General features: G+C 36.5%; 1 protein-coding gene across 5 annotated transcripts; it reads right to left on the bottom strand.

Moving 5' to 3' along the window:
- Window positions 1–26686: 26686 nt before the first annotated feature.
- Window positions 26687–134448, bottom strand: Su(var)2-10 (E3 SUMO-protein ligase Su(var)2-10). 5 transcript variants are annotated; one of them, XM_081748650.1, is made up of 13 exons: window positions 134209–134448; window positions 118244–118410; window positions 88841–88870; window positions 76124–76283; window positions 72097–72262; window positions 65719–65843; window positions 58855–58956; window positions 51640–51880; window positions 48225–48459; window positions 42242–42380; window positions 34571–34616; window positions 28887–29066; window positions 26687–27925 (listed from the first exon to the last, which is right to left on the bottom strand). In XM_081748650.1, the coding sequence occupies exons 1-13, from the start codon at window positions 134230–134232 to the stop codon at window positions 27504–27506; spliced, it is 2037 nt and encodes a 678-aa protein (XP_081604776.1). In that variant the 5' UTR covers window positions 134233–134448; the 3' UTR covers window positions 26687–27503. The 5 variants fall into 5 exon arrangements, with proteins under 5 accessions (XP_081604776.1, XP_081604777.1, XP_081604778.1 ...); XM_081748651.1 differs by lacking the exon at window positions 134209–134448 and adding an exon at window positions 134066–134201; XM_081748652.1 differs by lacking the exon at window positions 88841–88870 and having other exon boundaries at window positions 134209–134447.
- Window positions 134449–135856: the final 1408 nt, after the last annotated feature.

The raw sequence follows: 135856 nt of genomic DNA, 5'->3' as shown, positions 1-135856 counted from the left end.
TTTATCCAAAATGAATTTGTGATATTTCGATGGCGAATGTCTAGTTCGTTTCTACGAAGAACCTCTGTAGTCTATCTGTTTCCGGCCCTGGAATTTCAAGACCATTTTCTCTGCATATCTCCAAACATTCTTGATAAATTTGTTCGAATGTTGTTCGTTGAGAGTCATATTCTCCAGACCTCATCTTCGACAGCGTTTGAACTAGTGAGTCTACAAGAACCGAACCTTCCGACATGTCCGCATCTACTTGAGATAAGGCGAAGCTCAAAGTTATAGCATGGTAGCAGTCATCTCAAATATCACCAGCCCAAAACCATTTTGTACAGATTCCACTAATTTGCAGGATGGAATGATGGAAGTAAATAAATATCCCAAGTTCTAGATAATTGTTTGGTAGACAAACTGTATTATTATTATTATTATTATTATTATTATTATTATTATTATTATTATTATTATTATTATTATTATTATTATTATTATTATTATTATTATTATTATTAAAGTGAAAGGTGATGGACAAGGACAAATCTTCTTAAGAGATAAACGTCGCACAGAAACAGGTTGAAGTTTAAAGTAAACAGCCAATAATTATCATGTATTCTTAATATTTCAGAAAAATGTCCCCATTTCACGCTCTAAAAATATGGTAGCCTAATCAGTTACGAAACTAGACATTTGGTGCCCAGGACAAATTTTGCTATTAGTATCTCCTTCATCTATATCTACATCAATAAACACAGATTAGTTTGCTGGCGACCGGGGCAACTGCCCCGGTTGCAGTATTTTGTTTTGATCTGGTCGTGGTTCAATTATTTTTGGTTACTTTTATCCTTGAGCTCCAAAAATGAGTAATGAATGTGCCTTTATTAAAATGGTGAGGTGAACATTCTTTGAAGCAAAAAGAGGAAATGTGTTTTTCTTTCCCTAATATCAAACAGTGTTAGAATAGACATTTCAATCGGGACTCCTTACAGCAAAAGAAATATACGTTAGAATTTGACGTGAATTCAAATACACAAACACTTCACACCCATATTGAATGGCCAAAGCTCAGCAGTAGAAGTAGCTTAACATTCGGAAGATGGTGTAATCGATCTCTCGTGGATAAATATTTCAACTGAGGAGATTACCAAGATTCTTCCTCTGTGTCACTAGGGAAATTTTTATGGACCTATTGACTCATTTCCCTCATTTCTATCCTTCTGAGTCTTGGATGTTTCAAAGCCTTAAAATAAATTCAAATGTAGTTGAAATAACTTAACGCTACTATCCTGTAGTCGATGCTAAATAAATATTGTTAGTTTTGAGCTTAGATTTGAGGGAGGGGCATTAATTAGCATATCTTGTTGAACATTCATATCACCACTGATTTACTGTTCTGCATAATTCCTACAATGTAATCTTCTCAGAAATGCTTAGTGCTTAATTTTCTCATAAATGCATATTTTGACGAAGAACAAATATAAGTCTGTGCTAAAAATGGGTATTCACTGACTAAACTTACTGAATGGAATATCTGTGGACCAGTCCCACAAACTCCTGATATATCTCTGATTACTAACATCAGATAACGGGATGATACAATTTGGTCATGGGGATAACTACCACTTTTACACAAAATGGCATTACTGCCGTGACCAAGTTGTATCATCTCGGTGTCTTACCTGATGGTTAGTAATCTGTCTCTGTGATAAACTTCGGAATTTCTTTGGTAGCAGCAGTTTTGTGATTAAGCTACAGTTAAAATAAATTTAAAAGAAAATACTCCTGAACGATTTCTTTATAAAGAATCACTGATTTTTGTTAGCCTCATTTCTCCAGGCTTTAGTTAGTAGTATAGGTCCACCAAGCGCTGACTTCGTTTTTCTTGGAGATAACATCGCAGCAGAAAGTTTCTACTGAGTTAGCAACGGCCAAGAGCGTTAGGAAACTAGACATACTAGAGACAAGACCAGAAGGAAGTCGAAAAGTAGAACCAGTATGAGTAGCAAATAGTAGGTGTTGGTATTATTCAGTATCTTATTTTTCTCGAACGATTAGGATACGAACAACAGAGAGAATGACAGAAATAATGAAAACTTCTGCTCGCTTCTTTTACTGTATATTAAACAAGACGGCTCGATATTATTTAATAATAATAATAATACCAAATTATTTAATGGATACTACGCATTTGTTCTATGTCGCCATAATAAATGAAAATTAATTACATAGTGCACGAAGACTTCTTTCGTTAACGTAAGTGTAATGTTTTACTGCAGTGCATGCTATTTGTAAGTAAGCTCTCTTATTTTCATATGACTTTCAACATCGAAGCGAGTAAGAATGCAGACTGATTTTTTTTTTTCTGGTTCTTTGTTGAAAACAAATAAAATAACCAGATAAGGGACAGAAGTTAAAAGGAACGGTAAGCTGGTGAGGTCAATCCATGCACCATACAGATTTCGATGAATTAGATCTTGCTGTACTACAATCAAAAACGAAATTGGAGCTTTTCACTCAGAACGCGGACTATTACAACATACGGTATTCTGCCGTTGGTAACTCTGTTGTCGAGAGATGTTTCGGTAGTAGTTTCACTTGAGGCCACTATCAACTCACCGTTTGTCGACCTATAGTAGTATCACTCTGTGTGGGAGGACACTAGGAGGGCCAAGAATTTGAGCAAGGGGGCCTGGCCCCCAGGCCCTCCCTTGGCTCCGCCACTGATTCAACACAACTGCAAACGCTTTGATGAATAAAAAGGTGGCTTATTTCTATGAACCTACAGTGAAACTTCGTGTAGTTAAAGACTTTTTTTTAAAAATCAGTTTTCGATTTCGGAGCCTGGTATGATTTTAAGGAATGAGGAGAAATTTTATTATTTTAAGGAATGATGGAAAATTTAGAGCGACACGAGCAGTAAGTACGCCAGAAATTTTTACTTGGGGGTGTGTTCAAAATAAAAGGGGGGGTGCTCTCAGAATAGTGATATAATTTTAAAACAAACTCAAACAAGAAAACAGTATATTTTGTTACGCAACTATTGCAATACTACTACTACTACTATTACTACTACTACTACTACTACTACTACTACTATTACTACTACTACTACTACTACTAATAATAATAATAATAATAATAATAATAATAATAATAATAATAATAATAATAATAATAATAATAATAATAATAATAATAATAATAATAATATCAGCTCTTCGCAGTGGTAAGTTCAATAAAGTAAGTTCACACATTTGAACATTTATTATTATTATGAAACTAAGTAATACAGTGAATCCCCTAAAAACGGACATCGGTGGAACACGATTATTTGTCCGTAAATGAGAGGTGTCCCTAAAAGGAAGGATTCTCTCTCATAACACCACACCACACATATTTATGGAATGGAAGAATAAGAAAGTTTGTTCTCTTATGAAGATGTCCACTATTAAGAGATGCCCGTTAAGAGAGGTTTCACTGTATTAGGAATTAACCTCCACTATTTTACCCAGTAATTACACGTGAATTAATTACATGCGAATTATTATAATTATTTTGCAAAATTCTGCTATTATTTCAATTTATTCACCCCCAGTAAGTTTTAGTGGATGATTTTTTTCAAAATATTAATTGGGAAAAAATTCACTCGTCCCATGCTGAAATCAAATTCGTTTAGTAATTTATACTGTACATAGTTCCAATTTCATTATTTTAATATTCTAACCCTGTTGTTAACGTTAATTGTTGCAATATTATTTGATCTCTTAATCTACGTTCTTGCCCCTTCCTGGCTACGTTGCAGTGTTTCCACCAACCTTTAAATTTTAACTTCTATCGCTGGTCTTTTTCTAACGTCTCTTCAGGCTCCTCTAGGAGATATTAACAATTAGGAACACTAACATAAATAATAATTTTTAAAAAAATCCAACCCATTCAGGTGAATATCTCTCAATAAAACTTGTAACCAGATTCAGGGTAAAGGACAATCTTTATTCAGTAATTAAACCAGAATAAATTTTTAAAAAATTGAATTCTCCAAATAGCGAAAAAATCTTTTCAGGGTCCTTTAGCTTTGGAGCCCTGTCTCTTAAGTTTGAAGCTCAAGCAAAACAACATCCTATCAGTCTCTATTCAGACTTCACAGATTAGTCATCTCCTCACAGCTCAGTCCTACCCTAATTCTATCAGGAAGGCCTGACTCCAACCTTCCGTCCCAAAAAAAAAAAAAAAAAAAAAAAAAAAAAAAAAAAGTCAAAGGACATCACTCAGTCCAAAGACGGTTATTCATCTCAAAGAGAAAACCATCATTTACGTTCTGGCGTAACAAAAAAACAAAAAAAAAAAAAAAACTAAAAAGTATCTTAATGAAGTTTGCCTCAGAGGTTTTTTTAATTTACCAAAATCCTACTTTCTCCTAGCTAGAAGATTACGGGAATCATTCATCCCGATAAGCTATCGCTCAAGCTTATTTCTATCTGAAACTAAATTTTCATACTAGGTACAGTCATCACTCTGACCCAAGGAATTTCTCTCTTGCTCTAACCATCATTCAGGTTAGTCCCTCTAGAAAGCCTATTTTAAAAAAAATTAAGAAAAATCTACAGCCATCACTCTGGCCCCAGAGAACTTATCGGTTATCACTCATTCGGTCATTCGGTTATCACTCAAACCGATCCCTAACAGATAGGAAAGTTAAAAAAAGTATTTTCAGGCGAGGCAATGACCCAGACAACGACGGGGAGGCTTCTAACAGCCGAGATTCATTCCCAACTCCCGCACAATTCAATGGCCCCCTTCACTTATATATCCTCGAGCGATCATATCCTTTTTTTTTTAATGTTGTTTCTTATTTTCGCTAAAAAGAATCCGAAAAAAATCGTTTGAAAATCTTTTCCAACCGTCTTTACCCACTGGAATTTTCCATTGCATACTAGAAAAACTATATAAAAAAAAACTTGAACAAATAACTTTAAGCAACTAGAAAAAACAAGAAGTGAGCACAAAGCAGCATATATACAATTACAAGAATAAGCATTAAAATATTTTATCCTATCAACACGTATATATATATATATATATAATTATTAATTATACTATAAAATATATACGTCTGGCCAGACTTACCTTTATAACATTTAAACAGCATAATTATACTTCACTATTAATGTAATATTAATATATATATAAGTAAAGGCGAAGACTCGTCCTTACAATGTTATTGGCTCTGAATATCTTTCATAAGAAAATTATTCATTGATTTAGTTGTTTTCCAGAAATACAGTTTTTCAATTTACAAATATTTCGTATCTTTCTGTTTTGTCTTCTTTAATATACCCTAATTTTAATAATCCCAGGGCTCATACTGGTCTTGTCTCATGTAAATAGTTGAAAAGTGACCAAAAATGGCCAAAAGCACAGGTAAAAGTGACAGGCCCGTAGTCAGGGGGGGGGGCTAGGGCGGGCTCAGCCCCCCCTAAATTTTTTGCAGCCCCCCTAACTAAAATCATAGTTCGAATTAACGGGGGATGCCGGGGAAATTCCCCTTCGGTAAAAATTTATGTCCGGCTCGCATCATAGAAGTAACATAACATCCCTGTCTGTGATAAATTTTCGCCTTCTACATTTACAGCAACAATATATATACATCACCCTCTCGTTCGAAAGTTTAATTCGAACACTGACTGAAATGTTGGAAGAAATTGTATTTCCAAATGTACTTTAGAGTGCTAAATTAAAATTTACTTTTATTATCCTCATTTAAAGTATCGGCCTATTTGTGCGCTACGCTTCTTTGAATTATTATAATATTTCTTTGAGCGTGAGGCTGGTTTATTTATCTATTTTTTTTAATGCTTCATGTGCAAACGACCCTCGCTGCAGGAGAAAAATAATTTATGGTTATTCTATCGGCAAACATGCATTTGTGTTCAGAAACAACATACTTTACCTTAATCTGCGGACGAAGAGTTTACTTCTTCCTGTCCTTTTTTGGAATTTGCAACTGAAAACATCCTTTTGTTGTGAGTCATTGGCTTTCGGCCAATACGCGAGAGATTGAAAAGACAGCATCCCTCAACAAGAGGTCACAACTGTTTCGCTCTAAATCACACAGGTGTATGGGTTTGTTTTGTGTATATTGGACATGGAGAGAGAGAGAAGTGGGGGGGGGGGGATTTTGACTACGTTTTATGTCATGTGATAACGGAGTAAGAAAACTCTCCTTTTCTGAATTGTATTTACTCTTGTTGTGTTGTGAGTTGAACATGGTTGTAATTGAAAGTTGATCGATGTTGGTTTTTGAAGATGCACCGAAGTTGAATTGAAGAATGAGAATTGTAGTATAGCAGCAACTTGACTATTTGTTAAATAACTTGCAATAGCTAAGCAATATTTTAAATATATCTTTAAACTAAAGATAAGTTCGATTCACTTAATCTTTATCGGGGATGAATTATTAGATACTTACATTAAAATAATTTAATAATTGTTGCCAATCTTTGGCCAGAATCAAATGTTCATGCAGATCATCAGACGTAAGCCTAATCATCCAAAGTTACTATTTTGTAAAAGAATATCATGCAATCTTCTGGTATGTAAACAAAAAATGCAACGGACTAAACGGAGGTAGTAGTTGCACTTATAGGAAAAACAGAATTTTCAATTCAAAATTGAACCTTATTGGATGATAGTATGTATAATGCTTTATAAATTTGAAATTTGACCTTTGACTTAAAACAGGGTGCGTTGGGGACTTTAGCGTCCCTCTTCAGCAGGGAGACTATATAGACAAGGGACCTATAGCTTAAAGTAACATCCAAATCACTATCGGTTTGAATCCGAGGACTCCCAGTACGGTTTGAACCCTAAACCAGACGCGCCGAAGGCGAGCGCTGTACCCATGAGGCTACGGGGTAGCCCACAAAAGTAACAATTGTAACAATAAAGTAACAATAGAAATAAGTAAATAGCTCTTTAAATCATTAGTTCTTAACTTAAACTTTTTTAGTACCTACGAAAGCAACTGATCTCGAATTCTTATTTGTACAATGTAAAGAAGAATTTCATGTATACTTTGATATGAATTGTACTACACAAAGAAAATTTAATGAACTGTTACTTCTCTTATCAATTTCGTTTCGAGAAAGAAGGTAACTGCGCTAGAACAGGGAACTTTTTTGGAGTTATTTCTTATTGAATACTCGAGTACCAAAACATAATAGATTATTTTTACTTAAACATGACTTTAGTAGAAATCGTCCTAAATGATTGTTGATAGTATGTTCCAAAGAGTCTAGAGCAGTGGTTCTGAAACTGGAGTCCGCGGACCCCGGGGGTGCGCGTGACCCGGCTACGGGGTCCACGACGTCTAAAAATTGAAATGTGTTGTGATAAAATGAAACTCACAGCTGTTATGCAAAAAGTATTTTTTCAGTTACTAAAAAGAAAGCAATTAGAAATTATACGTTTGTAAATTAGAATATTTTCTTTACTAAATTTCTGCTCTCAAACCGGTCAACCGTTATATAGGACTACTTCAGGTGAGAGGAATTCCTTCTTTGTTAGGGCATTTTTTTCAAAAGGAGTTGTACATTAACTGCATCGTGCCGATCTTGTTTTGTTGAGTTACAACAAGGACATCACCAGAAACCTCGATCTGGACACAATTGTTCTAAGATTGGCAGCATCCAAAACAAAAAGACATACTGTGATTGTGTTGTTAGTGATTGTTCAAATGTTCAACTTGTTTCTACTATAGTGTGCCAACATGAGGAGTGTATATATGCGTGTTGTGTTTGTGTTTCTTAATCTTATGAAATTTATAAATTTGTAGATAGCAAAAACCCATAAACATATCATTATTTCTTTCGAACATCACCATAAAAAACTGATCAAAAAATGTTTAGAAGTACAAGTGTAAAATAAAGCGCGTGATATTTGAAGAAATATAAAGTTTCATATCTAAGGAGATGTAAATAATAATACAGGTAAGATGTTAATTTCATTTTTCCAATATACATATATTTGTTTAGGCCACATGTATTTCAAAATATTGATTTAAGATTTTGAGACCCTTCTCTGATCTCTTTGAAGATAGTGCTAAATCTCATTACTCTATAGATGTTTTCAAGTTTCACAAATATTTTTCAGTCGATCAAAAATTTAAAAAAAAAAAAAAAAAACATTACCTGTACTAATTCTTTGGAAATTTTAATGATTGGTTCGTTCGGCCAACTATTCTTTTTAAATGTTTTTATTTCCTTGAAGATGAGAAAACGGAAGAAATATTTTGTTGCCATAACAAATAAATAAAAAGGAAACACATAGTATTCTAGCTTTCAGGTACAGTTGTACTAACGCTATAGGGGAAAATTTTAATAATAATTCCTTCACGCTGTAGTTTTAGTTTTAAGAGCATAAGAAATTACTGATCATCACACACGGAGACAGACATTATAATTATATATATATATATATATATAGTCTGTGTGTGTGTGTGTGTGTGTGTGTCCACCCTAATTTACATTTAGCCCCCCCCTAAATTTGGAGGCTGGCTACGGGCCTGAAAAGTAACCAAAATCTCATCATGCCCTTTTTTTCCTTTGTCGGTTTCTCCATCACCTCTCTCTTTGTTGTTTTGTTTCATCCTTATTTTTTTTTGAGCTTCCTCCTCTTGTAGATTTTCTAAGTGTGCTTTGTAGTTACGGTAAGCAGACTTAGCAGATGTAAGAAGCTTCTGAGTAAGTGGAACCATTCTGACCTATTTTCGAATTTCTTTATCCCAGACATTATATTTAACTTAGCATTGAGAGTTCTCAAAGCCGTAAAATATTCAAATTCATCACCTACTCTTAAGAAGAACAATACAAGAAGCATAACACAAGACGAACATGATGAACCACACAGACACACACACACAACGTTGAACGGAGCGTTAACTATTACGAGAGAAAACTAAAAGATTATTATGATAGAAGAAAGAATAGACACAGAAGGGTTCTCAACCCCACCTTGAGAGCTTAAGCATCCACCAACCGTCTACTGTGCTTTAGAAAGAATAAAAGCTGAAGTGAGAATAAAGCTGACTGTTTCACATGTGGCAGCAAGTATTGAAGCTTTCAGAAGAGTAATGAGTAACAAATTTCTGCTTTTTCCATTTGTTTTTATATTTTCTTAGAAAACTGCCAATGCAAAACATAAATCACACGAAAAAGTCACTTAACCTCTCAAAAAAGTAACTTTTAGTGACCTACTTTGAAAAAAAGTAAATTTTAGTTTTTTTTTAAAAAAGTTACTCGCTATGAGCCCTGTTCCACTCAATGAATTTACGTGAATAAAAATATACTTTACAAAAAATTAAGCTAGCGCCAAATGCGTTCCTGCATAACAATAGACTCAGTATAAAATATATATAATTCTTATTTCGATCGATCTCTTCATTTCTAAAAACTTTTTGACTACGCCGTTCTAACGTCCGTCCGTTGATACACCACTTGCAGAGCAGGCTCGAAACCAGCCACAGAGCTTTGGGGGGCCATGAATATGTTAGGAGGGGCTAAGTCATTAAAAATTCTCTTACAAATATCTAAATTGTGCATTTTGTATTGAGGACTGTAGGGGACATGAAAAATTAAGGGAGGGCCACGCCCTCCCTAGCCCCCTCTGGTTGCGAGCCTGTTGCAGAGTAGCACTTACCAACTGAATTTGGTATAGGCTTATTACTATATTGTCATATTTTTCCTTATTGAGGTGGATGTAGGTGAATGACCGCTCAAGACGTTGCCAATTTCAGTCATCTGCATCTGTCCATCAATCTCTTTTCTCGGAAACGACCGCGGAGCCCAGGAGGGTATGTATGAGCAGGTCTGTTTTGACAATTGTTTTGATCGAAACACCGTCCGAAACAAAGAGGTCATGTGGTGCTCGAAGCCGTACATGAGAACGAGGTCGCTTCGTATTTTGAAGTGAAATAAATAAGTAAGAATATTGCCTTCTTTCCTAAACGCTAAACCGTTTTTAACTTGATGTAATAAATAACCTATATGATACTGATTGATACAATTGGATATGGGGGAGTATTCTTTTTCCATCCAGGGGTGTGTGTAAAGAAATTTGGAGGGGTGTTAGGGGGGTGTTGGGGGTGTAGATTACTCTCTGGACACGAGGGAACTTCTTAAAGGCTAGCATCACTGTCGTAAACCAGTGTTGCCAATTTGGGGGAAAAGTCGCTAAATCTAGGGGTTTCGACTTCCAGAATAGCGACAAAACATAACATTTCCGATTAGCGAATTTTTTGGTGAATTTTAATGATGATTTGGCGACTTATTTACAAATCTAGCGATTTTTGTGATGTGAACTAATCAAGCAGTATTAGTTGAAAACAATATTTATATCTTTGTTTCTTTTTATCTTAATTGAATTAGTCCAAGTGTCAATGAGGTTGGCTAATATACAGCCCGTATAGCGTACGATATCTCTCGAATCCCGTTTTGTTTTCTGATAGGCTACGTCTTATCATTTAACGGAAAACAATTTTAACCTTCCATGTCATTTAGCTAGCAGAGCAGTGTTGCCACACTTGATGCAATTGTACCAAATCCATCCCTTTTTGTCATTCACCGGCCCGTTGGTACCACGCTGGCATTTTCAGCCCCTTTTGTCAAAAATGTCGTACAATTCTGCCCAATTCAGCACCATTTAAGAAATACTTGTCACCTTTTCAAAACATTCATTCTGTGACGTTGCACCGCATAACGCTCAGGCCCATAGCCAGCCTAAAAATGTAGGGGGGCCCGGCTGAAGTTAGGGGGGGCCCGATCCAACCATATGATACTTCATCACCATATTATAGTTCTTTTGCAAGCCTACTGTAAAATTTTTAGGGGGCCAGCAAAAATTTAGGGGGGGCCCGGCCCCCCAGACCCCCCTGGATACGGGCCTGATAACGCTACGAACTTTGTGTGGAAAATTCGTAATTCGAACTATACCGGGACACAAATGACGCGCTGCGCATGAAGGAGACGAGAAAGAAGCAGTGTAGTGGAAATTTTAGCTTTAATCTTTAAAACAAAAAGCACACACACACATACGTTGAATCAAATGTTGAATATTCTGATGAAGACCTCTGTTATATACTTCCTACGTGCGAGAAAAGTTTCATCTACTTCCACAGTTGTTCGGGTTCATCCAATTTGGATGTTATAAAAAGTAATTTTTAAAAAGACCACTTTCTTGATTTGAACTCAAGAGGGGGAGGGAGTGCACCTCTTTTAGTTTTGTGCTATAGAGTAATGTATTACATTGGTATAAAATAATGAATTCAGCCCTTTTTTTCACTTTGGTACTATTTTTCAGTCCACTTCAGAGCTGGTACTGTGGCAACACTGTAGCAGAGCTTCCATTGAAAGGCCGAAATAATACAGTATTACTTCTAAAAGCTCCAGTAAACGGTGAATGGCTGCAAGTTTTTTCTCTGTAAAGGTTTAAATTTCATGCGTTTTTTTCCTAGAGAGCTTTCGTGAACGTGAAATTGAACCTCCGGGTTCTATATGGCATGGAGTTGATTTTGAGTTTAACGTCCCGTTCAGCAGCGAGGCTTAGAGACCTGCACGGGTCTGGCCTGGCCCGACCCGCGGGCCGGGCTTGGGCGGGCCGACTCTATAATTTCTTTGGGCCGGGCCGGGCTTCGGCGGGCCGACACTGATTTCTCTTCAGGTCGGGCCGGGCTGGGGCGACGATAATTAGACGATAATTAGAATAATAAGACGATAATTAGAATAAAGGCAAACGTTGAAGAAGTGTGCCCGTAAAAATGTTACAAAATGAAACTTCTAAAATTTATCGGGCCCGGGCCGGGCTTGGGCCAAGAATTTTAAAAACTTATCGGGCCGGGCCGGGCCGGGCCTACGTACATTCGGGCTGGATTGGGCTCGGGCCGAAAAATTCGGCCTGTGCAGGTCTCTAGCGAGGCTATATGATACGTGGGCCTACTAACATGGAATCTGAACCACGTGAGTTCGTGCCGGGTCTCCCGCGCCAAAGGCGGGTCCGCTAACAGTTTTGCATGGAGTTTTATATATATATATATATATATATATATATATATATATATATATATATATATATATATATATATATATATATATATATATATATATATATATATATATATATATATATATATAAGACAGAAAGACGGAATACCACGACTAATTTTTAACGACTTTTCATCCCAAATTGGAGTGATTTCACTTCCCACTTAGCGACTTTTCGTGTCAACTTTTTGGTAACACTGTCGTAAATTGAAAAAAGAAACATTTCCTACCTTGTCGGTATCTCAACAAGTCCTTCTCATTGTCAGTAAAAACAATGTTTTGCAAAACAATGGTTTGTTGATTGTCTCCTTCTCTAATCTTTTGAGGAGTGTTAAAAAAACATAGCGGTTCGTCATTCAGAAAATCCAGTGCCTGTGATTCAAACCTTGAGAATAAAGAATGAAAAATATTGCAAATAAGTTAACTCAGGACATTTTTAAAAAGGACATTTCTCGATTTTCTAGGCGTCTTCGCAACACGCAGGACAGCTCTTTCACAAACAGTACTGTACTGCGAAAATCTGTACAGTACAGTACAGTTCGACCTTTAAAATCTTACATGATCTGAGTTCAGATCGGCGTGAGCCAGATCGGTTTCTTGAAGTAGTACTTTGTACGAAAGGACCAAGTACTAATAATATTTATTATTAAGGAATAAAAATAATTGATAATTACTTTGGCAGATAAGTGCATTAAATTTAGGATCTAATAATGGATGTAGTGAGTTGAGGTAATAGTGTATTATGATTATATTATAGGTGTTATTTCTTACTTAATTTTGATTATTTGTGTCTTAATTGGAGTTGCATTTTTAATTTTATTAGAGCGAAAGGTTCTGGGGTTATATTCAGATCCGACGAGTCCCTAATAAAGTAGGAATTTGTGGTTTGCTACAACCTTTTGCAGATGTAATTAAGTTGTTTACTAGGGAGCAAGTTTTTCCTACTATATGTAATTATTATCCTTATTATTTAGCTCCCGTTTTTAGTTTATTAGTGTGACTAAGAATCCCCTACTTAAGTATTATGTTGACCTTTTCTTTAGGGCTTTTTTTTTTGTACTAGAATGGGTGTATATAATGTAATGATTGCTAGTTGATCTAACTAGTTCATACTCTTTGTTAGGGGGATTACGGGCGGTTGCGCAGACTATTTCTTATGAAGTTAGTTTAACTTTGATTTTATTATCCTTTGTATGTTTAGCTAAGAGATATAGATTGTTAAATTTCGGTTATTTTCAGGAGGAGTTATGATTTTTGTGAATTACATTTCCTTTAGCATTAGTATGATTTGCTTCTTGTTTAGCGAAGACTAATCGAACTTGTTTTGATTTTGCCGAGGGAGAGTCAGAGCTTGCTTCGGGGTTTAATATTGAATATAGAGCAGGAGGGTTTGCTCTTATTTTTATGATTGAGTATGATAGTATTTTGTTTATGAAAGTTTTGTTTAGTATTTTGTTTTTAGGTCATGATATTTTTCTATTTTATTTTTTGTAAGGTAGTATTTATTTCTTTTGGGTTTATTTGAGTGCGGGTTACTTTACCTCGGTTTCGTTATGACAAATTAATATATCTTGCTTGAAAGTGTTTTTTTTTACCTCTTTCTCTTAATTATCTTTTATTTTTAGGTGGTACGAAACTTCTTTTTATTTCTCTTTTAATTTAAGTGTATTAAACTGAGGATAAGTTCTTAGAGCTTTGCTCTGTTGTATGTTTTCAAAACATATGCTTATTCTCAGCCAAAGAACTAGGTTTTTATTTAATAAGAAATCTCATAAGGTGGAGGGGTAAGGTACAAATAGGAAGTAAGCAAAGTAGACAACTGTAAGGATTTGTCCTGTTAAAATATAAGGATCTTCCACTGGTCGAGCTCCAATTCAAGTTAAAAGGATTACTGTCAGAACATAATTTGGTTAATAAGGTACAGTGCTGGGCAAAATAGGTAAGCAAACCTATTTGAAATACAAAATACAGAATAGTATCACAAAATATATTTAAAATACAAAATACAAAATAGTTTTCAGAAGTTTATTTAAAATACAAAATACGTATTTCAAATACATCTGCAAAATACAAAATAAGTATCACTAATTTTATACATAGTCTGCAAAATATTTGTATTGACTATGGTTCATATAATAGTTTAGGCATCAAACACAATCATTTTCTTTGCACTAATCAACATCAAACACTTCAATTAAGCCTACATCGAACACGATTCTTTCATTTAAGGTAATGCTTATTCCCTTTCAGCAACAATTGTTTTCCGAACATTCTGTCACTCATGCTCATTCTGTGGAGTCTCATAATGAAAACCTCAAATGAGAAAAGTAACTCAACAGCCGCTGAACTCGGCACACATGTATTGAATTTTTTAAAATAATTTAAGAACAAAAGGGTACTTCTCCAGTACACACCATGAAATGTCTGAATCCTGAAGGTACTGGAGACACTGCAACTGAGAAGCATTGGAGGACGCACAGATATTTTCCTCGTAATCGCTGGTGCCCAATTCGAACAAATAATATTGTTCATCATTAAGATCATCTGCTTTCTCATTTGATGGTACAGGCTTATTAGTTGAGTGTTCATGGCGAATCTCTTCCATAAATGCATCTTTCCCATATAATCTGTTTTCCTTTGGAACCCATCTAAGTTTAAAAAACGAATGAGTGACAGAAGCAAGGATATCATTTACTGATGACTCCAAGGTTAAATATTCATGGAATCTTTTGTCCATGTCCTTTAAAAATGCCTTCACTAGCGGATTGCAGTACGTTAATTAACGTAATTCCAGTTTTATCAGAACTTTCTTCATGCGAATAAGTTCTGGGATGAGCTCGCCAAGAAAGAAAGAGACAGAGTCGATCAAGTCCTTGTGAGATGGGCTCCATCAGTGTTGCCACAGTCCTAGCTCTGGAAGGCTGAAAAATAGTATCAAATTGGAACAAAAAGGGCTGAATACATGATTTTATAAGTGTAATACATGGCTCTATAACACGAAACTAAAAGAAGTAAAGTTCTAGAACACTCCCTCCACTCTTCCAAGAGTACAAATCAAGAAACTACTCTTTTTAAAAATTAATTTTCAAAGACATTCAAAAAGAAGGGCCCCGAAAAACCGTGGAACTCAATAAAACTTTTCTCACATGTAGGAAATATAACAGAGGCCGCAAATTTAAAGGGAAAACGCAGTGGTGGATCTACCTAGGTAGAAGGTAAAAACGGGGGCCAGGCAGAACCCAGGCTATGATAAGTAGTTATATCATGAGTTTAATATAAACTTTCAAAAATATATATGTAATAGCTTAAATTATTTTTGTCACCTAAAAAGTGGGAGGTTAGGCCCCCGGCAAGATCCGCCACTGGGAAAACGGTTATCATTTTCGGTATGTATTGTAAGAAAATCAAACGCGCCTTTGTTTCAAAGCGAAATAAACCAAAGCGGCATTCTGGCCATATATGAAAAAAAATATGTATAAAACGAGGGACAAATCAATCATCTCCGAGTTTGTGTGTAAACAGTACATTAATATAAAATAGTAAAGTATAATTGTCCACCTTATTCTCGCTTATTTCAAGATCGAAGGAGGATAATAGACTGTAAGGAGAATATAAGATAAGTAAACTGACATTTGTACAAAATGTAAAACCGGTCCAGGGTCCTAGAACCTTCCCTTAAAGAGATCACAACACATTATTAATAATTTTAAGTCACAATGGTATGAGTAACGTGAGATGTAGGAGAAATCTTACTGACACTTTTGAAAATGAGACAAGTATATGTTAAATGGTGCTGAATTGAGTAGAATTGTGCAAACTTTTTCACAAAAAGGACTGAAAATTCCAGCGTGGTACCAACGGGCCGATGAATGACAAAAAGAGCTGAATTTGGCACAATTGTACCAAGTGTGGCAACACTGGGCTCCATACAATCCATACAATTTAAGTATTCGTCAGAGCCGTAGCTAGATATTTTAGCACCCAGGGCGAAGTGGAATTCGGCGCCTCCTTACACTCGTCTTACCAAGCTTTTCCTTTTCATTTTCCCTTTTTTTTAATAACGTATAAGAGAAACAGCTTTTGAGGTTACACTACGATGAATTTTTATCAAGCTTCTTGGACAGACCATTGTAACAGTCAAAAGCGATCATTATGTATTTCTTTAGAAATAAGACTTTTGTTACCTTATACCTTGGTATAAGATAACATGGTCCGAGAAATTTTGAACATCCTGTACATATTTACACTTTTTTTTTTGTTTAGTAGAGATTTTGAAATATGTAGAAATTTATTGTGGTACCGTAAGAGTAAGTTGCAAAATTTTCATACTTGAATCAAAAGGATAATATTGTCAATCCCCCTTACTAGTGCCTTATATTGCAATAGCGTAGCTCTGAAAGTAGGGAGATTGCCCTCTGAACATTCTCTAAAATGTCCAAGAAATAGCTAGTAAACTTGTCTCAAGGAAAACAAATACAATGCCTAATTTCATTATTAAAAATCTGTATTTTCATTAAATTGATTGTAATTGATGTGTAATTGTATGGTGTGTACGGGATAGGCAAAACATTACCAGATCACAACTCAACAAAACCTGCTTATTTCCTCTATTTGACAACGATGATCAGAAAGCAAACACATACCTTTCAATTTGAAGATGTTGGTCGTCTTCTTGAATAAAGGTGCAGCTTAGTAAAACTCCTAAGACTTGGATAGATGAAACTACTTGGAGTTAGAACTTTAAACGTTCATAAAACTTGATAACTGATAATAGTCCAACATGACTCGTAAATTACTCGCTGTCTAGTACTCTCTCTTCCTGCTCGCTTTCTACTCCTTTTCTGCTCCCAGTTCCATCCTTGGTAGAGTATTTATTTGGATAATGTTGATTTCTAAACTGCTACCTCGATTCACGTCACTACATGTGTTTGCTTATCCCATTGCCGAAATTCACATTTCTGCAATGATAATCAAATAGACAAAATCTCCAGACGTCTATCACCGCAATCTGACAGTTTTGTCATATCCCAAAATTGTGTTGATGTTAACAAACAAATCTTACAATAACTCTTACAATGCAACTTGACTGTTTGTTGCTCTTTGTCATCACAACATTACAAATCCACATGTCCACATGTCTGTGTTTATTAACTTACATAAAAACAAAACAATGACTTTGACAACATTACGATCTCATCACAATCTTGAAATAACTTAATAATGTCTTTCCTTACCTCATTTTAATTTTGTAATTTTCTTGTCTGTCTAAACTTTAATTCTGTAACATCTTCTTGTCTTTATTTTTGATCAATTTTAATAAATTTTTAAATTATAATTTTATTTTAACCTAACTCCTCATCAATATTTAAGTATAGATTCCTTGGAAAATGTATGTAATAACATTATTTTCAGAATTTTCTTCTTCAATCAAAAATATTGAGCTATTTTAAGAAAATGTATTTGGTAGTTTTCAGTGGGTTTTGATTTATTTCCAATGGAATTTTGATGTAGGAAGTCTTCAAGAAAACCTTAAAATTTTATTTCATAATTTCTTCAAAATTAATAACTTTAGAAATTCAGCCATAATGTCTTCTTGATCATCTCTTTGTTTCGGTGAAAATTGTCTCCTATTGGATCATCAGCAATCACAGCTGCGTTTGGGATTTGCGGCGTCCTTGATGTTAAGTAGAGAAAAATCTCGTCTTATAGTTGAATCATCAATAATAGCCAATTAGGGATTTTCTTCCCATTATCTTTTGTCTTTTACCTGATGCGGCGTTATGGGTAGACGTAAAAGTATTCTTGTCTATAAAAAACGTAACAAAAGGTGAAAATTTGAAAAGTGGCAACAAGTTAAAGTGATATTTTGGACTTTCTCATCATACAAACATCGACGTAGTGCAGTGAGAAAGTTGACAGTGAGTAAGCAGGTTTCTTCACGTCAGACGAGAGTGGTTGGGGGTCAGCCATCTTAACTGTTTCAGAAGTGTATGGCTGTGTAATCTAGGACATAGAAAAGTTTGTTTTGTGAACACCGACGGAAGCTCTCAATCCTCGAGAGCTGTGTGAAATTATTTTATCATAATCCGAGCAACCACTGGATAAGAGGTAAAGGTTTCTCTAAAAATCGTTTGGAGAAGATTCACCAAGTAAGTGTGATAGTGTTTACATTCTGTCAGGATAGAAAATTCAGTTTGGTAGCTAACCTTCAACAAAATTCAGTTTGGTCTAAAACCTTCAAAATTTTAGTGTGATGACAGTGAAAATGGTGTTTCCTGCACGAAAAATTAAAGTCACTATGAAGCATTAAGCTTAGAAGTTTCCCTAGAGATTGCACATATACACATTCATATGTGAGTGTAGAACCATTCAATGGGAGGGAACGAGGTTAAGTAAGGTATATGGGTGCAAAATTCTAATTACCGGTAAGGTGAGATTCTCACCTACAGCTCGTACCTTGACTACTATATTCTAATGCTTCATCGTAGTTCATAGTATTAATGGAACAATTTGGAATATTTAAATCAGAAATCTTAAATGGCAATAAGGCAGAGGGTCTGATAGCAAAGCGTTCTTGCAAAAGAAGTGGTAGCTAGGAAAGATATTTTATTTTAAAATGGGAAAATGTCAATATATGTGTTGTGTCTTTAGGTTAAGTTAGTGTAATTTAGTTAGTTAGAGTAGGTTAGGAATAGTTGATATGATTTTACTTGTATGTTATGGCTGTGTCTGAGAAAAAAAAAAGATGTCTGTAGAGTGGTCCTGGTGGAATGAAAGTACCGTGCTACATGTGTGAGGTCGCTAAGAATGCGTAAAACCTCCAGCCGGTCATCACCAGGTCGAACTGACATTAAACACAGCAGAAAAGATAAGAAAGGTAAATGAAAATGAATCTAGCTTACCACATACGAAAGGAAAGGAAAAAGAAAATTAATGTTAAGCGATTATTAGAATGTTTTGTAAAACCTGTCTGTTGAGTTTTGTCATAAAACTAAATAGATATTGAAAATATGTAAAATAGAGAGAGGCAAGTAATTTTTTTTTTTAAATGTTAGAGAGGCAAACAGTAAATATGTTACATAAGATTGGTCGAGCTAGAGAAATTCTTATGACATTGAATCAAAATTTTCATTTTTTTTTTTTAAATTTCTGCAACAAAATATGTCAAGATAAAAGTTATGTAAATAAAGCGTACAAGCCGTGAGTTGAATGTTTTATTTCAAAACAGAAATTGAGAATCACTTTAGTTTTAAGTCATTAAGAATGTAATTTGATGTTTACAGTGTGTAAGATATACTGATGAGGTTTAAAGCAGTACACGAAAATGTTCTCCCTTGCGAAAATGAAAGATTTCAGCTGTGAAGGATGCAAAATCTTTTCTGGGTGTGACCGGGAACGGAAACGACCGAATTTTGAGGTGAAATTCATTCTTTCAGTTCTTTCAAAATTTTCAGTTTGGATTTTTTTCTGTTAGGGCGATTACAGACTTAACATCAGATTTTTCCGTAGTCCTCGTTGCCAGCATAACTGGGAGGTCGACATCCTGTGTCGGTAGTTTGTGGTTCGCGACCTTTTTTCACGAAGGGTTCCAGATGACGGACTGCAGGCCTGGATGCCGAGCTCTGGATGTGATGAAAGAGGCTCTGGAATTATCTTCTTTGGACAAATTTGAGTTCCATTTTCCGGGTACAATTGGTTTGGTGAATGGATCGGTGATTGTTGGGAACATGCCTACACGGGGCCCAGGAGGTTCGCGACCACCAGTCAGTGGTACATTTACACAGTCCATAGTCCTAAGGAAAGTGAACATCTTACACAAATAATCACATACTACATTGTATTTTATTTAATTTTTTTTGTAAAAACTTGTTTTCAAGAGGCATATTTTGGACTTTTTGTTAAACTTGACAAAACTACCTTTGGTTTTATACAAATTCACTTGGAGAACAGTTATGGAAATTTACAACTTTTACAACGTTTCACACTATCGATAAGAAATGAAATTTCAATACATCAGAGACTATGTTCAAAATGAGTGACAGCATTGATTTCCAGTAAGAATTGTAATCTTTTGCAATTTTATTCGGTATGTGACATCACAAGTAACATTTTAATTTCGATTCCTTTAGGGTAAAAAATATTTTGTGAAATGTAAAGGAAATTCAGAGAAAGCCTTCTTTGTGAATTTCTCAATATTGACAGATAGACGTGAAGAATATGTTTAATGTTTATATTTAAAATCCGAAATATAGCTTGGCTACTTGCATAAGTTTGAAATTATAGAAATTACTTAATTTTTTAATGAATGAAAGTTCTGCATTTAAGATTACTTATTATTAATTTAATTAACGCTTTAAAAATTCGCTAACACCCTTATTATATATATATATTCGCTTACACCGAAACCAGCACTGCATCAGAAGAAGGTCCTCCTGTGTGTTTGGTGGACTGCTCGCGGCATCTTGCATCGGGAACTGCTATCACCTGGCCAGAGCATCAATGCAACTGTGTACTGTCAGCAGCTGAGCCGTGTTCAAGAAAAACTCAAAACTCTGGAGCCCGCACGTCTGAATCGCAAAGGGGTCCTTCTGTTACAGGACAACGCTTAGCCCACGTGGCTAGGATGACCCGGGACACCGTTCTACGCCTTGGATGGGAAATACTATTGTATCCGCTATACTCCCCGGACATTGCACCATCTGATCATCACTTGTTCCATTCCTTGGACAATCACCTTAGAGGAAGCCAGTTTAAATCCCTAGTAGAGGCGCTAAATGCACTAGACACCTTCTTCGCTTCACTGCCCACCAAGTTCTATCACGATGGAATCCATGGCCTTCCAGAACGTTGGCAGAAGGTCGTCGATGCTGATGGAGAACATTTTTGATCTTCCAGGCACGTCTTACGTGACGTATTGATGTTTGAAGGTGGTGGGTGAAAAAACGACAGAACTTACTTGGTAACCTTTATACCTTCATTATTTCGAGTTATTTTAGTGTCTATTTTACTGCCTATTTTCTAGGTTTTTAATGCCTAAACATCCGGTCTCTAATAATTAACATTAAAATAAATCAGTTTTATATATATACTCATAATTATTTCAGGACATAAGTTATTATTATATTTAAAATATAATATCTGAGATGTGTAGGTGTTGACATAAGGTCGGTATGTGAATGTTAGAACACTGATTTAAAAAAATGTGTAATAACAATAAGTAAGTTGTGTAGTGTATTTATTTGAAGCTATTTGTTATACAGAGATTACTTCTCAATATTCTCATTATAGCATGTGATTTACTTCATTGAAATATAGTCAGAGGCGTAAAAATAACATGAGGGTATAAACAGAGAATACCCAAATCGGATCGTAGTTCCGAAAAAAAAAAAAAAAAAAAAAAAAAAAAACTCCCTAGCCCAAATACTCACAAGAAATTCATGATCCCCAAAGGTCACTTTAAGAGATTGAAATTGTGCTTTCGTAAGGGAGGCAGAAAGGATCTTTACATAGGTTTTCAGTTCGACACTCTGAAATGCTTTTGTGTATGGATGATGTTTTGACGATTTGCTCGCTCCCCCTCCCCCCTCCCTCTCTCTCTCTCTCTCTCTCTCTCTATATATATATATATATATATATATATATATATATATATACTGTAAGGATCCCCGCATCACAACATAAGCACATGATGTTTATGAACGACACGTGCTAACGTTTACAAACACACAGACGATACACAGTACAGGAAGACACGAAGGAAACCGAAGAGGGCCCATAAAAGAGGAACCACAGAGGAAGGAGACATCAGTTGACCACTGATCGCTAACACAATACAGCTTTGGAGGTCGCTTTGGACTAAGGGGCTCAACTTATCCTAACATCCCTGAAGGCTGCTCTGAAGCGAAGGGTATTCCTCAATACAACCATACCTCACGAGGCAGATATGAGCTGAGGTTTCCTAGGACCATAACCTGGAGTCAATATAAAACATCCCGATGGCTGCTATGAGCGAAGGGGTTCGTGTATGAAACTATGTATTCTTCAACCTTGGTCGTAAAAGAGATTCTGTTATAAAAACTTGGTAAACACAAAGGTTATTTTGTATTTTTATAAATAATAAATAGATGAAAGGCTAGATTCCTGGTCCGTTATTGCCTCTACCTACATAACATTTCAAAACATATATATATACAGTGAAACCTCTCTAAAGCGGACAGCCGTGGGGAATCAAAAATTGTCCGCTATAGAGAGGTGTCCGCCTTACAGAGGTTTCAATATTTTCCTACGTAAATTAATAAACAAGGTAATATGCAATTAGAAAAAAAATATTTTTGCATGAATCACATATTTAATAATATTACCAAAATGTTGCTGTACCTGCATTATCTTGCGTCATCCAATTCCCTATGTTCGAGGCACAACATGGGAATAAGATGTTATAGTTCTCTGCACTTTACATTTATCGCTACTTACTACGTTTTCGGTGTGTTGCTTTAATTTGTGAGTTAATTACAGTCCACTAATGACTTTTTTAAAAAGACAATATGCGTACCCGTGGTAAAAATACCAAACTTGTCTTCTGATTGGTTAGAGTTTCCAGTCAGACAGTAGAATGATGTGTCATTCCAAACAGTGGGCTATTGTCAATCACTTTTGTTTCTGAAGCAGGTTAGGTGGGAGTGGAATACAAGCAAAGAATATAAGGGTGTTGTGAAACAGAGACCCTTCCTCAGGGTTGCTGAACAGTTAGTTGAGGAGGCAAAATGTTGTCACACCCTCATGTTCTTCCTTGGTGACATAGTATGAAAAGTGTATTTATACTCTACTTTTCAACTTGTTTTTAGAGAAAGTGTCCGTAATAGGGGGTAAATAATACCTATAATAGACAAGAAAGACTGTCCGTGTCCGTACTGGAGAGTGTCCGCTTTAGAGAGGTTTGCCAATATGTTTTTTCCTATTACGGTGTTTGGGGATTACAAAATATGTCCGTTATGGGAGGTGTCCGCTTTATAGAGGTGTCCGTTAGTAGAGGTTTCACTGTATATATATATATATATATATATATATATATATATATATATATATATATATATATATATATATATATATATCGTTTTTCTGGAGGTAGCAACGTTATGGCCTACCGGCACCTTTTTAATTAGAATGTAGTCCTCTTGTCTGTCTTAAAAAAGGGGCTGACGAGAAACTTCGAAAATACCAAATAGTAAATATATAGTTTAATGAAAATCAGTTTTTATTTTTCCTTTTTTCCTTTCTAGAGAAAGAGTTGCGAATCCTTGTTCCTTCTTGAAGTCGGTTAATTGTATTCAGGGACTAAATATATTTGGGCCCTTCCGTCTCTCGCTCGCGCCTCCCTTTCCTCATTCTTTCTCGCACAGTAATATACAACATAAAGGCTCTGAACCGACTTTTGTTGTTGTTGTTGGAAAGACTGACCTTTCGCAACGGACTGTCACTGAAGTTCAGTGGCCTTGAGGGAGGGATTTTTGAGATAAAGCTCTAAGGCAAAACTGGGAGAACTATATTGGGCTACCATTTTACAAATACAAGAAGAAATGTGAATATCTTGTATTACAGTTGATATTGGTAATAAGATAAACTATTAGCATAGAAATAGAATAGTAATAAAATGGTAATACTAATCATTCAAATCCATAACAGAGTCGATAAAGACTTCTACAGGCCTCCCAGCAGGACATTGAAAAAATATAGGACAGTTTGGTTAATAAAATAGGATAGTTTGGTTTATACAATAGAATATTATGCTCTGAAGCACAGTAAAAATATAAATGTATTGTAAGAAAAGACCACTCTTTACACCAATGGGCAACTGTTTGTTAGCGAAAATAGTAAAAACACTAAAAAATGCAGTTCCAATATTGTTAGAATTCAGAACATATTCGCACATCAGAAGAAAAAGAAATAGTTAACAACTCTTATTTATAGGATTACCATGGCATTTAACACTTTTTACATGTCGTTATTCATACATAATTTTGAATATGAAAATTCAATTAATGTCGGCATTTAAGGCCATTTAGCCCATCACGTTTTGAGGGATGACGTCCGTCGGCGAGTACACTATCCGGGGAAAGGGAAGAAAGAAAGGATTGGGGAAGAAAGGAAGCGGCCTGGGGCCTATACCACTCCGGCACCTGCCTGGTGTGAATGAGGAAAACCTCATTCAGGGTGGCTGGCCTGAAAAAGCGTTTTACACTTTTTCGACCGAGTCCCCCCACCGGGAATCGAACCCGGGACCATGATAATAAATGAAGTGTATAGGTCAAGATGTACAACTTTGGTAACATTTTCTGTTATTTTCTCAATCTTTCATAACGTATAAATGAGTCAATGGCCTAGTATATAGAAATAGGTTAAAGTTTTAGAAGAAATATGTATGATTTCTGCACGAATGAACTAGATTTTTAGAACCATAACAAGATTCAAATACGATTGGTCCCTGCTAGCTGGAAATCTCCTGTAAAAACAAAAATAACATAAAACTTAAAAAGTCAAACGATTTCGCACACGTAGTCCGCTTGCTTTTTAAAATATTACACCATTTTAAAAAGACAGTATAAAATACTATGAAAGTGTTACGAAAAATGCAGTATAACCCGTGTACTATGCATCACGCTCTATAGGCATGTTACTTCGTCGTGATCAACCCAGCATCCGTTGGTGTTTCACCGTCTAGCTACAAAGATTACCATCAGATCATAAAAAAACGTACAGGACTACTATAAATGATTCATTCCTTTTCAAAAGGCTATATTTTCAGAAGTATTACACGTAGAAACATGAGATATATGAAAATAACTGCAAACTTGCCAAGTTTTTTGCACCCTTTATAAATGTTCACATGCCCCTTTAGTCATACGATACACGTCCAGATGTAGTCAACCTCGTTTTATACATTTTGTGGCGTCGTCCTATCAATGGTCTGCACTGCAGCATCGATGCGTTCCCTGAGCTCGACTAATGATTGTGATAGTGGGGGTATGTAAACAAGGTCCTTAATATACTCCCTAAGGTAGTCGTCACAGGGCGTTAAATCAGGTGATCTGAGGGGGCAAAGGAAACAAAGCTACGTTATCCTTACCAACCCACCAAAATGAGATCTTGTTGGAAGACAAAATCCCTGAAATCAGCAGCCAGCTGCGGAAACAACCACAACTGGAACATATCTAAGTAACTTGTACCGAACACAGTTTCAACAAAACAGAGAACAAAAAAACTCTTTTCTTGCTTTATCCCCATTTTTGGACAGGTACTAAACTCGTGCTGACACCTGGATTACACAATACAAACCTGGTTGTGCTGTGTTCATATATGTTTCATATTTGTAATAGAACTTTTGAAAAGGAATGAATCATTTACAGTAGCCCTGTATATGGGACCACCGGTAAGGTGTACTCTTTTAAACAAACAAACAACACGAAAAAGTCATCAAAATCGGCGCACCTAAGAAACTAAGTCCACCTGATGGATAACAATAAGATAGAGTGGCCAGATTCTGACAACCAAAAAGTAGGACACAAGTATATGATAGTGTACTGCGTCTGCAATACGCACGTCCTTATTTCATGTAATGTTAACCTTAAGATAATCATTCGTTTTTGTTAAAAATATTGAAGGAATTCAACACAACTTAAAATGCTTTGATGAATGACAAAGTAGTTTACTTTTATGAACGTACAGTGAAACTTCAAGTACGGCTAAGAAGTTTCTTAAAATCGATTTTCAGAGCGTGGGATTATTTTAAGGAATGAGGAAAAATTTACACCGGCACGAGGAAACTTCTACTTAAGTTAGTTAGCATCACTGTCGTAAATTAAAAAAGAAACCTTTCCTATTTTACTGATATCGCAACAAGCCCTTCTCAGAAAAAATAATGTATTGCAAAACAATGTTAGTTGATTATTCTTCTTTCCTAATCTTTTGAAGAGTGTTAAAAAACATAGTGGTTCAACATTTAGAAAAAGAGTGCGTGCGATTCAAAATGTTGTGAATAAAGATTGAAACATTAAAATATTGCAAATAAATTAACTCAGGACATTTCTCGATTTTCTAGGCGTCTTCACAACACGCAGGACAGCTCTTTGAAAAAAAGTACTATACTGGGAAAATCAGTACGTCTGGTCACCCTACAATAAGAAACGATATAAAATGCAATGAGCTGATCAGTACGGTACTGTATACTTACTTTTGGGCCCACCCTGTATATATAGAAACTGGTTGAATTGAGATCCACCAGTTTTTAAATAGGTCTGTTATATATACACACTGGCGATTATATACAGCTTTTATTTATTTACTTCTGAAGCGGTCTAGTTATAACACTTAATTCTTGAACAGATATATATATATATATAGAACTGGAGTAGGAGCGACACTGAGAATTAAGACTATAGATATATAGTCTTAATTCTCAATGTCCCTCCTACTCCAGTTCTATATTTTATTTGAACCAAGGAGAAAAAATTATACTCCTTATCCCTGCTCTTCTGAAGTAGCCTTCCTTCCCTAGAAGATACATACGAGCAAGTGAGAAATTTTGCCTACGGGCAGGACATTCAGACGAGTTATTTATTTAAAATTAATGTCTTTTATTGTTGTCTGAATGTTTTCAAAGAAAAGAATATTTATTACATCTGCACATAAAGAAATGAAATATTATTTTGAGCTAACAAGAAGACGTTTGAACATTACATAAATACACAATTAATTTCAATTATTATATAAAAAATACGAGTGTAATACGGATTGCAAATTTCAGATTCTGTAATCTGCACCAATCTAATCTTGAGATCCAATGTGAAGGACGAATATTTTAAGACAATATGCATTTGACAAGAACATAATAAATTTAATAATATATCTACAGAAACTAAAATTATAATCTACTACATTCCCAAAATAGGAAAATTTCAAATTACACACGAAGATACATAGGCACATGAATGAAATGATAGGATGTATATAAGAATATTGACTTGCCACAATTTTAATCCAGTGTCCGAAGCAAAATATAACACTGCATGATTTACTTAAATACGGTACTGTATGTAACGTTTTGACAGTCACCGTATCTACCTAACAATCACAAAACAGTCATTACGATCTGTGATACGTTATTTTGTAATTTGGATGCAACGGGAGTTCTATTCGTTAATATCTTCCTTTGGTAACAAATACAAAATCATCCACCAGTCATACACAAATGCACACACTATTGGAATAAAGTTTTAATTCATGAAAATAACTGATTTTTTTTTTTCAATCTGCTGTTTAAAAAACTGTTTAACAACAGATGTATGCATGAAGGGAGATTATTTTACTCCTCAGTCTCAACAAACCACTCTCACACTTACTCCACATTTTATCATTGCAGATTCCACCTTAGTATCTATTAGTATACGGCGGTGGTGGATTTGTACTACTGGGCCTTGACCCACTGGAATCAGTTTCCAGATCCATAAAAGTTGGTGGCATACTTGGTAAGTACATTGGGGGAGGGTTTATTGTCGGAGGTAGTCCCATGCCTGATGTAGGAAACACATTATTCAATACACTAGAAGCAGGACTGAGTGCCACTGGGGGAATTGCAGGTACAGCTGGCATTCGGATCCCAGATGTTGTCACAGTGCTGGTATTCGCTGGTGGCGGAGGACTAACCACTGGCGACGTCACTGGCAGCGGGGTAGTTGGCACTGATTGCGGAGTTGTTGTTTCCGGAGGTTGTGGAGATGATGGAGGTGAAGGACTATCCAATGTAATTATATTGGGGCTTATGTAGCCTGAACTTGTAACAGGGCTTGATCCTGGAACAAGAGAAATGGTAGTTAAGAATCACAATAAGTTGAGAATATATTACCTGACTGCGAACAAGGCTAAGAGAGAAGTGTTTAATTCATTCCCACAATGATTACAAAAATCAGAAACGCATAATAAATGATACTATTTCTGCTTTATAAGTTTCTTTGAAGGATTTAACTAGGATAAAATGGAATTACGAAACAACACGTGATGACAAACCAATCATTGAAAATGTATTGGAACATTTGAAATTTAAATTTTAGATTCACTTAAATAAGATAAATGACAACGGTGTAATAGTATTATTGTCGAAGTTGAAGACAACGATAAATGCAATTTTTATGGCATTACAGTTTTCTTTCATGTAAAAATATTGCTGCTTTTCTTAAAATACGTTTTATTATTTACTAACACATCTTCAACATGAAGACGAGGAAGCATAGGTAGGAAAGGAAAGAACTAGGGCAGAAGCGAATAGGACCTATAGAATCAAAGGAAAGTGTTACTAGGAAAGACATTCATGAAGAGAAGACAACACAGATATCCAGAAAACTGCTAATGAAGGAGTCAATAAGCAGCTTTAGAGAATATACAATAATTCGAAAGAAACAGCTGTGATTCAAATTTGGAGTAAGACTAAGTAGATGCTGAGACAATTACCAAGAGAGAATTTTAATGATATGTAACTATATTGAAAAGGTTTCATTTTTAGAGAAAGCTCAGAAGAAAGTTGTAAACAATAAAGATGCTGAATATGAGGGAAATACAGAATTTTGGAAGGCTGTATATCGAAGGAAAAATTTTTTTCAGCAAAAAGAAAATATATGGGTCTAATAATATTGCATGTAGATCCCATATAACAAAAATAAATGAAATCTGAGACTATGATAGGGACCAACTGAGGTTTGCCTGGACGATTTGAAATGGAATCGGTCATATAGAATATATATGTCTGCTTCGACTTACGTGAAAACGATTTCTGTCCGCCATTACTTGACTGGCTGGAATCTGGAGCAACCGATTTCTTAGAGCTATCATCTTCGTCCTCTGAGTCGCTTAACGTGAGATCTACGATTACAGGTTTTGTCTTTTTCTCCTTGTCTTTCTCTTTCTCTGGTGACTTCTCCTTCGGTGGAGAAATGGGCTCTGAAAGACAAATTAATACTACATATGAGTCCATCTGCAAAGCAACAGTATTATATGATTAACTGAAAAATAAACTATTATCAACGAAAATACCCGGGATAAGCAACCCACAAGAAAAAAAAAAGTTTTCCTGATAATTTTCTGTACTCTCTCAATTTCTTATTTATCCTCTAACACACTAATCTTTCTTCTTAAGATCGCAGAATCTATAGTTTACCCAATTAAAAAAAAAATGTAAAACAAATTGAAAACCAAAGATCCATCGGCATTCTCCCAACTAAACTGAAATCTTTTGTGCTAAAAGTATATGCACAAACATAAACATAGACATGCACCTCGGGACCAGTTTTTCAATAATAGAGATTGCATTGCGCATAAACTTAATCTACGAAGCGAAGTGGATCTCAAGTAATATTATTGTAATTCGCAAGTACATTTCATTCAACTTCTTCAAACTTATCCTCATGTTATGACTTTGGAAATAAACTAAGAATTCACTTCTGATTTATTTTGTTTATCTTTTTACAATGGTCTGCCAGGTTGCTTTACTTGCAGAATCTAATCGATTATCCATAGTTTTGTTTGGAGACAACAACAAGAGATTAATGTTGCCGATTACAGCAAGATAAGCAAAAAACCGCAAACTTCTCAATATATATCCTCAAGCTAAGCTACACCAGTCACAGTAATCAAATTACAATGAAGTTTTTATTATTATTATTATTATTGTTTTAATGGTTTTATCAACAGATTTGGTTTTAAAAAATCAAATAAAATATGACTTCCTAGAAAATATCGAATGTAAAGAAACATGACTCAATCTTTTTAAATACATATTTCAGCTTTAGTCACCGGTTGTTTATTGAAATTTAGCGCCCCTTTTCGTACCGAGACTACATGAGACGCCTATAGTTTAAAATGGACTTCGAACTATTGTTTGGGAATGGAACTCACGACCACGTGCACCAAAAGTCCACGCACTAGCCATTACACCAGCGAGAAGAGTTTTAAGCTTCAGTCCTAAGCCATGTTCCCCCTTCAGTGAAAAAACTGAATTTTTATAGCCTATATCAGTAGCGAAATGTATATCATAGAAGCTATGTAGTCGTTCGTTTGCTAGTTTGTTGAAATTTAGTGCCCTTTTTCGTGCCAAGGCTATATGGGATATTGACTCCTCGTAATACGTTAAACTTTTATAGTGCTCTCACTGGAAATCGAACTTAGGACAATGCGAACCAACGACGCACACACTAGCAGATAAGACTAAAGAGAAGAGCTTTCAGCTTTAGCCCCAAGCAAGTGATCCCAGTTTGATCAAGATTCTTTATTTCAATGGTGCGAACAGCTTGTTGGCAAAAACACATTGTGTGATATCAGAGCACTATATTACGATGGAATAATAATACTTATGATAATAAAAGTAATAATAATAATAATAATAAATAATAAACATGTAAAAAAAAGGAGCACTAATTTAAAACACAATGTAGATAAATGTCAATTTAGCAGAAATAATTCCTTGACAACGTTGTAAAAATTGCCAAGCTCTCTATCTATTTAAATCAACGGAAAACATAAAAACAGCACTCTTAAAATTACATTTTAGCTTAATGTTTCTAAACATCATTGCTTACAAACTATCAGTCAGATCTCATAAAATTTTCTCTTGCTTAATACAGTAAATCTACATTTATGTGCTTAAAGAATTTGTCAATCTTTTTAAAATTTCACATTTCCAATTCAGAGGAACTAAAATTGTGCTATTTCTTATGCTATGATTTGATACTTGAAAACCTGTTTCGTAAAACTTATGTATGTATATATATATATATATATATATATATATATATATATATATATATATATATATATATATTAAAAATAAACTAAAATTAAAAGGTAGAGATAAAGAAGTAGAAAAAAATCAGTAGCGAAATGAGTACCATAGAAGTTTCTCGTATCTTAAATATGATTGCTGACTTCCCAATGTTGCTAACTGTATTAGTTTTAATTTCTTGAATTTTACTTCATGTTTTTATGCAATGTTGAGGTTATGAATGACTTGACTTACTCTTTATTTCGAATCTAAACCACACTGGGATTTGAATCCGGTGAATTTACTAGATGCACAGACTATTATGAAAAATAAACTCGCAATGAATGTGCTCTTCACTATCTTACTATTCGCATCCAAGAATTGAATTATAGAGCCTTTGGTTTTTAGGCATACATTGAAACCTTTGAATAACGGACACCAGTGGGACATAAAGGCAAGTTATTGGGAGTGCATATGTTTATTGATAGCCCCAATCACAAACAGTATCTTCTTAGAGAAAATGAAAAGGAAGCCGGGAAAACTCCAACCCAGACTTGTTTCAGTATCATAAGTAAAAGAAAAATGTTGCTTTTCCAAAAAGGAACATTGCTCGTTAAAAATGTAAAAATAAACAATGTTTGTTTTGTTATCTATGAAATTGTCGGAAAAGATGCAAGGCGCAGAGGAAAAAAAGGATTAAATTTGTTAAGGAAGGGAAGATCTTTCACATAGAATTCTCGACCATACAACTGACTCTGCAAGAGTGTTATTGCTTATTGAAGGTTTTCTAGGATTTCCACCAGAAAGCAGTTTATTGCGGGCAGAAAAAAGAACTTCCAAACTTCAAGTTTAATTCTGTTTGATGGTTCACCAGGTCTAGACTCATGATAGATACACTTATGAGGAAAATACTTTTATGTCTGCTCTTAATATATCGCAGAACCGACAATAATTCCTGTCCGTTATGAAGAGGTGGTTGAAACGTTTGGGGAAAACAAGGACTGTCCGCATCCGTATCTGACAAGTGTCCGTAAAAGGGAGGGTTTTGTTCTGTAAGAGAACATATATTTTTGCTGGAACAAAAAAATCTGTTCATATTATACAGGTATCCGTTAAGGGAGGTTTCAATGTATTTACTTAATGAATACATTGTTTAGATCTTCCCGGCCAGAGTTTAATTTTGAATTTTGTTTTTAAAAAATAAAAAGAGATTTCATTATTTTCTTTTCAGTGAGTATATTGATCTCTGAGAAAAGTTTTTTCGTATTCAAACTTTCAACACACGAACTGCACCTACTGCTTTACCAACTTCACATAACTCAATACTATGCTGTGGAAGCTATATGCACACTCCTGTCACCTATTCTGGGAAGGGGAAGTTGTATTTATATTAAACGATACAGTCTTTACTAGTAACGTGCGGTGCTAGTGCCGATCGGGGAACAGGCCATGAACAGTAACACACTCTTGGACATTGCGTAACAAATATTAATATGCGTTTAAATGGGAAACATCATATTCATGGGTTTCCTCGATGCTCTCTAGTTTCCTCCCACATTATCTTTCCAATAATTCTCTTATAATCATCCCCTTCTTTAGCCTAAATGACATAGGCGTATAATGTTAAAGACTTTATTTCATTTTTACACATGCTCAGCCAATACTGTGGCTGATCGATTTTTAGTAACATCTGTGAATCATGGAAATAAATTTCTCCACCTGTGACAGTGTTCAAACTTGTTACGTCTGTTATTTTGTGAAGTAAAATTGCAACGAAGGGAGAAATGAAAATTTCATACCTTATTTCATTAAGCACTTCCTCCGCTACAGAGCTGCTTAGGTCTGTTTGAATTCTATTCGAAGTTCTAGCAAACGTAGTTACGTTCAATAAATAGATTGCAACTTTCTAATCATATCTTTCAATCAAATTCAGCATTTCAAAGTAGTTGCTTTTGCTCATAGCAATACCCTCCTATATCTTCTATGTTACAATCTCTGAACCGGTAAAAAACTAGCACTAATTAGACACTCATATAGCGATATTGATAATCTGCTTGATCGTCAATCCTTGTATAATCGAATGTCTTTTACGAAAGATTTTGATGGAGATTGTTTTGGGACTATTCACGGAGCTCAGTATTTACACAAAAACTGAATTCTAGACATCCCAAAAGCCTTTTCAGTAAAAAAAATAAGCATGTCTAATATGACAATTTATTACTTGATGAGCAACTGGTTAAAGAGTTCCGAAAAATTATGGAGTCTACTTACAAAAATGCTTGGTGTAAGATTTTATTTTCGTTTTAAATTCTGTAAGGTAAGGCATATGCCTCCATTGAAAATAACCGTACATTATCACAAAATCAAGTGAACCATAAAGAATTCAATATCACTTGATGTATCATATATTGGCTGGGTCATTTCTGAGCAAAACGTAAATTTCCGAATTCGTGAATCTACAACAGGTACCACTCACCTGTTCCGTTGTTGTCTTATTTTCACAAGTCCAACTAGCAGTATGGAAACCTAAGCCTTCCCGATTTTCGTGTAAGAAAAAGTGATACAATATCACATACAACGCTACACAAAAGGATGAATAAATTCCTTTATCTCTTAGCCATTTAAAATTGAAACAAATTGAACTACATGATACACTAAATTCCACTATACCCAATACACTGCTACGAACAGGTCAAACGCACAGCTTCCTCTGCTTCGTCGCTACGTTCGTGTCTGCTCGATTTCATTCGGAAGGAAACACCCCTTTCACCACCGACAGCACTAGAGCAGACGACATACAACAACTTGTTTGGATTATGACAAGAGATGGGCTTTTTTAATCTAGAAAATGCAGGTTTTATAATAATTTAAATCTTACGTAGAAAGGCACAAAAGGAGAGAATAGGCTGTTCCGTCTGTTCCATGGAGAATTCGCCGCTGATACACACACACACATTATGACACAAAGAGAGAGAGCACGGCTATCCCTGTCACACTATCTTTCTTATTACTACAGCAAGACACCACCTCAGTTTGCCAGTTACGCTCCTAATAGTCCAGGCTAAAAGTCGTTCCTAGCTGCACTGTCTTCTATCTGATGCCAAGAGATGTCCCTGATGTGCAACAACTAGTTTCATTATTTCTAAAGCCGAGTCCCGAGTTATGTAAGAGACTGGGAAAAGTGATGAAAGATACGAAAGGAAGAGGGAGACCGGAAAGAAAATGGTTAGATTGTGTGAATTCAGACTCGAAAGTAAAGAAGTTCACAAAAGATGCTATATGAGGCGGAGCGAGACGAAAACGAAATGTCGACCACGCGTTAGCGGTAAAAGGCAATCTACATGAGAAGACACATTATGTGTTTGTATTAACTTCATTCCTTTCCTTACCAAATATTAAACGACCACTCGGTGTTCAAAGTTGTCAGCTTTTAAAACAAACATGCATGCACTAAACTGCACAACAATTGCCTACAACTTCAGCTCTTATTTACTAATTCAGACCTTATGCATAATAAACAGGTAAGATGCCGATGATGATAAGTACTCGGAACTAGTCTGGCATTTGGGGATAATTTCGAGCACATATCAAATAGTCATCATACTTATATTAAAATGATATAAGTATTAGCATGGATAATCACAATGAATTGTATTAGTTAATAATAGAAATTTGAAAGTTAAACTACCTGGTTCATCCGAAAGTGTTTCAATTTGAGGTTCCGATTTTGTAGGCTGAAAAGAAAAAGAAATTATATTAACTGCATGATCAACAATTAATTAAAGAGCGGGCATTGGAAACTAGTTACTTAGCTCAGTAAATAGTGAAAACATTATTACACGACATTAAAAAAAATACACCGTAACTCCTTTTGTTAAATATTTCATCACTCAGAGGAAAAAAAGTATAAAGTGAGTTTAAAAAAATAAAATAAATAAAAGAAATGAAGAAAAGTACCTATGAAGCGTCCATGGATATTAAACCTGTTCAGGGGTTTTTATGCAATACTGGGTAGTCATTGCTATTCGAACAGTTGATGAAGCAAAAGACGTTCATGTAACGAGCAGCAATACTGCGCCAAGCCATAAGCAAAGGCGTAAACTGACCAAAGAATTGCAATTGGCGCTACTGAATAAATTCCGTAAGACATCCCTAAGCTAATATAAATCAATGAAATGCTTTATTTTTTTAAGAAATTGGCCACTTTTCTTCCCAACGAGCAGCAGTAACAAAATTTTTAAAAATGTTTGAATATACTCTTCCAGTCAATTCCAAAGAAAATGGAAAAGTCTACAAAGCGAAAAAAAAAAAAATTGAAAGATCATGACTCTTTCAAATACAGGGTTGTTCACAAAGTCTCGTTGCGTAAACTTTGAAGTTTCTTAACTTGGGGAGAAATGTGCGAAATGAATGCAGACTGCATATGAAAAACGCATGTGATTCTTTACCATTCCTTTGATTAATTGATTGAGGTTTCATGGGGACGTCAGTATCGAGGTTATTTATTCCAATCACGATCAATACGATTGCCATAAATAAATGTTAAAAACCAACATATAAAAATATAACAAAAATACTACTGCAAAAGGGAAGTAAAAATCTAAAGTAATATATGAGTAATAAATATATATCAATAACAATAAATGGTAATAATAGTAACAACAGACAAAATATATAATCATAAATACTAATAATAGTAACAATAAAGAAAATATATAACTACAACAATAGTAAAATGAAATCAAAGTTTGAGGCGAACCTTTCCACGTGGGCCAAGTACTGTCCACTAGTACCCATCAAGTTGTCTTCCACCATATCAGATTTCAAAGAAACTGAAGGTGGATTACGAACAGGTGGAAATTTTGTTCTTTTCGGGGAAAGGACAGTATCACTAAGTTGGCGTATATACTGACTAAATTTTAGGCCAGCCATATAAGGTAAGAGGTGAAGAGCGTGAGTTCGCCGAAGACCAACATTGATAGAAACATTGAAGGTTCGCTAGTCGATGCGGTCTCAACTTCAGGACTTTTGTCGGGAACAAGATCAATTTGGGTGGAAACGTCGGACGTCTAAGTTGCCACAGATTTACAAGTAGTGGCTTCAACTGTAGATAAGGGTACTGAAAACGAGGAAGGTACGCTTTCTTTTTAAACGACGTTTAGCATGGGTTCAAAGATCTTCTCAACAACCATTAGATTTCAGATACGTTTCTCATATTGAAAGGCTGGACAGTCTCGAGATCAAGCAGAATGTGATAAAAAGGAACTTGGTTGCTGTACCCATGCACCGCATCATGACTACTCTGGCGACAATTCGCACAAAGAGCAGCATTCGCATTAGACATGTTGGTGTGCCCGAAGTATTGACTTTGAAACAGCGCAGGGGAATGGGAACGGACCTTAAGTCGGTAATAACCAGCCTTCGACTTTGTCCAGAAGTGTACGCAAACTGAAAGTAAGAATTTGCGATTGAGTAGCAAGGAGTTCACCTGACTTCTTACTTTTGAGGCGAGCTACCTCTACAACATGTTGGTCAGATAGCTCCGATTTAATCTCTTTTTCGGTCCCAACATCATACCTCAACGCGAGACGTTCAGTAGACGCTGGGGCTCTACCAACAGGTTTGCTGGTCCAATGGACGATAATCCCCTCTCAAAACTCCTCCCCCTTCCCGTACGGATATCTCGCACGGAAACCATGAAATGACTGTGACAAGGCTCCGGTAGAACACCAAGAAAGTGTAAGTATAGAAACATCATTTAATATAAGTGACTCTTCAGTGCATCGTAAACACAAGTGCATAAGTGTCTATTATCAAAACACTCGTGGCCTGCGTACAAAACTCAACAACATATATAAAAACATATTAAGTAATAATTATCATATTATAGCACTAAGAGAGACGTGGCTTACAAATACCCACACTGATTCCGAAATTGTAGATGAAAAATATTTAATATTTAGATCTGACCATAATTTAATTCTGTCTGGCAAAAAATCTGGTGGCGGTGTACTTCTAGCAGTAGAAAAGAACTTCCGTACATAAGACCCCCACCATCTTTCCCTCTTAATAGAATTTAGGTAGGCACAACAGCCCAAATCTTCTACTTCTGAAATAAAACCGCGTTACAATTTTTCCTAAGCAAATTTTTTCGACTTGTATAATGAACTTTCGCGTGCTGACTGGAAACGGGTAAATGTGCGCTAATGTTGACCTAGCGGTAGAAGATTTCTGTAACATTTTATACTCAATCTTTGATAAATGTGTTCCATCAAAAAGATATTCTCGTAACGATCCCATATGGTTCACTCGAAATATAATTAAACTTGTGAAAAGTAAGAAATACCACCATAAAAATGGAAAAGTGGAGGAGTTTTTTCAGAATATCATAACGAAAAATTTTGTAGTATTAGAGCTTGCCTTAACAGAGAAATCAACGAAGCTTATAAAAATATGTACACGATTGTGAACAAAATATACTAGAAAATCCAAAAGCTTTCTGATCGTATGTAAAACACAAAACTAGAAAATCAGATCGTAACACTCTTCGATCTGAAAATAATATTTTAAAAGATAACTTAGAAATTGCAAATGCTTTTAAACAGCACTTTCAAAAAAATCATCAGCAACTCGTCACCTACCTATGACATACAAAATACTTCAAATCTTGAAACTTCTGAAATAATTGACAACCTAAATTTTCACCCCATGCATCTGACCGAAGTAGAAAATGCAATTAAACATCGCAAGCCTAGAAGCTCCCCTGGCCCGGACGATGTACCTCCATATGTAGTAAAAGGATGCACTGAAATCCTAAAATATCCACTACTAGCTATATTTAATAAACCGCTATCGTCATCCCTGTTCCCATCTAAGTGGAAAATTTCGAATATCTTACCAATACCAAAAACCAACTGTGACAACCACGACATTCAAAGTTATCGGCCCATTGCCTTAATATCTGCTCCAGCTAAGATATTTGAATCTATCGTTTATCAAAGAATTTTTAACCATATTCATCCTTTAATATCTTCATATCAGCATGGCTTTCTGCCGAAGAGATCTACAACAACTAATCTTGTTGAATTCATACACTTCATTGCGGAGCAAATTGACAGTGGAAGTTGATGCAATATATACGGATTTCAGTAAAGCTTTTGATACACTGGATCATGATATCTTATTGAACAAATTTATTTCATTCAACTTCACTTTCAAAACGAGACAATTTCTAATGTCATATCTCTTTCATCGCTGACAACATATATAAAAATATAACAACTGCAAGTTTCATTGTAACGTCAGCGGTCCCACAGGGTTCAAACCTTGGTCCATTATTATTCTTAATTTTTATAAATGATCTCCCAAATGTGTTACCAAATTGTACTAAATTATTATTTGCTGATGATGTAAAACTATCTAAGAATTTCCCAGCCCTCCGATGCTCTTCCACCACAAGAAGATCTAAGCGAACTACATACTTAGTGCATATCGAACAAACTTAATCTTTAAAAAAAAAAATTACATTTACAAAGATTGATAACCTAAAATTTAATTACAGTATTAACAACACTCCCATACAAAGAGTTCGCACTGTAATTGATTTAGGGGTCACTACTAGCTCCAACTTTTCCTTCAATAAGCATATCAATCGCATTTTTAGTGAAGCCTACAGAAACCTTGGCTTCGTAATCAGACTTGGCTTTGACTTTTCACATACTAATGTTCTTAAATCCCTGTTCAATAGTTACGTTAGATCCAAACTTGAGTACTCTTCAATCATATGGCATCCCAACAGTCAGAAGAACAAAGCACGTCTTGAAGCGATTCAATCTCGTTTTGTCAGGTACTTAACTTATAAGAAAACCGGACTATATCCGAAATTCGAAAAATATACCGACTCCTTCGTAAGCACGATATCTCATGTCTCGAAGATAGACGTACCACCCAACTCTTGATTTTCTTAATAAAATTATTGCAAAATAATATAGACTCTGAGTATTTACTATCCCAGATAGAATTACATGTTTCAGGTAAACGCACGCGTCCTAGAAATATTACTTTTCATTTACCTACAACTAGAACAAATACGCTATGCATGTCATTTATTAGGAGAATGTGTTATATTTTTAACTCCTATGCTGAAAGTCATCCTGAACTTGTCATATTTACTATAAACGATCGTTCTCTAAGAACTATTGTGCAATCTTATTGAAGACTCATGAATTAAAATGGTCATATCTATAAAAGTGTATTTGTAATTATGTAAATGAATTCATGCATGGTCTAATTATATACAAACTGACTGGGTCACTATCATTAGGTAATTTACCTGTTGTGATCTACATGTAACCATAAATAAATACATAAATAAATTTCAGTAGTTTCGTTTTACTTCTCGTCGACCGCTTCCACTAATAAAATGTCATTCCGTAATTTCTTGATATCTTTAATCTGTGCAGCGTTATAAATAGTAACTTTACTAATGAGAAAAGGGGACAAGTTCTTAATAATACTCGACCGATTAGCTTCAGCACTGCCACTATCAGCATCTTTACCTTTAATTACAAAATATCGGACTTCAGGCGTCGCGATACTTGTCTCTTCCACAGTATCTACAACTTAAAAGATTTTCTCGCTCTCGCTTGATGACTCTTTTTACGAGAGGGTGAGCCCGGACACGATTTTAAAGATTTTTTTTAGTACCCACAAAAACTTATTATTAAACACATTATATATGTGTGAACATCACAACTTTATCCCTGGGCGCTTGCGAGATCTTACGCTACCCCCTGTCTATCCCATAAGCACGCGCTCACCGTAGGGCCGACGTGGTCAAGCGAAATGGAGATGCAAGAAAACCATTCCCGTCGACAGAAAGGTATGGCCGCGGAAAAAGAAAAATTGGAAGTAAAAAAAAAACCTATTGAACGAAAATGGTGCAAATTTTTTTTATCGTTTTGACATTTTTTTTTATTTAATTTTTCGGTTTTGAGTTTTTAAATTTATTTTCAAAGATTCGGACACTGGACAACACAAACACTGGACGCACAGAACAGCAGGTCGGGATGGATGCACGTCCACTCTACATGAAGGAAGACTTAAAACGAACCAGCCACTTCCAAGACTCCCACCAACCACCCGAGTTCTGTAGCGGTATCCGCGGCTGAGAGGGCACACAAGAATATGTGGATGAGGAGTAATGCATGAATGAAAAATGAAGCCGTCCAATCAGCTTCACCCCCTCCCCGACGATGACTGTCCGCTACATGGAGGGGAACATTTCTTTAAGGAAGTGAAGTACGCCACAATTTAATTTTAATATTTGAAGCTATATTAGTTCATAAATTATTTATATTGTTTGTTGGTTGGCAGCGCTGTCTTCACCAAGTCAAGGCTGACATTGAGCCGATTTAAGGTGAGGGCAGTACAAATCAATGCTGGAGTAAAATGGATGAACGATTGTGGTCAGAGCTTCTACCAGGCTTTGCCCCCTTCCTCAGGAGTTAAACATGCCATCCAACCGAAGCTAAGGTAAATTAAACTACGGTTACTTGTCACTTTTGTGATTAGTACATCCTCTAGCAAGTAGTGTTACAGTGCAGCCCCTCATATTTTGATTTCTCCTCCCCCTCCCGAAAATTTTTTTTGAAAGAAAGCCTGATTGTTGGTGATGTCTTCTTTGTGTTTGTGTGCAGTGTTGTTATTTATTTTTGTTTCTGAAACGTACTTGCACAATGCAAGACCGTGTTTATCATTAGTGCCTTCTTAAGAATAAATATTTCTGAATAGATGCAGCAGCAGCAACAATTTGTGCTACGGTTTTCTAGCAAGCCTAATACCACATAGATAAACAATACTAAGACTTTATAAGAAATTCAGGATACTAGAGCTCTGAGTAACAAGGCCTTTGTATCCATTTAGAGAATGGCAAATTGAATGTTTGTTTGGTGGGGTTAATGTCCCATTTTAGTACCAAGGTTTGTATGAGACGTGGAGCTACAATTTAAGTTGAAATCTGAACCACTGTAATCGTTTCAACGTTTTCGCACCGGGAATAGAACCCGGGACTCAGTACATCAAAGGCACGCGAGCTACCCACTAGGTCAGTGCGAAGGACAAAAAGGTATTGTGTCAACATGCTGCAATTGTGTCAACACGAACCATTTATCATATGAATCAATGTGTGTAGTAATAGACTATATTATAGAGACTGGATCATTTGGAGGGTTTATGGCCCTTTCATTCTCTTGACCTTTTCCATCTGACTACTTGTAGTGGGTCTATTTAAAATATGCATATTATAATAAACGCAAACACTACGAGTTCTCAGGCACACATTATGCACGCCAGTAGCGTACAGAGAAATTCCCCCAGGGAGGATTCAAGCACACAAATTCTTTTATCGTTTTAATACACGCGTCATTTTTGTATACATATTTTAATCGTAAATGTTTAGTTATCCATAAGCTCTTGTTGAAGAAGGGAAAGAGGGGTAAAGTCCAGAATCCTCCCTTTGCGCAAGCCATTCTCGTACCTTATTAACAGCATTAACTGCGCTGTTTTGACGACAGTATTTCGTAATTTACGGCGTTGTGTGATATGCAGTATGGAAACGATGGACGACCAATTCCCGGTTCTGAAAAAAGTAAACAAGTGTTGCTGACCATATCAGTGTGTAACTAGGTTTTACTAATTTTCCGAATAAATGTATATTTCACGATTTTCGTTCCATTTTCCAATAATGTACATCCATTACGCATCATCTGGTGCAGTTTCGTGTTCACAGTCTTGCTAGCAGAAAAGAAATTCTCAGAAAACAAAGTTATTAAGCTAACGTCACAAAACGCTATTTAATTGGTCAACTCATAAGCACAACATATCGATATGTTTCGATATTTTAGCACATGCCATGTCTAAAACTACAGAAATCGTTCTCGTGGCATTGGATTTTGGAAACGTTTCCTGGACAACGGAACAGTTTTCATCATTTTTGTTTCTATACATAACGCCAGCCTTACCCTTCTCACGTGTTCTTACCTACGTGGCGTATTTCATTTCCTCAGAAAAATATGCCGAAGAATAACACATTCTTCGTGTGTAATCTGCATTCATGTCACACGTTTCATTCCCGAGTTGTAAAGTTCAAAGTTCAAGAGACAAGACTTTGTGAACACACTGTACTATACAAATCGAAAGCGACCTACAAGTTCCTCAAGTGCTATCTTGTAGCATGTAATTAAACGTCCAACTGTTCTTTCTTGTGGCTTTCTACAAAATTATATATCCATGACTTTTAGGTCAAGGATTTCTACCGAAAATCTGCACAGACAAAATTATGTTGAACTGATGTACTTACCGTAGAAACAGGAGAAGCTACTCGATGAGCTGAAACCTCTTTCTTAACCACAAGAGCCGACCATGATCCATCAGCATGCAGCTGTATTTCATTTCCTTCTGACGACAATTTGGCAGACTGCAAGACTTCTTGAAAATAGCTGAAAGAGAGAACATGTTGCAAAATAGTTGTAGTTCTGGTGTGGTTGAAGATTGAGTGTGAATATGCTCCAAAGCCTTCTAACGGACAAGATCTACTATTGAAACGAGATCAGATTCTCTACTCAGAATTGGACCCTAGGTACTGTACATATATAATAATACTAATAGGACATTTCATGTGAAATCAACACGTCATAAGACTTGACCATCTCAGATTTTTGTAAAAATTGGTGATGAAAACCAGTGGGAGATAAAAACATCCTAAATATTACCCCGCTCTTCCTGAAAGTGTCCTCATACAGGGTTTAAAAAAATTTCAAAACAAGGACATTTTTTTTCTGTTTCAGTGATTATCAAATATTGTTATAGAACGGTTAATATGTGCACTAGAGACGTGGAACAAACACCATTGGAAAGCTTAAAGATTGCTCTACAAGTTGTACTATATTGAAAAAGCATGTACAATAAAAAGTAATACTTCAAAAATTCAAAGTAAATTTTGAATTTCGCACAGATATGTCCCTTCGAATTTGTTCAAAATAGTCCAGAATGTAGTTCCACATGTGTGCTAAAATACCACACAGTTGCATTTTGGGCATTCAGTGGGATCTGATTCAAAATTCAACATAAACCAAACATTGCAAGATATTGACCATGTGAATATCTGGGTTCAGATCGATAACCATTTGCCTGTAGCTATTTACCTCCAGAATCAAAGGAATTTATATTGGCAATTCTGATCAACTTCATTTGTTTCTTGGTGTATTCATTTGAATTTACACGATTATCCACCTTTCGAGTTATTTAGACATGCATTACGTTTTGGATGAATTTGCTTGCCAACAAATTGAATGACATCTTACATACAGATGGTGATCAGAAAAATGGAAACACCTGTAGTTGGCAACACGTCAGATGTATGGGTTGGCAGTGGTGTCGTGAAATCCGCAGCGCCGGACCGCTGGTGGTGGTGTGTTAGGTCGGTCTCCATACTACGTCAGGCGCAGTGGAACAGCAGTGTCCAGTGGCTGCAGCAGACGGAGGTAGTGTAAAATGGGAGACCTCTCAGATTTTCAAAGAGGGCAAATTGTTGGTGCGCGGTTATGTGGAGTGAGTGTGACGGCAGTGGCTACTGTGTTAGGTTTGTCGCGTGGGGCAGTGTCGAAGGTGATGACGGCCTACACAACACACGGGAAAACCACATCGGGGAAGCGGAACAGTGGGCGGAAGAAAACCATGAGTGACAGGTCACGCCGGGTATTAAAGCGCATTGTCACGCAGAACCGTCGTGCCACTGCGGAGCAAGTGACGGGAGGAAGTCAATCAGCACCTCCCCCACCCTGTTTTGACAATCACAGTCCGCCGCGAATTACATGACATGAACTTACGGGGTCGTGTTGCACGGGCCAAACCGCTCATCAGGGACCATAACGCTTTTGCACGCCGCAAATGGTGCCGCGACCATGCAACTTGGACCGTTGAGGACTGGAAACGTGTGATATGGTCGGATGAGTCATCCTTCACCCTATTCCCAACCACGGGCCGTGTTTATGTGTGGAGAACGCCCAAAGAAGCTTATGATCTGCAGTGTCTCCGCCCAACTGTAAAACATGGCGGCGGCTCGGTGATGCTGTGGGCCGCCATATCATGGTTTTCATTGGGTCCTGTGATCACACTTAGCGGACGAATCAATGCCAACGATTATGTCGCAATTTTAGGAGACCACTTGCATCCTGTGGTCTGGATGTTGTTCCCGGACAATGACACCATCTTCCAGGATGATAATGCACCCATTCACACAGGTGGCTTTGTTGCAGCGTGGTTTGAGGAACATCGGGATGAAGTTCAACACCTCCCCTGGCCCGCCCAATCCCCAGATCTCAACATAATTGAACATCTGTGTTCCGTCTTGGAAACACGACTCCGGCGACGATTTCCACCTCCATCCTCTCTCACAGAACTGGCCGATGCCTTGCACGAGGAATGGTGTAAAATTCCACTTGCTACCATTCACGACCTCTATGCCTCCATCCCACGTCGGATCAAGGCTGTTCTGAAGGCGAAAGGTGGCCCGACACCATATTAATCTGGCAAGCTGCAATTTCGTTTAGGTGTTTCCATTTTTCGGATCACCATCTGTATGTTCTTAATGTTTACAATCTTTATCTTAGCTATGTGAAGCTATATATGAATCCTAGGGATTGATCTATATTTACGTCCAGTTGCAGTTGTTATATAGACAGTTGAAAGAACTGCTGTGGATAGTACTGGTAATATATCAGGATGGTCAGGATAGTAAAATCATGGTGAAGGTCCTTGAGGGTGACGAAAAGTAACAGTAGCATCTTCATTTGGTTCGTCTGTAGATAGTACACAGGCTATCCACCACAAACGGTTGTATTCACAAGTCACAAAACCACAAATGTTCTGAAAGTAAATACTTCCACTACCTCGAGAAATATACATGACCATGCTTTCATCAGAAAATAGAAATGTTTTACCCTTATTTCACTTTCAGGTACTGAAAGAATCACATTTAACATTCGAGTGCCTGGAATAATCTTAGCTTGAAGAAACCTTTCATGTAATAGTTTCTCTTCCTTGTCATGATCCTCATTTGTACTAAAATGGAAGTACGTATACAGACTGAATATGTGCCACTAGATCCAGCTAAAACACAATAACGCGGTCCCATTTCTGCAAACTTTGAAAATGCCATTGAGACATTAGGGTAAGTTTTCTTGAAGTGCGAATATATGACTTGTAGTTGAATCCCTTCCATGTAGTTGAACAATACGAAAGTCATTACGCACATACTACATTTTCTCATAAAACAGTCTCTTAATTTCCACAAAAAGAATCTAATTAAATTAGCAATTTTTATTTATCTGGTTATATTTGGACGAGAGGATATGTTTTATAACTGAGTTAACTATTGGCAAGGGGAGCATGAGGGAGTGAAGGAAAGTGTGTACCAACAGAGTCGTACGTGCCGAGATTGTAGTCGCGCATCTCACTTGCTGTGGATCACAGCATATTATTTTGTTATTTTTACTATATTACGTTAATCAGAACTATACAGCCTGCATAATTGTGATCCTACACAAAGGTATATTCAAAGTGACATAATAGATTTTTCCTCAAATTCTGCAAATTTTTATTGCAAATTCTGCAAGAACTGCACCACTTCTTTCCTTATCATCCTTGTAAGTATTACTTTATAGTGTAGATTAAGAATATGGAAATATTATTTCGAAGATTTACGGGTAAAACTTACACATTTAACACAGAAAGAGTAACATCTAAGTAACTTAATTATTAATGCAATGTAATAGAAATAGAACAAATGAGGTAAGTGTCACTGCCACGTAATCCACCGTACAGGAAGCAATTATACATAATATGAACTTTAAGATATAATACATTATGCATTTCCCAGAGTAGTTTTGTGTCACATTCACTGTAAATAGCGCTTCCCACAGTGTTTTTGGTGTGCTAATGCTCTTGTTAACTGCGTGCCTTCGTTCGTAATGAGTTTAATCGGCACTTTAACTCTGAGTGCTACTCTTCTGCCGATGAGTTATGAAATATTCCCTCGTGCAAACATGCTTAATAAAAATAGGCAGTTGCAATAGTTTGGTGGTTTTTGCACATATGAGTTACTAGGTTATTACGAGTTCATTTTGTGCATAACATAATATTTATGCATATAGCCATTGTCTTTCCGCTCCGCTCTTGTTAAAATGAGCGCGAGAAATGCAAAATGTTAAATATTGGTAGGTGCGACGACCAAATACAATGTCTGCAGCCGTTAGCATACATGAACAAGCACAATCTGTACCGTAATTTTGTCTTTAACATAACCGGAAAGTTATTCATTTGAAAATATTTATTACTATTTTTCTTTGAGCATGTGAAATTCTCCTTTTTTTGTTATCAATGTTTCATGTTCTATCACGATAAGGTGCCGGAATGAAATGTGGATCAAAAGTTAATTTGATGAAGTATAGAGTCTACTGTGCACTCCAATTACATACTTTGAAATTGCATGATCGAAGTGTGCACTTAGAATTTTGGACACGGCCAAAATACTGTCAAGTACCCAAAATTCTCACATGTATTTTGTAAATTTATTTGTTTATTGTAATGCAAGGAAGCGATATTCAAACTATTTTTTTCAGGAAAATAAAAACAGATAACGTAGGCATCACACCACAGTTATAGGAAGTTTTCCTATACGGAAATAACGAAGTAAAGCATTTCATAAGGAGACCTGAGCTAAGCTCTACGCTATAACCAGGAAGCATCTGAATCCCGGAAAGGGGTTGTGCTGGTTGAGTACGGAGAGTGTACTGGGAAGTTGGAATTAAGATCGCATAGTGAAAAGACATCGATTGGAGATTGTCAAAGCTGAACTACCTGTGAGTATTAAACCTATTTACGATGTTGGATAGTCATAATGGTTAAGTTTCTGTGCCATTACGATTTAGTAGATCTTTATAATTAAAACCATTTCGAGTCCTGATAGCTTGTGGTGCGATGTCGAAAATATCCAAAAGAATTGATTATTTCATTAGTTAAATTCATCATTGAGTTGTCTAAATACACGGTGTTACAAATTTCAGATGAGCTACGCTCTGCCCCCAAGCATAAAAAGTTTCTAAGATACTAAGTCATTTCAGTTTGAAATTTGTAGCACACGTTAATATGGACAAACCTTATTCCATTACCTACATTCTAAACGGGATATCCAACTAGACCTGTACGACATTTTACTATTCAACATTAAACACTGAGCCTTCACTTCGAAGAACAAGGCCGTCTATTGAGGATTCAAATGTACCAGAAAATATGAGAGATGTTACTGCATTTTTCTAACATGAAATTATTACAGATGATAACTCGATTATTCCACATTTGTGTCTACACTCCGATTTACACATCTAAGAAATTAACAACGAAAATTATCTATCGAAATCATGCAAACTGCAATCTGCGCTCACTGATTATATAAGTAACTCTGTAAGTAAAAATAGGGGTAGACGTTCCGGCAGAAGACGAGAACGTTAGGCGATGAAAACGCCTTGACTAACCTCAGTTCACAGAGCAAAGAACAAAAAAATTGATACAAAGACAATTATCAAGTTTTGACTGCGTAGAGCATCACATTAAATGACGTAATAAGTGATCAAATTGCGTTTGGTAAAAGATAATAAGACATCAAGAAGGGAAAGAGGAATCACGGAATATGAACTAGGATAAGACAAAGATATAAATTAGGCAATTGGGAAAAAGTGTGTCAACCAATAACTTTCCTAAATAGGCTTGCAGGAAAGCTTAGTAGACTACATATTTCTTCTACTCTTCTCCATTAATTACATTAAATTCTTCAACTCTTTTCCGAAATTGTTTGGTGAAGTTTAGCGTCCTTTTTCAGTACCGACACTACACGAGGCGTGTAGCTATAGTTTAAGGTAGAACCACTTTTAATGAGTTCAAATTTTAATGATTTTCCCATTCGGAATAGAAACTGGCGCCACGTGCAGCAAAGATGAGTGTGAGCTAGTCTAGTGAGTGAGCTAGTCGCTACACCAGTAGGTATATATAAATTTGTTTTCCCTTTCAGATTATTCAATAATGCACAGAGACAATAAAACGATTTAGTTCTAACCTTTTTGTTTCTCACATGAGCTAAGGAAATAACTTTTTCCTGAGTAAGCAAGAAATGATTGTAATTATTTTAATGTAATTTAAATCGAAACTGAGCTTCGTCTCGGCGACCTACGTTTTACTAATTCCTGGAATCTCAATATGTGTGGCGCTGAGTACAAAAGATAACTCACCCGTCAATCACTAAACTATCATATATCGCTGGTTTGTCACACACTGGACACATCCACGTTGGTTTTCGTTCATTCATTTGTAGATAAACAGAGGCATCAAAACACTGAAGGTGGTAACATGTAGTAGCTCGACAGGGTGTTGTCATCCGCATTTTTCCAAGAGGACACATAAGAGAAACACGCAACGAAGTAGTGGCAATTTCACTATCAGCGTCTTCATTGAGTTTTTCTTTTACTGAAATAGATTATCTTTAATTAGTTCAACAGTAAAAATATATTTTAAAAAATAATACAATAATATATATATATATATAGCTTTATTAATAACGAAACAGAAACGATCTTCGAGCACTTTGAACCACTTACATGTTTCTGTAAACGTTAAAAATTGATCAACACAGTTTGAATAAATATGTAAAAGATGTATGGCAAACATTATCTACTGTTCTTTCCTTTCATTGAAGGTATCACAGTAAGTCTTCTCTCCTCTTCCTCCTTACTCTATACAACCTATTTAAGGTGATTCCATTTTAATTTACACTTACAAACACAGAACTGAAGGTTTGTGTGAATATTTGTAGAAGGAGTATGCAAGATCAGTGATTCCTTCCAATAAGCACATGAAAGAGAGAGAGACAGAGTGAGAGAGGAAATTGCTTCGATGACACATACTACATTTCAAATGAAGATGATAGTGCAAAATGTACGGGGAAAGTATTAGTGCTAAATATGACGAAATATATCATTAGGAGAAATATGTCGGAATTATTTAAGACGGAACATACTTTTAACAAACAATTGTTTCATTTTTTTAAAAAAACCTCGGAAGGTTTCGTTGAAAACCGAGAAATATATTAGAACATGCTTTTCCTTCATTTTTCTCTTACATAGTTACATCAGGATATTTGCCAAATTTCTCAATAAATTTGTTTTCTTCTTTATGTAACGTTACCATATATGGTTTCTGTATTCTGTTATACTGAGCAAGCAAGTTTTCGTTCAGTATTATATACTTTACCAAAGTGATAATATTTTTGTTGTACTGTTAATATTCTTTCAACAGACTTCGGAGACGGGTTCTGCATCAAGAACCTTTCGATTATGAAGCCACGACGTTAACCACTCACCCATGCAGAGGGCTACATGATAAACCATGTTCTTCTTACATATCTCGAGAATGCCAACACTTTCGAAGCATGAAAATTGGAAATATACTATTATTATGTATATGTTTGCTGTTTTACGTGCTTAGATGTCCGCAGCCTACTAACAGCGAAACTATAGGGAGTCAGGATGGATCATTGATAAAGCGCTTACATCTGGTTCAAAGAGTCGGAAGTATGATCCCGTGCCATGTGAGTTCATGAAGGACGACATTGAGAGTGAGAGAGATCAAATATGGGGACAGAGAGGAATACAGTTACATATGCAAGGTTAAAATTTGAGAAATAAATGATCAGCAGGATTCATATTCTGAGGAAAACTGTGATTTCTTGAAGCATAAGAATCAAAGTTTCTCAGTTGAACCTGCGAGCATCATATCCGCAATTGTCGATTTAAGGTGGTGAACTCTTTTCTTGAAGCATGAAATGATTGCGCAGTGAGATCTTAACATATAGAGAATTTTAAAAAAAGTTTCGGAGACGGGTTTCGAACCAAGAACTTTTCAGTCAAGAAGCCACGACGTTAGCACTCATCTACAAAGAATGCTACTTAAACTACCTATGTTCTCGCATATTTCAAGAATTTCCACAGTTTCCAGGCATGAAAATTGGGGTTATGTATTTATTATATAGGTATTTATATAGTTATTTATGTATTTATTATATAGTTATTTATATAGTTATTTATATAGTTATTTATTATATAGTTATTTATGGAAAATCTTATTTTGCACATTAGTCTTGATCTTCTACAAGCTATCTATGCTGGTCTAACGGGTGCTGCGTGTGTCTATGGTGCGCGTGTTCCCTGGTTCGATTCCCGGTAGCAGATTCAAACTTTTAATTTCACAATCATTCATTTTTATTAAACATCCACCTCCTTTAGCATATAAGGAATAATCGTGAGAAGCAAAACTAAAAACTTTTGTTTCTTCAACTTCTACTGTATGTTTAACATACTACTACTGGAAAAGTTTAAATCTTATGCTTCACAAAATCACAATTTTCCTTAGAATGTGGATGTTTTCCCATAATTTGTTTCTCCAATTCTAATCTTAGGTATGTGAATGTATCCATCTCTGTCCACCCATTTGAAATTCTCTCCCTCTCTCTCAATATAGTCTGCCCCAAATTCACATGGCCTGGGATCAAATCTTCGACTCTTGTCACCAGATTAAAGCGTTTTACCAATGGGCAATTATGACTTCCTATAGGTTTGTTGTTAGTCAGGTGCAGATATTTATGCATTTCAAACAGGAAACATAGACGAAAAATAGTAAACCAAGAACTAAAAATAGGCTTATAAAATAGGCAAAATAGACATAACATACACCAAAAGTACTCCACACTGCATGTAGTTACTGAGAAAGAAAGGAAATTAATCATTGACGAACACTCATTTCTTTCAGCCGGTTGTAAGTAAATATGAATTAATCTCTGAAAGGAAGGAGTATATTATGTTACAGCAGCAATGAGTTGATGGTAAATATTCCAACATTTTTCACATTGACTAGCCTCAACTATCAGCTATTAATGATATTAAGGCAGATTAACTGCGACTGATACACCTTGCGATATGGGACATTAACGCCATTTCATGCGCAAAAGGCTAACTACATTTCAGACTACGTGAGAGAGTGTTGTGGTTTTTAATAATGTAATAAACTATTCTCAAAGAAGACTGTTATCTCTAATATTATATATATATATATATTATAAATTACTATTACGCATTTCTTCACGTATGTTTTGTAGGGAGGCCTATTTTATAGGGAGATTGTCCTACCTTTAGCTTAGGACTAACTAAACTACTAGGTAACGGAATAATAAAAAAATGTATATAAACTTGGAAGAGACTTCAAAAAGGCACTAAAAAGAATAAAATAAAAACTTTAAAAAAATATATAAACCGATATAAAAAAGAAGCACTAAAAGGCAAAATAAATAAAGCCTCGATAAAAATTTTTTGCATCTAAACGCATTAATGACTCATAAAATTACCATCGAAATAATTTTATATTAGGTAATAATTTGTATGGCTTGCCACGACTTTAAAATTTTCTTTATAGATAATAGTAATCAATTATTTTCCCCTTTCAAAAAGTCATGAGATTTTAATCCTCAAAGTGTCTTTGTATTTATCTAGGAATGCTAGGTTACACAAAATTTGAATGATGCCAAAAATAGATAAGGCAATTACATTATTCATGAGATCAGATTTCATTACAATAAAACAACAGGTTAATACTTACTTAGTCCTCTCGTGTAATCGGAATGCCTCACACCTTTCGCCTTCATACGCTGAAGGAGTTCTGTAGAAGTTAATTTTCTTACTAGATACACAGATATCGTGTATCCTCGTCCAAATTCTGCCGCCCATGTTACAGTAATCTGATTGGGGACTGTAGGACTTAATTTGACAAGAGCAGTAATATTTACTGGACGTGGAGGTCTCTTTGGTTCCACGCCTGGCTTATTGGTTGGAATGGGATTCTGAAAAAACAAACAAATAAATAAATAAATAAATACAGGTAAAAGATATGAAAAATACAATAAGGTATACTTACGATGTGATTAACGTTAAGTAAACCCTTTGAAAACATCCATTTAAAAAAAATCAGATCTCTATTTCACTGCTGTACCCATACAACAATTATATCCTTCGTGAAAATATTTTTACAGCAGTGATGCGATCCGTAGTTATAAATTTTTGAATAGCTGGTGATGTAAAGAAAGTTCTAATTTACCTGCAGCGATACTCACACCAAATTTGAGTGAATACGAAAATTAATTATTTCTGGGATTTATTGGCAAAAGAAGAATGGGTAGAGTAGATCACGAACCTACGCCGCCATCTTGAAATCCGCCATTTTGAAATCTGTGACAATTTTTGAGATGGAAAGGTAGTCATGCGGCACATGTCTTAAGACTATGTTTTGAACAGGAATGCAATGCTGCTGTCCGTTTTGTCATATCACTAACCTCTGATGAATCATGGCCTGTTTTATCCCTTTGAATATTATCGCAACACATGCTCGAAATGACCACCCTGGGCGCAAAAAACTTCTTTCAGACCGAAGCAGTTCTTTTCGGCACTATATGAAGCAAATTGGAAGTAATGTCATAAATTATAATGTAATATAATGTAATAATATACCACTTGGATATCAAACTTTACTGTTAGCTATGTTTAACTTAGGTGTACATGTGTTTTTGTGATACTCCAAACTTAACACGAGTATCAGTTTCGTAAATAACTATAAAGATGATCCTACATCTTCCAAATAAGTACAGAGAACGATCACTAATGTTCATAATTGACTTTTTGAAAACATTCTGACCTTAATTGATAGATCACATGACTATCTTTCCATTTCAAAAAATATCGCAATTTCGAAATGGCGGCTGAGATTGGTGATCTATTCTGCCCGTTCTTCTTTTGCCAATATGTGAAACTACCAACGTTTGCATTGTCTATCTTTCACTACTTTTACGATTTAACAGTTTATTTGATGTATTTCTATAACAGCATAGCCCTTCTCCTACCAACTAAGACCCCCTCCTTTTGTTATGGCGCATAGCCGCTATAACTTTGCATGTACACATATTTTCACATCCTCTATCAGGCACACTATGTCTCATCCTGCAACTTGATTCATCCATTTGTACCCTTTACTTCTGAGATCAAACCCGGGTCTTCAACTCACCATGTCAGTGTGCTAACCATTAATGGTAACAATTCGTCCTTATACTAGTCACTTATTTTCACATTTAAGGACGGTATTCAGATATTCAAACCACATGAACTGTGGCAGAATTAGTGTCTAATATTAATAATCACTCATAGCGATGTTTCTACCCCTTACACTGCTAATCAGTTCTTCCACCGACACCTTCGACATACTGTGCACCGTAGGTTAAAATTGTGCTTGATTAAAAAAATCTAATTGTTTACATTTAATACACTTCATTTACTTATTTGTTTATTTGAATTTGCTCACCAACCACCCTAAACTCCATTCTATGTTATGCGATTATTCAAGAACTTCGCTACACAGGTAAGCGATAGTGAATGTAGCGACATCTATTAGCGTGACTATTGATAGGATTATAGCGTGACGCGCAGATTAAGTTGTTTGCCGTTTACTGTTACGATTTAGCCACCATTAGTAGACAACTGAGTTTATCACACACAACAGCAATTGCGGTATAGTTAGTTTAGGAACAAATGGCTAACGCACTGGTTTTACGCCGGATAAAAAGTTTGATCTTCACCGCAATAGCATTTTTTGACTCTGCATTTCACGACTTGCTCTCGAACATGAAATTTAAAAGTATGTTTTATTCCCAACAATATTACTAGCTGAACCTACACTGTTTACATAGCTTATCATTTTGATATGAGCATGACTGTCCTTCCCAATTTCTCACTATATCTGTATGCTCCTTTACAGACATGGGAAGGACGGCAGGACTCACAATGGGAGTAAATTGATATAGATGCATGTTTTCTCGTTAAGATCAACATGAAACAAATAGTACAGATATACAGAGCTGCCAACAAAAATACCACGACCTAGTGAAGCCCTTTGATAACACTTCTTGGAACTACTTGTTTATAAATGATGTTGCTTAATATACCGAGATGGAGAACAGTTTTCATGAAATGACCCACGACAAACGAATGAAATGTGGTTTTACAAAAATAGGTATTATTAAGGACAAGAAGACACGACATAATACGTTTCGATTTTTTTTTTTCGTTTAGCGTCCCTTACAGAAGCGCGGCTATATGGAACGTGGAACTATTGATTAACATAGAATTCAACCAGTCTCCCACGCCAAAGACGAGTTCACTAACCGCTTAGCTACGAATGAGTTTGAAATAATACGTTTCATGATGTGAAATAATGACACTGGCATCATTTACCTTCCTACTTTCGACGCTCATTTGACACAAGGCAAATAGCTCCTAAAACCAAGAAATATACTGGAGAGTTGTTTTCGCTTTACGAAAATTCAATATCTAGCTAAAACTTTCGGGCTGACGTTTCTTTCTGAAACAAGAAGATAAGAATGGTCGAAATTGGCGCTTGTAAACGGGAGAATGATAGTTAAAAAAACACCGTAATTTTTCCGTCTCTGTATTTGTTTCCTTTAGCAACGCCCTAGCGACAATGTAAATCTTCTGGGCTAAAAACAACCCTTAAAACAGTGAAAAGAAAAATTACGGCAAGGTTTTTTTTTCTTTCTTCAAAATTTCAATGAGAAATGACAAATCTACACAAAATTTCGAATAGTGAAAATAGCTCGTATCTAGAGATTGTAATTTTCGAGATCTCATTGTCAAAAGGAATTACTCACAAATATATAACTGTAGCATCTTGATATATAATTTGGTTTTTATTTTTGCAATATCTTTAAAGCAGCTTTTTCTCTTATTGCCTAATGTTTTCTGCGAGGTTGGAAAGCATAGAACTTGTACAGTAAGCTGAAGATAACTATGAAAATAAACCAATAACATCATGCAAGCATATAGCGTAGGTGTAACGAGAATTAGATAAGTCTGTTTATCGCACAATCTTATCATTTTACATGAATAATTCCTTTTACACAGTCTTATTTACAGGAAGTATGAATGTTATTGGTGTTGTCAATATATTTTTCGTAAAATTAACACGTAAATATTATTATAATTACAGAGTTCTGTAATTACTGAATATTAATTGTACTTCCGAGATTTCGACTCTCTCCTGCAGTCTTGGTCATGGCGGATAAAAACACGACGAAGAAAAATATATGCATCAGGGAATAAAATGGAACGCATTTATCAGAAGAAGAGAGGTGCTGGAACTAACTCTGTCAAGTTCAACGATAACACGTCAAATAGTGGTGATGCAAGTTGCAATGTGGCACAGTCGATATGTGCGCTCTTTTGCTTTCTAGTGAAAGATTACTAGCTCGTGCTGGTTTCTTTAAGAAAACCCAAAATTAAATTTAAAGGACGGATGGTTAAGTGATGAATGGGACGCAGTAATTACAAAATTCTGGTGCAACAACAAAAATACAAGCACGAGAAGGCAACCTTTCACTAGAGAACAAGAGAGTGCACAAATCGAATCTGCCATATTGCAACTTCTATCACCACCTTTTGACGCATGATCGTTGAACTTGGCAGTGTTTCAGCACCGCTCTTCCCTTGGTAAGTCCGTTCCATTTTTTACTCTAATTTTATTTTTCTTCTCTTCTTTCTGGTTTTATTTTCCGTGACCAAGACCCTAGGGGAAAGCCCGGAAGAGCAAGTAATATTCAGGAATTACGGAAATCTGCAAGTAGTCGGATAGTTAGAATTCCTGATCGTAGTTTTACATTGTCTGAAGTTAACACGTAATAGTTATGAAATGTATTTACTTGTACAAATTTAGTAACAAATTGCATTTTTGATACTGATGTGGCAATACGGTTATAGAGTGTCACTGACACATTTCATATTTGGAATGTTATATATATATATATATATATATATATATATATATATATACACATATTGCGGCAATTGGAAACCGAAACTGCAAGTGAGATGTGGTGCAAACTTAAGAGGAATGTTTCATGAGTAACTGATACCATGTGCATATTGACTGACAGTTATATGTGTGGCGGTGGTGAGTGCAGACAGATGTTGCTAAGCTGTGTCTTGATTTCACATGGAACAAAGAGCGAACGTCAAGTTTTGTGTACGTCTTGGTGAGACTGCTACAGAAAGTTATCAAATGTTGTAGTAAGTGTATGGGGCCACTTGTTTACCTTGTGTGAACGTGTATCTGAATGTCACAGACGTTTCAGTGAGGGACAGGAGTCAACTAAAAACTACGGGTACAATAAGAACAGTGAGAAATAAGAATTAGTGGAGAAAGTGAAGATACTATTCACGGAAGACCGAAATGAGACATTTTGAATCCCTGCTGATGATTTGCACGTGAATAAAGAAACCGAGCGGCAAATACTCATGATCTCAGCAAGAGGAGTCTGCGCCCGTTTCGTGCCTCATTTCTTAACAAATGATCAACAAAGGGACAATGTTGATCACTACAAAGAACTGATTTTGCTACCATTGTCAATGCCGACCCTAACTTCCTCCTGAATATTGTCACTGTGGTTTTTGAACATGAACCGTCGACAAAAGATCAGTGCAGAATGGAAGACTCCTAACTGTCCCGAAGCCAAAAAACTGCGCCACTCAAAATCCAAATCAAGCTCTTGTTCATTGTTAATGTATCACGTGTGAGGTTCGAGTATTGGGGTGATAACTACTGGCGTCTGCAATACCCCAAGTCACAAGACCGTGATTGTGCAAGACTGTCTGAAAAGGGGATCTGTGTTGTCCCACTCTCCCTATTCATCAAATCTGGCCCCATGCGATTATTTCTATTTCCTTAACTTAAGTCTGCATTCAAATGTTCATACTTTGATAACGTAACGGCCATCAAGAGAGCTACAACAAGGGTTTTCAACAGCATTCCATAAAAGGACTTTCAGCAATCTTTCTATGCACTGACGGCCAGGCGCAACCATGTATGGTGCGGGACGGTCGTGCTTTGTATGATCCAAGGTAAGAAATTCTCTACGTTCATTCTCTTTTTCTCTACTGCTCCAGTCTCTTATTTGAAATTGCTACACTGTATACATTAATTTAAATATACACTACCCCCGAAAAGTTTCCGTACAAAGTAGGTTTATGTACACTTTACGTGTATTCGAGAAGAAACAAAGACATATCAATGGAATTTAATTTTATCTGGAACCTACAATACGTATTTCAGAGGAATATACAGAAATTTAACAGAAATGGACCATTGTTTTGTCAAAAATTTAAATCTTTGATTCATCAAAGTAGCCTCCATGTGCTGTCATGACAGCTTTACAGACTTTGGGCATTCGCCGTATCAGTTTCTGTAGAGTTTCAAGCGTGATTGCTATCCAGGTTTTCCGAAGACACTCAAATAAGTGTTTCTTGCTAGAGGGCGCATCTTTCGAACTGCCCTATTAAGCTCATCCCACAGTAACTCAAGTGGATTACAATCCGGTGATTGTGGAGGCCACACCATATTCTTGAGATCTCCCTGTTGCTCTTTTGCTGACAAATACCTTCTACAAAGTCGGGATGTGTGTTTTGGGTCATTGTCTTGCTGCATGATGAACCCATTACCAATGAGGCTCTTCCCAGATGGCACTGCGTGTCTGATATAAATCTGATGGTACTGTTCTTTCTGCATTGTACCCTGTATTTGCAATAAATCCCCCACTTGATTGTTACCAAAGAAACCCCACACCATCACAGAACCAGCCCCGTGCTTTACCGTTGGCAAAATACACGACGGAAGCAGCCTTTCGCCCTTGGAGCGACGCACGAAAACCCTGCGTCTATGACTGAAGAGCTCAAACTTTGATTCGTCAGTAAATAAGCACTTGTTCCACTGCTCTGCCCCCAGCTTGCAAATTTCCTTGCCCACAGCCATCTCTTCTTTTTATTTTGAGGGCGCAAGAGCGGTTTCCTAGTTGCTACACGACCGTTTAGTCCCGCATTAACTAACCGCGTCCGGACAGTTTCATAGCTGAATGGTTTTCGCGAGTTTCGTTCACTTCAGCTTGTATTTGGCGCACTGTTTTCAACCTGTCGCGTTTGCTTGTCACTATAATGTACTTGTGCTCCCTTGCAATAGTAGCTCTAGGCCTTCCAAATCTTGCTCGAGAGCGACTTTCCCCATTTTCCCCTGTTTCAGCAAATCGTTTTAATATATCATGCACTGTAGTATGGGGTATTTTCACTTTTGCGGCTATTTCCCGTATTGTATAGCCTTCTTCACGTAAAGTAACTATTTTTGCTCTCGTTTCAATGCCCAATTCCCTTTTCGTACGGGGCATTATGCTGACTAATAGGGAACACTTTACACCTCGCTTCAACACACACACACAACAACTAGCGTGCAGTAGACAACTCCCAACAGTGAGATCTGAGAGAGAAATATACAGAGCAGCTTAAGAGACACCTATGAGGCATTTATGTGTGTTCGACCTTCGATTTGCAGTGTAATGGCCATTTTGTATCGCACGCGTACGTAATGCACCACCAGAGCGGCGCGGTATTTAAGTTTATTTTTCTTAATTCATCAACGACAGGCCAAGACCTTTTCTCCCGTCGGATTCTTAACTGTTTCACCTTTTATTTGTGAGCAAATTATAATGCATTCTTATGTTACATTTTGAAAATTTCTTTATTTCGTGTTTGTTCGGAAACTTTTCGGGGGTAGTGTACATTTTCTACTTTAATAGTATTTTAAGTAAATTAGGAAACTAAAAAAAGAAAAAAGAAAAGAGGGGAAGAAAGAAGACAAAAATGCAATTATTTATGTAGAAAATTGTTACAGCTTAATATTACAATTCTCATAAACAACCGTATAAGAACTTACAGGTAATGGACACATTTTTCCATTTACTTTGACAGAAATGCTGGGAGGAAAATTATCTTCTTGTTCACAAGAAGTTTCTAGAAGACAGAACCTCATTTGACACTGAAAATTAAAAAAGAAAAATTATTCATTACATGAAATGCTCTGCGATCGTTATTATTCGTTAAAATTGATACTCTTTACAGCAAAATAGTAAAGTATATGAACTATGTTCAGGAAATTATAGCCATTAATATAGTTTTCAAAAAACTCGCACATTCATGCACAGATAAAATTGCAAATCAATATGTCATCTTTCGTGCACATGTGTATTATTCTGACGATTTTTGGCAGCTTGTAGCTCCAAAATTACGCATTTGTACACCCACTTTGGTCTTCGTTCGTGTGATGTATCATTTCTCGGTATTAATTTTGAATACACCGTACATGTATAGTGTGTCCTGTTACAAGATCGAGTGATGATTGTACTTATGAGAAAGTTCACACACATATTATATAATATGAAGGGAAATAAAATAGACTTCTACCTGAGCTATGGGATTCCCAATATGTGGAAAATGAACTTTCAGACCATACAGTCTCAAATTTTTGGATTTACAGGATGTGGTAGAAACTTTTATACGAAATCATAAGTGAACTAGTCAATAATACCGAATTGAGAGTGTTGTGAGCAAAATCTACATTTCTATTAAAAGTTCCTCACACAGAATTTTTAGTGTTTTGAATTATACTACTGACCAGTTTAAATATGACTTCCTCTACAATTTTCTACATCGTATTCAGTAAAGTCAACAGTTATTATATTATGGCTCTGAAGTGTATTTTTTCCACATACTGAGAAATCCATAACCCAGAAGTAAATTCGACTTCTTTTATATAGAATTTTTGTCTTGTTTCCGTGAGCAGAACCAGCTCCCAAACGTCGTACTCTCTGGAAATAAAAAATGAAACACCAAGAAGAGATAACAGCTCCAAATGTGGCAGACAGATAGTTACATGCAACAATATGACACGGTTACACGTTGCGCTCTGTGCAATGCGTGGCAGCGCCGCGAGTCTAATGACCAGTATCGCGTAGATCCATCATGGGCGTCCAGAACGGTTGCGACAAGACGAAAACAAAGAGGGGTAGGACGTTGGAGATTCTCGTGGAGCATGACAAGTCTTGAGTCTCCGACGTTCTTGATGTTACATCAACTGCAGATTAGGACAAGTCTCTAGTATGTGGAGTTGTAGAAGCATGGACCAGATGTGCAATCAGTGAGAGATCAAGTGAACGCACCGGCAAAGGAAATGTGCTACATGCATTCATGTGTCATCCTGGGCTCCATGAGGTATCTGTAGTAAAGAATTAGAACTGGGTCCAACATTTTATCGATGTACTGTTAACTGATAAAGACTAAGTCAATATGATCAGACACGAGATGGCACGGAATCCAATCCCACCTCATACCGTAACGCCCAGTGTCGGACTGGTCGTGCGAGCGTCGTCTAGCATGTCAGGGTTCCACCACACACCATTTGGCACTTCATGCGCGATGTTCGTGAAACTATTGCACTCACACACAAGCCTATGCTGTACAGTAAAGGCGAGCAACAACAGTGGGCACCGTGCAAATACGCCCACCACTCTCCGTTCCGATTCCATTTTCGCAACACGGGCTCCAATATCGCGAAAGGATAATCCGTGTTATGATAGACTACAATAATTCCAAAAATTGTTGCCATATTTATTCACGAGGAATTGTTCGACCATCCAGACACACTCACGTCACGCCAACATTGGCATACATCTTACTGTTACAAGGGAGCATGGACTGTTTGCGCATGATGGGAAACTCCAAGACATCAATTTGACAAAAATCGAATCCTAGTGTCCCGAAAGTTAGTCTTGATCGCCCAATCGCCTTCAGTAATGAATAGTACAATTCAAAAATAGTAGTGAGAATGTACCAAGATTGTTGAACAAGAGAAGTGACATACAGGGCTCATAGTGGTCTGGTCTCTTGTAAATAGTTGAAAAGTGACTAAAAGCACACAAAAAAGTGACCAAAATCTTATCATGCCCTTTTTCCCTTTGTCAATTTCTCCATCACCCCTCTCTCTTTGTTTGTTATTTTGTTTTATCTTTTCTTTTTTGAGCTTCCTCCTCTTGTAGATTTTCTAAGTGTGCTTTGTAGTTACGGTAAGCAGACTTAGCAGATGTAAGAAGCTTCTGAGTAAGTGGAACCATTCTGACCTATTTTCGAATTTCTTTATCCCAGACATTATATTTAACTTAGCATTGAGAGTTCTCAAAGCCGTAAAATATTCAAATTCATCACCTACTCTTAAGAACAACATACAAGAAGCATAACACAAGACGAACATGATGAACCACACAAATACACACACACAACGTCGAGCGGAGCGTTAACTATTATGAGAGAACACTAAGAGACTATTATAATAGAAGAAAGAATAGACACAGAAGGGTTCTCAACCCCACTTTGAGAGTTTAAGCATGCACCAACCGCCCACTATGCTTTAGAAAGAATAAAAGCTGAAGTGAGAATAAAGCTGACTGTTTCACATGTGGCAGCAAGTACTGAAGCTTTCAGAAGAGTAATGAGTAACAAGTTTCTGCCTTTTTCCAATAATTTTTATAATATTTTTCTTAGAAAACTGCCAATGCAAAACATAAATCACACGAAAAAGTCACTTTACCTCCCAAAAAAGTAACTTTTAGCGACAAACTTGAAAAAAAAGTAACTTTTAGTTTAAAAAAAAAAAAAAAAAGTGACTCGCTATAAGCCCTGGACGTATACTCGGTAAAATGCTGAGACAGCGTCAGCGTCCCATCCAAGTATTGGTACAAGTTTACAGGAGCAGCACAATGGAGCAAACACTATTCAATATCCCCTTGTGACTATAAAACGCACACATGCACTTAAGGGGTTATTGCTAGTCTGATTTATCTCTGCATGCGGCGAAGTTGGGAACTAACTTCCTTGTTTACAAGGGGTAGGAGCAACATGGCAGGGTCGCCAGAGGTGCTAGTTTCTTGAGATTTCTTTTATGGTCAGGTTTTCGAGAAAATCAAAAGGATATGAACAGAATCAAATCTGCGTGAGAGTAGTGTGTACATATTTCAAGTCGTTTTGCGAGGAATATGTAAAACTATTTGATCTAGCTGTGGCATAAGGCCTGTTACTTTGTAGGAAGACGTCCTGGCAACCCTGTCAAGCAATACAGAAAACTATTCCTGCCTTCCCTCCCACCACCCCCTTTGCCAAGGCCAAAACATAAACACAACAGCAGTGCCACTACAAAACAAATGCACAGACTCGTGCAACGGGTAATACTTGTGGATCTTATATGCTGCAACAAAATGGAGAATGGATGATCGCAGACTGGGAAGTCTGTTAATCTTATGAGTCACAACTCATTCCGTAGATAGTAGTGTGCATACATTCGGTGAAAACAACGTGAAGCACTGGAGCTCTCAATGCAGAATATGAGGAATATGAGGAGAGGCCATATAGTTGGGTGAGATATAAATGTTGTCTATCCACTATTAATTGGTAACGTAATTCCCAGACATTGATGGTTCGTTTGACTGTCACGAGCCGTTTGACGCAACGCTTGCCCCGCGACGTGAGCTTTCGTATGCTCTGCAGTTCTGTTTCTTGGAGGCCGTTAGCCCATGTTCTTGTCACTCCTTGTACATCTTCACTACACTGAAACGAGCGCATCTAATAAGTACTGCTGTGAGTTATTGACGCATCTGCTGCTCAGGACCCACAATCATGCACTTTTGGAATGAGAATAAATCCTGCTCACCTCCCGTTGTAACAGTGTTCTGTCTGCCTACATCTAGCCTCGAGTTTGTTCTTTCTCTGCAATACTCCCTGTCAGGATGGTCGTGTTATCAGCTTGGCTATCAGTCGTGCCTTCTTATATGTATATATATGAAGACTTTTCCGAACCCAAAGAAAACAGCTATTACATACAATTCTCTTAACGAGGATGCATATACTGTGTTGACGTAAACGGTAAGTTGCTACGATGTTCGTCATACTATATTATATATATATATATATATATATATATATATATATATATATATATAGGTTCAGATTAGAATTTAGAGGTTAATTTTGACTGTTGTTCTATTACGTGCTGGTGCGGATATTTAGTTTTATATGAGCAACTTTGGGCTCAGTATTTAGCAGTCCATAATGTTAGCCTCCCTTGTCATCATAAGCATCAATCTAAATGTTTTACGATTAAATATTATCTGAACTCTGCTGATTAATTCCAATTTTGCATTAAATAACGGTTTTCACCTCCTGGTAACCAAATTTACCGATTCTCCTTATATTTTTTATGAATTGAGTTGCCCTTTAGTTTTTATATACTTTTACATTTTCGCACAAAATTTTAAATAATAATTATTTATATTCTTCAGATGGTATTCCTCTTCAAGCAAATTTTGCCAACAGCAATTTGAGTGATGATGCAAAACTAAATTGTCAAAAGTATAAAAATTAGATTAAACAAGAACATTTAACAAAAACAAACGGATTGATTACGTAATACTGCAAATTGTAGCAAACGGGTGCAGATCAGGTTTATGCACATAAGAATAAAACTAACATTTAAACATAAAATTAACAAATAACTATAGACTTATAATGTTCTGCCAAGAAACCCCCAACGCTTTCGAACAGTAAAATAGTTAACGGGCTACGTAACTCAATGCTCCAAGTGATTTAAGCTATCCTCCACAATAATTTTGAATATGAGCTCTGGTTAACGCAGAAATCTACAAGCTGCCTCGATTAATATCGAAGACAAACTTCACTCTATACTTTTGGACCTAGCCGTCAAACGTACGTAGAACTGATTAATTTATTAATTACTGATTAATTAAGGAAAATTAATTTAACGAAATGGAAGAAAATAAAATTTATAAACAGGCAGAAGAGTTAATTGTAGGCAACCCTTTTTCTACCAAATATAGTTAGGAACATTGTAAGAACTATTTTACAGTAGGATCTCTTTAAACTTACAAAATATTGCAGGTTTACGGATAATACCATTTTTATTTATTAAAAAGAAAAAGGATATGCATGAATTTCTTGTAAAATTGAATAATATCTATCCTTAAATTAACTTGTCTTTACAGTAAGATCCAAATAATGAGATAGATGTAACGATTAGTTGGCACAACAAATTTATTACCACAGTACGTAAGGAACCAAATGCATGCAACTTACTGCATACAGTTAAAACGAACATTTAGATGATGATTCTTAAGAGTATACATATATCTACACATTTTCATATATATGGTAAGGAACAATAGCAATAAATAACGGTTTGAACTTGCAAAATATATCTATGACAGAAAAAAAATCCGTAATATATATATATATATATATATACAAAAAAGTCATCAATATTGATATATCGTTCTCATTACAACCTAGTTTATTTCCTTAAATTTCTGGTTTTAATATAATTTCACTGTTATCTCCTAAAAGCTTCACGTCACTGACAGGTTATAAAAATTACTATATAGATGAACTGGTTAATTTTGATGATTTCGAAATTGTGTGTGTTTCTGATAACATATATATTTCGGTATGAGCACGAGAAACATGAAAACCAAAATCAAGAAACATATTCAATACCCTAAGAACAATCCTTTAACGGTATGAGAACTTTCTAAACGTTAGTGTTATTTTGAGCATTCAAACAATACCCTAAGAACAATCCTTTAACGGTATGAGAACTTTCTAAACGTTAGTGTTATTTTGAGCATTCAAACACGGAGGTAGAAAAAAAAGTAAAGCGAAACTTTTAACGCAGAGAGAGATTTATCTGAATCCTATTATATTAGAACAAACGATCTGAATTTGAACTTAGAGAAAATTTGGACAAACAACGAGATTACATTATTAACAATTCAATCCATAAATACTGGAAGTAATTAAGATTTTTTTGAATCTACTTTCCACCGAAAATTATCAGGAAGTTACTAAAAATGGGAACAATTTATTTCCCTCTAAATTACACGAAAATATAATTTAGCAACAACGACAGTCTTGAAACAGATTTTACAGATGATGGTATTATATATACTAGTGAAATATAGATTCAAGGTCACATTTAAATCTTCTAAAAGCTTCGAGGAATCAATGACAGGTTATAAAAATTAATATATAGATGAACTTGTTAACTCTGGTACTTACGAAGTGAGATGTGATTTTATCAAGAAATATGGTGCACATGTTTGAATTCAAACCAATATCTCAGAAGAAAAGCCGAAGATTGAGTCAGGTAAATCGAAATTATCATCTGGAGCAAACAACATACGCGCAGAAAGGTAATTTTTAGTATTTCATTCATCAAAGAATGTGCACTATGTGAACTTTACTTTTTATGGTTAATGAGTTAAAATCGTTCCACGTCGGTATAGGCAGCTATCAGTAATTACTAAATGACGACTGACACGTCATTTCGTTGAAGAAAAATATAGCAAACAGTAATATATGTCTAGAGTAGTCAAATTGAAAGGTATTAATAAGAATAATATGTTCACTTACAATATCAAAATTCTACCTGGGCTCATAAGTACTATTCGATTGGCGAAGGGAAATATTTCAGCGTGTTCCGCTTCTACATGCTTTCTTTTCTATAACTTTGGTTTCGAAATGACATCGTAGCTCTCAGATTTCTTATGAAAATAGTAAAGAGCCCTTTTCCGTAAATATTACAATCGTACATTAAATATAACAGTTAAAAGAGAAATAAAATACATAAAATGATCAAGTTCAACTTCAAAATATCGAGTCATGAAAATGTCAAAATACTTACTTGTATCACAAAGTCAACTTTTGATCCCGGTAGTATATCACGTGAACTTGCAATATCTGATGCTTGCTGTGGAGTTAAATGGAACACAAAGTTTGCCTCTTGAAACCTAGATGAACCTTGGGGTACTGTAGAAGAGAAAATGAAGTATTACGTATTACTTACCACTCCTTAATTCATATAGTACAGTAACAAAATTGATTTAATTTGATTTTGAGTTTAGTGTCCCGTTCAGCAGCAAGACTATATGAGATGTGGCCATACAGCTTAACGAGGAACCCGAACATAATCCCCCGCCAGGAATCGAACTCGAGTCTCCCACGCCAAAGGATCGTAAATGAAATCTTTGAGGTTTACGTCCCACGGTTATGCCGGTTAGGCTAAAGGAGACGGTGATGATGAATAATGGATGAAATGGTGGAATGATGAAAGTGGGAGGAAATGGAAGAACCCAGAGAAAACCCACGCACACGGTGTTTGTCCACCACAAAGTTCACTTGGTGGGGGCTAGGATCGAACCCGGGACCCCAAGCACCAGAGGTGAACGCTCTACCACTGAGCCAAAGGAGTGTACTCTAACCGCTTAGGTACAAGGGCACTAAGTACGTAATCAAACACTATAGCACGAAGACATACTTGTAATGCTTTTAAATGACGGGAATGAATATTATATATGCGGTATATAAATTATCATATATTATTGTATAAATTATCAACTATTATGTTCGCCGTGGAACTCACTTTCAGTTCTGTGTGTCAGTGTCAGTGTTACTCTTGAAATACGAATGTGTTTTCTAAAGACTATCAGACTGCGAAACTATATTACATATACATTTGTGCTACGACGTAAGAGCTCTACTAATTCACTGTGAGCATCAATATTCAGGATGGTCTGAAGAAAATAGTAGCACAAACAATTCTCCTTATTCATAAACCTAAGTGATTGTCTTTTATACAGGATGAACTATTTATTTGGAACGCCCATGTAACTTTTAAACAGACAAGAAATACTGAATGCAAATACGAAATAAGTTATAAGAAGGACCAAATAAGTTATCTACCTAGACAGGAAGGAACGCAGATAGGCTCACCTGGTCATCACTGTTTTTCGATGTAGTTCCCATGAAGGTCTATGTACCCGCCACTTTGTGGGCAGCAAAGAAATCCCAGAGAAAAATTAGTCTTTCTCATGGCCTGCAAACCACTGGGAAACAGCATGTTGGACCTCGTTGTCCGACAAAAAACATTGTCCCCGCAAATGTTTCTTCAGGTTTCGTGGTGTTTTCACTGCTTGGTCTCAGGATCCCAATGGTGGATCTAGGTTTCGTCCCCTGTCACCAGTTGAGCCTGGAATTTGTCATCCTCAAAGAAGTCCAACAAGTCTTGAGACAGCTGCATCCGGCACGACTTCCGTGCAGGCGTGAGGATTCTGGGGACCCAACGAGCACAGATATTTGACATACCCAAGTGGCCATACAGAACCTTCACAACGGATCCTTTGGATATGCCACATGTTGCTGCAATCTCGGCGACCCTGCAGGACCATGTCCACAACTTTGTGGCACATTATCGTGGTTCTGCATCCGCCGGTCTCCCGGAGTGGAGGTCATCCTCAATAGAGTAACGTCCTTACTTGAATTGCTTTGACCAGGAATTCTTACGGTACTGCATCCCGGTACACTTTCACCAGTCGCTCGTGGATCTCCTTTGGTCCCTTCCTTTCTTTAGTGAGAAACGACCCTGATGACCGACTGGTGATCTAACTTCTGCAAATCTATTGCTCGCGGCGTCACACAAACATTCGCTACGCAGCTCACGGTCACTACGTTGCTCCGACTGACCTCAAATTACGCAGCGGGATTCCCCATAGTGGCCTTAGCGTGAGTGCAGACATCATTATGTTCCGCCCCTCCCCTCCTGTCTAAGTAGTTAACGTATTGGACACTCCTCGTATCAGCAGGGGAAAACGGTTTGACGTAATCCTCAATAGCACCAGATTAATAGTGTCGCCTGCCCAACGTAAAGTTGTATTTTTTTCAAATAGCACTATGTCAGGTTATTACACATTTCAAAAGTACACATGAAACTAGAACATACAATACCACACTTATTGCTCAGTACTGCAAACTAAGGAAGTTACAATATATAACTATTAAAACCTTGGAGGTCGTTGCAGCAATAGTAAATCAAGTGAGATGGACGGGCAATGCACATTCGAAGTACCTTAGTGTCTAGTACTACGATCATGATTTGTTACCTCAATTGCAGCCCACGCAAATTAAGTAACCCACCAAGGATTCCTATACTAAGTATTAAAGGACCATTTGGCAACGTCTTGATATCTGACTTGAAGATATGGGGAAATGAAAGGTTTATATTTGGGCCATCCATTGATATCGGAATAATCTTTTATAAGTTCAAGGGTGAAAGCGTCTCTTTGAAAGAGATTTAAAGATAAAAGCTGTAACGCGTATGTCAAATAATTCGTGCATACCTGCCCGTTTACGGTACTCCAGAATCGCACATTCATGTCTTCTTCAACAACTGAATTAATTCACTGAAGTGAAATGAAATCTTTAACGTCCCACGACTATAGCTTTTTGGCTGAGACACGGATAATTAAGGCAAGTGAATCGTAATGGAAGAATCTGTGGGATGAGAATGTGGGAAGAAACGGGAGTACCCTGAGAAATCCCACAAATATGATGTTGTCCACTACAAACTTACTTAGCCGGGGATCGAACCAGCCACAAATTAGTTCACTTCTGAAGTATGGTGATAACCCATAAACTGAAGTGTACGCTATTTTGTCAAGTTGAAGCTTCATTTTCCCAGCCATTTCACTGTAGAGGAACATGGGTGAGTTTCACATCTTCAGCATCAGCGCGCATTGATGTATGTCATTACACTTTGATTGCATCATAGTAATTTTGCTTTTAAGTTTTAATATATAAACTTAAATATATATGTAAAGAATCCATGAAACTATTTTGTTTCGTTCCAGAACTCATTCTCACCCACACTATAGAATCATCCAATATTATACAGAATCATTGTCCTTCTTACGCGAAATGAATGTATTGACATCCTGCACTTGCCTGCTACTACTCTTAGAACCATTCATACCAAGTAACTGTTACACTGTCGCATGTCCGACTCGCAGTTCCTAACTTCAAATTTCTCCTTTCATGATTGCCCATCATTCCTATCAATGTTTCTCACGGTCACAGTTCCCATCCAATACGTAGTTTATGCTTTCCCAGACCCATGTTTCCTCCTTAATTCAAATACTAGACATATTTCTACCCGAAACAACATTACTGCATACAATTGGGGTCGTCCCACTGTTTAGACTTCCAAACTATGCTATGCTTAAGTGTCGAAAGTCTTACAGAAATGGCTTTGGCTATCCGTCCGTCTGTCAACAGGTTTCAGGGCAAAACCGGTAAAAGATATCGAAATATGTTCTTTTTGCAATCGATTTAACGTTCCAAGTATAGGTTTCATCTCTTACATTAACTGTTTACTCAAATCGGAAGTGATTCAAAATGACTACTTCCGGTTTCAACATTTATCGTCATAGAACGAAAACGGTAACAGATAGCGAGGAGCGAATTTTTGAAAATGATTCAACGTTTCAAGGCAGCATACTACGACTATCCCGAACACCCTACCAAAACTAGAAGTGGTTCAAATACTGATTTTCGCAGAGCAAAAACGGTAATAGATATCGAGATGCAGTTTTCTGCAATTCATTCATTGTCTCAATAATAGGTTCCATCTTTCTCATTAACCTTCTATTCAAGCTGGAAGTTGTTCAAGTTAGCCATTTCCAGTTTCAGCATTTATCACGACAGAACAAAATGGTATTTGATAGCGATAAGCGGTTTTATGCAAACGATTCATGCTGTGAAGAAAACATACCATCACAATCCGCAACACACTATCAAAACCAAAAGTGGTTGGAATGTACTATTTCCGGTTTCAATACTGATTTTCCATAGAGCAAAAATGGTAAGAGATTATCAGGATTCGTTTTTTTTTTTTCTCTCAATTGATTTAGCTTTCCAAGAACAGCATGAATATGGATTCAGAATCTAAGGAACATGTTCTACCTTTGGTCTTACTAATCAGGGTTTGAAAAAACCCGGGTATTTTTGAAAAGAAAAAAAAAAAACACCTGGGTCCATATGGGTTTTCTCGGGTATTTTTTGTTTTTTTTTTTCGAAATATTTCAATGTCTTTGGGGTAAAAATGTTAAAATATGATTTACATTTCAAGATTGTCATTGTCAAAACTTGCAACAATTTTCTATTCACTGCTGTTTTGAAAAAAATGACCGCCATTTTGAAATTTTATATTGAATAGCCGAAAAAATCTATACAGCAAATTTAGAATGTCTTGTGCCTCTACCCTCAAAATTTCAACTTAAAAAGTCCGAAAATTGCACCCTGTAGCATGGATACCCGCCATTTTGGATAATGACCGCCATTTTAAAATTTTATACCGCCAAAATATATACAACTAATTTAATCTCTCGTGCTTCTACTTTGAAAATTTTAACTTGAAAGACCGAAAACAGCCCTTTGTAGCGTGGATATCCGCTATTTTGAAAAAAGAAAAAAAGGTGCCACTTTGTAATTTTATGTTGGTATGCCGAAAAAATCTATACAGAAAATTTAGAGTGTCTCCAGCTTGTATCCTGAAATTTAAAAGACCGGAAGTTGAACACTGTGTGGTACAGGCACTCAAACGAACAAATGTAGATCGAGTCATCCCAGGGGCCTGTGACATTCGCCAAATGTGAATACCAAATAGCTATATTAATTTAAGACATAATTTACCAAAATGTCTTATATGAAATAAATGTTTTTCAACGTAAAATAAATGGTTTTATTATTGGAAGTTCACTTTCAAGGCTTTGTGCGTTCAATTACGGGAATTTCCCGAGCACTTGTTGCAAGACGGTTCTTTCCTGAAAATTAATTTAAAACAATTAACAAAGATAAGCCTATAATTCATATTTTATTAAAGTAAATGTTTCAAAATGTCATAAATGAAATTAAATATCTTCCAGCGTAAAATAAATAGGTTTATTGTTGAAGTATTCCTTCCGATGCCTTGTGGGTTCAATTGCGGGAATTTCCCGAACACTTCTTTCACGACGGGTTTTTCTTGAAAATGCAGCTTGCTTTATGTACATCGAAACTTCCATTAATACTGAAGTTTGAATTCAGCACTTAAAATAGTAAGCGTTACGTAGTCTTGGGAGCTACGAGCATTAAGCTTCTTAATTTTGACAAGAATTTTTACGCTATTGCTGGTGTTGATTCTACAGAATGCTTATTTGAAGGGTAGCAACAAATGACTGAACTGAACTGTTGTTGGAAAACCAAATTTTACTGAATACTTTTGTTAGTGTGAAAGGTAAGAAATAATACTAATAGTTTTACTAATGTATTTACATATTTACTATTAGTACCGGCACCTATGATCTTAAATCCGTCAACGTATGAGGGATAACTTCCTCGGCGGCGCAGAGTCAGGAAGCGCACTATTCACGGAAAGTATTTTCTAAAATACAAAATTGCTTATTTTACTTCAAATAGGCTATAAGCATAATCCACACATTAATTTGTTCAATAATTATCTCGAGCTAAGTTTTTAAAATTCATTCATTCAGTGCATTCAGAACTTCATAAAGGTCTTATGTTGAATGTTGTTGACTACCTTAACATGAAAGCATATAATTCGCCCAAAGAAAGTTCAAAATCTGACAAAAATAACTTTCAATGTGATCACCTTAGTTACCAATAATATACTAACAGAAAGGTCAAAAACCCAGGTGGGTTTTTTTCGGGCTGGGCCCACTTGGGCAAACCCTGTTACTAATCTATTGCAGCAAGTAATTACAGATGTATTACTTCAAGTTTGAGTATTGACTTCTCATAGTTTTGCAGTCTATCGTAGTTTGACACTGTGAAACATAACTCTATTGTTTCAGATTTACGAAATTTCTTACTTTTCTTTTGAAGCTACCCTTGCACCATCCCTGCTTCCAATTCATCCCTACAATAATGAAATCTCAGGCATGAATAATGCATATTGTCTTTGACCGGATCTTAATTCGACGTTTCGTTCACGAGTTATGGTCGTTTTTGTCCCGTTGCAACAAATTTTCGGTGGCCTCTGTCTCCGAAACAATACACTTCTGGACACTTTCTTCCTATTCTCAAATGGCTTGTTTTGTCATCTATCATCATTCTGAGTTTGTCCTGAGGTCACGAAAACACCCTGTATATGTATATATGGCGGCAAAGAGTTTCAGATGGTATATATACTATTCTAAATTGCCTCTCAGATTGATAATGCATGACTTACCTAAACTTGATGGCTTGAGAAGTTCTCCTAAGATATCATAGAATGGAAGCTTCTTCAGCCGAACATCAGGATGAATTGGGTAATTAACAGACGGAGCCGGTGGCGATGGCTTCGGAGTATAAGTGGGATGATATACAGGTGGTGTTCCATATAAACTTCTTGCTTGCTAAAATAAAAAAGAAATTAACAGAAAATAATTTTAGTCCATAGTACATCTTTTGATTAAGTAAGTTATCACTCACTGTTACAAGTGCACTTACACTCGAAGCCGTGGAAAATGCACGGCTGTCTTCAACTTTGACATGCCATTGCAATAGGAGGACTAGAGTTCAAACATGAGAATACATCATCGATATAAAGCTTGATTATAACTGCCAACAAAAAATTCACATGAAAATGACAATATTGGGTTGAAGGAATTAATATTTTCGATTTTGTGTCTGGAGGGAAACTATTTTTTTGCAACACAACCAATGGATGGATTGCGTACGATGTCACCATTCCGTACATGTTCAGACTCCCAGTAAGACATGAGGAAGTGTGCTGTTGAAAATCTCGTGGAACTGCGCCAACGAGAACAAACAATTAAAAAGTGATTTTTCTTCACGAGTTCAAACTCGAACAGTTCGCGTAGTCATGAAAATCCAGTTCTGTTGGATCAGAAGTAGAACGTACTCTATTAGTTGTGAAATTCCTCATCGATGTTCACTGAAAAATTCAGTCCTGCGGCCACTGGTAAACGCCAAGTTCTGATAAGCTCCTTAGGAACAAAAAGAAAGCAAACCCTGGGAAAAGTGTTTGTATTACTCATATATTAATACTGACGTTCGGCGGCTCAGCGCATTTGGCAAGTGGAAAAGCTGGAATCATGGGTGTCACGTGTGTTTATAACGGCCAACAAGGATTGTCTTCTGAAGATACGTAGTTCTCTAAATTCATGGAATACCCAAGAAGATTGACCAAGATTCTCCTTGAGTTGCAGTATAAAACCCTTCACACCCTTCCATTACCAATCGGATTCTCCTTATGTCACTTCCACCTACTACACCTTTTCCGGCATCTTGATTACTTCTTGGTAGGAAAAAATATCCCTGATGACTGGACAGTGCAAGCCATGATTGAAGACTTCTTCGCATCGTAGACTCCAGACTTCTTTCGTCATGGAATCCAATCGCTGATTGAGCTGGGAACCACTGTGACTAACAAAATACTCTAATTTTCGATCTTTCGGACTTTTGAAAGTGAGGCACATCTAGCGAATATTTCAAAATGCACCAACCAAATGGCTATAATGCTTCAATTTACCTCCGAGTTCCTTAGAATTTCACATTAGTAATGCGTTCGTTGTATGTTACATAAGTTTCAAATTGCTTATAGGTTAATGTTCACGATCCGGGAATTATTTTTTAGAAACGTTATATTGGAAATGAATTTGGAATAATTTTGGCAATCCTACCTTACTGTGAATACAAGAATTGAACTTAACAGGGCCTTATTTACAGAACTGTACAGAAATTCACCTAGTACAGTATTTCATATTTCAGACTATGAAATACCCAGAAATACTATAGTCGGAATCTTTTATGAGGTATTCGAATTCACTTGACTTTCCAACTACTTACAAATGGCGACACTGGTGGATCTAAAAGGGAAGATAACCGGTGGCGGTTTTCAAATAATTTCTATTAAAGCTCCATCAAATTAATGTGGAGTGTCTTTCCCGGAATCTTTCGTATCTATTTGGTGAATCCAGAAGCATCTTTTCAGGAATTTTTTCTGGAGCTCTGGCACATAAATTAGGGTACATTTACAAGAAAGATAGTTTTCTTCAGCAGAAGAATCAAAGGTCCTATCCAGAGTTTGTTGTGGAATATTCTACATATGAATAGGACACTTTTTCCGAGATCCCTTGAATATGCAGTAGATGAACCAAAGGGTCCTTTTTCAATAACTGTTTTTGATAAATCAATTGAATAAATTAAACAACTACGAGTATATTATGGAAAGATCAACAGCGAAATGAAAGTGTTTCGAGAATACGTTTTGAACATCCAATATACGTAACAGACACACCTCTTTCAGAAACCTGAACTTGCAATAAATGAATCACACACATAATTTTACTACTGTTTTCGAATTTCAAGCTCATGTGATTATTTTCTGTTACGTAGGCTATATTCCATATTCTTTTTAAATAGTTTCTTGTTTTTTCTGTAATAATATTTCAAATCTATTCAAACTTTCAGAAGTCTTATTTCAATATGAAAACTTTCTCGCCCAACAGTGTCTTTCCATTTCATACCAAAACGAACCTTAATGGAAATTTTATCAGAGCACATCAGAATTCAAATTTCAACAAATGTATAAATCATATCATGATTTAACATTCCATAGAAAGAAAAAAAATGAAGCAGCAGCTTACGAGAGGGGCTATGCCATGATTTTTCGAACGATTAGCCTAATAAAGGACAATTTACTCAAACAAACAAATAATATAATGGGAAGAAAATTATCCGAATAACAAATATTTGGATATATTTTTGAATAATTTTAACAGCAGATTCCTACAGAAATCTTTTTATCTGTAGGAATCGGAAACTGCTTCTACAGATTATACTTTTACGTTCGAAAGCGCCCTTCTTTTCTGCTATAAACTAGGATATTCTACTTACATGCATCTTCCTTAAATGTGTTGGTTTGAGGACTGGAAGAAAGTAATAAGTACATTGAGACTTTGGGAGTACTTCGACAATGATGATGTTAGTATTGAACCAGAGTAATGATCAATTAAGGGAAAAAAAAAAGATCCACTCAATTTTTTTTTTTTAATTTGATTTCTGAAAATACTTGCTATCATCGGTAAGGTACTCACCAACTACTTCTATAAAAAATGTTGGGGAAGTACCGCAGGATTCTGAAATATGTATTTTTGGATAGGGCACATGTTAGCTCCTAAGTAAAGTCTTGACCCGACTACGGTACATCCTATAGTTTTGGAGCGATGGACCTTTAAGGTTCATTATTTCATGTTTTCGGCAGCCTATAACTCCGAAAGGAAGCATTTGTGCACCCAGGTTGGTCTATACTTTTTGTCTTATCTTGGTGTCAGGAATCACCTTCCAAACGTTATCGGTGTTGTTTTGAAACACCCTATATATATATATATATAGTGACTGATTATATATGGTATTTGAAGGCACAGTTATAAAATTCTTTAACCTACTATGGCGACCATTACAGTGAAGGTACAGATTTAAAATATGCAAGTAAGGAAACACAAATGTTCTATATATACATAGTTGCAAAGTTGTCACTTCTTAGACCATTACGTTTGTTAACTGAGTGGAAAAAGAATGGCAAGTGAAACACATGGGACTCAGAAGCAATGCTTCTTTAATTATTATTACTCACCTACTCAGTACTTATGAAGATGAAGGAAAGTAATTATATTCAGGAGAACTAGTTTCACAGGTAAAGTTAGCTTTCAGAAAGAATTTGTGCTGAGGAAGGCAATAAAGTTTTTGCTGAAACGTGACCACCTAGATAATTCTGGTTACGTGTACGTAATTTCATTTTATTTGTTTTTTCTTTTTTCTTTTTTTTTAATCAATACTGAATATGCATACTATTAAACCAAGTAGAAAATTCAAATCTATTCATTGTATTTATTTTAGGTACAAGCATATTTCAAGCACTGGTCAGATTAGATACTAAATGATGCTTTCTAGAGCTGTAAAATTATAGCCCCCCCCCCCCCCCCAAAAAGTTATATAGCAATATTATACAGTATTAACACATACTTTTTCAGCTGTTACGTGTTACCGAAATCTTAAGACAAAACTGATGCCTTCTTGGCGTTAATATAAACATAAGGAATAGTCTTATTGCATGAAATAATACATTTTTAGAGCTAGAACTACCGATGATATGAAAGTAGTTTTTCAAAAATGGTAGAATAGATATTTGAAAAGAAATCTCTTTTCAAGTAGGTGCAACGTGTATGATTACCTTGTTTCAGCAACATTACCTGCAAAGCCCTTTCTTGTTGCGTCACGTATCCGGTTTGTGGGGGATACGATCCTCGCTGCATGTTACTTGCTGGAACCGAACTAACTGGCACTTCTTTCGCTGGTGCTGGTGGTTGTGTCGCAGGAGGTAAATTTGGAAGTCCACCACCACCTCCTTGCCTGTAAAGAAACAGAGCACCATTTAGTTTTTCACCATGCAATTGTTCAATTTATAACATGTAGACAATAAAAGTTATACACATACACATGATTGGATTTACGTAAGTGTATGATATTATACATACCATTGGCACATTTCTATAATCACATGTATGACGTTAGGATACTCCTGAGATTCCATTTCTGCTTGCTGCTCTTCCGACAAGTTGATTATGCCACTTTGTAATGGTGGTTAATGCATTCGCGAAGCAACGAAAGCTGTTTACGATACGTGATATGAGATAAAATTAATTTTTCTTGGCAAATGATTCAACACAACACCGTTTCTGCGAGTATTTCCCATTTATTAAGATTCTGTCTTTGGCATTTTTACATACAAAAATAACATAAATTTCTGAAACGAGTGTTACTGGCTATAGACAAACTATGTTCGACCGTTGATTCTTCTTTATCATACCAAGAAACTCGATGAGTAATAACCGGGAAGACTAAACTTATCAGAGTTGCCAACTCCTCTATCCTAACAACAACAACAACAACAAAAGTGTTACTTTATTTGTTGCGTATTTCTAGTAGAGAATTATTTTCGGACAGTAGAGACTTGTAAAGAAGTTTCATACAACAGACTTGATCTTGAGAGGCGTACCAGAGGATGAAGAAGACAAAAAATAAATACTGACGATGCGGAAAGGCTAACTTTATTCAAGGCAACATTGGATATGTTAACTTTACTGTATATAACAGTCGAACTGACATTTAACCTTGAGTGGTACTCTCATGTTGACCAACCCGTATTCAGCGGCGTTGCCAGTACTGTGATGTGGAAGTTCACTTCCGGTGAAAATAACATACACATGAAAAACTTCCGGTCTTATACAATGGCCCAGGGTTGTAGGAAATATTTTCTTCAGAAAATATTGGAGAAATAATACAACATTCCAGGTTTATTCTTTCGTATTTTACAGCTGTTTTGTCATGATCATCTTATTGTAGCAACTGCATCATAATGAAAGTTAAAACACGTTAGAAAGATGTAATGGCTTCAAATTATAGAAATCTACATTGTTAGCAATGTTCGATCAGTCCGAAATCTAGATAAAATATTCATTTAATAATAATAATAATATTAATAATAATCTATTTTTACATTACAATATATCCTGTAATTCAAAACACATATACACTATTCTAGGCTCCCTTTTTAATAACACCTTTCGATTATGCTCCGAGGCTAGACTGATGATGATAAACGAAATGACAGAATGAAGAAAGTGTGAGAAAATGGTAGAATCCCGAAAATATGACGCACCACAGGTAAGCGCTCCACCGAGCCACCGCGGCGCCGAAACGAAAATAAAAGTATACTATGATATTTATATACTATTATTTTTACATAAACTAGTAAAACTGAAATAGTGATTAAAGGGCCCGGAAAATATTCACTCAATAATATGACAGTATCAAATGCAATCAAACTTTAGATTGTTTTAGAACAATTTGCTTGTCATGCTAACATTCGAATTTAACTATCATACAATGTTATATATCGGGTATTCTAAAAATAGCGCCCAAGGACCACAGAGCACTATTCTACAAGTCAAAATAAACCATATACATTTTTCAGGTCCTTCTTTGGAGACGCGAATTGCACTATGTGGCAACGTCGCAGATAACAATAGATTGGATCTACCAATCCATCAAATAAATACATGTACTCTTGCCAGATGAAAGACAGTCAAAAGACATATAACACTAGCACCACTTATTGTCTTAACAATCGATGTAACTGTTTGGTGGATTGGTAGGGCAATGCTAATGGTTCGAAGTTAATATGCGATGTTGACACACAATGAAATTTTGATTCCCCATAGCGGCTGAAGGAGGCTAAGGAGGGCATTCCATCATATAATATTTTCGCTTTATTTTGACCTGTAGAATAATGCTATGCGATCCGTGGGAGCCATTTTTAGAACATTCGATATTATATATATAGTATATGAATAGTATCACGTACTACGTAGAGTAGTAAGTTCCTTGATTTTTCATCTGAACAAGATACTATGTGAAAGACGTAAAGACTTATTCTGCAAACTGTAATCTACTACGCTGGATTGTCCTCTGCCATTCGGCGGATTTGGAAACCAACATATCGTGTACTCTGTTTTCCAAATCATCAACTACACTGACCAACCATAACATTATGATCACCTACCTACTATCTGGTATGTCCAGCCTTGGCTCACAGGCCAGCAGCAATGTGATCTGGCATGGAAACATGAAACCTTTGGTAAGTGGCTGGAGGCATGGCGCACCACACCTGCACACACAAGTAACTTAATTCCTACAAATTTCGTGGAGAAGTTCGATGATCTCAGATCTGACGCTTAGTAATATACCAAAGGTTTTCAACTGGGTTATAAAAAGCTGAGTTTGGAGGCCATTGCAATAATTGACACTCACCACTACGCTTCTCGAACCACTGCAACACAATGTTGGCCTTGTGAGGATGTGTTTCCATTGGTTCCTAACAATAGCCCGACAGCGTAATTTCCACTGTAATAGGCTTCTCTGAAGAACTGGGAGGGGAATCTTGTCCCATTCCCTTTGCACAGCTTTCCAAAGTCCTTCCACAGTTGTCTCACGCCGTTTTCCCAAAGCCCGCTTCAGCAATTCAAATCCACAATAGTCCATAGGACTTGCATCTGGAGATTTAACAGGTACCTCATTGAAAGGTATCACCTGTATACCACTTGCCTCTTCCGTCTCCCTGTAAAATGCGAGGGACGATCCTGAGATATGTGATGAGGCCTTGTCTATGTGAATGCGCACCAGATTGGCGTCATTTCCGTACATTGTTGGAATTTCATGCTCGTAGATCGACCGCATGATCTGCTCCTGAAACTACTGCGAATTTATTTTGCAGTTCTTCGCCACCCTACGAATCTTCAGTTTACCTCAGTAACAGTAGGCAATAACGACCATGAACCTTTTGGGAAGGATTCTTTACAGACATGGACTCACCTTCTGAAGTTCTTGGCGTCTTTCTCTCAATACATGATGGCTCTCGGTTTGCCGCAGTCGGAAAGGTAAATCCATGCTTCATCGAGCGTTACGACGTACATCCACCTTTGTTTTGCCAGATGCCGTTCGTACAGCTTCTGGGCGTTACACTTTCGTTCCTTTTGGTGAGCATCCCTGAGAAGATAGCCGCGAGCTTTCATGACTTTTTCCAGCTTGGGTTGATGGTGTAACGTCCGGCTCACAGTCCCCATACACCATCAAGACGATTAGCCATACTCCTTTGTGTTAGCGGATTTTCTTGCATTGCCATTTTGCGAAGTTTCCTCTGTATGGTGATGGCGGCCTTGATGCATTCTCGCTTCCTAGGCAACTTCGTTGGTGATCCAAATGGTGGAGCTTCGTTGCCTTTGTACTTTTTAATAACATTTTTTATTCCACTTAAACTGATGGATGTTGCAACCATTCTTCTTGCACTGTTTTCTAATGATAGAAACACTAAAGTGAGCGTCATAAAGAGCCGCACCATAGCCTTCCCAAAACCAACTTAGTTTGGGCGGCATTTTGGTCACAGAGCGGAAATCCACACACTTGGAAACAAATTTAACACAACACTCACAACAATGGTCCGGTTTTGTGCGTTATTGTCGTCCGCGCGGAAAAACAACTTCGTTCCCAGGAAGCCATTGCACAACACTGCAGGACGCCACGAGCCAGGCCGGGTGAGTCCATTCTACCCGGGAGGGGGAGGAACGAAATCGACCAAACGTAGGCTGAACAACCTCTATACTAGATTTATAGTGATTGCATTACACATGCCGAAACTATAACATTTCGGGAACTTTTTGACTGCTCTCGTGTATATGTATACACAAATGAAATAAAATCTGATTGTTGTTAAATTATGTCAACATTTACAATATTGATTTTTAGCGTTTCCCTTTACATCGCAAAATTTACAGTATGTAGAAATCAAAAGTCCCACAATTTTCTCCGACTGTCTTCATTAAAGTTAAAAAACAGAACTCTGCTACATTACAACGAGAAACTTTCCACTTTGGACAGCATAGCACAAATCAATATCGCACCATATAACTAACCTTTGTTTCAAACCTTCCATTTTATACAACTAAAAGCACAAATTGGCTGACTATTCACCAAATGCATAACATAACCTTTGTTTCAGATCTTCCACTTCAGACAGCTGACAGCATTCCATCATATGCATAATATAGCCTTTCTTTCAAATGTTACATTTTGGACAACTGACAGCATAAATTGGCCTGGTCGTACCCAACGATAGCAACTGGAAGAATGTTGAAGATACATTTATTTTTCAACACTTGTGATGATTCGTCGCCAAAATTTTCTGTCACGAGGATTCTGTAGCATTTATTGAAATAAGAGTAAGTAGTCTTTTGGCATATTATGGTGTCGGCTCGTGAGAGACAACTCGAGGTCATCTACAGCAAACTCCTGTTGACGAAGATGATGACACTGCTTTGGCATGGTTCCATCTGATTTGTCAACTGACATGTAACTGTGTGTGGATACGTCGTTTAGTCTGCTCCAGAAAGTCCCTGTTTATTGTAACTAGTCTTCCGACCCGAGGTTTGCCTTCGGAAACACGTGAACATCTATGTGATGACTGACATACGCTCAACGTTATAATTAATGGTTACACTCTGTGCTTTCAAGTAACAAGTACACCATGATGCATTCACATATTGTTCAAAAACGACAAGCTTATGACTCACCTTGATATCTAGGTAACGTTGTAACATGTTTTGACCGAAGGTTTGGCATTAGCACCACGCAGCACACCTGAGGGGGGTCGTTCTTTTACCTGAGCAGGTATGTAAAATAATACCGCATCTGGAAATCCTAAAAATCTGTATGTGTTTGACATTTTTTTATTCCCAGCAAAAATAGAGTGGTGCAATGTTACATGGCATTAAATACTGAGACTCTCGTTTCTCAAATGCACTGTGACCACGACATTACATGGCAACTGGTTGTTGGAGCAGACGAGCTCAACTGCTTTTCAACTAGTTGATGCACCGAATCACTGCTCTCTCCAGCATGTACTCTCACAATGATTTTTGCTGGTAGCATCTATCTATTAAAATGCTACAATAGCAATTAAAAGCGCCTGAGCTCCAACCTATAACTTTAGCTTTCAAATCTTTCATTTACGGTTATGTGTGATTTCAGTTTAACAGAGACAAACATTTTAAGTATTTGTACTTTAAATAGTCTAAATTAGTTAACTATATCTTTTTCATAAAGTTTATGATATAAAATTATTGTTCAAAGCCTTTGTATTTTAATAAGCCTTTTCTACAATCAATGCATGTGAGTTGTGCCTCCATCTTCCGAATTCTTTTAAACTATGCTTATATGTTTGTGGTCAATCCTTTCGACAATGAGATCTCGGAAACTACAGGCTCCAGAACAGTGTTTCCCAACTGGTGTGCCGCGAGGAAATCGAAACAAAATTATTAATTCTATAGCAACCAAATTGCAAAACATAGGAAAAAATGTATATTTTTGTATTTCACATTACTATGAATTTCTACCATGGAAAAAATACTGTAATTTAATATATTATTCTACACCCATAGCTGTGTAGCAGCAGTATTTCGGCTCGTACACATTTCCACGGTTAGCTGCTATGTTACGCTTCAATTGAGAGTCATACTAACACGAGAAATGGAAGCACTTGTACGGTACGCGTCAAGTGAACGTTCGTAGAACACTCATACGCACGTTCAACAGTTGTGTTTTGACTTCGACGCATCGCAAGCTGTGTGATTGCAATAATATGCACCGGTTTTGGTTAAAACAGCAAAGTTAAAAGTACAAGACATTTGTTTGTTCGTTCGTTATTTAGTGATCTTTGTTCTTAGTGAAAGGTTGGATACAGTTTTCGAAAAAAAAAAAAAAAAAGCGTATTTTTAAAAACCTGAGTCCTACATTTCATTGCAATTGTTTTCTATTTTAAATTTGAATAAAAAAAATAGGCATAATGAATTAGCATGGAGGAAAACCTGTGATCGAGCTTTCATTTATGTGAGAAGATCAGTAATCACAGAAAAAAAATACCATGGTATTTTATATTTGCAAGTAATATCTATGAGTGCGCCGCGAGAATTCAAGCTACACCCGTAGTGTGCCGCAAGTTGAAAAAGGTTGGGAAACACTGCTCTAGAAAGATGACATTTTCACTGATCGATTGGAAATTTTGCGTAGATTGTCCAGTTCTAATTGAATATTAAAAAAAAAATGGCAATTATTTCTTAATTACATTTTTAAGGGTACACTGGAAGCGTTGAAATTAAAAAAAAAACTAAAGCATCATATCCTATGCGTCATACACTCCAACATCACATTGTTGTATATTGGGGTTGTATATGTCTCAGGCGTTTGTTTCATGGCCAAATAATAATGAAAAAGGAAGGATAACCATTTCTCGAGTCGAAGATAAATCTTTACTTTTTGAGTGTTTTGCCCAATGAACACCATATATAACTGACATTATAATTAATTGTATATGTAATGTATTTGCTTATTACATACTGCATGCAAGAAGAAAGAAACACTGGTTATACATGAATTAGAAACTCCAACCGGAAGTAGGCTCAAATCTTGCAAACGGTGCGAGATATTGAGAAAAAATAATCGAAAAAATTTCCCCTTTATGATACCCCTTGCCGATTTTTTTTTTTTTAAATCAAGACGTCTTTCACTTGTGTCAGTAAAGGGACATGTACATATGTTGTGAGGAATGAGAGAGAGATTCATGCTCATATGCATATGATACGCTGTGTAGAGAGCGCAGGTTCAGCTAGTAATATATAAAAGTTCTATAGCCACTAAGATCCTCAGAACCTTTCAAATTTTGAGTAATTCTAGAATTTATGTAAAGAAACAATTTATGTAAATTACAGGAACTGAATAAAATTACTCAGAATATTTAGGAAATACATGCAAGTGTATTCAGAAATGTTGCGGACATGATGAAATGCAATAGCATGAGCTTCAAGGTTGCTTTTTGGAACACCCTATAATGAAAGTAATTAATATTACCAATAAATCGAGTGGGTACAGCACAACATAGTCTAAAATTGAACACATTTTATGATCAATAAAAGAACAATCATTAAAAACAACAAGAAAAGTGCTACTTTCTGGAAATAACACATTCTTAAGTAAAAGAAATATTTACTTAAACGTACACCCCGCTATATATTTACCTTCACTAATATCATTCGAATGGAACAGACTTTAGCATAGTTTTATTGCACTTAAGACAGAAATATTACGCAAATTGAAGATGCACAGTGACTCAGTAGTAAAGCGTTCACCTCTGGTGGTAGGATTTTTGATTTTATCCCAATCCAAGTAAGTTTGTGGTGGACAACATCGTGTCCATGAGATTCTCCCGTTTTCTTCCACCAATTCTTTCATATTATTTACTTTCATTTCTCATAGTCTCCTTTACTGTCGGATGTAAAACTAAAAATTTATTTCACTACGTTAATCGATAAACTCATAAAGAAGTTATTTATCACATTCTATTTTTGAATGTGACTACAGAAAAGCCAAGAAATAAAAATAACTGGACAAAAGCATACTGAAGAAAATACTTACCTATATTTGCTTAAAAATGAAAGAAAAAATTATGAATAATATTTTTTTTTAAAGAGAACTTCAATAAATTTGAGAGAAATATATTTATTTTTAATTCAAATAATGATAGCATAAATCTGTTTTGTAATCAGTTTGTTGACTAAGTGTAACATATATATATCGCATATAAATGAAATGTTAAAACTTTCTTTGATATGTAGCCGTATTATCTTCTGTTTATGATATGTAGCCATGTGGCAACATTTAGCATCTAACCATCATTTTGTTAATCTAACAATTCATTTTTAAGGAAATTGGACGACATATCCAAACAGAAGATAATATACTACAACAAAAACTATGGCTTAGAACGAAGTGGCTTTGGTTTGCTCCCACCAATTCTTTGAAGATCATTCATTTCTGTTTATTAGGGCCTGCTTTAGCCTAAACGGCACAACTATGAAACGTTAAACTGAAGAGTTTACTATCTATATATATAAAAGAGAACGTACAAATCCTTTGTCCGCTCATCACGCTAATACGGCTGAACCAATTTCTTTTATTTTTGGGGGGTTATTAGGATTTGGACCCTAGATGGTTTTTATCATATCACTTTAATTTTCAATTACCAGTGTCTTGAGATAATTGACCATTCAGGTGTCCATTACGTACAAATCCTTTGTTAGTTCATCATAGGTATAAAAATAAACGTATTTATATGCAACCCGCATGACCGTGTCACTCGGCGGGTTAACATACATGACAGGCGTTATAATGGTTTTTATCATATCACTTGAAAGCGAAAAAGTAAAAATTATCTAAGTAACAAAGTTTATTGCGTTCGGGGGTGACCGCAGCGAAGCGGGGCGGGTTAACATAAATGACAGGCGATATAATGTTAACATTTACTGCAATCTTCTATGGTTTTTATCATATCACTTGAAAGCGAAAAAGTAAAAATTATCTAAGTAACAAAGTTTATTGCGTTCCGGGGTGACCGCAGCGAAGCGGGGTGAACGCTGCTAGTTCTTTTTAAATACAAACTACTGAATATTACAACTTCACATCGCACGACACATTCGAATGAATTCGAATATCCTCACTGGAAGCCGGACACACACACACACACACACACAATTGAATTGCTGGCAAATTATCCCGGACATTATATAAGAGAGAAAGCTCTTTTAATATTCTGCCAAAAAATTCAATGGAAGCACTTGAGTATGAATAATATTTATACGAGGGTTGTTACACAAGTTCTAACGCTATCTATGAACGGAGCAGCAGAGAATTTATGGATGGTGTTACTTTCCAACCTAATCCCCTGACAAGTTAACACATTTTACCAATCGATGTTCAGGTGTTTTAAAGCCGCTGGTAAAAAATTACTGTCGAAGGCGTACAATTTCATCTACACGCATGACGCGGAATCAATACGAATATCTTTTAAGGTTAACATATATTGATCTACAATTTAACGGCCACCGGATGGTGGAAGAACGAACGTTCGCTCTTTCTTTGGAGGCTACCTCTAGGCATCGTCTATAAAACAATCATTTGAGAACACCAGCAGAGCAAACCAGATATACACTTTATACTACAGATTATGCAAATTTCAGTGCCCTGATTCATGAGAGTAGAGCAAATTTCTTTGCCCCCCCAGAAAGCAACGAGTCAGAGCACGAAAATACTGAAAGATCGCTTCAGCCTCTCAATGTTATCGCAGAAGATAGAAAACCGTACAACAAATGCATACAACAACGAATTTTAAAAGGACGCATAATTCTGTTTTACACGCTTACACTCAATTTAGAAGGAAACTGTTTGTGAAAAATGCAAAAGCAAAAAGTCAAAATGTTTAATTCAAACTTTTTCTCGTGAAAGAAATCTCAACCAGATTTAAATTTCTGTACTATATATACATATATTTCATTATTCATACCACAGCAAAGGTATTGTAATTCAACAAGCCAACTCTCTACGTGACTCCTCAAAACAATTTTTTTAAAGATATTTTTAACCTTTAACAATTGGTAAAGGAGCTTTAATATAATTTTCACTGTATATTATATAGTGCATAAGTACGGTCCAAAGTAGCAAATACTGCGGGTTCATGCATGTTAAGATAAGTCAAGATTTATAAATGCTTGACAAAGATCAAATTTTGACCAAAGGGTTGGTTCCTCTCATAAATGGTTGCAATAGTAGGATATTTGAGAGTTGCCGTGATGAAAGTGTTCCAAAACTGGTGAACATGCAGAATTAGTGAGTTGTGGACAAATCTTCAGAAGACAACGCAAAGTTGACTGTCGGAGTGGGCATTGCTTTTACTACATGGTATGGTCTCTCAGGCGCAAGCACAGCACGATGGAGCAGTGGACTACGCAATACAACTGTGGTCAACTCGAGAACATTTCCACGGAAGGTATTGCTGCTGTTATGGTGATGTGATCCATCATCTTTCTCCGTCGAAGACAAACTATCACTGTAGATCGTTATAATCCTGAACTCTTGAAATCGATCGCAAACTTCAACACAAGCAGAACTGGTCAACACATATGGTGTCCACATTGCACAACAATTCATACCAATATGTCACTCAAAGGATTCTCCATGAATTACAGTATGAAACCCTTCTTAAGCCATCTTATTCTGTTGACGTCTCTCCCTTGACTACCACCTCTTCCGGCGAATCAAAGATCTTACACGGTGTTTGGTCGGTGCAACATGCGGTTGAGGTCTTCTTTATATTGCAGAGTTCAGACTTTCTTCGCCACAGAATCCAATCGCTAGCTGTGCAATGCAAAAGTGTGTGGCTGCAGACGGCGTCTTTTTTGATTAATCGGATCTTGTGATTTTAACTTTTTTTCCCCGCTTGAAAATGACGCACTGAGGCAGACCTTTAATTCGCACCAATCAATATTTTTTATTAAGAATCTTTGTGTACTGAATATTAATAAAATGAATTTATTTTCACCTGCATATGCTAATACGGTATACTTTTAGCTGCTTACCATTTCAATAGAAAATCAGCTACATAGTTGAGTACGGAATATCTATATAGTTGAAGTGCTTATTCTATGAAAAACAACATAATTGGAAGATTGATTTCATCGTCATTCAAGAGGGCATAATTACAAAATAATTGAATACAAATTACCTAGACTTCACATTTCATTCAATTAGATACGAATACAAAAATGTTAGTATTTATTTACATCCAATAATGCAATCTAAAAGTCTAGACTGAGTATGCTCCATGCACTAAGTTCGTAGGTTGAATCCAGTTTTACGTATAGATCAAGCAAATATGCAAAAATAAGCGGCTTTGCATGCTTATTAGCAGGATACATCATTAGGATATTTAATGTCGACTTTAAACAGCCTGAGCAAAAACTGGAACACGCCTATTTATATTAAAGCCGATGCAAATCTTAGTTCACCAAAAACAAAGTAAGTATCCAGAAGATGAACATGAAAGTGAAATAAAATATAATAGTAGTCTTGAATATAAAGGAAAGGCAGTGAATGCTTGTACAACACTGAGAATAACAGAAGAAGTATATCAAGTGGCGAGAGCTAGGACTCGAAGATAAGGACAGCACATTCGAACAACTCAATATCTTCAAAAGCAAACAGAACTGAAGGAGAAAAATTTGATAATTTTATACTAAAATTTTAATAGTAACATTTACTTAGATAATTGTAAAATAAAATGCTTGATCGAAGTTTCAATACCTCTCAATCGCTACTCGAGTTTATACTCAAAGAAAATACCTTAAATGGGAATCGAACCAAGGAGCATGCGCGTTTACCACTTCACAACGAATGTGCGGAACTACAGAACTGAATTCTTTCATTTGCTAGATCAATTAATATCGATCGGGAATTACAGGGCAAGTAAAGCAACAACAAATGAAGGTAGTTACGCTTCTCATTTCAACCTGGAATTCTCGACGACTGCAGTGGTGAAGAGAAGTTTAAAATGATTATTTATCCTTCACTATAACACTCGAGCAAAAGTCTATTAGGTATTCACCAAGATGACTTCTATTATTCATTTACACAGAAGGAAAAAGAAAGTACAAAATCTTCCAGACTGACACCATCAGATCTCTAATGTTTTTCAACGAAGAATGCTATATTGATTAAAGAATGCAGGACTGAATTAAACCCTGTCCAACTGGTTAGTTTGCTCTTCCAACATTCCTCATTTAGAACAACGTTTGAGATTCCATGTTTTGACCGCATGCTCCATACAATTTTCTGACAATTTATACACACTAAACTTCATGCACATTTTTTCTCCTAACAAATTCAATTCAAATGAAATAATCCTCTTCTTTTCTCTTTTCCTAGACCAAGAGAAAAGTGTGGGCAACAAATGAAGAAAATGAAAAAAAAAAAAGATACTACTTGAAATCAATTTTCAGATAGATATACAGGGTAATGAAAAAATGAAAACGATCGAATGATTACTCAAGCGTGACTTCTATTGATGATGATTTTAAAGTATAGGGATAAATACTTTTCTCGTGCTTACTACCTTCATTAGAACAAATCGATTTTTCAACTATCTTATACTCACACGTGCAGGGACAATAATTTCATACACTTACGTGCGGAAAGGTTTTATATAATGGTCATGATCTAGGGAATTACTATCCTACCCAAATGTGTGTACGGTAATTTGAAAAAATATTTATTAAGTTGGACTATATCATCAAGTGAGCTTCTACAACACTGGAATTGAACGTATTTCGAAAGAGTTATGATTTTGTGCGTATAAGAATATGCAGACTACAAATCTACCAAAAAATAATGCATTTAATTAGGTTACAAAACTCTGAAAATTATAAGCGAAAATTATTACATTTAAATCTGAAAATAACAATATCACTTACACATCGTCTGCAGTTTGACTTTTTGCCAGCCTGAAAGAAAATCAAGAATATTTGAATGTGTCCATGGATAGCAGCACGTTACCAATGTAAAAAAGACAACAAAGAAACGCCACAACAATCAACATGAAAACATGGATTTTCAGGACAATAACAAACAACGTAACATTTGAACAACGAAACATATCTTACAAGGAAAGGGATGAAAGATAAGTAACACAAGTCAGTAAGTAGGTTTGTACAACAGAAGAAATTTATCCCAAAATTAGCAACGACATTCAAATAGAACTTTGTACACCGTTTCTTACACCTAGCATTTTCTAACCAGTAGACAAATTACGTACAAGCAACCATATCAAATCCACTTGCAACTATTCTTTTCTACTTCACATTATAAGTATACAACTTCGAAACTGAACTTCCATCTTCATCACTTTAAAAGTAGAGATATTCACTGCTCCTTCTACGATCTGACGTCTGCAGTACTTCTTACAATAAAGTATCGTTTGCTTTGCTACTTTTTCTAGATTAAGAAATGCAATAAATTAAAAAATGGAAAACTCATCTGTCTAGAATTTATTTAAAAAAAAAAAAAAAAAAAAAAAAGATATGAAACAAAGGACTTGCGTTTTCAAGGCAATGATTTATTATGAAGGTATTTAAAATTTCGGACTAGGACAAATTAACAATAAACGATATCTCTAAGATATTAATCACTTTGTCATACGTTTTTTATAGCAAGTTTTTGGATCTCAAGTATAAAGAACTCACATAGTCTCGCTGCTGAAAGGGACGTAAACTGAAATCAAATCAAACATAAATATTTCTTTGTACACGGTCAGATTCGGTTCTCATGAACCTTTGCATTGTACTATCTATATCCATTATAACTGTCCCTTATGTATGGGCTTGAACGTGGATTCCAGAAAAAAAAAAAAAAAAAAGATAGGATTTTGTTTCTATATATTATTCCTACTTCCTTGGTATCGAAAATAAAACAGACTCAGCGAAATAAATGTTCATATGACGTTCCAGTTAAATCCAATCAAGCAGCACAAATACTATGAAAAAAAGTTTTCAAGAGAGTAGAAGTTGAGATAGGTTAAATGTATAAAACGTTAATTCAAATACATGTAAGCATTGTTTAAATCTCGTAACACATGAAAACTGCGTTTGCATCCAATATGTTAAGGCTTAGATTAAGCTAGGTTACTTTTCGTTAGGTTTTATATTTCTGGACCCAGTCTCCAATACTTAACTTATGAAAATTATCTTCGGCAGATACTTAAGCATCTCAAGTTCTATAAACATTTTTTCCACCTAAAAATATTAAACTTCTTAATATTATATACTATTATAGTTCACATAATTTGAATACTAAATCATGGCTTGTACTCACCAGGGAACTGTACGAATGGGGCACTCGAGTTGCCGGACGAGGTGCATCATATGTGAAAGAGGATGTAAAAAGATTTCCATATGCAAAATTGTAGCGGCTGAGGGCAACATGGACGAGCGTGAGAGGCGGAAGAATGGGGCCTACAGTGGGACTTAATAACACAGAAATATTCAGAATAAGACGTTTCGCTCGCGAATGGTGAAACAAAGGCATGTCAAATGTATAGGAAATGGAACATGAGAAGAGGTAGTGTCCATTGTGGGGGATATGGACATCATGGGCGTCATCTTGAAAGTAGCCATCTTGAATTTGAATTCAAAATGTTAAATGAAAAGTGGGGCATGTGGTATATCAATTAAGACTGAAATTTTACCAAAAATTCATTGGTGTGAAAACTGCTATTATAACTGTCTTGTGAATTAGAAAAAAAACGAGCAGATAAGAAAGAGCACAGAGAAGGGTAAACAAATGTCACATACCCATGAAATTAAACTTAAGAATAAAAATCCAAAGGTAATTAGGTTGAGGCTGATGACAGTTTCTGATTCTTATGTATTGTTTGTTGCATTACAAGCTTACAATGATGGAATTTTGGCACGTAGGGGTTTGAACACTGGAAAACACAAAGAATGTCGGAATAAGTGACTGATATAATGCTGTGACTTATAGACCTAATTGGTTAATATTATAATGTATTGTAATATAAAATGTTGTAAATGTTGCTTTTTGTTGCATTACATTTCAATTGCAACTTCAATGTAGATCATTATAAACTCTGTGGCTAGATGCGAACTAGTTGTGCGTAAGAAAGAGAAGTTACAAGGTCGGACCAGGTAGTACAGAACCATCGACAACATTCTGTGCCAACAGAGAGAGACTGCGCGAGCGATATGAATAACTGACATGCGTTAGCAGCAAGTAGACGAAAATATAGAGACAAGAGAATGACTAGTGCGAAGTTTAATGTGACCTAGGTCATTTACTTCCTGGTAAATAAGTGTTATAAATTGACATTTTGTGTTTTAGTGCTTGAAGTGTAGAAGGTATTTGGATCCTGTTCGTGAACATGAATCCCCAAGTAGTGGTAGCGTTATTAGTTCGTGAGTTTGGGACGTTCGATGATAATCCCCGTCGAGAAGATCGTAATGCTTTTGAACGCATCAGACGCTTATTAGTAAATAACGATACAGTGCTCGAAGAATATCAAACGTTAGTTATAGATGAGTGTCTAGCAGATGAGAATGAGATTGACAGTGAGAGTAGTGACAGTGACCGTCGCGAAGAATCTTGTGTAGCGAATGCGTCACCTCATTCTCCAAAAGATAGCAGTTGTGAGCAGAGTAATAGTGCGTCATACGCCCCTTCTCCACCAAAACAACCTACCAAATGTACGAAGGAACAGTTAGAGAAAGCCTATAATTACAGGATTGAGACAGAAACAAACATCCGGTAAAAGAAGAAAAGCATCGTCTGTATTTGCACGGTACGAATTTCTACAGAGGAGTCTGAAGCCCCTTCATACTTTTGAACGCTACCTCAACAAAGCGTCCATGAGCAAAATAAACGACGAGGTGTTATTACGTTTTAAACGAACGCGGGCCATGAATGGAATAATTCACGATCGGACAATTCGAATGTGGGCGATGAATGTAAAGAAAGGCATTGATCCAACTGACACTCTTAATTTCAAGGCATCGTCTTCCTGGGTAGCAAAATTTAAAAAGCGTAACAACATTGTGTCACGCAAAATTACGCAATCCGTGTCCAAATCTGCCAAAAGTGAGCACGAATTACAGAGAATTGCGGACGTGTTTGTTCAGGAAACAAAGGTTACAATTGTGGAAGAAAACCTCAATTTAGGCCAAGTGGTTAACACAAATCAAAGTCTATTTGATAAGGAACTGCATTTCAGGCAGAACACTGGCAACTAAAGGCGTCAAACGGGTGTATTCTAGCATTGGATCACCGACAGCAGTTACGCACTCTTATATGATAATGCCGATTATAGCGATGGATGATAAACTGTTATCACCATTATTTCTAATATCTGCTGAACCTACAGGTAAATTCCCCGCGAATATGCGAGACACTCCTTCGAATATCAAGGCATTTGCTCGAAAAACTGCAAATATGAGCAAGAATGATCTGAAGTTATTTCTCCAAGACGTATTTTGGCCAACTGTGACGGAAAATCGCCTTTTGCTGCTTGTTGATTCGTGGTCTTGTAACAAAGATGCGCAATTGATACATTCTACTGTTCCAGATAATGTCTTTCACAAACAACTCATACCCCCAAATGCACTGGACTTATTCAACCTCTAGACGTTGGATTCTTTTCAAGCAGTATGTGCGATTTATCACTGACGCCGCATTGAACATTGATGGGTTTCATATCTGGCAACGAGACAACTTCATCCGTCTCCAAGCTTTCACTCATTTTCAATTTCGTGCTTCCCGGTTCATTAATTTCATTAAGCATGCCTTCTACGTAGCTGGATATCTTGAAGAACATCCGGGAAAATTCCAAAGTCCAATGACATTTTGTATTGATTCTGACATAGCATCAGATTGTCAGGAAGATCAGTGTACTAATCCGAACTTCGTCAGGTGTGACAATGCCAAAATGTCTTTTGCTTCCAGCACATTCTTATCTATACCCTCCACATCAACTATGTTTCATAGACTCGTACGGTATCTTTTTGCGCCTATATTTACTTGTAATTGCCTATGTTATGATTCATGTTATTGTATTTCAAACGACTCACGGTGTAATGAAACGTGTTTAAGGCAAATACGTATATTGTTCACCCACAGACAGCAATCTTTATCCCCTGCAACATTCCCAGTGAATTGCATGTGAACACACTTTTTGTACTCTTCTTATAGTACACTTCTGTACTATTCTTTGTACTCTGTACTACATTCTGCGAATGGTTTAGATAATATGGTTTTCCACACGATCACTGTCATATGCGTTCAGTATATCTTTTTATCGTGTATTCTTTGCTGGACAATTGACTTGTACCTTAACAGGACTCAAATGAAACATTGGTTATGTTGCCTATGTCCATATATCCCCTCCAGACGTTGTTGCATGTTCGTATTTCTCAACTCACAATAAAGAAACTAGAAAATTATTCACACCAATGCATTTCTGGTAAAATTTCAGTCTTAATTGATATACCACATGCCCCACTTTTCATTTAACAGTTTGAATTCAAATTCAAGATGGCTACTTTCAAGATGGCGCCCATGATGTCCATATCCCCCACAATGGACACTACCTCTTCTCATGTTACACATCCTATACATTTGACATGTCTTTCTTTCACCATTCGGGAGCGAAACGTCTGATTCTGAATATTTCTGTTATTAAGTTCCACTGTAGACCCCACTTCTTCCGCCTCTCACGCTCGTCCATGTTGCCCTCAGCCGCTACAATTTTGCATATAGACATCTTTTTACATCCTCTTTCACATGTGATGCACATCGTCCGGCAACTCGAGTGCCCCATTCGTACAGTTCCCTGGTCAGTATGTTTGAGACTATCAAAAGCATTTAAATGAATTTCTTGAATGCAACCTGAAGTTATTGTTAAAACAAAATTAATAATAATCTCTCTTAACGAAACTAAATTGGGAACAACTATTTTGCGCTTCATTTGCAACCACAAAAATAATTTACGAAAAATCTGGAAATATTTAAGTATTTAAATGCAGAGCCTAGGTATACTTCTTTCCGATATGTCCTACGGTTTTCCTTTATCATCAGAGATAGATAGAAGTGATGGTGTAGAACTTGAATAATGTTTTGAAAAGGAACGTTACAACTATTTGCAACTTACCACAATTATTGCAATCATCATAGAAGCAAAAAGCGTAAATAAAACAGAAATATGAATAATCCGCTCCAATACTCTGTTTCATTTAAAGAAGAAATTAAGAGCTGCAGGCACAGAACAAGCATAGAAACCTCGAAAACTTGAAAAGAAAATATTTGGATCAACTTCGCAATGTGCGCCCTCCTTCTAAACATCTGGATACTCGAATGTATTTTGAAAAGATTCAGGATTATTTTCCGGATTGTTCTCACGTATGTTTTAAATGTAACGTAATATATTACTCTCACATATTCGCAGGACAGAACTATATGGGAATATTTATATTTGGTAGAAATTCGGTGCTGTTATATATTGGGTTCTATTACTGACATGCTTAGCATTGTGGGATCGGTTTGGATTTTATGTTCGATTTCAGAAGAAACTGTATAAGAGGGATCTACTGTTTAAAGTGGAATCCCGATCCACTACGTAAATGTGTATTCAAGACAAGTATCTCACCAGAATCTCATACAGTGTTGCTAAATTAATTTTTTTTAAAAATATGCTGTTTTCTACCAAACCAAATCTATATAGAACTTTTCCAGTGGAATTTCCATAATTACAACAGCCTCTTGCCTTCAGCTCAACTAACGACTACATGGTCCTCAACCTGTAACATCTGATTAGTGTCAAGGACCAATATTTTGTCACGCGACTTCTTCAACCACAGACTCCACATGCATATTCGTCAACTACAACCAACTCCGATAACAACGAGATGTCACCTATCAATTGCATCCGAGAATCAACACCCACCTTCTTCACTTACAATGTGAGAAGAAAGATGATGGGCGCTCACTCAGCAAAGTAACAGACGTTTACTATCAAACGGTCCAAGATCTTCAGTTCAGCTCAAGACTCAAGGCACGCTAAAAAAGCATTAAGGGTAAAACATTTATTTTTCTTCCCACCAGGTGTAAGCCGAAAGACCTTCGAAAGACAAAATCATCAATCAAGGCCACTCCTTTGGCATCCAAGGTATATGGTTCGATCTCAGAGAAAGCACAGAAACATCTTCAGGATTAAGGACACAACCAACATACGGAACGACGGGCAAAGAAGGTCATCTTCATATTCATCTTTGGATACAATGAAGACAATTAACCCTTTCACGTACACACGTGAACCACACAGTATACTTTTGAAACGTTTAGTGTTTATTGTAGATTTTGGACTAAATATAAATATTAATTAGTAATTTTTACAATATTTTACTGTTAAATATGGAAAATCGACAGGGACATATTTGTCCTAATGTACTTCAAAGGTACCAAATTGTACAGATTTCTGAGAACTTGTATATATAATGTCAACTATAACTTTTGTATTTACTGCAAGTCTGCCAACGCAGAAACGAAAGAAAATAACTCAAATGTTTACTTACGGCACTGATATGCCTGAAAATAATTACGACCCACTAGAATACTTATAGGAACATTGCACACTTAAATTGTTTGTGCGGTTTTCATTAAAAAAAAAAAAAAAAAAAAAATTACACAATGCTTTCGTTTCAGAGGTTTAATCAAGCAGTGTTCTACTTCTTTTAGTGGAACTACACTTCACGTCTCCTTTAGTTTACAGTTTTAGATAATCCCCATTTCCTACTGCAAGGGACTGGTCCATCAGTCCAAACGGAGTAAATATCACATCTTTTCATGTCCTTGTCAGCTGAAATTGGGCATATTTTTCTTGCTCTTACGTAGTATCCACATCCTTTTCTAGTATTCACATCCTTTTTCTTCTTTTCTGCTAACATATATTGTGGAGCAGGTGAATTAAAGAAATTATCAACAAACACTTCGCAACCCAAGCCCCAGGTTGATTTTGAAAGTTGCAGAACAACTGGTTCACCAAGACCTACCTCTGGATTCCTATCATGTTTCTTCCCTGTGTACAAATCATATTCAAAGAGGTAACCAATTTTCTAATGACACCTACACTATATTTTGAAGCCCCATTTTATAGGTTTGTTTTTATATATTGCTTCATAATGTTATGACCCTTAAATTTAACCATGTGTTCATCTATGGCCTGAGTCTTAGTTGGATTCATAGCATTTTGTAAACTTTTCTTTAGATGAGTTATTATAGGCCTGATTTTATTAGCACGATCATACGATGCTGTTTACTGTTTTCTAGCCGAGTTTCGTTGTTAGAAAAATGTTAATGTTTTCGAATTTCTTCAAATCGATAGAGTGACATTACCTAAGCAACATACGGAATAAGCAAATCAAGCTCACTCGACCAATAGTTTTAATTGTTGGCAGAACATGATAACTCATTAGAACGTTGATTCCAAGAAAGGCTTTCAACTCAGAACTGTTTATGCTAAATGCCACACCGTGTTGTTGAGCATATCTCACATTTTCTTCAACTGTAAGTTCATCCAAAATATTAAAATTCATGACCGATAAGAAAGTATCAATAAGTCTGGGGACACAGAGACTCTTCTACATCGAAAATTAGATTTTCTCCAAAATCGAAATTGTTTTCGGAGAAATGTCTAGGCTTATACTGACGTTTCCACCTGAATCAACAAGAACTTTCAGCATCTGAGGTTTTTGACCATTTCTGTTTCCTGCTCCGCTGCGGTAAGTAGACTTGTTGCTGTCGTATTCGAGCTTCGATTTGAGTAAGGGATATCAGGATCTTCTATAATATGATGTATCACTCCTTCAATATCTTTTGTCAGGGATAATCTATCCTCTTCGCACAGGCGAAAACTATTTCATCGTCACTATTCTCAGCATGTAAAATTTGAATGATTTCCTCATCCTTCACAAGAAACTCACGTAATCTTGATATCCTTGAAAGGAGATAAGAAAATTGTGAACTTGGGGCATATGCAAGTTCAAACTGGAGATCCCGGAGAAATCCCTATTTAAAGTAGTGTTTAGAACAAGATAAACGTTTTGGGAAGAGTGATGATTCATTTTTCAATAAATAAATTGTTTCAAAAGTAAAGGACCTAACAAGCCTAAAATATTATAGCGATGTACCCTTGAAGTACATAGGGACACGGATGTCCCAACATAATTTTTGCTCTACAGTTTATACATTCTTTCATGAATTTGATGAAATGCCACATAAATATATTAAATAATTATTATTAATCATAAATCCACTTACCGTAGCTAGAAAATTCTACTAGAAACCAGAAATAAATTCGAGATACGAGGCCAGAAGAACACCATTGAAAATTACGACTTTCAATTGTATGGAAAACTATGTAAACTTCAATGTTGCAGACACAATTCTTGCTATTTATCAATTTCGTCTTTGATAATTACAAAAATGTTACTCGGAATGATCGTTTAAGTATTATAAGAGATCTATAATAAAAATTATAACTGAAACAAATATGTCTCATGTACGTGAAGGGGTTAAGGAGACTCAGCTAAACATTCAAATGTTGTTAAGTTCCACTCCACCGTCAAAGTACATTGAAGCCTTAATGTTTTTCAGTGTGGTGAATACAGTAGAATACTACAAACAACGAAAACACACAAAAATGCACCAATAATAAAAATTACATATACTAAAGACACTGTCTAGAAAAAAATACGATATACTAAAATGTTCTGAAAACAGATTGATAAAATCATTATTCTGTAAAACCTATTAAAAATTTATTTATCAGATAAGAATCCAAAAGCTAAAGTAGTTCAGTAATTTAGAAGACAAGGTCTTCACTCGTAATAGTTCAAGTTTCAACAAGATACAGTAACATGGTGGACGAGACATGAAGCTCAAACAAGGGTTTCTAGTTGTGGGACAAAAGGTCAAAACTGTAAAGTCCAAAAGATTTCTCGTTAACTATGAAAGAACAGAATAACCACTCTTGTGATATTTGACAACAGCTGGCATTGCAGTATTTTGCGACACTTTTCAGGGTGCTAACTGTGACCAATAGTTCAAATGTTTTATGGAGAAATAAGCACAATAGTAGGGATTCTAAGCCAGCTATGAAAGGACTCATTCTAACAAACCAATGTTATAATTTTTCTTACCACAGGATGTTCCCATCTTACTTTATAACAGACTATCACATAAAATCATACCTAAGTATACATTCAATTGCGTATTCTTTAATCTGTATCTAATTTTGATGTTAGAATATTTAATTAGTATCGATATAGGGAAATACTTGTAATATTTGTTCAAATTTATTCACGATTATTAGCTGTTTGAATCAGATGTGTTTAAACTCTGACCCAGTTTCTCCTCGATTATCAGCCTCGAGCTTAATAACGGAGCTTAAGCATGTGTGCGTACGAGCACTATATGGTAGAGCATTCATGTTTGATGTGTGGGGTTTCTGGTTCAACCCCAAACCGCTCCGAGTGAGCTTTGTGGCAGACAAACTCCGAGTGCGAGGGTTCTTCTGTTTCCTTCGACTTGCTTCATTTCACCATTATCATTCATCTCATCATCACCATCTCCCCTCGTCTTGGTGCATAATCGTGCAACGTTATAAAAAGATAGCACTATAACGAGGTTAATTAGCCCAAGCTCACGCAGGATAGTAAGCCGAAGCTCTAAGATAGCACTAGCCCAAAGGAGTAAACTAAAGCGAGATCGAGCTACTGCGAGCCTCACTGAGATTAATAAGCACAAATCTCATTGCAACCTGAACCCGCGCAAACCCTGACTGCTGAATGTCTATCTTTCACCATTCCTATCCTTATTTTTATTTCACGTTCGGACTTCATATCCTCACTAGTAATAATATCCAGATATCGAAAACTAGTCATCTGTCCTATTGTCTCTCCTCCTACTTCTATATTTGACACAGACCGCTCCGTTCCAATCACCATGGCTTTTGTCTTTCTAACATTTATTTTCATCCCATATTCTTCACACCTCTTCCTCAAGTTTTTCTGCATCTTATTGACTTTCTTTTCATATTCCGCAACAAGCGCTGTATAATCTGCAAACCGTATACACCTAATCATTCACCTTCTACCGAAATGCCGTCTTCATTATGTAGACTTTTTTCACTATCTCCTCTAGAAAGATATTAAATACTGTTGGCAAGAGACAGCATCCCTGTCAACTCCCCTTCCAATTGCTCTCTTTTCTCATTCCCTCCTCTAATATAACACTAACTTGTTGGTTCATATAAAAGATTCTTATGAGTCTTCGATCTTTCCATTCCAATCCATTTTTCACAACTTTCAATAATTCCCAATTCACACGGTCAAAAGCGTTTTCCAGATCAATAAATATAACCTACACCTCTTTCCCTTTTCTATAATCCAACCAATTGCATTTCTTGTGCCCTTACACCTCCTGAACCCGAACTGTTCCTCCTCAACTTTTTCGTTTATTCTTCCACACAATCTTCTCTTCAGAATTCGAAGCAAAATTTTTGCTGCATGGTATATGAGACTAATAGTTTTATAATCCTCACACTTTTTGGGTTCGATTTCTTAGCCATCGGTATCATGATTGTTTTCAGGAAGTCTTTTGGTCACTCTCCTATTTCATATATTTCATTGCAAATTTGGGACAATTCTTTCTTACCCCTGTCTTCCATATTTTTAATGAATTCGACTGGTATGTTATATATATCCCTGTAGCCTTTCCATTCCTAATCTCGGATACAGCCTTTTCGAGCTCATACCGAAGAATTCTAAACCCTTTATCATCCTCATCTATTTCATTTTCTACAAGCCAAACGTTCTCTCATGTAAATCCTCAATATATACTTTCCATTTTCCTAAGATTACACTTACTGACTATCTTCCCATTCTTGTTTTTTGGTGCCCAAGTATGGGAAGATAGTCAGCCTCCCAAGTATTCCTTTCCTTGTTTTCTCCGAAGTTGCATGTATGTATTTCATCTCCTTGTACATTTCCTCATAGTTCCCCATTCTTTCTATTTCTTCTGTCCTAGCATTTTCTTTTGTAAAGGTTTCCCTTGCTCTGTCTGTTCCCTTCGTAACTCGTTGTTCAACTTCCTTACATCTTTCTGCCCTCTTTTGCATCACCCTGTTTCCACGTCTTCCTTTCCTTTATTTTCTGCAATATCTGTTTCGCAACCCATGGTTTCTTAACACTTTTGTTAAAAAAAAAATCTTTGAGTTTTACGTCCCACGGCTATGCCGGCTAGGCTAAGGGAGACGGTGATGAGAAATGAATGAAATGGTGGAATGAAGAAAGTGGGAGGAAACGGAAGAACCCCGAGAAAACCCACGCACACGGTGTTTATCCACCACAATGTTCACTTGGAGGGAGCAGGGTTTCAACTCGAGATCCCATGTACCAGAGGTGAACGCTCTACCACTGAGCACTTAGCAGTTTTGTATTTGCGGTAACCTACTACTACTTTTGCAGTCTGCTGAATGCAAAGTTTAATAGGTTTCCACCTTCTGTTTCTACCCGGCACCTACCCTCCCCTCGTTTGAATAGTTTTCTTCGAATGTCCCAACGAAAAGAGTTCTTACTTTCTCGATTCTCGATTTTCAGTTGAATATCCACTTCGGCCAGCACAAGGTTACGATCAGAGAAAATATCAGCCCTGAGAAGGGTTTTGCCGTTCTTCAAGTTATTCCGATACCTGTTCTGAACCGTAACATAGTCTACCTGGCATTTTTAGCCGTCTATTGGGGATTACCATGTGTATCTTTTTAAGCTGACTAAACCACGTGTTTTCAATAACAAGTCTACAGAAATTGATCAGTCCCTCTCCCTTTCATTTCTTTCGTCTCAACTATATTTGTCTACGACACTATCTTCCTGCTTTTTCCCCCACAACTGCATTAAATCTCCCATTACAATTGCACATGCACTCCTCTTCTCCCTGTCTATAATTTCTTCTATTTTGTCACAATTTTCCTCTATTTCTTCAATTGTATGCAAAGTTATCGGTACATACATATAGTCATGGGATAAAACATATGACGATGTAGCGAGTGAGTAAGTATCAGATAGTGCCAGACGAAACAGCAAGTTACCGTTATTGACTTTGAATATTGGAAGCATTAAGTAAAATTTATATTTTCATTTGGTACGTGGTTTTGGTTCTTTTCACAATCTACAGGACAGTTTTCACCTGAATTACAATTTATTTACTAGCGCACCATTGTTCTATGATACTTTTAAATATATACTCAGTTTAGTGAGTCTTCATGCAAACAAAGCTTGCAATTGGTAGGTAACAGGCTATTTACTTTTGATAGTCAAAAGTATTACGAGGTTAGTTTTAATAACCATATTAAAAGTTTTTACGACATTGATACTACTCGTTTGTCCCCTGTATATCGATATATAAAACAAACTCAGTATCTTCGACAAGCAAAACCCAAACAAACGAAGTACTCAATCTCTAAGAGAATAGCACCACATTTCACACAACCACATCTGCATCTTAATCCACATTACTATATATTTGTTCTACAAAAGCATGCTCCGAGATTTATTTAGCCATCCAACAATCAAATAAATACATTCTATGCGGAAACTTAAGTTAGTTTTTATTTATAACGCACTGACTATTCTGGTCATTTCTGCACCTTAATAAACATGCAAACGTCCACTAGACAGAAGTACTGTAATCAAACCCAAAACTATAAGAAATGTCGAACACCCTACTAAGCCCTACATTCACCAGTAAGTCTCAATTTTATAAACAAATAAAATTTATCAAACGAGAGGAACTTATGGTACTTCAACACACCATGTAATCAACTACAACGAACAAGTATATATTGTATTCTCACTCACACAATGTATTAGTATAGTACAATGAAAACAAAATAGCTCAGCTGTAATTGATTTTACAATATTTGATGATAAACTTTAGAGTACACTTATATTTTATACGTAGGTATTGTCTATAAGGGATTTCCACTTATATCTTCTTGTGCTGACTAAATTCAACCACATGTTCCCAATAACAAGTGAATTTTTTTTACAGTATTTGACCAGTCCCTTTCCCCCTTTTATTTCTTTCGCCTAAACCATATTTGTGTGACACTACCTTGGACCGGTATATTATATATATATATATATATATATATATATATATATATATATATATATATATATATATATATATATATATATATATATATATATATATCTTGAAAACTGTGTGTATTATGGGTCATAGTGTGCGTATGATATCAGAAGTGAAGCTGGATGAAGATATAACAAAGTAATCAGACCAATCTTCCAAGATAAAATCAACTTTTATCAACGTTCACAATAAAATCTTTCAGTCTCACGATTATGTCCTTTAGGCTAAGGGAGACAGATGATTAAGGCAAGTGAATGATGATGGAAGAATTAGTGAAATGAGAAAGGAGGAGGAAACGGGAGTACCCGAGAAAACCCATGGACACAATGTTGTCCCACCACAAGCTTACTTGGCCGAGATCGAAACAGGGACCCCACGCACCACAGGTAAGTGCTCTATCACTGAACCACCACCCTCAAAGAAAAAAAATCAACAAAATTGCTGCATCAATGCTGAAGTTATGCATGAAGTAGTGCACAATTACGGCATTAACACTGTCAGACGTTGCTGAATTCCATAGTTTAACTCGGAAAAACATGTCCAAAATGACCGATCTTAGCATCGAATCCACAATTTCGGCATCGTCATGCGGATTAATGACATTCAAGTCTAAGTTTAGGTAGAAAGGAATATGTTAACTGGTCCAGGAACTGACAGTTATAAAACCGAAGGGGTTGCTCTTCCTTGTTTCTTTCTTTATTTTCTTTATTTTCAATTATGATACATTGCATAATTCTTGTCCCCCCAGTGGGAAGAACGAGATTCCACAGCTAGTATATAATATATATAAGCGGATGGAATTGAGAACCTCCTCTTCTGTTTAAGTCGGTTACTTCCAGAATGGCAAGAGATAATAAAAAAGATATAAAGAACATTTTTGTTTGCCTTTTCATTAAGATCAAAAGATGTCCTTATAGTTACTTCATTATAACTACCCAGAAAACACTTATAAGATGAAAAACAGAGGCAATGTTCCTCAGGGCGCCAATCTTAGATTTACATCATAAACATTGTCTACCCCAAATTCAAACAAAACACCTGGTAGCACATTACTGTATGCATTATTGCTAACATATTCCTACCATTCACACACCTTCACTAAAATCCCACGGAATCATATCTGCTCCTGGATTACCAAGGGGTGGCCTAGAAGGAGGAAAATTTCTCCTGAGTTCGTATCTCCTATTGCGCTCAATGCAGATTCTTAATATTTTCCAGTACTAATTTTCACTTCGCAGTATAATGAAATCCTCCCCCCCCCCCTTCCATGAGGGAAATTTCAAATCATCACTGTAAATATGGCGCCCATGGAACATTCCGAACATTTGATAAAGGTTGCCTGAACACATCTATCAATAAAACGTGTAAAGACTTCCAGGCACTACCCAAGCAGCTGTTCTGGCAGACAGCATGTCGCAGAGATGTTAGATATCTGTGGGATACATATTGTATACACTCTCACTATAAGGTTTTGGAGTAGGTGCCCGTAATCTTGTTGCTACAGCCCGGCTGGCTGTCGAATTTCTCTTTACCATGTCCCACTGTATTAATATTCACTTCACTATTAAAAGATCCTTCCCAACTTATACACAGAATCCTTACCAATTTAATGGAAACACGCCAGATGTTTGGATTGGTAGCGTCATGCAGCGACTGCAACGCCGGATTGTTGCTGAGGTTCGAACTCCGTCCTATGTGAGGGGAGCAAAACGACAGTGTGCAATGAACTGAGTAGATGGTGATAGTGTAAGATCGGCGACCTCTCTGATATTCAGAGAGAGTAAATTGTTAGCGCTCGGTTATGTAGGTAAGTGCGATTCAAGTAGCAAGTGTATTGTATGTGTCGTGAAGGACAGTGTCCAATGTGGTGATGGCTTACAATACTCACGGGAAAACCACATCGGCGAAAAGGATGTGGTTGGAAGAAACCATGAGAGATATGTCTCGCCAAGCATTAAAGCAGATTATCACTCAGAACCGTCGTGCGACTGCGGTGAAAGTAAGGAAGGTATTCACGTAGTACCTCCCAAGCCTGTATCGACAATCAGTCCGCTGCCAGTTACATGACAGACATACGGGGTCGGGTTTGGCGGGTGAAACCACTGATTAGGCATCATAACGATTTCACATAACACCAATCGTGGCACGAACATGCAACATAGACAGCTGATGACTGGAAACGTATGATATGGTCGGATGAGTCATTGTTCACCTTATTTCAAACCACGATCCTTGTTTATGGTGGCCGACGCCCAAAGAAGCATATGATCGTCACTGTCTACCCCCAACCGTAAAACATGGCGGCACCGGCTGTGATGCTATGGGCCAAACTATTCTGAACTTCGATTGGTGCTGTGTTGATATTTATTAGTCGCGTCATTGACCATGATTATATCGCAATTTTAGGGAGCCATGTTCTTTCTATGGTCTAGATATTGTTTGCGAGCAACGCCATATTCCAGGATGATAATGTGCCCATTCATATAGCTGAAGCTGTTGAGCGGTGTGATTTGAGGAACATCGGGATGAAGTTACCACCTCCCTTGGCTCACATTTCCGGATCTGAATAATTGAATTTTGGGAGACACGAATTCAGAAAAATTTCCGCCTCCATCCTCTTTCTCTCTCTCTCTCTCTCTTGGAACCAAGTGATTACTGCGCGTGGAATGGTAGTAAGATTCCACTTGCTACGATTCACTATCTCTCTAACTCCACACCACGTCCCATCAGAACTGTTATGAGAGCGAAAGGTGATCTAACGCCATGTTAATCTGGTAAGCTGCACTTTTCCAGCTGTTTCCTTTGAATTGCTAAGTATAACTTTTGCCTCCAAGGTGCTCCTTTAATGGACCAAAGATGTGGAAATCTGATGGTGCTAAATATGGCGGATGTGACATACACTTGAAGCGTAGGTCGTCGATGGCTTTCATGGTTGCACGAGCAGAATGAGGACAGGTGTTATGTTGAAGCAAAACATCTGCACTCAGCAATCCCATTCGCTTTGTACGTATTGCTGGCTTCAAATAGTTCTTGCGAAGGTCGGTGTACGTTTCACTAGTCACTGCGCTACGTGGAAGCATTTAAGTGTTCCAGAATGAAGTAAACATGATTTTCCCTGCACAGGTAGAGCTGCGAAACTTCTTCAGTTTTTGCACTCCGGCTGAAAATAGTGCACTTAACTTTCATCCCAGGTGACAATATGAGCTAGAAAACCCTCACCCTTCTCTTTATAACGCCTCGGCAGTCCTTGACGTGTAAAAACCAACGTCTTTCAGTTCCTGCGTTAGTTGTCGATCTGGCGGACACTTTTCTGTAGGCATGTACTGTGTATTGTACTGAACCGAAGCTCAGTAAACAGCAGCTCAGTGAACGGAAAAGCTACATCGGCGAAAAGGAAAAAAAACACGAGTGGTATGTTTCGAGTCGAAGTTTCTTCGGTGACCAACCCCTCTTACCAAATAATTTTCAATGGGTCAAGTAGTGGCTGTTAGAAGAAGCTTTACTTTACATACTCTACTCCGACACGTTAAATATGTTTAACAAAATTTGATGAATTCTTGTATTGTTCACAGGTAGTGTGTGTGTATTACCGTTAGAGGAACATAAATAATAGACACAATCTGCTAGTTAACTGTATTTTGCTATATATGCAGTATATAAATAAATAATTTCTTCCAGCAGAATAAAATTGTCAATTGCTATTAGCAACGAAAGACGTACTTTTTACCGCTACAGAAGTTTTTTCTGATTTTTCGAAAATTAAGCATGTCGAATTTACCTAAAACATGTAATTTTGTGCATTTCGACTGATATACATGTTATCTCTAGACCAGTGTTTCCCAACCGCTGTGCCGCGGCACACTGGTGTGCCGCGAATGGACCGCTGGTGTGCCGTGAGGAAATCGGAACAAAATTATTAATTCTATAGCAACCAAATTGCAAGACATAGGAAAATTGTATATTTTTGTATTTCACATTACTATGAATTTCTAGCATGGAAAAAATTACTGTAATTGTAATATATTATTCTACATCTATTACTGTCTAGCAGACAGTATTTCGGCTCGTACACATTTCCACGGTTAGCTGTTATGTTACGCTTCAATTGAGTCATACTAACACCGCGAAATGGAAGAATTTGTACGGTACGCGTCAAGTGAACGTTCGTAGAACACTCATCCGCACGTGAATGACAGAACAACACTTTGTTCAACAGCTGTGTCGCAAGCTGTGTGATTGCAATAATATGCATCGGTTTTGGTTAAAACTACAAAGTTAAAAGTACAAGACATTTGTTTGTTCGTTCGTTATTTAGTGATCTTCGTTCTTAGTGAAAGGTTGGATACAGTTTTCGAAAAAGAAAGCGTATTTTTAAAAATCTGAGTCCTATATTTAATTGCAATTGTTTTACTATCTTAAAATTAGAATAAAAAATAAGCATAATGAATTAGCATAGGGTAAAGCCAGTGATCGAGCTTTCATCTCTATGAGAAGATCAGTAATCACAAAAAAAAACAACATGGTATTTGCAAATAATAATAATAATAATAATAATAATAATAATAATAATAATAATAATAATAATATCTGAGTGTGCCGCGAGAATTCAAGTTACACCCGTAGTGTGCCGCAAGTTAAAAAAGGTTGGGAAACGCTGCTCTAGACAATATTTTGATTAAACAGAAATTTAAAGTTAATTATAATTGTGACCTATTTCATTGACTCTACCAAGTGCTGCTGTCTTGCTAGTATCAATAATGAAAAGCTTAATGAGAGTAAATTTCAATATGGGTTTCTCCTCAATAAGTGGCATGGTTCTAATACAGAATCACTTACTACATTCACAAAGAAATTCGTTTTTCTCGAGTACTACATATGAGCTCTCACACTCTAGCATATTTTGTTCAGCTCAATAAGTCCTATTAATTGAGACACATAACCTCTGGACATTTTCCCCGTTAAGCGCTAATAAATAATGTGTAGGGGCAGGAGTTTTTCGCAAGTTGCGAAATCACGAAAGTTTTCCGACAAAGACGAGAGTTGGTTTTCTTTAAAGAACTACGTCAGATTGAGTAAGGAAATAGGTATTTTGAAGTCGCAATAACATGTGATAACTGACATTTTGAGCGAAATATGCCGCAAAACGCGTCAAACTGAGTTTAAAAAAAACACGTTAATTTCAGTTGTTAAAATACACGAATAAAAAGTACAATTATCCAAGCAACGTTTTCTTTTTGTAACTAGCAACGCTGATTACCACTAACTTCCGTTTCAAGTTCATAGCTGGTAGTTGTAGAATGTGGAACGTGGTGGAATGTGGTTATGGTACAAGATCGCGCAAGTGAATTTGCCAGTGAAGGCTTGTACGTATGTGACATCCAAACGTTAATAAGTAAATTCTGTAATTCGCCCACTGAATGGAAAAAGATACTGTACAAAACAAATAAAGTCGGCAGGACATAAACGTAATAGAGACAGTTGAATGTGGACCAAGCAATGGGATGGGACAAATTACGTTGGAAGATTTTGCAAATGCGCAGAAGGCAAAAGTAGAAAAGATTGAGTTCATAAATGAGACTACGGAGATGTTGCTGAAGTTCAATATACCCATAGAAAAAGTTGACTATTCTGTATTTCATGCGTGGTTGAAGTACATGCCTGGTTAAACAACTTGTGACAGAAGAAAAGTAACTTGTTATTAGTAACTGCAAAAAGAATAACTTCATTGTTCTAAGCACCGTAGTATCTATTATTGTTTACATTGGGCCTACCTATATTAGAAATCTTTAAATTTTACATCCCACGGTTATGCCGGTTAGGCTAAAGGAGATGGTGATTATGAGAAATGAATGAAATGGAATGAAAAGTGGGAGGAAACCCACGCACACGGTATTTGTCCACCACAAAGTTCACTTGGCGGGAGCTGGGATCGAACCCGGGACCATATCTATATTAGAGTTTGTATAATTTATAGTAGTTTGTATATTAGAGCTTGTAAAATAATTCATTTAGCAACAAAATGAGAAATTTTATATCTGAAAATGCGGCAAAATACGAAATCTTAAATTTCAAATGCGAAATGTTTTATTTCAAATTGCGAAAAACTCCTACCCCTAATAATGTGGAATTCACACTAATTTTATTGTATGCAGATATTGCACTGCAAGGGAATTCGTTTGCTATTTCAGTATTAACTCGCAGCAAATAATCTGTATATAATCTAAATGCAAACATCTCTTTACTGGAGTAGAATTAAATCATCAAAAAGGCATTAGGAGATTAAATATTTAGATATACATCAAAAAGAACTTAATACGCTTCAACGCGAAAATTCGAAAAAATAGAAACACTAATGATCAGACACGCTTTTCTCTTTTTATTTACCTTCACTTAGTTATATATTTTTCATCAGGATCCATGACTTCTAAATACTGGAACAAAAACGATCCAATATTTTGCTTTATGTTACACATAGTCAAGTGTAGTCATATATGTTCACACTTTGGTCATGTAATTGTATTTAATTTTAACTGGTAGTATCTTCAAATAAATGACATCGCGTGTACAAAAGCTCGTTGAATACACTCTTATAAGATCATTTTATAATAAATTGTTTCTTCCCTGCTGTGTGTCATTTCGTAGTAAATTCTCACGAAAATGTAAACATGCTATCGTTACAAACGATGAAACTACAGTAAGCTCTTTAATTCGACATTCTATGGTTCGACACATTCTATAACCCGGCACCAATCAAGCTGCAAGAATACTCAAATCAACATTCAAGGTTTGAATTTAATTTTGTACCCCACTAAATTATAAATAAGAATATTTTAACTACCACAGTTGCTAGAATGACGAAATTCTTTACATGGCAGGATATTTATATCGTCTGCACAGGTTCAAAATGTGTAAGCACATAAAATACGTTTTAATGGTTTGCATTATTATCTAGAGTGATTTTTCTTTGGTTTTCCCATTAAAAATATATTGATAATCCAGCACGGCTGTGGTCCCGAATGTGTCGGATTAAAGAGTACTTACCGTATCACTAATTAAAATAACTAAGTCTCACGAGAATAAATACCTGGGACTTTGAAGAACGAGATGAATAGTTTGCTTATTAGTCTTTAAACACTTAACCGTGTTTTTGCATTTACACTTAAGGAGCAAAAATAAATAAAACTGGCTCTGCAGAAAATTCAAGCTGGGAAGGGAACGCGCGAATTTACAAAATAAAGTATTCTTTAGAGTTGTTTTAGAATGAGCGCAGCAAAACGGTTGCCATACCATTTCCTTCTGTTAGAACTCTTGAGTTCAAAAGAAAGTTCAAAATATCTTCCTTTATTTCTGCTGTTGAAAATTTCGTATACAAGATTACGCCATAAGCTTTCTTGTTGAAAAATAGTCTTGATATACAAACCATGTTTTCATTTAAAATGATGATTGAATCCGCTGTAATGAATGATGGCATCTATCACATGTTTCCCCACAGGTTCCAATACTGATATCACATGCCTGTTAATTTATAAATTTTTGTTTTCCAAAAGTCGTAACCAACTACTATCAATCTATTAGATGAAAATATCTCCAAACTTTCTGCACAATCATTTTCATGTTACTTTACAACGCTTCTAGATTTTCACACATTATCTTATATAAGGCCGTTTCCTATGTCCCAACTTGTCTCTTGACAATCAGTCAAGAATTTCTTTTGGTTTTATTACAAAAATTACCTCAGATCAACTGAGATCGATGGCGACAGTGTACATACTGCTGCGTTAAATCTGCAGCAAATCACTGTGAATGGGTTGAAAGAGAGTATGACTACATTCACATCTGAAAGAACTTCACAAATACCATACTGTACGCCGAGGCTAACAAGGCTTCCTTGAAAATCGAAGATTGAGAAGGGCATATCGAAATGCCAGGTATCCTGAAATCTAGAGCTTCGGACTGGATAGGTAAAGGAAAGCCAAAAGAATGTTCGAACAAGAACTATAAACTAAAAAAAGAACTCGCTTGGGAGAGGTTCGTACAGAATAACCTGGAGGTGGTCCTTCAGCTCTATCTTACAAGATCGTTACTAAGACAGTAGTCTCTCTTAAGACCGTTCGAAATTTCAAAAAAAAACATTGGAACCATGACAACAGATCTTGAAGAGACCAAGAAATTCCTCCTGCACACACTACTGACTGATAACAGTTTAGTCGAAACTCGTACATAGAGAATTAAGAGCCTGGCTTACTAAAAAATAATACAAAATTTACCATTTTTCTTTTGCTTTTTCATTCATCAGTGAAAGGAGATAATGAAATACAAGTTACCACAATCATAGATAATGCTATTCTACAACAGAAAATATGAACCTGAAGAATGTTCAGTGTTGCCATCCATAGAAATTACAGTGTTGCCAGAAAAACAATTTCCCTAAAATCTAAGTTAATGCAGCGAGTAGAGGAACGAACTCAATTGCATTTGATTACGTATCATATTGTTTTGGTTTCCTGTGAACTATTTTCTAAATAATAGTTGTATTTACTTTGTGATAAACCAAATAGTTTTAACATACAGTTATTAAAACTAAATAATAATGTTAATTAAAAAGTAGTTCACAAGAAACCAAAACAACATGATATGTAATCAAATGCAATTGAGTTCGTTCCTTTACTCGCTGCATTAACTTAGATTTTAGGGAAATTGTTTTTCTGGCAACACTGTAATTTCTATGGATGGCAACACTGAACATTCTTCAGGTTCATATTTTCTGTTGTAGAATAGCATTATCTATGATTGTGGTAACTTGTATTTCATTATCTCCTTTCACTGATGAATAAACAAGCAAAATAAAAATGGTAAATTTTGTATTATTTTTAGTAAGGCAGGCTCTTAAGGGATACAATTTGTGATTGAGGTTTTTATGTGGTTAGAATTTTTTATGAATATATATATTTTTTTAGCTATGTTACGATGAAATTTGATTTGTTTAATACTTATATTTCATCGCATTTGGAGCTGGGGAGCGGCGGATAAAATGTAAGTACAGTAAAGATGTCAATTGATTGAATATTTAAATATATGTGTGAGTTTAAATTAAATGTTAATAATAAGTTTAAAAAAAAATTGTGAGCAATTAAAAGAAAATTTAATTTATGAGGTATATTATGTATACCCCTATGGACATACCTCCATTCATCTAACAGAGGTAAAGAAGTAATGCACGACAGAAGGCAGGAGCGAGCAGTGGGTCCGGATGGGATCAAGTCTGAAATATACAACTGTTCAGAGGAACTGGCTGAACAACTGACGAACCTGTACAATAAGTGTATCAGAAGAGTACTGGACGCCTAGATGGTAGCCACAATAGTTAGCTTGGGAAAAAGTGAGGACAGGGATCTTGTAGACTCAAAGTAATATAGTCTTATCTATTTATTAAACCTTGCTGGTAAAGTACAGAAGCTATTGATGCAAAGACTAGATCAACATAGGCGGGTGATAGGGAAAGTGCCTATGCAGTACGGTTTCAGAGCAAAAGAAAAGCACAGAGGAAGATTTGAAGCACGCCATGAGGAGTATGCACTCGGTAGCCTTTCGTGGCCATCGCTCTTTTAGAATGAAAGAACTAAGACGTCCACGTTATCTTTACGATATTCTTATGAATTATTGTCAGAAAAATAAACACACTGCTGAACAAGACTGCACTTATTTAATATAAAAACACATTTACACGTGACGTTTCGATCTTCTAGCCAAGATCCTCATCAGACGCACACTCAGATCCACATCAGATGAGGAGAGTGTACGTCGCAAGACATTGACTATGAGTGTGTGTCAGAATTATTGTCCAAACAGAAAAAGCATAATTCGAAATCCAGACATGAACTTCGAAGACAAATAACGAAGCCAAGGGTTCTTGTGTGGACTATTTTTTTTTTTTTTGGGGGGGGGGGGAGATGATGTAGCAATCAAACAAGTATTGACAATCATGGCAGAGACGCTTGAAGTGGAAGACGTGGTAGAATATGTGCCGACGACCTGTTTGTGCTGTTTGGAGGCGACACAAAAATTGAGCTCGAGAGTACAAGTAAGGCCAACGGCCAACATAAATGTCTGGTCAGGGTGTCTTCTGAGTTTCAATTTCAAAATTCCAGTATATTCAGTATAAATATCAGCAAAATTCCAGTACCTAATAGATTGTTTTTTTTTTTTTTTTTGAATAATCACACTCTTGATGATTTCAGGTTTGTATCTGTTTTACCATCAAATTAATATTTTATTTTTAATAAATTTAGTAAGCCTTGATTTCTTTGAAATACAAATGATTAGGTATATGTAGCTGCTCACGAAAGCGCTGAAATCTTTACACAAGCAATGTGCCACATCCATATCAAGCATTAAAACTGGTCCTCAGTTTCCCATCATTGGGCATACTTTTACTGATTTTACTGACTATTTTGCAGCCTGTATACTGTACTTGAAGCATTGCATATAATATAATGCGTTCATTGTTATTATACGTGAGTTATAGAAAGAAAAAGAAAGAAAAAAAAGCGGAAACTGAACACAATATTAGTAGAAAGAGGGAAGTTAGTGACTATCCGCAACCCCAAGAGAGATGGCGTCATCTTTTAACGCTGGGTCATTTGGGAAAACCACAATTTATTATTTCAGTAACTGTACTGTATTACATATGAAATAACTTTTTTCATGATCTGAAGCTCAATTTCATTACTTTCCTTTGACCGACAACCTCAATTCTGCTCGTAATCCTGATACAGTAAACCAAGAGCATTATTTGCATTATCTAAATGTACTATTAAGTTATATTATAACTTGTAAAAATAACTGTATATTATTCTATTCTAGTTATAATGCATGATTGTTATTATTATCCTGAACTTTCGAAGTTCAAGAATACAGGGTAGATTATAAAGAATGATAATTTTTGTTATATTTCATAATTTTTCCTAGTATGTGGATCAAAATTAAATTCCAGTATTTCAAGTATTTCCAGTATCAGTAGACACCCTGCTGGTGCTTAAGGAACAAATTAGCAGTCTCAATATCTAAGATCGTGTGTATGCTGCTTAAGGAAAACCAATCTAGAGACTCCATATTTAAGCTAGCAGATCGAAACATTAAAAGAGTAAAACGCACCAAATATCTGGGTATCATCCTAGATGAGAAACGAAACTTCGAACAGCACCTAGAGCACAAACAAATATTGTATCCGCAAAGTGATGTCCGCAAAAAATAATGTATCTGGAAAGGGGAAAGCTCCAACTCAAACATGAACTGAGAAGAAGGTACCATATGAGCTTTAGAGTCTGTAGTAACATATGGTTCAAGTGTGCGGAGACACAGGGTCAAGGTTGGTCTGGATGCAACAAAGATAAATAGAGTGTAAAGGAATGCAATATGTGTAATCCTAGGTATAATATAATTACATTTAACTATCCTTCAGCGACCTTCAACTTGTTGGATAAAGAAGCTGGAGCAAGAAAAAGGTGAACTTTTGACAGACCAACTTTGTCATTCCAAGTCAAAATTGCAGAATAGAATTCGGGCGATGTGAAAAATGAGTGGGACTGACCGGTATAGAAAAACCAAACAACTGCTACCTGATATCAACGAAAAACTTCTTCTGAAGCATCTGAAAACCAAGCAGAGGCCTAGATCACTTCAGATCGGGATATGGATCCCTTAACTCGCAACTTGCAGAACTAAAGCTTATAAGATCCCCAACATGTGAATGGGGGGAAGGGGGAGACGGAACACGAGCACGTAATCTGAGATTGTCAATTAACCCGGCATCCCAGATTTAAGACAATCCTTAAGGTACACTCATGTCCAAAATGATTGTCGCATATCTATAACTGTCTTCTCGTAAGAATATAATTTTATAATGATTTTGCAGGGTACTTTTAATACTGATACTATGTGTATAATCGGGAAATGTATATTTGTGGTGAATTTCGTAAGAAAAGAATTATAAATACGAAAATTAAAATGAGTAAAACGAAATGTTGCTAAATGGACAAGAAAATTTTAGTTTAGTTTCGTTGTTCTTATTTACTGCTCTTTTGACATGAAATTTGCCACATACATGTCTTTGCTGATTATACATACATACTAACATTGTAAGAAATACCGGGCGAATTCGTTATCAAATTATATTCCTACAACAACATATTTATAGACATGCGACAATAATTTTGGACATGAGTGTACATACACATTCAGGGCGTTCTACGTACTGATGAGCAGTGTAGGGAACTAAACACTCAAATGCAGTATCCTTGTTCTATAACGAACGATACTGTAACAAAAGGAGGAATAACACTTAAATAGAAGAAACGGAGGAAAAATAAAGTTCAGAGTGTTAACACAAGATATCGGTAATTAAAACCTGACTCGAGACAATGTAATTCTGACCAAGATAAGGCCGAGTAACTGTCAGTCCATCTACGGAACGGAAAGAGCATGTTCATATACGGAAGCGTCTTGAATGACAAATCTACTTCTGTAAGAAATATATCAGGTTGCAATAGATATGCACAAGTCCCCCGAGAGATGAAAATTGTGCACTGGGTCCTCCAAGAGACGGTGATAAATAATATGAAATAGTTGCCCCGTCTCCAGCCCAGGATGACTAAATGAAGGCGGGGATAGAAAAAAAAACTCAAGTGTAATCGCTAATCCTTGTGGGAAAATAAGAGCACCAGAGGAACATGCAGAATGAACCGTGGCATCCAACCAACCAGAAGTTTCGCTGAACTAAAACATGGCTCTAGTGCAAGCAGCCCAGGTCAGGACGAAGATGTGTGTAAAGCGAGGTATGAGTGAAAAATGTGTGACGACAGGCTCTGGGAAGCTGAATGGACGGGGTAATCGACCGTCACTTTAACTGTGGATCTCTATCGGTAACAATCCATGAGATAATAAACAGAAGAGAACGTAAGTGTATATTTTGAGTCGTTGGATGCCCTTCTTACAGAGTAGCCGGACATTGATGATTGAGGAACAAGCTAACTGTTGACTATACGTGAGTACAGCAAGCTTGCCTTTGTGGATGTGGGCGGAAATTATCGTGCCTGGGGCTGGTATGACTTGGCAGCTCCCACAAAGTACGGGAGGCCCAGGGATAACTGAGGAGGGTCAGTGACTTGGTCCCGCACGCCGGTAGAGCTCATATACTTCAGACGTACTGAAGTAGTTCCGCTTCGGCTAGATGACTCTACCGGGGAAGTGGAAGCTTTAAGCAATCTCCCAAATAGGGAAGTAACACGTGCCCTAGGGTTCGAGAAGTTGCAATTTTGAAGGATCTCAAAGGGAAATTTTACATTTGCCCATAATAATTTTGCAGTATTTCCAGTATCGATACAAATTTATCGTATTTCAAATATCAGAAGACATCATGTATTCTAAAATTTTCATTTTAGTCGTGAGTCGTACCTCTAGCGGCAGAAGCTTGAACTACCAAGTAAAGACCGCGCATGTATTACAGTCGTCTAGTTGAGAAAAGCACAGGGGCCTAGTTCGCGTGGACAAAAGGACAAAACCCCTGTGAAATAGGTATGTGTGTGTATGAGGAAGACTGCATATAGTATAGCTTCATCTTCACGTGAGGCACATTCTTTGAAGACAACCTGTGGATCTTGCGGATTTATCACACGTTTGGTGTCCAGTGACCATATGAAGCGAACAAACTGTCACGATTATTGAAGGGAAATTTGTAATGACTGGTGAATCCATCTTCGAACATGTTCAATATTTCGTAAAATACAATATATGATATGGTGCACAACAAACTGAAATTTCGTAAAGCGAGTGCTTAGTGGGTGCCAAAGAACCTCACAGATGTTCATAAGAGTTAGCGAATGATGACATGCCTGGATCACGTACGGCGAAAAAGATATTTTTTTCGAAGGTATCATTATGGGTCACGAGTCAAATATTACACACCTCAAACAAATAGGCCATCAATGGAGTGAGAACACTAATTTCCAAGCAAAGAAGAGATTCAAGGTCACTCAATTTGCGAAAGAACTGCTAGCGATAACAATGATAAGCAAGATGTTCTACTGGTGGATTTTCTAATATGGGACCATTGTGAATGTTTCATCGAATGAAACAACATTGGCACATTTGACTCGTGTGCTTAGTGATAAACGTCCCTAACATTAATGCTTGAAATGCCAAATATCTTCATGACAATGAATACCCCATGTTTCTCTCCTGAAGCTTTGATGGAAAATGCTAACTACACACCACACAATCCTGATATGGCACCTTCAGATTACCATCGTTTTGATCCGGTGAAGAAATTGTTGACCGGCAAAAGTTTCAATTCCAATGACAAAGTCAAATCGGTTGTGTACAGAAGGCAATATTCCCACAAGACGAACTACTATGGACAGGGCATTTTGAAACTTGTGCAACAATTGGACAAATATATTGAGAGACTTTTCGCATATGTTGAAAAGTGCTTTAGTATGAGTCGTTTACTTTGCATATTTTTGATGTGTTATCTTTAACACTTTCTTCTGTTGTGCGTTACTTATTAATCCGCCCACGTATTCTGTCCCTCAAGATTACTGAACCAAGTTCGAGGCGTTTAGACAAAAGGTCAACTGTGCTGGACAAGAACACTGGTCATCAGTCTCCCTATCATTAATGAAACTATAAAGTCCACGGTGAAAAGGAAGTTTCCAGGATTAGGATTAGGATTTTGATTTCTGGGCTTGCCATCTACGACCACGTTAGCCCGTCACGTATGAGGGATGACGTCCCTCGGCGAGCACACTATCCAAGGAAAGGGAAGGAATGAAGCGTCCGGGGACTTGTATGTTAGGTATCATCCCAGCATTTGATTGATGTGAATGAGGAAAACCCACGAAAATTTCACTAAGGATGGCTATCCTGAAAAAGCTTTTACTCTTTTTCGACCGAGTGTCCCCACCGGGAATCGAATCCCGAACTGCTCGCACCAAAGGAAAAAGCGTCAGCGTCTACGCTACGCGTGGTCATAAGGAAGTTTCCAGTCTGCACTTAAAGGTAAAGGTACAATCTTAGATGGATATACAGCAAGTTCTAGTGCCGTGCATACACCTAATTGTCAGGTCTCAGCGTGTGAGTCTTCTTCTAGTTAGATAATAGATATCATTTACACACCCATAAATTTTATACACACGATAATCTGTTTACTTGGCACCTGTGATTGTTAAGTATTGTGTGTCCAGTGCACGCATCGTATGCGTTACTAGTTACAACACTTTAAAATATGGCTGTATCATTTGTTCAGACGTTCTGAACGTTTTCGAACACTACATAGAAACGATATACAATATCTTTAATTTAATTTACAGATTCATAACACCAAAACACAAATAACTTAACTACGGAGAATTCACCATTTCACTCCTTAACAATTCTTGTATTGATCGAAAAAGAATTAAAAACTGTATATCTAAATTAAAAGGCATTAACACTAAGATGCACTTATTTCACCAGAGTTAATATCTTACCTAACAAAGGCTAAAAATAAACAAACTTGTCATACTTGATAAAGAACTTACCTGACAGAACAAGAGTCATATTTAAAAACACTTATTATCATTCGGTTAAATACTACAAAAGAAACTACTTAGGTTGGCCACAAGCAATCTACAAGTGGTTAGTTACGAAAGCTACAATAACAACATGTTAGTAAACAGAAAGAAGCAAACATTAACACTACACACAAATTAAAAGTTACTTTCTTCCCTACAAAATGGGTTTAATAGAGCAAAAGACCACAACACCAAAGTTAAAAACAATCGAACCTGAAAAAATCTGACCTCAACTCCTGGTTTAACAAGCAGAAGTTAAATACGCTATATTTTTGCGTTTAACTTCGACCATCATACAGCAGAATATAGACTGTCATTTCTTATGGTCAAATCGAAAGTAGTTATATGGGCCTAGTCTTTTGCTCTAAACCCCGTGTTTGTTTTCAGAAAAGTCTAAACAGAGAAACAAGGCTGACTGCAATATTGATATGTGCTCTACGAAACAAAAAAGGGGAGAATCTACAAGAGCTATGGAATTGCTTTCGAAGTGTTACTTACTGAATCGATTTGTATAACTCTCTAATCTTCATTTGTATTGGTGTTGACCGGAGTCTCAGCAGCTCCAGAGCTCTTGCTTGCAATTCATTTTTTCTTCCTGTCTTGTTTCTTCCCGCAAAGCCCAAGAGCATCTGGAGCTCTGACACCCTAAAGCTCATCACCATATTCTGGAAAAAGGGTAACGAATGAATTGGCGCTAAAAACAAGTAATGATGTTAGGACAAAATAAACTTCAGACATATTATTACTATCACAAATCTTACTTACTGGAAGATGGTAAATAGGCTATTCCGATAAAAATCTAACAGAGATTTAAAACGTATACTATGTGCATTTTATGACAAATTTACATGGGTAACAGAATATTATCAATTTAACAGTTTACTTGCAACAAATAAAGAGTTTAAAAATGACAGTCCTCAAGTCCCTGTATTATATACGTAGTACGTCTTTTTCTATTCCAGGAGTCAAGGCAGATCTATAATATTTTGCTGTGCAATTACTTAACACTGGCAATGTAAATGCATCTTTCATCAATTGCACCTAAATATATATATATATATATATATATATATATATAACCGTTTGTATAATATGATATCTTGAGTAAATTACCTTAAAAAAACGTTAGTATATAATTCTAAAATCCTCTAAAAATTCTTCAGTTTCGTAATTGGAAAACAAAAGGCAAATATAATGCTAATGGAACAAGAGCGGTTGAAACATATCCATAACAATAAACATGTTCCAAAACGACTGAACACCTGAACTGGATAAGTGAAGTAGCTCTCGAAATAAAATGACTTTTCTCTGATAAGAAGAAGCGTTATGTCACTATATTTTCTTTTCAAGGAAAACAAATGCACTATCATAATTGTTTATGAGCTACAATGATACAAACGTTAAATTTTCAAGGTATTTATTAGGAACGTACATTCCCACTGAACGACGCCGTAAGTGACTGAATATATATTATCTAATAAACAATATGTGGTGGTAAACCATCATTCCATAATACCTAAAACGGACGGTTAAACAACTAACGGCTGTCATTTTAAAATGGAAATAATAGTGATAATCGTGATCTGATACTCACTGCAAGTCATTTCAGTCAAATCACCCGGAGCGTGACATCTGTAATCTCAAATTTCTTAGAACTCTTTACAATTACGCTTTCAAACACCTTAATCAAATGCTATTTACTTGATTAATAGTACAACGTTATACTACCTTCAGTTTGCAGTAAAGCTTGCCTTCGTCGCAGAATCGAGGCAAGAACTCATGAATTGTGCCCGGAGGAACTACGGATCATTTTTAGGATCCATGATAGTTGGGCGCAAAACCGTTTATTCAAATGAGTTTACCTACCTGCGTATGTTATAATGTATTTCATAACTACAGCCCGGATGTTTAGACACTAAAATATGAAAATAGGCACTGGAAATTTCGAAAACCTTCCACAAATAATTTTGCAAAAACTAAAAATAACATCTTGAACACAGCAAAGTTTCTGCACATCATGTACAACTTGTCTCTACCAGTTGAAAAGAAATGGGAAGGAACTGCATCAAACTATTGACTATAAGGTCTCCGGTATTGACTATCCGGTCCGGCTGTTTTAAAAGAATGTTTCCTTTTAATAAAATAAGACATTTGTAATAAAGACATGTAATTTGTGTAAAAAGACGCATGTTTTTCGTTAATGTTTAGTTATTTTAAAGATGTGATTATATATTCATTGTCAGACATTAATAAATTTATCTTAAAAGTGTACAATACTGTACTTTTTTTTTCATTTTCTATAATAAATTATTAAAATGCGTGGTACAAAACGTAAGTGTTTATTAAGTACTGCCCTATACCAAAAGGTCAGAAGAAACGAATAAGGGCTAGTTTTCGAATAAAAATTGTGTTTTTAATGCTATGGATCGTTCAGGAAGTACTATGTAAGTATTTATTGAATGCTTTTTTTGTTATTTGATCTGCCCATTAGGCCGGATAGTTGATACTCTATTGTATTAATAGAAAGTTATTTCAGGTTTCACACACAAAAAAAGTCACTTATAGGCACTAGCTATAAATTGAAATAGGAAGAATAGCCAAATGAATTTTACTGTAGGCAGCCTGTGACACCCCAAAACAAATTTCTGTCCTTTATAATATATCTAACGTAAAGGAATGATATGATTGGGCGGCATAAGATGAACAGCATTATTTCCAATAAGGACATGGAATCTTTATGTTAGTATGACAGTTCTCAATGACCAGTCAAGAACGAACAACCACGCCTAAGCAGACCATCGTAGACTGCTTTGCGCTCAAACATCCTGCTCCGACTTTTTATGCAGTGCAGCATTCAGTTGCATCTGCAATGATGAAAGAAAGTTACGCCCGACTCACTGCTCTAAATTTAGCCATAGATTTTGAAGTCGGTGGATTAAGGACTGTATCGTTTAATATAAATACAATTTCACTGTACCATAACAATGGAATGCTTGTGCAGAAAGGCGTCAGTAAATGGATGTGAAAAGCAGTTGCCATTCAATTTGTTCGGACATTGCGCGAAAAAAGGAAATTTCGAGAACTTTCGGCTGAGAACTGAAAATCTATTAGGGACAAGTAGTACACAACAAAAGGACTCATATACAAAAAACTGTCGCGAAGCTGGAATGTGAGAGTGTTGGCGCATAATTTAAATAATACAGAATAATAATCTTTCAATGAACCGGGCTGAATGAAGCAGGCCGAAAACAAGACTAAGTCACGAAATCAACCCCCGGCCACTCGTGTAGTGAAACTGAATCTAACAAGAAGCTTTCTGTATGAGGTGACGAGCACAATGTGCTACACAGCGAAATAATTAAAAGACATACACTATACAAAACAAAAATATGGAGTGAAACCTCGCGTCTGAAAACTATACGACTTGATTAGTTCCAGAAAGGATGTGTATCACAATAGACGATGAAAGCCACTCGAAATAATACATTACATATCGTATTGTTCCGAATATAAGTCGACCTTTGTTTTTAAGACCTCTTTTAGAGAAAAAAATATATACCAGTAAGTCGAAGTTTCATTATTTGTGTAATTAACAATCTATACTAAAAAAAAAAGTATAGAATGTTTACAAAAATTCTATTAAATCTCAATATACTGAACTATATATACGTGCTACAGGTGATATTATTCAATGGTTTACTGCATTAGTTATTTTTTAGCGTAATTCAATTACATCACTGTCATTTTCTGCTTCACTAGAACTTCCTTTCATGTTTCACTCGCCTTCAGTCGATTCCTTGCTGTAGTCCTCTTTTTCGCTTGACATCTTGCTGTCTTCCTACTTGAAAGTGTATAACTTTGCTCATCGTTTGCATTGTCCCACAACACATCATCTTCCGACCCATCCAGTTTATTAGATACACAGCACTTCTTGAATTCCCTGATGATACTTTCAGTGGATACGCTTCTCCATGAAGTGATTATTCACTGTAGAAGTAGGGTTGGGATTAGTGGATGGTTCCCCTCAAGAAGCCAATTCGTGTACAAGGATTGCATTTTGTCTTCGAACGGAGTTATGGACGTTTAAAGTTAAATTTTTCATGTTTTCGGCACCCTATAAGTCCGAGAGAAAGTATTTGAGCACCCAAGTTGGTCTACACTTTTCGTCTTATTGGTGTCAGGAATCACCTCCCAAACCTTGTTGGTGTTGTTTTGAAACACCCTGTACAATATACCGAGCAAGTGAAAAGACCCTTGCCATAGGCCAACTCGGTAACTATTGAAGATATGAAAAAATAAGAGAGCATTTTGATTACGAAGTGTGGGTTGTCAATCTAAAATGGTAGAATTTTCGTAATCGGACCAACCGTTTAAGCTCGGTTTAGCATCCAATAATAAAGAAAAATGCAACGTTGTCACGTCAGTGGAGGAAGATGGAATGAAATAATCTGAATCGTGAAAAACCCTGGGCCAAGGAGTATAGAAAGGGGAGCAGACCTATTTGCAGGCGTCAGCACCACAAGGGAGGAGGGGTAGGAGAGAGGAGGTATACGAGGAAGACAAATGAAAATAAGTCGTGTCGTTTTCTGACAAGTTTAATGTACATGTTAGTGAGTAGAAATTTACATACCTTACGCATGCACGGCACTTGCTTCCAGACGCAACAGTCCTGGGCACTATGCCAATAGGTGCTTAAATTGGTATCCCTCCTGCTGGTGGCACAAACGGATACGGCGTCGCACACTATAACGCATACTATAACGTGTTTGGGGTGTTATAGCTCTACACACGTTCCAGCTGTTCCACGGTTCTGGGTCTATTCCGATACACAACGGACTTTAAGATACCCCCACACGTAAAAGTCTAATGGTGTGAGGTCAGGTGATCTGGGCGGCCATTACACGGTACCCCTTCGACCAATCCATCGGCCAGGAAGCACGTCGTTGAGCCATTATTGCAATGTACGGCAGTAATGTGACGGTGCTCCATCGTGCTGAAAATAAAATATACGCTGCGATACCAAAGGCATTTCATCCAGATACGGCTGTAATGTGGTGTGCAGATGATGTAGATACTTGTCTGATGTTAACCTATCGGGCCCGGGCCCTAATATGACGTTGCCGTGTATTCCACACCACACATTCACTCGCGGATCGGCTTGATTGTGCACTTCAATAACTATATGGAGGTTCTCGCGAGAACAATACACAGCGTTATGTCTGCTGACTGTGCCATTGAAGTGGAAAGTAGCCTCATCACTGAACATGCCAGCCTCTAGCATAGGACGTGTGTTCATGTCCGATGAAACCGCTCACAGAACTCTGCTCGTCTTTCTGTGTCATTCCCATGTAACGCTTGTACCAAATGTATCTTGTAAGGATGATACCGTTTACGTGATAAAATTCTGGATACCGACTTCTGAGATATGGACGCCTCTTGTGCAATCTTCTGTGTTGGTCTTTCAGGACTAACTGCCACCTTTGCAAGCACATCAATAGCCATGTCGCAGGATGTTGCAGTTCGTGGTCTTCCGTCACTCTAAATGTGGCTTTCAAGCGTGCCATGAGTATCGAAATGAGTTGGTGGGACGGTGCTATCTGATTTGGATGACGCCTATGATACTCTGCTGCTGCTTCCCGTTGACTCATTCCATCTACATGAAGAAGCACCACTTCAGCTTTTTCTTGCATTGAATACACTTCACGTCCTCAAAACACACGTGTCACAGTAGGTGAAATCGATAACACAGAATTACTCTCAATTCATCCAGAGCGGTTGCATTAGACACCTCACGAATAGCAGCGTGGCACAGGTAGCTCCGATTGCTATGTACTAATTCCACCACTGCATTCTGATGATAACAATCAAATTCACTCAGACAAATGATCTGTGTACGTACAGGCTGCGACATTGCCAACTTTGTTCAAGTGTATCACAGACCACCAGTTCATTGGATTTGCTGACCCGTTGTTTCTTCTTGACTAAACCACCGATATGCTGCTCTGACAGAGCTTAGTGCGTAAAGTCAATAGTAGCAACGCATAAACCAATGGCTAGATCCGAATCATAATTTGCATAATCATACTACTACTACTACTACTACTAATAATAATAATAATAATAAACATATAGAAAAAAGAAATATACACAAGCAAACACCAGTGATAGACAATTACATGGATACAAGGAATGACACGACCCAGTCATCCCGACTGCGGTTTTCCATGGTTTTCCTCAGTCCCACCAGGCGAATGCCGGGATGCTACCCGTCTCTACACTACCCAGGGCTGCTGCCTTCTACACCCCTCGTCTTACCTAACAGGACCGCTGTGACCTCGGCGTTTGCGGCCCGAACCACTCCCTTAGCCCTTTCCTTGCACACATATATCACAATCAATAAATCAAGGGTAGGACCCGGCCATAGAAACAGGCGACTTCAGTTGGAATATTGGCTTCCGCACGCTTACCTCTCACAGTAAATCCATCAGAAAATAACACGACTTATTTTCATTTGTTTGTCTTCCTCGCATACCTCCTCTCTCTTATCCCTTCCCCCTTGTAGTGCTGATGCCACTGTTGTAGGCCCTACAAATAGGTCTGCTACTTTGTTCTTTAATTTGCTCCCCTTTCTATTCTCCTTGGCCCAGGGTATTTCACGCTTCAGATTATTTCATTCCATCTTGTCCTCCACTGACATGGCAACGTTGAATTTTTCTTTACTTTTGGGTTCTATACCAGGGTCGAGCTTAAACGGTTGGTCCGATTACGAAAATTCCACCATTTTAGATTGACAATCCACACTTGGCAATCAAAATGCTCTTTTATCATTTTTTCATATCTTCAATAGTTGGCCTATGACAAGGGACTTTTGACTCGCTCGGTAGAGCTTAGCTTACGAATCTCTGCCGCGATTCTAATTCTTCATTGGCGTTAATCGCAGCAAAGATCTCCGTGATATCACTCAGTTAACAGCACTGCCAACCGAATATAAAGCTATACTTTTTTCAAACGACACTACGTGAGGTACTACATATTTCAAATCTGCATGTTAAACGAAAACTTACAATACTACATTTGTTATTCAGTGTTGCAAACTAAGGCTACAGTATTACGAAAACACAAATTTCGGTCTACTCTATAGCAGTAATAACGCAAGCAAGACAGACGGCGAATTGCACATTCAAAATACTTTAGTGTAATGTTATCATCATATCACGGATTTCGAAGAATATGAAGAAAAACAGGATTCAAAATTTGGCTTTTTTTTCAAAAGCATTTATTCTGAAAAAGTACTTACAAGTTAGATAAGTACCTCATTCAATTGTATATATTGTTTCTGTAGATGAGATCATAATGCAGTTTACAGCAATACCTCAAACAATTCTGAAGATAGGGCAAATACTGGTAAAGTTTGCAACACTGTTTAAAATTATGTAATTCCGAGAACTTGTTGAAAAGATACATACCAAGAAGGATTGCTGTATTATTATAGAAGCAAACTAAAAAAGGATTTAATTAGTTCCTGCTAATATACAATTTTAAGCAAAATATCAAATTTAATCTTTTTTTCACATTTAACATTTTTTTCTTATCTCTGAAATAGCCTGAGATGTCAAATTGCTGTAAACTACATTATGATCTTTGCGTCTATTGAAAATCATCTGCGGTATTGGATGTGATACTTACCTAACACTTTTTCGAAATAAAATTCTTTGAAAAAAGTCAAATCTCCAATCCTTTGTAACCTTCTTCGTGCTGTTCGAAACACGTCATATGATACCTGTAGCATTCGACACTAAAGTACTTTGGATGTGCATTACCCTACCCATCACTTGCGTTATTGATGTTGCAGAACCCTTCAAAATTTGGTTGTTTTTCAATGTTTGTGATACTGTAGCGTCCTTAGTTTGCAAGACTGCATAATTAGTATAATAAGTTTTCGTTTTACATGGAGATAAGAGAGTTCGGGGGTAAGTAACGGCAACTCAATAATATTTCGATAATCGAAGGATGTAATAAAAATGTGTCATATATACAACTGAGAGAGTATTTATAATTGATAATTTATTGGTAGGAATCATGAAAGAAAACCCAAGCAAAACTGTAACACATACATGTACTAACGTACATGTTGCAAAAACTTGTCTTATTATGATAAACTCTGAAAATGCATCATGGCAACCTAGTGATATTAAACGATATCCAAATGTGGACGGAACAGAGTGGCAACAACTTTTGGTGAAGTTTAACGGGAAGCATCTTAAGAGCTCGAAAAACTAGCCAGAAATGTCTTAATTTTATATTTCTGCTGAGATGTATTCTTTCTTGGAACCATTAAGTACTATTCGTTTGAAAATTGTAGTTTATTAGAGTCATTCTATGTCGAATCAACCAATGATGAAAATCCTTAGTCTCAGATCTTGATAATTTCTTGTACATTGAAAAACATGTTTGCAAATAGTTATTTCCCAAAATAAAACTTTTCCAGCCGTCATAGTTAATTACTAATTAATTATGCAATCAGCTTCAAGGCCACGACTCAAAATCGTCTGAGTTTGCATTTTATTATTTATTTTAATAACTATAATGAATACTGTATAAATGTAAAGTTATAGCAGAACTTATGGTTGCAAGTTCAGACCCCGGAATGAGCAAGTGGTGAAACTTATACATGTGTGAAATTTTACATGTGTACATGTGCAATATTGTACATGTGTTAACTGCGTTGCCAACCCAACAAAGTTGTATCTGTTTCAAATAACACTACATCAGGTAATTGCAATTTCAAATCTACACGTAAAAGAGAAACATACAATACCATACATGTCATGTAGTGTTGCAAACTAAGGAGGCTACAGTATCGCAAACATACAAATGCCTCTACAGCAGTAATAATGCAAACAAGACAGACGGGGCAATACACATCTAAAGTACTTTGATTTTTATATGACAGATTTCTAACAAATACGAACCAAGTTACAAGGATTTGAAAATTGCGGATCCTGAGGGGGTCATATCGGTAAAATTGAACGTTCGTCCTTCAAACTAAGGGAAGAATATTTACTGATTGATGGGTACTATAGGGTACATAGATAGATATCAGTAGACCCATCTTTGTACCACGGAGAATATCCTTATTACTTGTGAAATATTTCGTTCAGCTCTGTGATCTTGGTCACCACCACATCCTCTTGTATAACTTGATATTTAATTAGTCATTTCTGATGTTGTTGCCCTGTAAAATAACAGCAAAAACATCAAATTTTCTTAAAAACATAATAAGTATTGATGTATCACTTGCTGCGCCTATAATCTTTACACTGGCACAAGATCAGTTTGCTTCATGCAGACTAATAAGAATTCTTAAATGTCTATACATTAAATTCTAGGGAAGTTAGTTGTCTGATTTGTAACTAATGTGAGTTTTTTACTGGAAGTTTTCGTTTATAACATGGAAATTTAATGTGTGGACATTCAAAACTTTATTCCAAAGGACAACTACGCTATCTTTTTCTGATAAGTCTGAAAAGAGGACACATAACAAGCAAACTGATCTATGTTAACGGAGAAATTATGAAAAACGCTAGTAATACACTCATAATCAGGGCTTGAAAAATCCACTCGCTTGCTCGCCAGAGGCGAGTACTTGATTACATTTGGTGAGTGAAGTCCGAACAACGAAAAACGCGTTTTATTCCACACAACGAACAAAAAATGTAGGACAGTGAACTGGTTAAGGACAGTTTAAGCGAGTAGTACAAATTCAAAGCCATTTCAAAAAACTCTCGTCTTCCTGAACTTCTGCAAAAGACAGTGCGACACAACGGCAGGTTTCCTTTGCTTTCAAAACTGTTAAGTATAATTTGTATTCTGTCAGTATCTACAAGTTGTTGTGAGACAGGCTTCAGCAACATGAATTTAATCAAAACGTAACTACGTTCATCACTAGAAAATTCTAATTTGGATTCGTAGATGCTCACAAACCTAAATGGACCTCACCTTGAATTATTTGACCCAAAGCAGTCTATCGATCACTGGTATTTCAAGAATAAATAGCAAGTGTGACTTTTCCTAATTTGTAAGAGACAAACCAATAAACAAAATAAAAAATGTATTGATATGTTTACTGTGTTGGAATATGACTTTTGTTTATTTGTATAAATGCTGTGACTGCAAAATGGTCTGGCTAGTACTTGCAAGCAAGAAATTTCAAGCCTTGCCCATAATTATTATGTTTTTCAGATAAGTCTACGTTCTCAGATTTATTTCACAGAGCATCATAATCAATGACTAACTAAATATCAAGTTACACAAGTTAATAATGGTAGTAACAAAGATCATACAGCTAATCGAAATAATTCACGGATAATAAGGTTATTTTTCGTGGTACAAAAGTAGGTCTATTAATATTTAAAAGCACACTTAACTGATGTATAGTTCTAGCTACAGACAGGGTTTGAAAAAACCTGTTTTTTTAAAAAAGAAGCCCGACCAATATGGGTGTTTTCGGGTTTGTGTTTTTTTTTTTCGAAATATTTTAATGTCTTTAGGGTAAAAGTGTTAAAATGTGTTTTATGGTCACAACGTGCAACAATTTTCTATTCACTGCTATTTTGAAACAAATGGCCGCCATTTTGAAATTTTACATTGGATCCCCAAGAAAATCTGTACAGCAAATTTAAAATGTCTCGTGCTTCTACTCGCAAAATTTCAACTCGAAAGACCAAAAAATGCGCTTTTTAGCGTGGATAACAGCTATTTTGAAATTTTACGTTGGTATGCCGCCAAAATCTATACAGGAAATTTAGAGTGTCTCGTGCTTGTACCCTGAAAATTTAAACTTAAAAGACCGAAAGTGGTACCCTGTAGTATGTGTGGTACAATAAGGGCGGATACAGGAAGAGTCCTGGAGGGGGCGATCAGAGCTGATGGAGGTGAAATATTCGTTTAATGATTTAAAAGACGAACGAACAAATGTAGATCGAATCATCCCAGGAGCCTCAGTGACATTCGTCAAATGTTTTTTTGAAGTTCAATTCCGATACTTTGTGCGTTCAATTACGTGAATTTCCTGAGCACTTGTTGCAAGAGGTTCTTTTCAGAAAATTAAATTAAAAGATATAATTCAACTTTTATAAATTATAAAGTAAGTGTTTCAAAATGTCTTAAATGAAATTAAATATTTTCCAGCGTAAAATAAATGGTTTTATTGTTGAAGTATTCACTTCCGATGCTTTGCACGTTCAATTGCCGAAATTTCCCTAGTACTTCTTTTACGACTTTTTTTCCCCTTGAAACTGCAGCTTTCTTTACTGTACATCGAAACTTCAACTAGTACGGAATTTTGAATTGAGCACTTGAAATAGTAAGCGTTACGTAGTCTTCGGAGCTCCGAACATTAAGCTTTTAAACTTAAGGTAATAAATAATACTAATACACTACATATTTATTGGTAGTATCGGCACCTATGTTCTTAAACCCGTCAAACGTATGAGGGATAACGTCCCTCGGCGTCACCGAGCATGGAAAGTATTTCCTAAAATATAAAATTTTACTTCAAACAGGCTATAAGCATAATCCATACACTAATTTGTTATATAACTACTTCAAACTAAGTTTATTATTATTATTCATTCAGTACATTCAGAACTCCATAAAGGTCTTTTGTTGAAAGGCGTTGTATACCTTAACGCGAAAGCACCTAATTCGCCCAAGTCCAAAATCTGTTAAAAATCACTTTCAATGTGATGACCTTAGCTGTACCAACAATATACTAACAAAAAGCACAAAAACCCAGGTGGGTTTTAAAGAGGGCTTTTTCAGGTGGGTCCAACCCGAAAAAAAATACTGGGATTTTTCGGGCTGGGCCCACTTGGACAAACCCTGTCTAGAATATTAAGCAATCAATCTTCCCCCGGAAACGTACCCCCTCCCCTCGAGTTGCAAAGATTTATTGTCGTTCCACACTGCATACACTAAAACCTAGGCGTTATTGACGGAGAAAGGTTTCGTAATCAACTTGCGATCATTCGTCAGCTCCCTTTTGTTTAGACGACAGACAGATTCTTGAAAAAAAGGCGCCAAGACATACACCACGTTGTCGCGTGAAACAAATATTTCAGTTTCGAGTTGATCTTCGTGTTAGAAGGTGGTGTTACGCTGTGTCTGTGCATACCGTAGGTGAAAAATATTTCTGCGTGAAATATTTACGTTTGTTTTAAACGAACATGCCGAGAACTTGCAACAATTCGAGAGACTCATTCTGCTACACATGTGGGGAAGTGATTTTCAAGGGACTGACTAATATAAAAGGTTTCTCAAAAAACATGAAGCATAAAATACAGTATCCTGCCTGTGAGGATGTTGCACAATCTTCGACTACACAGTCAGATCCCAATTACGCTCCAGTGCCTGACACTAATGACAAGTCAGGAAGAGCTGAATGATCTGATCAGAGACTTAAACCTTCCCAAGTCTAAGGCCCTGTTGCTTGCATCACGACTTCAACAATGGAATCTACTAAACCAAGATGTAAATATATCCATGTATAGGAAAAGAGAGGTGAGCCTAGTTCCTAATTTTACAAAGGATGGTGATTTGGTGTATTGCAGTGACATTCCATCGCTTATGGGGCAATGAAAGTACTGTATGTGTAAGAAGGCTCATTCACTATCCTCGATTATGCGTACATTCCCATCGTTGACACGTCTGCTCCCTACGGACGCACTCCTTGTTACAGCTCGGGCCTACCTGCTGTGCTCCCGCCCTGATTCGGTTAATAGCATTCGTGCTTTTTAATGGTCACCTAGCACAAGTTGGTTCATGTTTTATGCACTGTAGTTTTTATGCCATACGTCCACACTACATTTATACTGAGCCCATGTGAAGTTATTCTGCAAGTAGTAACGGAGATCATTTAGTGCACGCTCTGCTAAAAGAAATACAATCTCGAGTCTAAACTGAAGAAATGTGTGAAAATTTGATAGAACGGTCTGCTAGAGTAATGCTTGTTTCATTCAACACATGGGCAAGTTTTGCGAAGTGTATATTATTAACCATAATTATATAAAAGCGGGTAGGCTAAATACTTAACAGAAGGGGTCCAGAAGTACGTAAAAATATACAAAATTTACGGGAGAAATGGAAGATACGGGTTCAGATTCGAGGTACCAGGGTTAGCTAATTGAAACCAGCTGTTTTTTTCTTCAAAAACTTGTTTAAACCAAACAACGAAAAATGTTCGTAAAATCTTGAACACACATTTCTGGGTTATCACGTTTCACTCCCGTATTTTATTCGTATTATATTCAGACCTAAATTCCCCATTCATTACTCAAAGCAACTTTTTTTTTTCCAGTTTATGAATGCTTCTTTTGTGATTGTTTTATAATTTGTTATTATTATACAATTGCAATCAAGGACAAATTCTAAATATTGTTTCGTTTTAATAATGTTCACTATTGAAAAAATACATCAAAATGCTGTACTTCCTTGGGGGAAGTCATTCAAATCCCACGAGAGGCATTTATTGAAATAAGAAGTATTTTTGGAATCTATTTATATGTAAATGGGTCAGAGCCAAAGGGGACTCAAATAATTCATATCTTTATTCACTTTTCTTACTGTTATGAAAATTAAGTCGCTGTATTTCTTTAATTTGGACTATTAAAAGTTGTAGTGAACTAACTTTTATAAAATTAGTTCATCTGAACTCTGCAGTACTCTGAAATTATCCATATGTAATTTTGTGTAATGGTTTCACTTGTGCAACTGTTTATCTTTTTGCCCTTCTGAAATGACTCTTGACAATTACATTAATAAATATGTTAAAACTATAACAAGGTATTCTTATCAGGAGACCTTCGTAAGTGAGTCGGCAGACGTATCGCATTTGCGGCCAATTAGTCCCGGTTTCGAGTGCAAATGCAGAACAATATCTCCCGGATGCAAACCGAGAAGCGATCTGGGCTTGTGTTTAGCCCGCTCCCCTCAGTTCTTTGTCACCGGAACTGGAAGAGTCACCACTACTACTACGTATATCGAGAACAGAAACCAACCAATCCTACGGGGTTTCTAACCCGTTCCTACTACTACTACTACTATAGCTACTACCACTACCGCTACTAATACTACTTATACTGAAGCTTCCTTACCACAAGATTTACATCTTAAATCTTTATAACATGCGATTCCGATTCATTATGGATTAATATGAATCGTTAGAATCACTATGATTCATTAAAAATCACTGGGGGGAGCAGGCTATACACAATCCGCGGTTCGGAATCCGCTTTAAGTTTGTGTGATCCCGTTCAGCATAAACTCGGTTGTTGCACAATAACACCAATGCGAAACATACTCATTTCTGTCCATATGTGATATAAATCCATAAAGCAAATTATTAAAAAAAAAAGTTATTTTTAAAAATAAAAATCATGGTTTTTGCCAACCCTACTTAGAACTAACATAACCTAACTAAAGCTAACCTACCCCAATACTAATAGAAATAAGCGAAATTCTTTAACTTTTTTCGAAAAAATAGCTGGACCCCTGCTGCTAAATATTGCCCTAAAAATGTAACGTAAGGAATTCGTTAACTGTTTGCTTTGGCCAAGGCAGTGATATCCTGTCAATAAATAGTATTGCCGAGCGAGCGTCAGCGAGTGGCCCAGCAGGGCACGTACCCTAGTTTTCTGTCTTTCGCTCTTGGGAACTGTAACTGTGGGAGCCGGTTCAGATGAATTGGTTATTGCCACTGCCTTGCCTAAAGTAAAGACTTGCCCAAATCTTGACGGCATTAGCGCCGTATTGCCAGACCACTTTCAAAACTGAATAAAACACCAAAATGTACTGCATTCAGTTATATGTTGATGGATCATAGCAACTTACGTTACATGACGTTACTTTGTTAGGGGTATAAAAACTACAGTGCAAAAACAAACCAATATAGGCTAGATGGCCACCAAAAAGCACGAATGCTACCTAACTGATTTAGGGCAGGAGCAAAACAGGAGCGCTCGAGCGGTGCGAGGGGGGTGTTCGAAGGGAACAGGCGCGTCAACGACGGTGGGTATACGCATAAGCGCGGGTAGTGACATCATGTGGGTCCTGACGACCACAAAAATTCCACAAACATTTGTCGTGGTTTCATACTTGCAACGCTTCATCTGTTAACATACAATACAACTTCTGTACACTGTGCAGAAATACATTCCCGTTCAGTTAGAAGTCGCTTACCTTCAAAACTAATGCTTGCAAACATTTACAATTTCAAGAAGAAAATCGAGTAACCAGTTTCCTTTCCTTAAATAAATACTCCGCTATATAGCCCTCGAAATGCTCTTCCTCCTTTCCCAACGCCATGCCTTTCGCGCTACCGTATCATAAGAAATGTACCTCTCCGCGAAATAGTCCTCATGCGTCCACATACAGTGCCGCTTACATCAAAAACAACTACTTTTCTTCACTTACCTTACTTTCAGTCATTCCTCCTCAGAAACTTAAATAAATACTCTAATTGACTCGGTGAATTTCCTAAAATTGGTCCGGCGATACGGCACTTCACCCATTTTGACTTTTCCAACTATTATTTGGCTCCCATATGCGGAACTTTAGCTTAATTTAGTTCAAGTACAAAGGTGCTTACATTAAAAGCAGGTTAAATAATTATGTGCGCATGAGGTCAGAGTATATGAACTTTTCAAGTCACAAATTGACATTAAAGTTTACGGTCATCGCTTAGTGACTTACCTATGGGAATAGCATATTGAGAGTCGAGAGAAGAAGTAACCAGTGAAAGAATCCAGAAAGTAAGTAAGTAACTGGTGAATTTGATCATTTACTTCTAGTAGTGTCCTTAGATTTTAACCTGTGAGAGGCATTTTAAGGACCAGTGTTATTGCTTTATAGGCTCCGACAGAGACTACTTTCAATCTTTAGGACAATAATATGAAGAATTTTGCTTAGAATACATTAACAGCCACTTCTCGCTCAAGCAGCAGTAAATGCATTTTAGTAATAGTAATTTTAGTATAAATACACTGCCTTTATAAATAGTAATTTCCACGTATTCAATATGTAACGTTTCAGTTTTGCGGGCTTTTCGAATCACGGGTATAGGGTCGCTAAATTGTTACCTAACATACGACGGAACTTGTTTAGCCAAAATAGCACACAACTTATATATATAAATATATATAATATACGCGCAAACATACACACACAAATAATAATAAAAACAAATCCACATGCTCCGTATCTTAATAGGCATTCTCATAAGCTTCCCATAGTAATTTTCATATCTTCTGATTGATTACATACCACCAACGCCTTTGGCCATTAGTAAGCAAATACATAATATATTTCTTGATTTCAACTTTCAAATTCCTGAGTAGAATTTCCACGTCCAACTTCTTTTCACTACTAACACAGAATAATGACAAATAACGAATTCAATACTTCACCTTCAATTCCTCTGATTCAGCCATTTTACCCAATTTACATTCGGCTCCAAAATATATCCATTCATAAAATACTGGTTTCTTTACGGTAGGAATAATTCGCCCTTTCCTATAAATGCAATTTGTTCTGCAAACTACGTTAACACCACACAGATGTCGTAAAATCTTTTGTTTTTCGAATGATTAGGCAGCGATAACGTTCCCTTCACATTTTTTTCACAAACGATATATCAGTGTTGCATACTTTATGACAAGGATCCTTGCTTTATGACTTGAAATTTTTTTGAATATATATATATATATATATATATATATATATATATATATATATATATATATATATATATATTCGGGAAAAAAAGTGAGGTATGCTCACAATTAAAGAAGGTAACATTCTAGGAATTGGGTGAGCTTTTACAATTTATTTTAACAAAATAGGTTGAAATTTCCATAGTTAGACTCTACTCTTCTCTATTATCCCTGAGTTCCCTTCTGGTTATGTGAATAGCGTACACGCCCTTGGTGCGGGAGATCTGGCTTCTATTCCTGGTTTGATGTGGTTCGGATCCCACATTAAGCTGTAGATCCACATTCCCTATAGCCCCCTCCTGAAAGGGCACTAAATTCAATTCAAATCAAATCTACTTATCCCTAGCATGCTACACTTTACTATACCCTTGTAAACTGGTCTTGCTTATTGATGCACAGCTGAAGCGTGCATTGTAAAGTTTACCCGTAGTATTGGCCAAGTATGACTGAAGGATAACTTGCAAAGTTAGTATGGAGGCTATGGAACTCAAAAGCGGGACTCTCGGGGGTTCTCAGTGACAACACTTGAAGAGGGTAAGGAGGTGGGACATTTGTCGTCGTTACATCTGCCCCCTCCTACACTGATTAATGTAGGTCAAGTAACTTAAAACTATCTTTTCGCATACAAAAAATATAGCTGCCCTCCAAGAATGTCTCTGCCCCTTCGTTAACTCCGGCACAAGTTCCACTTGTATCACTGGAGTGAGAATTCGTTTACCCCTTGTTTCCACCTATGAAGACGTTCATGCGAAATTGCTAGTTGTATCGTTACGCGGGGGCGCACGGTGGCTCAGTGGTAGAGTGCTTACCTCTGGTGCGTAGGATCCCAGATTCGATCTCCGATCAAATAAATTTGTGGTGAACTATAGTGTCTGTGGGTCTTCTCGGGGTATTCACGTCCCCCCTACACACAAAATATCGTTACATCAATTTTTCCGTCATCATTCACTTGCCTTAATTATCCGTCTCCCTTAGCCAAAAGACTATAATCGTGGACATTAACCAGAAATATTTTATTTCGTCTCATTTTATATCACTACGCATGTGTATGTTTACAGGCCAGTCTATGGGCCACATTCCGTAACGGTTTGCGAAATTGCAATGCTAAATCTACGTTCAACCTTGAGAAAATAGGCATAGGAGTTATAATTTATTTTTGTGTTTTATGTTATGCTATGTTCCACAATTTTTGCAAAGGCTGGAGCGGTTTGAGGGCAAATAAATGTTATGGAATTTATACGTTTGTGAATCGTCCTCTACCTCATAAGTTAATGTCTATGGATGCAGCATTTTGAATTTTTTCAGGATATAATTACTTAGTTGGCAACGATGGTTAATGGCG

Source organism: Thermobia domestica, chromosome 2 (genome assembly GCF_964235325.1).
Source record: "Thermobia domestica chromosome 2, izTheDome1.hap1.1, whole genome shotgun sequence".
Taxonomy (NCBI): Eukaryota; Metazoa; Arthropoda; class Insecta; order Zygentoma; family Lepismatidae; genus Thermobia; species Thermobia domestica.
Note: the sequence above shows the minus strand (reverse complement) of the source record. Positions and strands in the feature narration are given on the sequence as shown.